Below are 129,018 nucleotides of genomic sequence, written 5' to 3' on the forward strand. Positions count from 1 at the left end.
CGGAGAAGGCCAAGGGAAGAACGAGGGCTTGGACGCCGATCCCCGAGCTCAGCGTGTGGAACGCCGAGTAGTACACGTTGCCGTTCCTGGACTCCGTGATGGGGAGCCAGTCGTCCTGCGGGTCGAGCTTGGTGAAGTGCCCGACCTCTTCCAAGTACCCTTGCACGCTCGCCATGGCCTTCTTCACGGGGCTTGCCAGGGGCGTCATCATGAGCCGGGCTGCGAAAGGGCTCCTCGCGGGTGTCTTCGGTGCAGACCTGATGAGTGGCGAATGGGCCATTGAGGGGGAGCTGTGTAGCTGAAAGGGCGGTGCCGAGATCGCCGGGGTCTCCACGGTCGCCGCCATAGAATCCGGCAATCAGTGCTGAGCTCTTTCCAAATAGCCTTTTCTCTCTATATAGTGATTATCGTATGCATCTTTTCTTCCCCAGTTCTTGCAATACTTATAGGAAGGAGAGGATGGAGACATTATAGGCCTGAGAGAGTGAAAAAGACAATAGCTTTTTCACAAATGATTTGGTTATGTGGATGCTGAGTCGGTGGGATTGTGAACTTTGAATCAAGGCTAATTTGGTAGGGAAGGAGAAAAAGATGGAACCTTTGACCGGCCCCATTTGCATGGCTGCTCTCCTTTTATTTGAAAACAGAAAAGCTTGCGAAGCCACTCAATAGTTAGATTCCTTTTTGCCTTTTCATGACTATCTGAACCTTTCGACCCGACTAATCACGACATACACATGGAGGCTGTCCTCTTCACATGGCATCGGAACTTACTCCGAATGAAATTCGCAGTTGATTTGAGTACGAAAGCTGTCGCCTTCAAATCGAGCCCCGGATAGCTGAATCAACCCGAGTTTTTTAATGTCATTTTCGTGTACTATACCCCCCCTTCTTTCCCCCCGTTCTTTGGGTAATCTATCGGCTTTATAGTAAACAAAAAACGGGTCAATGCAGCAGACACAGACGCCATGCAGGTGATACACGCAGGTTGCATCATCGATGATGATCATCATCTCTGCGGACAGTGAAGGTTCATGCAGCCCAGCAATGACTTTGTCCATTCTTATGAATCCCGCGGACGAGGGACGACCACCACGTGCTTATTTCCACGCAGAAGGAAAATTCAAAATCCAATAAAAAGGAGGCAGAAATGAACTTGATTGCTTCAAGCCCTCTTGTAAGTTTGCTATTAGTTGTTTTGATATCATTTTCCCGAAGCTGTTTGACAAACTTAATTAGGGTATCTATTATATCCTCCGCTGGTGAAAAAAAAAAATTCCAACACGCACTATTCAGAATGATCAGATTAAGATTGTCCACACGGTAAAATCTCACCGGTGCACACGGAAGCAATTTTCTTTTTCTAAAATGGTGAAATTTTTTTAAGTTCTCTGTCCATGTAAAGAATTTATGACGGATGCACTATTTGACGAATAACATGTGTATGTAGAGATAGTTCTTGTAATCGAATTTATTGACATGTCGATTGTATTAATGGTAGCCACTGGGATTTGCCCCGGTGGTCACCCTTTCTACTTAGAAAGGGGGAGGGGTGGAGAGTTCAATTACCCACCTTCTCAAGGGGGGTTAGGGATGGAGACGTTGAATTTCAAGTGTGGATTTCGACTCCTACGCCCTGTAAGGAGGCAAGGTAAAAGTCCGAGAGTGAGTTGAGAATTAGAGTAGGACGGTAAAAAAAAAATTGTATTTATAGTGAATATGCAATATGTTTTTCACATTCACAGTGGATCCAATAATAAATTTTAATTTATTCGTATATGTTGATACACAATCCAGCCTCGAGGAATCTGTCGAGACCTCCACCTCTAGTTGGACCCACACCAATCAACCACAAGTTTCGGCGCCCGCTCTGTAGCCTGGATTGGCCCTCCGATGCTTAAGGCAACGTATGTGAAGGAAACAGATTCCTAAACATAATACAAAAATTGCGGAAAAACGTGCCCATTCTATACTTGAATCACTGATCGTTCGAAGTATATCACGTAAACGAACATACCTCTTTGCCACAGATTAAATGCACTTATCGCAGCCTCGAGAGAGATAACAATCCTTAGATTGTTGAACAAAATTCCTTCTTCTTTGTCCTTTAGTGAGAATGAGTTTTCTGATGATTAAAATGCAACCCACACACACTCTTACGTGTGTTCTCACTTTTGTTTCTAGACAATAACTGCCAAGTGCAGTTACTTTCTTTCATGGGCTGGGTTAGCCCATCATGGGCGGCCCAACAACAAAAAGAAAATCCATCATCTCCCACTCGCACATGGTGGGCTAAACATTAACTCTCTCTTCTTTGCAATATTCATACTAGCAAATAATCCGTGCGACCAGCATACTTCGAGAGCTCGTTGCGATGCATCTGTTAGGAATACATAGCAGCTCAAAATTGGGTACAACGTTTTCCGAGTAGATATAGTATGCAGTCCCCTAGATCAATCAGTCATATTTATATCCCTTTTGATCTCTTTTAGTATCTCGTATATTGTATTCACAACTATGATTTACTTAAAATCATAATTGGTCGACCTGTGAATACAAACATAGAATGTGATATCATAATAAATTGATCTTCCTCTTTCCTTCAATCTCTCTATTTCAGTCCAGCTCGCTTTTCTAGAAATGCCCCATTAGATCGAATCATTCATGACCATTGGCAACATCCTAAGATAGCGAACACTGAATAGAAACTTTGAAAATAAGTTAGAGTCACGAGGGCACTAAATGAGAAACTCATATTCTCAAGAGTCTCACACGGCATAAAGTTGAGATCAAAAACTTTTGCCACTCTTATCGGTCGTCTTATGCATACGTAGTATGAAATACGTATTACGGTATTAACTCCTTTCCCGTGGAGCGTATGTCTTACATTCAATACCGTACAGATGATAGTTCAGACATACCTAATGTCTAAACTTGAGTTCACGTATCTACTCCTCTAAAGAATCCATTAAAACTCACATCTGGCATCAAAGACAGATAAAGTAAAATATGTGGGTTATTTTACTTTCGGACATAGTAAATGTTATGTCCTCATCTTGGCACTTAGCTAAGGCAATATTTTTATTTTAAGCTTGAGCTCTCGATTATCACCTAGATAATAAGCCTAAACATTGTCTCATCTCTATTTATCGCACAGTAAATAGAGGCGATTACCCGTGTAAGTGGGCTAATCTCATCTGTCAGACATACTTTCTCGATATAATGCACTAAGCATTAAGATGCATAAATATTAAATAAATTCATAGGCATTAATAATGAGAGAGCAACTTCATTAAATGTGAACACTCAGGGAAAAATACAATATTCAGTACATCACTTTCTACGCAGTCCCAGAGATTTTACATGACCATAGAAAACATATCTTGGAATTGGCTTCGTCATAGGATATGCTATCACTCTATGCGTAGATATGTACTGCAAGTTCACATCTTTTCGTGCAACCATATCCTTGATAAAGTTATATTTGGTATCTATATGTTTGGTCTTGCCATGATATTTCGGATCCTTGGTGTATGCTATCACTGCTTGACTATCACTATTGACTAACAATGAGTTTTCAGCATTCTTAGCAACACCTAAATGATCCAACAATCTCTTAAGCCAAACACCTTCTTGTACTGCTCCTGACAACGCCATGAACTCAGCTTCCATCGTGGACAATGCTATACATGTTTGTTTCTTACTGCTCCAAGATATGACGCCATTATTCAGTAAGTAAACAAAACCAGAGGTAAATTTCCTTTCATCTAAATCTCCTCCCCAATCAGCATCTGAGTAGCCTTCAAGTCGCAGATCCTTGCCTTGATAACTTAGTGAATAATTAGCAGTACCCTTTAGATACCTCATGATTCTTTTTACGGCTTTCCAATGTGCTTGACCTGGATTGGATTGGTACCTACTTACCATCCCAACTGCAAAACATATGTCAGGTCTTGTACACATCATAGCGTACATTAAACTTCCAATAGCACTAGCATAAGGAACACGTTTCATTTGTTCCTTCTCTTGCGGAGTCTTAGGACACAACCTATGGCTCAATCCTTCACCTTTTGCAATAGGAGTATCCATGGGTTTACAGTCTTGCATACAAAATCGTTCAAGAACTTTATTTATATAAGTCTCTTGCAAAAGAGACAATAATCTCTTGGAACGATCTCTTGAAATCTTAACTCCAAGAATATATGCAGCCTCACCCATATCTTTCATCTCAAAATTGGACGATAACCAACTCTTAATAGTATTAACCAAGTCCATATTGCTTCCGGCAATCAGTATATCATCAACATATAATGATAAAATCACAAATTGATCTTTGGATCTTTTGATATACACGCAATGATCTTCATCAATCATTGTAAAATCAAATGCCACTATGGCATTATGAAAACGTATATACCATTGTCTCGAAGACTGCTTAAGGCCATATATCGATCTTAGAAGTCGACATACTTTTTGTTCTTGGCCTTTCACAATGAAGCCTACTGGCTGCTCCATGTAAATTTCTTCTTCTAATTCTCCATTTAGAAAAGCAGTCTTTACATCCATTTGATGTAATTCAAGATCCATGCTTGTCACTATTGCCAGAATAAGGCGAATTGAGGTAAATCTCACTACAGGAGAGAAAGTTTCTTCATAATCAATTCCTTCCTGTTGATTATACCCTTTCGCCACTAGACGAGCCTTATATCTTTCTATTGAGCCATCGGATTTGCGTTTTATTTTGAGAACCCATTTATTCCCGATAGCTTTGCGTCATTCTGGAAGATCAACCAGTTCCCAAACATGGTTTGACTTCATTGACTCAATTTCTTCTTTCATTGCAATCATCCATTTTTCTTTATTAGGGCAATTTAGAGCCTCATTTACGTTTCTTGGCTCGTCTTCATTTTGTGGAGCGATCATGAAAGTTTCCCCTTCAATGTCAAAACGTCGTCGGGGAATACTTTTGCGACTTATTCGCCGTATGGGAGATTGTACACGTGGTATATCATTCTCCATTATGCTCCCACTTGGATTAGATAATGACGGAATCGCCTCATCAAAAGGTTGCAATTGAGATTGAGTCGAATTCAATTCTTCACTTCTCACATTGCTTCCACTTGGACGAACTTTATCGATTTCACTATCAGGATCCAAGGTTTCAAATAGTGAGTAGTTCTCACCTATTTCGCCCTTCTTAGGAAACTCATTCTCTAAGAATGTGACATCTCGTGATTCAAATTCAATTATACTCCCACTTTCTTGCTCACCTATAAATACATATCCTTTTGAGGTTTCCGAATACCTTATGAAGATACTCTTCTTACCTCTAGGACCTAATTTCCCATACTTATGAGAAGATTCATGTGTATAAGCGGCACAACCCCAAGGTTTTAGAAAACTCAAAATGGGTTTTCTACTTGTCCATAACTCATACAGAGTGGAAATAACTGATTTAGAAGGCACAAGGTTAAGTATGTAGGCAGCAGTTAATAAAGCGTCACCCCAAAAGGTGATTGGTAAGTTAGCCTGCGCCATTATGGACCTAACCATTTCTAGTAGGGTTCTGTTTCTCCTTTCTGCAACACCATTTTGTTGAGGAGTATAGGGAATAGACAACTGTCTTTCTATTCCCTTTTCATCACACAAATTTCTGAACTCATCATATAGATATTCTCGACCTCGATCGGATCTCAATGCTTTTATTTTCTTATCCAATTGATTTTCCACCAAGTTCATAAATATCTTGAAGCAACTAAAAGCCTCAGATTTATGAGAAATCAAATAGACATATCCGTATCGAGTATAATCATCAATAAATGTGATAAAATAAACAGACCCATATCTAGCCCTCACATTCATTGGACCACAAATGTCAGAATGGATTAACTGCAAAGGAAATTCAGCTCTTGTTCCTTTTCCAAATGGTTTCCTTGTTGTTTTCCCAGCTAGGCAGTGTTCACAAGTGGGCAAGTCAACTTTTTCAATATTGCCCATTAAACCTTCTTTGGCTAATCTATTCATTCGTTGTTGGCCTATATGGCCAAGCCTAGCATGCCATACGTTCACATCATTATCACACGAAGTAGAAGACGTGAAGTGGGAATAACAAACATTGACATTTACAGAATCAACATCCAGTACAATAAAACTATCTAGAAAATAACCACAACCATAATAACTCGTACCTAAATACAAGTCTACACCATTGTTATGGAAGTTCAAATTAAAACCAAGTCGAATCAACACTAAAACAGACACTAAGTTCCGACGAATTTCCGGAGCATATAATACATCATGTAGGAACAAAATGCGTCCACCACGCATAATTAACTGGCAGGTGCCAATTCCTTTAACCTCAGCTCTGGAGTTGTTCCCTACATAAATCCATTTAGTTCCCGTTGGAACTCGTCGGAATTCTACGAAGGCTTCTCTATCCTTCGCTACATGGTCTGTTGCTCCCGAATCTACAGTCCACAAAGAATTTGATTCAGTTAGAAATATAGAACTTGATACATAAACAAAGTTCTCATTAATACAAGATGAGTTAACCTTCTTTGGCTCGCGACAATCGCGAGCAAAGTGGTCTTTCTTGCTACAGTTGTAGCACTTCACTCTTGACATCTTTTTCTCATGAGGACGCTTTCCTCTTTGGTGTTGTTCATCTCTTGGTTTCTTCCCCGAAGAACTCGCTCTCTTACCTCTCCACCTTCTGAACGAATCAGGACGCTTGCGCTTAGAGCTCGAAGGCCCTTGTGAGCTAGAACCTGCATAGTAAATGTCTATTACCGGCTTATCCGCCAGGAGGCGGTCCTCCTCTAGCTCTAAGTGGCGCACTGCATCTTCAAAGGTTTTGATGTTCTCATTGTGTGTTAGGTGCAACTTCATATGCTCCCAACTTTGAGGCAAAGAACGAATCACTGCTTGCACTTGCTACTCATCAGTCAGAACATGGTCAGCATCCTTCAGCTCATTAACCATGTTTGACATTTTCCTTAAATGTTATTTCATGGACTGACCATGTGGTTTCTTATATGAGTCAAATCTTATAGTGAGCTGTCTAAGCTTGGTTACAAATGTATGACCAAACCTTGCTGCCAATGCTTCCCACATCTCCTTAGCATTTTCAAAACTCCTAAACTCTCGCATGACATCATTTTCCATGCTACTCAGCAATGTGATGCGAGCAAGGGAGTTCTTCCTTTTCCACACAGCAAATGCATCCTTATCTCTCTTATGTTGTGCAGTGTTTCCGTCTTCAGGCTCTACCATAACCAGGTTAAGAGCTTCAAGAGCCTCTTGCTCTTCCAGCACATATTGGATTTTCATATGCCAAATTTCATAATTATCACCATTGAGCTTCTCTCCTTTGTTCAGTTCAGCAACTATATTCTTTGATGCTGAAGCCATGGTATCTGAACATTTCAGACATATACGCACGAATTATTAATGCCACTCATTTATGCATCAATTTTACACAAACTGATTATATTAATGAATAATTTCACATAGGCTTTAGATTCGAAAGTTCACTATGTTCCCAATCATCATCAAAAACCTAATGTAAAATTACCGTTAATGTAATCATTAAGGTAAAATTACGTTCTTTAAAGTTACTAAAACTTTTAGAACTCCCACTCAACCAGATAATATTAATAAGACAGATATTATAAAATAATAGCACCATAAACTATTCATAACAGAAAATACCCGTCAACATTCATTTACCTAATACTATGTACATAAGGAATGAATCCATCTAAGGAAATAAACATAAATACCAACATAAAAAGAACTATCCACCCAAGATATTTAACACCAACCTATAGTGAACATATCCATAAGAGCTTACGAAAAATAGATAAACACAATCAGGTGGTGATCTTCTTATTATAAACCGGAAATGACTCATGAAAATCCTCAGGAAATTCTATTTTCTTTGGCATCCAAATGGAGGCACCCGAAAAACCCCTAGATTCGGGCAACGTATTGCGCCGAGACCGATTCAATGCAAGGGTTGACGTCCTTCTTGCCCCGACCTGTATGTACTCTATCATGAATTGCTCCACAATCATCTTATAGCTCGAACCTTCTAAGGCGTCCCAAACCCTATCAATCATTCTTCCCAACTCATCAGGAATGGTGCATTTGAGGGCTCCGACCATCACATACCCTGGCATTACGAAACCATTCCAAATGATATCTTGTATCATTTGGTTGACCTTGATGATGTGTGTCATCATGTCATCATCAGCATCCCACCGGTAAAGAGCCAGCTTGATTCTTAGTTTCTCAAACTTCTTCTTTTGAGCCGCCGTTCTAGGGATAATAGGGGTTCGATATCTTCGTACCATTATTCCTGCAACAAATGCAGAAAAAATGAAAGGATTACTCATAATCCAAGGTACAACATTTCAAGAAACACATTCTAACCCTTCTGCCTTTTTTTTTTTTTTTTCCCGGTCAACGCCGGTCAACGAAGGTCAACGGTGGTCAACGCCGGTCAATGGTCAACGGGTCAAGTCTACGGGTCGGGTGGACTATCGGGTCAAGTCGGATCCGGGTCGGGTCGAGTCTGAGAAAACCCGATTGGGCAACCGCATGGCTGACGTCAGCGTGACGTCAGCCATGCCGCACACGCCCTCATGGCGCGTGCGGTGCACGCGCGCGGGGAGGAACCGCCACGCACGTGCCACGCACGTGCCACGCACGTGCCGGCGAGACCGCCACTTGCGGCGGCGCGTGTGGGCGCGTGCGGCTCCCCCCGGCGGAGTGTCACCCGTCATTTTGCTCGTATCGACGAGCACTACGACCCTATGCCTTCAAAAATAAAATTTATCGCACGGAATTTCGAGAAACGATCCCGAACAGTACGGTCGGTGTCGGTTTTCGTACCCGAGCGTTCGTCGGCGCCGTTTCACGAATTTCGGCCATCAATCCGTGTAATAAGCATATTAAACGATCAGAAAACAAGAACACATGGCTCTGATACCAATGAAGGAAACAGATTCCTAAACATAATATAAAAATTGCGGAAAAACGTGCCCATTCTATACTTGAATCACTGATCGTTCGAAGTATATCACGTAAACGAACATACCTCTTTGCCACAGATTAAATGCACTTATCGCAGCCTCGAGAGAGAGAACAATCCTTAGATTGTTGAACAAAGTTCCTTCTTCTTTGTCCTTTAGTGAGAATGAGTTTTCTGATGATTAAAATGCAACCCACACACACTCTTACGTGTGTTCTCACTTTTGTTTCTAAATAATAATTGCCAAGTGCAGTTACTTTCTTTCATGGGCTGGGTTAGCCCATCATGGGCGGCCAAACAACAAAAAGAAAATCCATCAGTATGGAAGAGCATAGGTACAACAATGAGCTTATAACTAGATGAGAAGGAAAGATTGACCAAAGAGAAACTTACTTGTACGTAGAAATTACTATTTATATGAACTTAATGGGATTGCATGGGAAGATTGTGATTAGGTTTGAGTCATCTAGACTTCCACATCTGAATTCAAGAAAAAGTTCACAAAATGGCTATTGTCTCACCAATTTCCTCGATCCTTCTTGCCCCCCTCACCCCCGCCCCCCCCCCCCCTTCCCCTTTTTTAATTTGTCCTCCTAACTGATCATGCGCAAACATATTCTTTCCTTTCCTACTTTGTTCACCGCTGTTTTGGCTTCAATCGATCGCCTATATATCAATTGTGATGTTCTAAAGTTATATCTTGTAATAGATCTAATTAATTGACAGTCCTTAATCTACAACGAGATTAACAGTATGTTCTTGGACCACAAAAAAATAATTAATTGTTGCGAGGTACACTTTTTCAAGAATTTGCGGCTTATAATATGTTGTTACTTTCACAGCAGCCTAAAGACTGTTATGCTAGCAAAACCCATATTTTAATGCCCGTAAAGTTCTTCTTACATGGAATCGCTTATGACAGGACACACAGCATTACATTAATCTAGATGTTGTCTAATTAAATAACAAAGGGCATTGGACGATGGCATTATTGATCATAGAGGGACCGGCGTTTAGCGACTGAAACTCCAAATGTTTCCTTCATGAAAACAAAAGGAGTGTTTTCGGGGAAGGAGATGGGTGTCTTAATCAATAGTTGCATCGTCCAATTGAGTATTTTAGTGGCACTAAATAAAGGGTGTGTTCCTACATGCACGATTTTTGTCGTGGGTTTGCTTTTATAGCTAGCTTTCTTACATGTCATTTTTAAATTATTTTAATAATTTTTCGAATTTTTTTTTATTTTTTTTCTTTCTTTTTCTCTTTCTTTACTTCCATTCTTCCTCTAGCCGGTTTCCAGACCTCAGCGACCAGCCAAAGGCGTGGGTAGGCGAGGTCGACTTTTCCATCACTGGGGCTAGGCTCGCCCTTGCCAAATCCGGGGATGGCGAGCCTTTCGAGCTCTCCCGCCCTCGCCTCTGGCTAGTCACCGAGATCTGGCGACCGGCTAGAGGAAGAAGGGAAGGAAAAGAAAAGAGAAAGAAATGAAAAAAAGGAAAAAGAAAAGAAGAAATAAAAAAAATACATAAATAATTTGAAAAATTAGTAGAGTATTATTTAAAAATATCCGCGTCAGCGCCTGTTGCGCCACGTAGGACGGCCGACGTCCATACCAACGATTTCTAGCCAAATAAATTGACACAAATACAAACGGTTCATGACTTAATTGGCCCAAAAAAGGTTTAGGATCGAATTGGCACAATTGCAATAAATTTAAGACTATTTTGATAATTTTCCCTATGTCCACTGTGATGTTCTAAAGCTATATCTTCTAATGCTCGTAAAGTTCTTACGTGAAATTGCTTGTAACATGACACACGACATTACATTAATCTAGATGTTGTCTAATTAAAAAACAAGGGACATTGGACGATGACATTATTGATCTTAGAGTGACCTTCTTTTAGGGACTGAAACTCCAAATGTTCCATTCATGAAAACAAAAGGAGTGTTTTCGAGGAAGGAGATGGGTGTCTTAATCAGTAGTTGCATCGTCCAATTGAGTATTTTAGTGGCACCAAATAAAGGGTGCGTTCCTACATGCACGATTTTTGTCGTGGGGTTTGCTTTCGTCGCAAGCTTTCTTGCATGTCTTTTTTTAAAGTCTCAAGGGTTGGTCTAGATAGTGATGGTACGAATATATGTCTGGTCGTTCTCCCGAAAAGCAATGGATTAGAAATTGCCTCGGCACCATGGACGTGGAAAGAGAGAAGGGAAAGGAAAACCTAAAAAAGAATTGATCTCTCATCGGTCGATTTTCTAGGCAGCTTCCTAAATTTTTGCCCGGTAGATGCACTTTATTTAGCATTAGCATTATTGGTTTGGAAATCCATAGGGATGGATTTTGGCTGGCCACTCCTAACACGTGCTAGTAGCACAATCCCGATGGGAAGACCCATTTAAAACCCGATATCGACGGGCCCGAGCTGCCTTACTGACGGCTCTTGACAAGACATCACTTTAAGATCACCTCATTGAAGGAGGGACAGTCCGATTACCGTTCGAAAGGCTAGACATGCATCCACCTCTAAAGGAGGCACGGATGTCACTTGTCAAGCCATCTCGTCCACTTATCACAACCCGTTAAGTTTTACCCCGACAAGCCACCGAAAGAGTAATCTATACACATAGCGATTCAAATACACAAATACGAGATTGGCCATTTTATCTGCTTAATTACTTTTCAAGTTCTCGCTCTCTCCCTCCCATATATGATGTGTAGTTCTATATACATATACCGACTAAAGTATCGGAGGGCTAATCCGGGTGCAAATGCTCGAGGCCTTGACCCTGTTTTTGTGGTGTTGGTCAAGTTCCGGCGAGAGCTCCGGCCAAGTTTGCGGTTCCCTTTTATGTCAGTATCGATAGCTTGCTCTGTTCGTGGGAACCGAGCAATTAGCTTTGTCATTCTTTTTGCGAAATCTCTAAAAGTGTGAATGGCCTCCCCCAACAACTCCCTTTACCATCTTTCCTCGTACGACCACTTTGGCTATGAGCACGTACCACCTACACCTTATACCTCGTTTGTCCGTCGTCTACGCGCAATAATTGCAGAAAAAAATAATCACGAACGAAGTTGGTTGCGTTTCAAACCATGACCAAAGAAAGATGCGAACAATATCCACATAGATTCTTTTTCGACGTATTTAGCTTAGCTGACCTGGAAGGCAGATACATTGTTTAGCCTGGATTCGGGCCATTGCCGATGCGGTAGATTAAGCCGATGACGTAGTCAAATTTACGAGGATCATTTGCTTTTGGGACATGCATGCGTCTGATCGTATCATCTGCGATGTGTCTGATTGTTTTTAGATTATGTTCGGACAATATTACCTAAAAAATAATTCATATGATATCGCATGGAGTAAAGAACCTAGTTTCGGGCCAGTGCTGATGAGGTAGATTAAGCCAATGACGTTGTCAAATTTACAAGAATAATTTGTTTTTGAGACTATTAGAATATTTAAATAATAAATCACGCCTTCATCTAATAGCTTAAGCTTTTAGTACGGTTGACAGTGACGTCTAAATTGCAATCATTCAATTAACTTTGAGTTACACATAGGTCGTGATAGATATTATGTATTGTGGTGTGAAACAGGTTTAACTGATGGATTCAAGTTATGAGTCGTCACATAATCAGTTAGTTGCATCCATATCACTATAACATGCAGGAGAACCTGCTCAACAATATACAGAGATCGATGTGAAGAGGAGAAAGAGAGAGCTAGGTGGGCTTGAAGAAGCTCACTTGAATGCCAGTGTCAATCACCACGTAAACCCCAGCAGCGATCAAGATCACAGATAAAACGATCCCGGAAACCCCCAGACCCCAGTTCAAGTACCACATGAAGCTCTGCTTCTTGGGCTTCTTGATCTTCAGCCACATGAAGCACGGGTAGGCGAAGGTTATGGGCACCGCGATGCCCCCGATCAGGCCCGAGAAGCTGCCCAGGAACGGGATCGCCACCGCCACGAAGAAGCACCCATACGTGAACATGACCCGGAACAGGGCGCGGAGCCACCACGGGCACGGCCTGTTCATCCGCCCGGTGTACTTGGACTCCATGTCGTCGAACATCGGCATCGCATAGATCTGGAAGGAGCTGACGGCATTCACGATGACGAACAGGCTCGTCAGGGCCAGGACCGCCTGCGGGGTGTCGCGCCCGTGGAACTCGTAGATCGCCGCCAACATGCCCCCACTAGGCGGAATCTGATACAAGAAGCAGCGGCGGAGCCAGACCAGAATGAATCCTCGTCAGGATCATGCTAAGCATAAAACCTAAGAGGAAGTAACATACAGTTGCTCCATGAACTGAGTACCTTGTGGCCGTAAGCCCAGTAACCTCCTATGGCGAGAGGGAAGAGGCACAGCGCAACGATGAGGTACGCCAGCTTCACTCCCCTCCACATCGGCACGTGCGACGGCTTCTTCTCATTCGACGGCATTGTCCCCTGCAACAACCACACGTGCCGAAGGTCGAACATGATTTTCCTAGGAGAAATTTGTTTTAATCTATCATCACGCCGCATGTTTCTATGCTAAGGTTCAAATTTTCTCGTGTGGACCATGGTAATTTTGTGTGCTAGGGCCTCAGTTCAAAGTCTCTTCGTGACTCCCCCTCTCTTAATCTTTAGTCTAGACCCTCTAATCGGTTCAAATCAACTGAATTTGATGGAATTTGGCAGAAGAGAAAAGTAAAAAGTTTATCAACTATCTACCTTCTTCCACGCGCTTAGTTTTCTTCTTAGTCACGCCTCGTGAAAAAGACGGTCCACACGACCGCGACTAGACTGCTTCCAAACCCATTATCATATGAAAAAACAAATGTTTTTGACTTGGTAAAAAGAAATGAACCTACGCACTAATTTACATAAATGCGTAATTATACTAACTAGCTATCTTTGAAATACGCTTCCAAACCTGATTTTCTTGAATTACGCATACAACTAGTCATCTCTAGTATACAAAAATGATACACGCGATGATTTCTTATGTACCTGGATTTCGAGGGTGAGATTATGGCCGCGGAAGGCAAAAGCAATGATCCCGTAGGCATTCAAGATGCTGAAGATCCACGCCATGTTCGGCTCTTCCTTCATCGGATCGTACGACACTCCGTCGAGCCTCCCATTGGTCACCGACACCAGCCACATGATGGTGCAGAAGCAGATGGCGGTGACGGCGCCGATCAGAGAGACTCCGGCGATGGAGTTCAAGTTCGGGAGCTGGGCCAGCACGACGGCGGCGCAAGTGAACACCAGGTACCACTCCACGTTCGTCAGCGGCTTCGCGGTGCATCCCTCGCCGCACAGGATCTTGAAGAAGAGCTTGGAAGTTGAGCCGCCGACAATGATGAGCGCGACGCACGTGCCTCCCGACAGGTACATGATTGGGAACGCCGCGAATATATTCCCCATTTTTTCACCTGTCGATTTGAGAAGTACAAAATATTATAGTAGACTCGTTCTTCCAGCTGCCAAACATAGCAAACAAAATCAATCACAAGCTCACCACATAAAGATGTGTGAGCTTTAATTTTTTTTTGAGTGGGGCCTCAAACTAATGGATTTTCATTATTTGTTGAAATACTATTATTTCTCAGTAAAACTACTCAAAATTTTCTCAAATACGCACTCTTTATCGATTGATCACATTTAACAGAATAAAAAAGATAACTGTTTCAGTTAAATTCTGGTGTATTCTGTCAAAGCTTCTGTTTTCACTTTGCTGCAAAATCAATGGAACAAGGGGAAAATTATAGTAAAAAGAGAAAAAAAAGACATAGTTTTTTACCAAAAGCGGCGCTGAAGAGATGGAGGTATCTGCTGTAGCGCATGCCAGTCTCGTTGGACTCATGAAGCTTCACCAGCACCCACAGCGTGTAGAGCTGCCATATGAATGCTATAGTCAAGCTTATGATCCCCCATGTCCTGCAACCATTAACATCAAGACTCAGATTAACATCACACCATGGGCTTCTGTCCTTTTAAAACGAGAGATTTCTTCTTTGGGATCTTGTGATCAGGCGGTGTCTTAGGCTGGCTTTCATACATGCTAAGTCCACTCTGGTTCCGCTCCAGGGCATGTCGTCCATACCAAGATTACGTGATCTGCGAGGAATCGCTTTCTTGCATCCCGATCTTTAAGAGTTGTTACGGTGCAGAACGGCATATAAGCGAGTCTTCCGCAAGCGGTTTGGACATCGGTGCATAAGTTCATTTTGAGTTTAGGTAACTACTTCTATGGACAACTTTATGGAGATTAAGTTCGTCGCTTGTGGTGAGAGTTCAGTTGATGATTGTTATCCTTAAAAATGGGGAAAGCGAAAGACCGATGCGAAAAATGCGAAGTCTCTTACCAGCCAAGAATGGTGAAGGAGACAGGGAGCACGAGGGCCTGAATGCCGATCCCGGAGCAGAGAGTGTGGAAAGCAGCGTAATAGGCGTTCCCATTCCTCGACTCCGTGATCGGAAGCCAAGCGTCCTGAGGGTCGAGCTTCGTCATCTGTATCGCCTTCCTCACCGGGCTCCCCAAGGGTGTGAAGAAGCTCCGGTTCCTGTTGTGTCCTCCTCCTCCTCCTCTTCGGTTGTTCCCTTGGTTGTTGTTGTCATTATCCGCCGCTGCGGGCTCGAGCGCGATGAGCAGCGGCTTCCGCGCCAGCGACGGCGAGTTGTACTGCGTCTGCATCGGGGGGACGGAAACGGGCGGCACCGACGGCACGGCAGAATCATCCTCTATCACCTCCTCCATTTTCGCTCTCTTTTGCGCTCTTTGCCTGCCCCTTCACACGTTGTTGCTCGGAGTCTTGAGGGTCGGTTTTATAGTCTTCTCATGCATGTCAAGTTGAGAGTTAGTGGCGTATTGGGCGGTGTGATGACCTTGGGTTTCAGTGGGCATCATTTGTTGACCGGCGCTTATGGAATCGGATTGACTTCTTGATGCCTTTATCCTTGAATTTTCCTCCACCTGCCCTTTATAATATGTCTTAAAACGCTTCACAGAGGACGTCTAGAAACTGGAAAACATACCGTTGATCGTGGATTCATATAATCATCTGCAATAACATGCGAGAATTTTCTTTAGTCATTCGTAACAAAGTAAATCTGTCACGATATCGAATCTTTGCATGTGTTCCGAGATTTACGATACCTGTGTAAGATAATTTCATCCCCTATTAGCAAACCCGATAAATAATCCGTCAAATAGACGGACTCGTTTTACTGCCAACGCAACGAATAAAGCTAACTTTTGTGTAGAAAATGCAACTATCTTCTAGATAGAACAGTATTACTTTAATTCTACTGTTTCTGGAAGTTTGATTGAAACAGCATGTAAATTTTCTATTCAGTCATGACGTAGTGGAAGTGCTTATTTGTTGACGTTGAATCAAAGAGCCTCAGGTCGACAATCGTCGGAACGGCGAGATTGTAGGAAGGCTGCTGCAATTATTGATGCAAGTTTTCTTCTGTTTTATGCTATTTTAAGTTGCTTTTCTTGCTGTTGGCTGAATCAAAGAAAGATCGAGCTGATCATTAAAGTATTCAAATCTTTGGCACGGTTCTTGAAAAATCTAGGGCTTCTGTTGAACTTAAGTTTATGTTGAGCAGCTTCAAGATCGAGCTGATCATTAAAGTCAATAACGTACCCGTGAGAGCATTTGCGGGCAGCCTGATTATTGGTAATCAGAAAGATTAGCCTCAACAACTAGAAGCTACACGACCAACCAAGGACCAAGTTGTTGAAGGAGATATTCTCTCAAGGGATTGGCGGAAAATGATCAACTTTTAACAACCAGATTCACGAGCATCAATCAACAGCTTTTATGTGAATGAACATGACAGTCGATGAAAAGCAAGAGCCAATACGGATCGAATTGAAGCGACCCTCTGTGCTATCTTTTCGGAGATCTGATTGTCCTTTTAGTGCAGGTCCTGTGGCTTGCCTTCCGTGTCGCAGTCGGCGCTGGATTAAAGTAATTTGCATGGTTCGCTACATCTTCACCGTTGTAAGCTATTAGTCTCGAACGCTCCGTCCCATGCCAACAGGCCGTGTGCCTGTTGACACAAATCAACGGCTTTTGATTTTCACGTTTTATGATCACAATCGGATTACGATCACATGCCCGTCCTTCTCAAAAGTAAAATGACTGATTGTGTTCGATGTGGGGTTTTGCAGGTTCTCGCTCATGAATCTCATCATTTCAGATATTTTCGATCTTTTTGAGTAACTTTTCCACGTTGCAACTTTGCAACTACTCTGTCTGCTTTATACACAGAATGATGGAGTGGTTATTGATTCTTGGTTCTATCTTATTCAGCAACCCCAAGATCATTCTTAAAGCTGTTTCCTCAAGGTAAATTCTAGAAAGTCTCTCATTGATCAGTTGACTTCTGCTGCTTCCCTGGTTATTTGAAAGCACAATAAACAAGTTAACGAAGAATCCTTTCAATAACGTTTAATCTCTTGCGAATTAGCGCACGTTTATATGTTTCCTTTACTCGAATCATTAGGTTTACGACGACTAAAGAACCGTAGCAAGTTGCCGGAACTTTGGACGTGTGAACGTCATCAAAAGAATTGATATGGTGAGGCTTATTCACCAAATCTCACCTACTAGCTCAAGGGTGACGCCAATTGTGGAAAGACTAGATGTATATGAAATGTCATTTCATGTATGCTTTCGCTATAATATGAGTTTTTTGCAGGTTAGAAAGCTGCTAAGCGTGTTGAAAATCTTCCTATGAAGGAATTTAAGGTTGTTTGCCCTAAAAAAGAGCTATTGCATCAGAAGTCGGAGATTATGACCCCAAAAAAAATAATAATCAGAAGTTGGAGATTGCCTCTATCTAATCATCCATTTTGTCAAACTCTCTTCCGGTGGCGGCCTTGGATCCTTGGTATTGTGGTAAGGTTTACCTCATCAGAATCGGGTGTTTTCACTTTCAAAGGCTGCAACGCATTTTTTAATGACCCGGCGGCCGTTTTAACCTTGGACCGCATGTTCCTCCCTATATGTTTTTCCTCCTAGGGTAGGTGAGGAATATCCCCTTGAGGGTTTTACATCCCTAAAAATTTCAGGGAGAGACCTTAGAGATGGAGTAATTTAAGGAACTGCTCAGGTCCGATCATTATAACTCGCACGCAATTACAAAATAGATGTGATAGAAATCCTCTTAATTGACATGGGGACCAAGAGTCACATGTTTCTCAGCTCCTACCCCCCTCTTCATTGATGATTCACAGGCTTCACATTGGATTACATGCCGTGGTCAGCCGACCACTTCGATTTCGACCCAACAGTTTTTTCGTTCTTCCTTTTTAATTTTTCTATCTATCGATCGATGTGGACGGTTGGCATTGGATGCTTGACCCTAGAGGAAAGGAGCGTGGGTTTCCGATCTGATTTAAAAACTCTATGCTTCTCGAAAAGCGTTGAAAAACCTGCGATTCCGGGCTTGATGGACCGTGGAAAAAACAGGCAACTTCCTGATCGATGCAATCAATGCCATAATGCAGATGCAGAGAGTCGCAGGACAGACTGAGAAGTCAACACAGTTTTGGTTTAAACAGAAATGCGGTTGCGAGGTTTGTCAAACAACATCGCTTTCCCACTTGTACGCGTTCTCTTCTCATATGTCTTCTAGATTGGGGATGATGACTTGAGGTCGCCCTTTCTCTTAAATAAAGCAAAGCACAAGTTTAGAACTTTAAATTGCTCTCTTTTTTTATTTCGTTCCGAGAGTAATTTTGGGGTCATGCCCGGCACCGTATGGGTTGAACGGGTGGCAAACGCAGAATAAAGAAAATTTCAACACTTTGGTGCCGGGTGGGGGTGGGGGGGTTTGAAATTAAGAGATTTTATCGAAAACTTCATCAAACTATAATACACAATTTATGAAAATTGCACTAAACACCGGAGTAGCTAAGTGAGTGGTCGTACCGATTAGGCCCCTTGAAATCCATCTCTAGAGGGGACCTTATCACATGCATGTGGTTGGGGTTCCTATACATCGTAAAGATGAGTCGAGTCAAAGGTCTCAATACTCCACCGACACGGTGTTTTTGGATTCTCATACAATAAATTGTAAATGTGGAGCATTAGACGAAATATAAGATCACATTTACAAAGATCAGAAGTAAAATCGCTTCAATAAATTCCTAAAGGCTGCGTTCGATAGTTTGGATAAAATATCTTGATTCGGTGTTTGGTGACGTTTTATTACATCGATCTATATGAATAAAGAATACCACCCGTTACGTACTTTCCTATTTGAAATGAAAACATAAAAAATAAAGTCGGAAAATGATACAAACAATCCCTGAACTTTAATCTAATGTTCAATGTGGTCCATGAATTTTAGCCCAATGTGCAATATGGTCCATGAACTTTTAATTTGTTTAATGTTATCCCTGAACTTTTGGTACATGTTCAGTTTAGTCCTGGAACTATATGAAATTGTCCAATGTAGTCTTTCCATTAATTTAAGTTCAGGGGCTTCATTGACCATTTTTATGTAGTTCAGGGACTACATTGAACATGTACCAAAAATCCATGTACTACATTAAATAAATTAAAAGTTCATGGACCACATTGAACATTAGGCTAAAGTTCAATGATTACATTAAACAAATTAAACGTTTATGAATCATTGCACATTTGGCCAAATTTCATGAACTGCTTGTGTCATTATCTTAAAAAAATAAAAAGTTTAAAATCATGATTCAAATGTCATGTCACTGTACTTTCTCATCTTTCAAATTAGAGAAGAAGAAAATCAACTCAGGACAATTCTTATGGGCCGATAATGCAGTAGATCATAGATCGCACAAGGTTGCATGGCAAGTAGTTTGCTCACCTAAAAGGGAAGGAGGATTGAGTTTACCAAATCTGAACAAATGGAACGAAGTATTGTTGGGCTGCATGATGGAACCTCGTCAATCATCCGTCCTCTTCACTTTGGAGTATATGGATTCACAACACCAAATGTAGATGCACTCCAATTATGCAGGTCAACATTAAGGGCAATATGGCATGGAGTTGGCACTGCCTCCTGAAATTGTGACCCGTTCTAACCCCGATTATCACTATCTCAAGTTATTGTTGCTGTGATGTATATGACAAACTCAGGTATGTGGAACTAGCTGTGGAGTGGTATAACCTAATTTGTTCCAGCGGCATTAGCAAACACAATTTTATTGGTTGGCTAGTTTGCAGAAACAAACTATCGACAGCAGAGATCGTCGCCCAATGGATGTCTTCCATTGATATCCAATGTCATTTCTATAGCGCTAGTGCAGAAGACAGAACACATTTGTTCTTCCACTGTGAGTGGACAGGCAGCATATGGCGCAATATCCTTGCACAACAAGGGATTATGCGTCCTTTAGGGGGATGGAATGTTGAGCTTCAATGGATGATTAGAGTAATAAAGGGCAAAGACTTGACGGCAAGACTTATCAAGATGTCCTTTCTAGTAACTGTGACGTCCCAGAGCATCACATACTAAGGTTTTCTTTAGTCTTTTCACTTAAAGCACAAGCGGGAGACAATACACAATCAAATTAAACATTTCTTGTTCAGTGGACACATCCACAACAAAATACCACATCTGCATTTCCAAACTTTTTATTTGTATACAAGGATGATTTGGATGACATCATCATCAAACACCATAACAAAAGACAACGTCTGGGAGGTCATAAAGGTGTCCCACTCCTTCTATGCCATCCAAGTGAAACCTATGGTTTCCACCAATCTTCAATCACTCAGCCTCACGGTTATAGCCAAAAAGTGAGTAATAAGTAAGGTCGATCCTAGTTTCGTAATATCTTCCAATGAAGGGATATTCATTCTAGTTATCTGAAAAAAAAAATGTAAATCAATGGGAGTGAGCCATAGCTCAGCAAGAGATAAGAGCAGTTTATAAACCGACCGATCTTACTAACTCTCGATTCCTAAGACACACCTACATGATATCAATTTTAGGCAAACAAGTATGATTAATAACATCTTTTGAAGATCATAAGTGTCAAGCAATTTGAATAGAATCATTCAGGATGATATCTAATCCAACATGCAAGCCTATTGCAATGTACATGACTCACTCTTTCTATCACTGATTTTGGAGCGTAAAGACCAAAAGTTAATGTTAACAGGCAATCATATGAAGCATACAAACACATGCGATTTATCTTTTCACTTGGGGTTTAAATCTCAACTCCAAGACACATGCCCGGTGCGCTCGTCAGTCACGCAAGGAGGAATATCTCTCGTCTAGCAGGGTTCGGTGCGCTCTCCGGTTTGCCGTGGTGTACACCGGTATTCTCACCGGCCCGCGTAGGCTTCATAGTCCACTAATCACGGCATCCCGATCACACTCCCAGAGCATCTAGGGCAAAATCCTCCTAGGCATCCAGTTCCCATAACCGGGCATCCCGCTTTCCCTTCGACTCCTCGAGGCAATCACGGTTCATCGACCGTAGGCATCACATTCACATTGCCCAAATATCTCGTACATAATCAGTACATGACACAACATGCAAATATAATAACTCATGTGTACATAACACCATGCCACTATGGTAATGTGACACCTTTTTAACTCATGGCAACTTTCACACCATATTCCAAATTCTGCCATCACATGCATAATCACATTTGTCCCATTATTTGAAGTCACATCAAGGTTAATCATATCTCATTAGAAAGCTCAAAATGGGCACATTAAATCACCAGATCCAAATTCCCAGGGTTTCACGTGAGAAACGGTGCATTTTTGAAATTGGGTAAGTTTGGGCAATTTTACACAGTAATGGAAATTCCTTCAAAATAAATATTCTAAAATTTGAATATGTTATAAAAGACACCTGGATAAACATTTTTCATGAAGAAATCAAAGTCCAAATATTTTTGTAAGTATCTCATTCACTAACTCAAAGACAGACTAAAAATTTCTTACTTGAACAGAACCGTTGTTCCACAAAATCAGTTCTTTACCATACTCAAAACATCTTGAAAAATTCTTAAATTTTTATATGTTGTAGATGAAGAAGTCCTCGAGAAATTTTGTGAAGGAAGTTTGTTCAAACTTGGCTAAGAAAGTTTGTAGAAAATCGAGAAAGTGTAAACATCACAGAAATACCCATTCTGGACAGTTTTACACGGTTCGAAAACTAGGCTTTCGTACTACTCATATCAAGTCCAAAAATTCTGAAATTAAAATATGTTAAACTTAAAGATATCTGGAACAACTTTGAAGAGGAAATTTCTGGAAATTTGGTCCACAAAATTCTCCACAAAAATAACAAAACGAAGAGGTATAGAGGACTCAAATCTGGGTTTTCCAGAACAAGAATAAGAATTGAGTCCGAATAGGAAAATCACCAAATTTGATTCAACAAAACTTATACCTAGCAACTTGAATGGACATGCAACACCCATTTGGAACTCAAGAACACACATGCACTTCATTTCTAGGTTTGGTCATACCCATTCATGCACAATAAACATCGAGAACCACACATGTAGGCTACCAAATTGCATTTACAACTCAATTATAGCAAAATCAAGGGTGTAGGAAGATTGGAAGGCTTAGAAATGAGTTTCATATCCTTGTCTTAGAACTTCTAGAACCTACTTCTCCTTCCTTGAGTCCTAGCCGTGAGCTTCAAGAGGAAGAAAATGAAGAAACTCGAGATTGGTGGAGAGAGGAGGATCGCGGCCAGAGAGAAAACGAGAGATGAGAGGAAATTGAGAAAATGAAAGGTGAGGGAGAGAGAGAGAGTTCGGCTGAAAGTTAAGGGGAAAGATGGAGTGTGTTAAGCAAGCTTCATCATTAACTTCAAGAATGAGTGCATGTCATGCAAGCTTTCATCATTAACTTCAAGAAGGAGTGTTATGCAAGCTTTGTCATTATGCATGAAGCTTCATTGGTAGACATAAGCAACCCTTCATAATTAATTGGCTTTAATTTCTCTAATTTTGCATGTAAAGATGGGGACTAAGTTGCCAGCCATACGTGGGGGTAATAGGGGCACAAATTGTGTCTTATAATGTTTAATTCAAATGTACAAAATGTCTACATAAGACAAACAGTAATGGCCATTGTCCCTAATCATCATTAAATAATCACAACACATATATACATATGGTTGAAATAAGGCCCCTCAATTGTCTAATGAATTCTCCAAAATTTTCAAATCAATTATATGCCAAGCATATATCACCGAAATTCCTTAAATGTCTCGATAATTGCATAATCGATCCTTGACCATTACTAATTTCAATTCACGAATCATCACTAATGAATCCCACGAAATTTCGGGATGTCATAGCAACCATCTATTGCATTTGGATGGAACGCAGTAGAAGACATTTTCAAAACAAGTCTACTGACAGCCATATCGTTTTGGCAAAGGTGCGAAAAAATGTAAGAGGTAGAGCCTCGCTTTATCAAAAAATTAGACATTCCCAATCAAATGTTATATTGGCTACTATATGGAGACTTCTTACCTCCATATTTTCGAATCATTAGCTCTATTTATAATGCTAAGAAATGCCCCTAAGCTACTGTACTTCATTGATTTTGTAATACTTACATTTTACCAAAAAATAAAATAAAATCAACTCATGACTCTAAGGAGGCCACGTCAACAAAATGCAATTCATACATCTTACATTATATAGAATTGGATGGGTAAAAAAAAAACACTAGCAAATTACCCAAGAGCTCAAATTGAAAAATCTCAATCACGAACTTGTCCTGAATCCGTCCCTAATGTCTTTGCAAAAGCCCTCCTACCCCATTGGCAAGCACTGTTCATCGGACGCGAGTGCACATGCTTGCGCAATTTCGAATCGTCCATATAAAATTCACAAAAAATCAATCTCGGAATAAAAATCAGGGCTTTAACATGTAATTTTTCACCCAAATTCAACAGTTTACGAGGGCCTAGGCCTTGTTATCTAACTCCGCCAATCTCCTCTCACCAGTCGCCGCGACCGGTTTTTAGCTTCGAGACTGATTTCTAGAGTACACGGATGCTCGTCAAGAAAATTAATTTGGATTAGGGGCTCAAATTGAGACATCACTGAAATTATTCTCTTTTTTTTTGGGGTCGGAAAAATCAGATGCTTTAAATGGTGCAAACTGCAAAGGGCTCAATCGGGACGGGCCGAAACTTTCGGGCCCAAGTGCAGAAACTCTCCCGTGACCGGGCCGAAATTTCGGGCCCACCGTCAACATCATACGGGTCGGAGCGGTCGATCCATCGGGTTCCCGAGGCCCATTTTGCAAAGCGGAACCACACTCTGTGTGTGTCTCTGTCTAGCTAGCTCCGAAGTTCGGTTCTTTCATTCCTCGCTGTTGAGCGTGGTGGCCGGAGAGTGAGAGGAGATAGAGAGAGAGAGAGAAGATGGGCGGAGGCGGACATGGAGGGGGCACGACCTACAAGGGCATCACCGTGCACCAGCCCAAGCGGTGGCACACCGTCACCGGCAAGGGCCTGTGCGCCGTCATGTGGTAAGCTCGCGATGCTTCTCGGGTTCCGGAGTCGCCGCCCCGATTTTGTCCCCCTCTTCGATCGCGTTGCGGGATGTGTGTTTTTGTCGTGACGCGTTCCTCGGCTCGCGGTAGCGATTTCCGAGGGCGCTCCTCTGTTCGATTGGGTTCGCGTCGGTGATTTTTGTTTGCGTTTGTCGATGGGCTGTGCGCGTGCGCGTGCTGGATTTTGCAGATTCATTTGATTATGCGAATGGGGCGATCTGGAAGTAGGAACTTTTGGGTGTAAAATTGGGTGTCTTGACTTGGGTATCGTCAGATGACGCGACATTTATGCAAGGGGTTTTATTTCTGGTTTCAATTGGTGATTAAAGTCGAAATCTTTTTTAGGATGTAGTTTGGAGTGGCTTGGTCTAGTCGAGTAGTTTGCTTCACTCTGATCTATCAAGCCGTCGGATGGGGGACCGGCTTGGAAAGGGGACTGGTTAATAGACATTGATAAATTAGATGAAGAAGGAAAGGTATATTACTACGGAGAAAGTGAAGAGTTTTGTGCATGATGGTCGAAGTGTAGAAGCACGTGTGGTGATGAGAGATGGCGTGCAATAGAAGAAGCGCACTGAACTCCCAAGCTAATTTCGTGCATTTCTGGATAATGCAATTGTACATCGTACATTTTTATCAGAATCACGCATAAATCAGCCATGGTTGGATAAATAGAAGATAGATTCGACCAAATGTTAGTTACATGGAAATTAATATTTGACAAGAATTTTCATTGCATGCAAAGGAACAAGGCTTAATGTCTTCTTTTAGTTATAGGATGAGCCGTGCAGCTCCATCTTTTGGCCAAAGGAAAGCGCACAGTCCTGCCGGTGGACAGTGAACTATAATGAGTGGCTGTTTTGGATGGATATCACCGCAAAATTTTGCTTCTGGCTTGTAGCTTTTGAGTTAATAAGCTACTTTTGCCATCAAAATCCAATAAAAAGTACACTACTCTTGCTCTCTGTTACTCAGACACGGATGTAGGTGCCCGGTACAGATAAGTAACCTTGAATCTGACTCGTCTATGGATCAATATGTGGGATCGTGGTCTCGGCATATGGATGTTTAAAACGCAAATCCTACTTGGTTACATACAATTTGTGTGCATTTACACTCGTACAAAGCAAAATATGACTAGATGTTCTACATTTTCTCGGACACTCAATTATCACCCTTCAAATTCTTTTCATACTCTTTGTTCGATAGTTTTGTTATGGTGATTTAGATTTGTAGTAGTTCTGCAATAATAGAAAATTTCGAGGTTGGGATGAAGCATTCCCTATCCGTAGCCACGACATATCCTTTAGTCATGGGTACATCACCTAGAAGAAAAGTGGAGGGACACAGTCCTCGCTAGTTTCTGCTTTTTGAGTTAAAATACTTTTAGTATCTTAATTATACTTTCAGCATGTGAAAATGAGCTATTTTTAAGATTTTCTGTTTCTCCACTTGAAGTCATAGCTCAACTTCAAAACATTGATTTAATAACAGTCGAAGGTAATTCCAAAAGTGTAAACTAAAGTCACAACTGAAGTCAAAAAGTCATGCTAGCCATAGCCACACCAAGCACACTAAACAACTTACTTATCTCTTGGGTGACATCCCATCCTATAGCACAATGAAAGTGATAATCAATGTGCCTTAGCTCGAAGCTTCTTCAATCCCATTAGTATACCTTAATGTTGTGGATCATGCTTCAAAGTTTTGCTCTTTATTCAGTGTGCTTCCAATTTTGGACAAAATGTTTTAGTTTCTGAGTGAAATACAAAATCTGTTTTCGGCTGATTTCAGAAGGTAACCTTGAAAGGTCATTATAGTGGTGAAATTAGAATATAAATCTCCATGAAGCAAAATTTTGACTCAGTTTAAATTGTGCATTATAGGTTTTGGGTCCTGTACAGGGCTAAGCAAGATGGGCCTGTAGTACTGGTAAGACAACTTCTCGGTTCCTCTACCCAAATGATCCTTTTTAACCTGTAGTTGATCTTCATCTGAGTTGGTTTTGGCTTCTTGCTATGTGTATAGGGTTGGCGACATCCTTGGGAGGGTCATGAAGATCACTCCCATGGCCATGGACATGTACATGGACATGATCACGAGGTAAATATTACTGCTTCCTGATGCTTGATTTTTGTGAGCTGAACTTATGAGAATTTCCTATCCTTGGTTTTCTGTCAAATGACCAATAACATGATAATCTATCTTTATCTTCTGAAATAAGAGGTTTAAGAGCTCATGTTAAGGAAAAAAACTTCTGCATATGGTGGTTCTCATGCAGGTGTATGTGTGTGTGTATTGAAATGTATTTTAATTTATTAACCAAAATCTATCCTTAACTGTGTGATTCCTGAATGGAAAGTGCTGAGGCCATTTTTTTTTTTATCTTAAACCTCAATTATCAACCAAGCGGTAAGATTTTCATTTGGAATTAAGGGGAGAGCTCAAGTTGTGCAGATCTACACCTTCTGGATACCGATATTTTAGGCTCTGAAGAGGGATGGTGTATAATTCATGGATCCCTGAGTGGCTGTTCAGTTCATTTTTGTTGATAGGTAGATGCTGGAATTTTAAAGGAAACTGACCTCTGCAACTGTTGTACATATTCTGCCACCAGGTGGCTTGTATATGCACATTTGTTTTGTTTAACATAGCATTTAATTAGAGAGACAAACTATAATTTCTTAGTTACTTGCATTCTGTTCCATCGTACTTTTTAAAACTGGTGGCTGGCATGGCATATCGATTGAAACTCACAAATTGCTCAAAGTGCTTTAGCTTCAGTCGCTAGATATTCTTTTTTGTTTTTTAAAAACAAAAAGTGAACTAAGCACGACAGCCTAGTGTATATAGGAGAATCCTCATGTCAACCTTTATTCAGCAACATGCAATTATGGTTAATTCTTTCATATTTTGCAGGCATCCCATTGAAAAGCCGGAAAGGGATAACACAAAAAAGCCAGGGGTTCTAACGCAGTGTATCTGGATTATCTGTGTTCCTTTGAGTTCAAATAAAGATCTCTGTGAGATTTATGATCTCATAACAGCAATTCTGTTAGCTTGTAAGGATGCTAAACATTTTCGGTGTGCAAAAGCTTATACTTGAGCATTCTATTCGGTTCTTGACAGCTGCTTGCATAATTTTTCCTGAAAAAGTTGGGTGACAATCTGGTTTATTGTATTCAAATTAGCGGAGTAGTCTCTGCAGCCTCAAAAATTGTTTTTGCACCTTAACTATCCAGGTAACCAATTCTAGTGGACCAGTTGCATTTCCCTCATGTATAACATTAGAGCAATTACTGATAGCAGCGTTCAAAACCGTCATTGCTTCTTCTCCGGGAAAAGAAGTTGCATCTGGAATGGCGTACTGAAACTGCAGTGATCATTGACAATTTAAGACGAGTGAGTAAATACTTGTGCAGGAGTTGTTGGTACATTCATTCGAACTGCAGCAGGTACTAACCAGAAGTATGTTGTGCCTTTACCGTTTCATTAAAGATGCATATGGAAACTATCAACACCAGTAAGGATTCGGGAACATACTTTATTTAGTTTCACTATTTAGTGAAAAAACCGCACTGAGTCCAATCTTAAAAGCGAGAACTGCCACAATGTTAATTTTGCGAGAGCTATGAGCAAGATAAAAGCCAAAAGCAAGAGCCATAGGCGAAATTTACGTAGGCCATGTTCTGGAAAGGAATTCTTGACTTATTCGGGGTGTATTGTACCTATAAATCAAGTCGCAGCTCAAGTCGCAGCTCTTGAATGCGCGACTTGGGTGTTGCAAGGTTATATCATAAGCCTAAGCTACACAATCAGGCTCTTCTGTCGTGTTGGTCAAGCTCTTAGGATATGTTGGTCTGATGCGCTGGAGTTCGATTGGGATCACAGTCCAGCTTTCAGCAGAATTTGAAGGTAGTAAAACGCTTGAGGCTTGTTGTCAGGAAGCTTTTGATGGAAGGATCTTTACCCGAGCTGCAACATTTCCTTCCGCTCTTTATCCATAGGAAAAATAACATAAATGGTCTCTGAACTTTGACCCAATGTTTAATGTAGTCTTTGAACTTTCAATTTATTCAATGTGGTCCATAAATAGTAACCTAATGTGCAATGTGGTCCCTAAAATTTTAATTTGTCCAATGTAGTCTATTGACTTTTGTTACTTGTTCAACTTAGTCTCCGAACTATATCCTTGAACTTCAATTAATAAAATGACAAAAGCGAACATTTTCAGTTTAAGGACTAAGTTGAATATGTATCAAAAGTTCAGGAACCATATTGAATAAGTTAAAGGTTTAGGGACCGCAATGAACAAATTAAAAGTTCAATGACCAAATTACATATTGGGTCAAAGTTCAAGGATCATTTGTGTCATGGGAAAAGTGTAAAAAAAGTCCTAAACCTTTGGCATTGATGCCAATTTAGTCCTAAACCTTTTTTTGGTGCTAATTCAGTCCTAAAACTTTTGCATTGGTGCCAATTTAGTCCTAAACCTTTTTTTGGTACAAATTCAGTCCTAAACCTTTTGCATTTGTGCCAATTCAGTCCTAAACCTTTTGTCTTTGTGTCAATTCAATCATTCCGATTAATTTTGGTCAGATTTTATTGATGTGGACGCCGGCCGGCAGCTGGTCACCGGCACTGACGTGGACAACTTTTAATAATATTTTAATATTTTTTTGAATTTTTATTTATTTCTTTTTTCTTTTCTTTTTTTTCCCTCCCCTCCCTCCTTCTTGCAGCCGGTCACTGGACCGGTGACCGGCCACTGGCGAGGCTCACCCTCACCAGCGACGGCGAAGGCGAGCCTCGCCATGGTGGGGCAAGGTTGTGCCTCGCCCAGCTGCTGGCGAGGCTCAACCTCGCCAGATCCGGCGAGGTCGGGCCTCACCTAGCCGCTGGCGAGGCTTGAGCCCTCGCCAGAGGCCTTCGACTTCGCGGCCTCCGGCGAGGGCTTGAGCCTCGCCTACGGCTGGGCGAAGCTCGACCTTGCCAGAGGCCGCGAGGTCGAAGGCCTCCAATGAGGGCTCGAGCCTCACTAGTGGCTGGGCGAGGCCCAACCTCGTCGGATCTAGCGAGGTAGGGCCTCGCTAGATTTGGTGAGGCTCGAGCCTCGCCCGCCTAGTGCGAGGCCGCCCTCGCGGCCATCCGGCGAGGGCAAGCCCCGCCGACCTCTGGCCACTGGTCGGTTGCTGGTTCGGTGACTGGCTGGAGGAAGGAGGGAGAGGAGAAAAAAAGAAAAGAAAAGAAAAATATAAATAAAATTAAAAAATATCATTAAAAGTTGTCCACGTCAGCGCTGGTGGCCGGTCGGCGTCCATATTAGCAAAATCTGGCCAAAATTGGCTGGAATGACTGAATTAGTACAAAGACAAAAGGTTTATAATTAAATTGGCACTAAAAAAAGGTTTATGACTAAATTGGCACCAATGTTACATGTTTAGGACTGAATTGGCACCAAAAAAAGGTTCAGGACTAAATTGGCACAAATGCCAAAGATTTAAGACTTTTTTGACACTTTTCCCTTTGTGTCATTATATCCCTTTTCCATAATCAGTGATATATTATTATGTGCACAAGTTTTGAGCATCAATTGGATCGGAGCATATCGATCCCGTGTAACATTTTCGCATCTACATTCCGTGAGTGGACATCATATATTCTCGATTTTGTTTCGAAATTATATCTGCTAAGTTTTGTATCAGATATATCTAGATAGGAGCCAGCTTTCCTCCAGCTTGATGGCTTCGAGACAGGGCCCGCGGCACTATATGCTCAGCTAATTTTCCCTCCTAATAGGCATCTTGTGTCTTGGAAATTTAGTTTTGTTCTCATATGTTTAATCTTTGACCCCAGTCAACGATTTGTGTACTGACGTTGACCTTAAGATTTCTCGTAGGATTATTACTAATTAACAAGGTTGAGTTACAGCGAAAACAAAACTCCAAGTACAGGAAAAACAGGAAGAATGATCAAAGTGTCATCTTACAAAGTGGGGCTTAAATCACTAGTTTTCTTACGTAATTTGCCATGATGATTCCAAGTCTCAGTACGAATAAATATGATAACATTTTGTAAGGAAACTAGACTTTGTTAAACTCATTTTACATAGGTAAATATTTATAGGACACGTGATTAGTCAACCAGTTGCTTTGCTATGGAAAACTATGTTAGGGCGTTGGTAAGGAAATTTTAGTCGTAATGCATTTCTTTTAAGGCACATGAACAAGTCGATACTTTGTAAGAGATGGTCATTAAATTACTAGAGTGTAGGGAATGTGCCATGCTCGAGTGCACTGTTAGATGGTTATATACACAGAAAGAAAAAAATCAATTTGGGAGATGATATAGCTAGAAAGAGAGAAGAGCACAAATTTGAGATGGGACGACCACTTCATTTGAAAGAACGAAAGAATACATCACGATTAGACTATAGTTGTCACACCCCAAAACCTACCAAGATGAGGGGTGACACGGCCGTCCTTCCACCCGAAGGACGCAGCCTCAAACCACAAGGAATCCGACTCCCAAAAAGTCCCAACGACATCGCTCTCGCTCTATTGGCTACTAACCAAGGAACCTGAAAAGATTGAGGAAAAAGAGGGGTGAGCAACCACAGCTCAGTAAGCAGTGCGTATCTCTTCTAAGCAGATCGAGCAACCACTATGCATGTATACATAAAGCCATACCAGAAACTCGTACTTCAATCCAAAGATATAATATATATATATATATCAATCAAATACGAGTTATTTTATTTCATCAAAGCTTTATACAAGTCCCAAATACACGTTTAAATCCATCATCACAATTCAAACTATCAATGGTCAAGTCTATTGATCAATCTCTATAAAAACCACATCAATGATCCATTCCATTGACTAATATCAAATCACACATCAATGGTCTATTCCATTGATAAATCTCATATAACATCACACGTCGATGGTCCATTCCATCGACCAATCTATTGCTCAATATCTAACCATGGTCACGACACAAAGCCTTGCGACAAGGCTACCAAGATTCCCCCCTTGGCAAGGTCTCCACCTACAAAGCTGGTGGCTCGGCCTAGAAGGATATCCTAAACTCGGTATGCATACTCCCAAAGCCCCTCATTGGGCTCACAGCGATATTGAGCATCAAACAATCATCATCCAATATCAGAAATCCAATCCAGAATACATTTCACAAACCAAACAAATAACTTTCTCGCAACACGGCTCATCCGCCATTTCTCAAACCATTTCTCAAATCATTTCATAAATCATAATATGGTTCCAAAACCATTTCATAAATCACAATACACTTCCATAATCATTTCGCAAAGTGATACATATATATCATTTCATAAACATAATTCACAAATTGATATGAGTAACTTTTTGTAACGTTTTTCATAAAACGTTTCTCAAATCATCTTAAAACTCGTTTTATAAATCAATTCGCAACATAATACACATGTATCCGTTAACAATATTTTTCCTAAAACCATTCTCAATTTTCTCAAATCATTCTCAAATATCAAACTTGTAGTAATTGCCCGATCCAGAATTTTATACAACAAATATGCTCCAGTAACTCATATAACACTCAAATTCTTATCATTTTCAAAATATGATTTTATAAACTCAAAGAAGAGATAGCACCACTCACCTGGAATCCCCAAAAATCACACAACGACGCTCACTCGAACCGACGATCTCGTAACCCTAATAATTAAACGAGAATCGATGTCAAAACCAAGTAAAATACTACGATAATTACGAAACGGCCAAACGATGCTTAAATGTTAACAGGACAACTCAAAAGCGCCCACAAATTGCTCATCCAAAACGATTATCCAAATCGTCCGCAACGCGAAGCTTGATCGCCCCATAACTTCCTCCATCGAGCTTCGATCCTAGCAAACTTATAGTCAAAAGAAAGCCCGTTCCGAGTATTACAAAAGCCCCAACTTGGCAGTTCCAAAATCGAGCCAAAAATGGACGAAAATCGACCTAAGAGCCTCTGGTCGCGCACTGTTCACCTTGTGCGGCCAACTTCATAAATTCATATTGGGCAAACCGTAGGTCCAAATCAAGATCCGTAAAATCCCACGGCTCCACGACACCCTAAACTATCAATTCTATATATATATGCCGCTCAACGACTCAAAAATCGGATTTTGCCGCTCGATTTTTCCAAAATTCCGAATTTAAACCCTAAATCGGAAAACTTCTCCGATCGGACGAACGAGGGGCACAAGTGCTTATCGGGCGTTGCGATACGAGGTCGAATCGGCTTGGCGAGGTCCCGCTGCGCAAAACCCTCTCTTCTTCTTCTTCTTCTTCTTCTTCCTTCTCTTTTCCTCTCTCTTTCTTTTCTTCTTTCTCGGTTTTCAGCCGAGTGAGCTCTCGGTCTTCTCTCTCTCTCTTTGCCTTGCTTTTCCTTTTATAAAGCAATTTCCACTTTCTTTCTTTTCTTTGACTTTTCAACCCCTTTTTCTTTTTCTTTTTTTTATCCATATTTTACAATAGTTGATTATATTATTATTCAGAGTTAATGTTTAGCTAGAGCTCATTGTGCATTACAACACCCTGGAGGTCTGCCCTGGCTTAGCCACTAAGTGCAGATGAGATATGTCCCTCCTAGTAGCTGAGGATGTTGAGAAGTGAAACTCTCGTCTGGATTAAGCGTCTGAACATGGAATCCAACTCTAGCTCGAGATCGTCAATGGCTATTTCCGGGGTAAGTACAGCGCAAGTGCCATAAATTTTGTACGAAGGACACTTAAGTGCCATAACTTTTTTTTGGCTCACTTGAGTGCCATAACTTTTAAAAAAAAAGATCACTTAAGTGCCACTTACGAGCTAGTCGTGAGGGCCCGAAACCGCGGCTTTTCCGGCCGAACAATGACCTTCCCGGTGAGGCGAGCATTACCAGCTTGAAGAGGGGGTGTCGGTGAATCATTCCCTGGCCTTCGTTCGTCTCGAAATTTCCGTTTTAGCCTCCGTTGACGAAGGTAAAAATGCTTCGTAGTCACACATTTATCTAGCCGATTTGTGTGACTACGAAGCATTTTTACCTTCGTCAACGGAGGCTAAAACGGAAATTTTGAGACGAACGGAGGCCATGGAATGATTCACCGACACCCTCTCTTCAAGCTGGTGGTGCTCTCCTCGCCGGGAAGGTCACCGTTTGACTAGAAAAGCCGCGGTTTTGGGCCCTCACGACCAACCCCTCTGGCAAGCTAGTCGTGAGGGCCTGAAACCGCGGCTTTTCCGATCGAACGGTGATCTTCCCGGCGAGGCGAGCACCACCAGCTTGAAGATGGGGTATCGGTGAATCATTCCATGGCCTCCGTTCGTCTCGAAATTTCCGTTTTAGCCTCCGTTGACGAAGGTAAAAATTTTTCGTAGTCACACAATTTATCGAACCGATTTGTGTGACTACGAAGCATTTTTACCTTCGTCAACGGAGGCTAAAACGGAAATTTCGAGATGAACGGAGGCCATGGAATGATTTACCGACACCCCCTCTTCAAGTTGGTGGTGCTTGCCTCGCCGAGAAGGTCACCGTTCGATCGGAAAAGCCGCGGTTTCAGGCCCTCACGATTAGCTTGTCAGAGGGGTTGCTCGTGAGGCCCGAAACTGTGGCTTTTCTAGCCAAACGGTGACCTTCCCGGCGAGGCGAGCACCACTAGCTTGAAGAGGGGGTGTCGGTGAATCATTCCATGGCCTCCGTTCGTCTCGAAATTTCCGTTTTAGCCTCCGTTGACGAAGGTAAAAATGCTTCATAGTCACACAAATCGGCTCGATAAATGTGTGACTACGAAACATTTTTACCTTCGTCAACGGAGGCTAAGACGGAAATTTCGAGACGAACGAAGGCCATGGAATGATTCACCGATACCCTCTCTTCAAACTGGTAGTGCTCACCTCACCGGGAAGGTCATTGTTCGGCCGGAAAAGCCGCAGTTTCGGGCCCTCATAACTAGCTCGTAAGTGGCACTTAAGTGATCTTTTTTTTGAAAGTTATGGCACTCAAGTGAGCCAAAAAAAAGTTATGGCACTTAAGTGTCCTCCGTACAAAAGTTATGGCACTTGCGCTGTACTTACCCCGCTATTTCTACCTCTTCCAACCTTTTCTCCAAGTCCTGTAGAATAGTGACATCCCAGACACTGCATGGGTTCCGGCTACTTGAGAACATGAGCTTCGTTGCGCCAAACCCTTTGCCCAATCTTCTGTCCAGCCAGGGGACACTTACTAGGGACGACAGCGACTCCACCACAGCTATGACTGTTGCCCTCACTTCTCTTAGCACTTCCGGCACGATGTTGAGGGTGTGATTGACCGGAGAAAGGTCTAGATTGGAGAACTTGTCTTTCGTTCCTTTCAGTGAGCGCAGGCACTTCACTGTCACTTTCTTTAACTTCTTTCTCCTAGGGTAGTAGCCTGCTACTGGGCTCTCGTTGCCTAGTTCACCACTAGGTGCTCGCCGCAATGAAAACCTTACATCTTGTATGTGCTCCTTCACTAGAAGGATGACCTCTTTGGACGTTCCGCAGGCGTCCAAAATAGTTAGAGACGCTTCTGAGAGATATTGATCCATCTCTTGTGACAATGGCGAAGTAGAGCTTGTTGGGTCGTTGGGGAATGAAGGAGGTCGTTGGAAAAGTCGTGGAGGTCTCTCAGAGCTTCGAAATTTAGGAGTGCCATGCTTGAAAGAAGGAAAAAGAACGGAGTGAAGTGTGAAAGGGGGATCTTGGGTCAGCTTGAGATTTGAGGATGGTTGAGACACGAGTTGATAGAATGCTTTTGTAGACTTAGATACCTCTTATAGACATCTTATGTTTTATGCAGGATCTGAAAGGAAAGGACACCTTTGGTACGGAAAATGTTAATGGGAAACTGGTGGGGAACCAAATGCATCCACAGGAACCTTCCATGAGAGAGAGAGATTTTTGTCAAGATTTTGTTGTTGGTAATCCTAAGAGTGTTAGACATATGTGCACGAGGTAAGGATGCCGGACTGTGTGCTTAATTGGTGAGGCTCGAGAGCAGACAAGATCTTGCGAACTAAAACATTTCTGTATGATTGATCTGATCCAGAGGCAGATCTGACATACTGCGTTGTCCCTAAAAGATAGAACTTACACTTAACAACTAGCGATTTTCTCTCTAGGTACTTGCCAAGCAACACCTAGGAAAGTTCCTGCAGTGAACAAGATTTATCTGGAAGAAATAAGAGCAACTGCAATTATGACGTGACTAGCTGTTCTTATTCACTAAAATTTGAAATCCTTCTGCAAATGATTCTTTCCCTCTTTTAGACCTGCATGGACAGTTCATTTTCTGATTTTGCTCCTCTTTGAATGTTTCTTGGCTTCGGCCAACTGTAAAATCACGTAATTATTGGCATATTTCTTTGTCTACTCTTTTCCTGTTTACTACCCTTATCCAGTCTTTCTTAAAATCTGCTGCTGCGATACCGGCAATTGCAAGGAGTTCGAGAAAACTTTTTGATTCGCTTCACTGGTTGAGAAGTCTAGCAAAATTTAGATAGATAATAAGGTGAGGCTCCAATAAGATTAACATGATGCCTCCCAGTCTAATGCATCTGTTCATGCAAGAACCTGAAAGATCGTAGCCACATTACGCTCCTAGAAATGTCACTGAGTAACCAAAGAGGAAGAGAAGGAACTGGACTGACCAAAGTTAAAATGACAAAGACCTCCGTGGTCCGGACGAACAAAACCGCAAGAAGACAGCCTACATCTAATCTAAGGTGGTTTTTTCCTAACCATTTTCATATCACTGATGTGTGCAGATGGCTGGATATCAACCACAGCCTACATCTTGCATTTCATATTTGCAATGGCTTAAAAGTTAAGCAGAAGAAGATTGGGAAATATTTCCTAGGTGATGTCTATGGCAGTGAGCTTCTGTGATTACTTGACAGATTGATACTCTAGTGAAACTATCAACTGTTAGCTGCTATATAGAGGGAAAAGATGACGGCCATTCTGGAAAGATTGTCGGACTGCGGAAAAAGTAAACACTGATTGGTACAATAAGGACAGACTAGTCGCCTTGAAGCTAATTAGAGGCCATCTTCGTGATCAATAATGCAAAGAGTTGCAATTAAGATAATTTGTTGGAAAAGCTAAGTCGATAAAGACGATTTATTAATTGAGCTAATTACAAAATGTTAAAGTTTCACCTGATACATAAATGATTTTTCTTCAACCTTTTGAGCTCCTAACAAATAATTCCATTGGTCAAACAATAAGCAGACAACTGTAATGGAGAGAGAGAGAGAGAGAGAGAGAGAGTAATTTCAGTGAAGCTTTTTGATTCACATTGTGTCTATCCAATTACAATGTATACGGTGAAGATACAATATACAGACTACCAATTAGGATGCCATACATGGGTTGGCACCAAGGAAACATATGACACTAGTAGTTGATTATATTCAGAAGAGCAGCTCTTGTTTTGACAAGTCTCCTGTAAATGCATTCCAGGTCCTTCTCAATTTCCTGAATACTTGATTCCAATGCCTCCAGTCTCTTGGACACATTGCATACTCGAGGATTAGCGTCTTTAGCTGATTTCAGAACGGTCAATTCAACATCCAGGCCTTCGATTTTGTCATATTCCGCTTTCTCATCACATGATATGTGTTTAGGTGACAACATATTTGAGACCAAAGACCAACCGATAGGCTTTGATCTTTCCCTTGGCCCTAAAAGGACATGTAACAGGGACTCAAATACTGTTAAGCTGATTTCTTCAGCTTCTCTTAGTATGCTGAGAGTAGCCTCAGGATTCGTGTGTTTTCTCAGGTTATTTTTCCTCTCCATCTTCTTCAAATGATCCAAAAGCTTTGCGACCATCTTCTGCAATCTTTTCCTTGATTTTTTGTATGTCTCGACTTCACTTGACTGTGCAGGATTTCCTCGTCTCCTTCTCCGGAATGATGACTCAAGTTCCTGGATGCATTCTTTCGTCTGTGAAAAAATGTCTTTCACATTCCCACAAACGTCCAATAGCTTCAAAGATCTGTCCAACAACTCTTCCATGGAACTCCTATGGTGTTCATGGGAAAGAGCCTGCTGGTTTAGAGCCATTTGAAGCCAATCATCAATGCAGTCGTACAGATCTTTGAGGCCTCCTAACTTTCGGGGTGCTGATGAGGCCGGAGATGAGGAAGTTGCATCCGATGAATTCAGCCTCTGCAACAGCTCTTCGACAGCTGTTGCTAGAGGGTGACTTCTTGAAGGCAAGCTGAATGAGGTAGAGTGGAGTGTGGTTTTAGAAATCTCAAGTGAATCAGCCATTAAGGTTCTGTGTGATAGAAGGAAGCTTTTCACTCTTGTTTATGCAAACACTGCTACAGAGGAGTTGTTCAAACCAAACACTTCAACCTTGTATATATACAAGGGCTAGAGGACATTGACAAATCAGTATTCTTCCAAGTTTATTTTTGCTGGCATGTGATGTATCGTCCAACTAAGCAGAAAGTGTGTCCCATGGTTTCTGATCTAAAGGAAAACCAGAATCTTCAACAAAAGCGAACCAGCTTAATGTATTAATACAAACAGGGGGTATGCCACCAAAACTCCCAGGCAAGCAGCTCAAGATTAGATGGATATATCTTGTAGGTTTGAACTTGAGCATGTGGAAATTATTCAACTCTGTGTGCGCTAATGCTGCTAGGAGCATGAGGAATCTTGACCGCTTCGAGTAATCACCACAGTTTATGAAAACTAAGTTAGTTTGCTGTTGTGTACAAGTGGTTTGTCCGCTGACTTCCAGACCAGCTAACCAATACCGCTATAGAGAGATAAATCAAAACTTAGGCCACTTAACTTTGTAGATCCAGCAAACATATGATCTGCATCTGCAATAGCCACGACAGCTCAGAGTATTGTTTAAATATTCGTTGACTTGGGAACCTCATCAGCTGTGGTGTTGATGTTTGGGAGAGACCAATCAAGATCCTTCTGTTGGGCTGCGGATCAATATGAAATGATCTGAAATGTAGCAAACAATATGCACGGGTGATATGCCACCGTGATTATAAAAAAAAGGATACCCATTGAATCATGCATTGTTGAATACTGGAATGGAGCCTGTGGATTGTGAAAATGTTTGCGCAATAATATTGCCAATTAAGAGTCAAGTCCTTCCAAGCTTCCATTAGCCGTAATGTCACGGATCAATTGACAACCTCCTGACAATATTCCATTAGGTTTTACATCGATCAAGAAAACCAAAATCCATCTAAAGTGATCTAAATTTTTTTTTGACAATGGGCACGTGTACAATGCCACAATGATTCTCAGAGAAGAGGATGACAATTACTTCACGAATCATTTAATGTTGAAATTGAGCATGTGGGTTGTGAAAACATCTGTGGACTAATGGAGCAAGGGGACAAGTGGAATCTTACAGCTTAAGCTTGTGCAACTATCTTAACGTTATCCGTTTGCCTCATTTATTAAATTGGGTTGATTATTGGTTGAGATGCTTCTAGTCAGTGACATGAAATGTTCAGACTACTCTAAAAGGCATGCATATAATGGACTCCTGGGTTTGCACGAGTCGCTTGTCCCGTCTTCTGGACCAACAACCCAGTCCACTGTTTTGAAAAACTTAGTCAACAGAAGCTTTTAGGGCATCTAGTTTTACAGATCTAACCAAATGCATCCATAGGACCTTCCATGGGGAGAGAGAGAGAGATGCTTTAGAGTTGACTTGTCAATATGTGATTAGAAAACTAAGGCAAGACATAGGTACGAGGGAAGGATTGGTCAGATCTCACAAAGTTGCTTAATTGGCAAAGAGCAGACAAGAAATTGAGAACAAAGTGATAAAACTATGTTCACATTTCTGTAAGATTGATTAAATACAATTGCAAAAGCATGGTAAGTTTATTATAGAAAGCAGGTCTCGTATTGGGTGCTTCCAGGCAATACGTTGGAAGGTACTGAACTGAGAACAGTGCGCAACAATCCATACAGAACTACGACTTCATTAAAACCTGAAATTTCTTTTGCAAATGATATCCTTTTGAAATGGATATTGAATTCGATTTGGAAACATCGGGGGTTGCAAAAAAATACGAGAGCATGTGACCGACTTTCCACTGAGAATTTGGCCAGAGTCAAAGTTAGAGGTATATTGAAATGGATTTCAAAATGTTAGGGTGGATATCGCACAAATTGAGTTATCAGGGGGCAAACTGCCACAACCAAAAAACCTAGGGGGCATGATGCAATTATCCCATATGATAAACCTAGAATATGTCTTAGCTATCAAACTTGGCCTTGTCTGGCACTTTGTGGCTGGAATGGAAGGATTCAGCTGAAGAATCTACTAATCGTACTTGAGGCAATGCTTGCGGAAGAGGAACCTGATACCTGGAGAGTCTCAAATTGAGATTCAAGGAAAACAATCGTTGATGTTATTGAAATTCAGGAATGTTATCTTGTCAAAACAGAAATACTAATTAATGCACTAAGCTAAAAGTATCAAGACGGAACACCTGGAGCAGAAAGTTTGTGTTGTGAAAATGTTAAATTGTCAACCGTCAGATCGAAAAGCTGATTAGATGAGTCTTCCTACAAGAAATAGAAGTAGCTATCATTCATCCGGCTAAAACGCTTGAATTCAGACACCGTGGATATACGTCATTAATCATAACTGTCCATTATGGTTGGACTCTTCACCAACTTGATGTCAAGAATGCCTTTCTTCATGGGGACTTGGTAGAGGAGGTATATATGGAGCAACCCCCGGGGTTCGTTGCTCAGGGGGAGTCTACCAGTGTTTGTCGTCTACGTAAGGCATTATATGGATTGAAACAGTCTCCTCGTGCCTGGTTTGGTCGTTTCAGTGATGCAGTTATTCGGTTTGGTTTGCGACGTTGTACCGTAGATCATTCTGTATTTAGCTCTACTTCCCCTGCTGGGTGTGTTCTCCTGATTGTGTATGTGGATGATATTATCATTACTGGTAGTGATTCTGTGGGCATAAAAAAATTGAAACAGTTTTTACAGGCAGAATTTAGCACAAAAGATATGGGTTGTTTGCGGTATTTCTTGGGCATTGAGGTGGCCTACTCACGTGATGGTATCTCATTATCACAGCGGAAATATGTATTGGATATTCTTAGTGAGGTTGGTTTTCTTGGAGCGAAGCCTGTTAATACTCCGATGGATCCTAATGTGAAGCTTGATGCAGAACAAGGTGAATTACTTCATGATCCAAGTAAGTATCGGAGACTGGTGGGTAAGCTCAATTATTTAACTGTTACCCGACCAGATATCTCTTTTGCGGTTAGTGCTGTTAGTCAATTTATGAGTACTCCTCGTACTACACATTGGGATGCAGTGCTACGTATAGTTAAATACTTGAAGGGAGCACCAGGTAAAGGGATATTGTTCAAGAATCATGGACATCTTGATGTTATTGGCTACTCTGATGCTGATTGGGCTGGTTGTCCTTTTGATAGGCGATCAACTTCTGGTTATTGTGTATTCTTGGGAGGCAATCTTGTGAGTTGGAAAAGTAAGAAACAACAGGTGGTGTCTCGATCGAGTGCTGAGGCGGAATATCGGGCCATGGCTCATGTGACTAGTGAGTTGATTTGGTTGCAGATGTTATTATCCGAACTTAGTATGTCTTCTTCAGCTCCCTCAGTTCTGTGTTGTGATAACCAGTCTGCTATGCATATCGCTTCAAATCCAGTTTTTCACGAGCGCACGAAGCACATTGAAGTAGATTGCCATTTTGTGCGAGAAAAGATTCAAAACAAGGAAATAACACTTCAATACACACGGACTGAAGACCAACTTGCTGATCTTTTCACTAAGTCATTGCAAGGTAGTAGAGTGATTACTTTGTGTAACAAGTTGGGGCTCTTTGATGTTTATGCCCCAACTTGAGGGGGAGTGTTGAAAGGGTAGTTTAGTCTTCTCCATAATTAGTGAGCCATAATGCTCACTATATATATATAGATGATGTAATTTGATTAAGTGAATGACGATTGTGTTTTTCATCAATAACAATCTATTTTAAAATCGGATGAGAAAGAGTTGGGCAATAATATTTGGTACTCAAGTGTTTGTGTCTATTTACATCTTGTAATAATACATTGTTACACTGTACATACTACAAAATCTTTTCCTAATCCTAATGGTTGAGAATGTTGAGAAGAGAAGCTCTTGTCTTCACTAAAAGCCTAAGTAGGCATTCTAAATCCTCTTCGATTTCCTGAATGGTTGACTCTAATGCCTCCAGTCGCTTTAGTACTTGAAGCTTCATGTCTTTGACAGACCTTAGATCAGACAGGTCAACATCCAACCCTTCCATATTGTTGTCATTTACATTCTCTTCGCAGGATACATGTTTGGACAAGACAAGCTTGGAAACCAAAGACCAACCATTAATCTTTGATTTTGCCTTTGCCCCAGATAAGAGACATAACAAGGACTCAAATACCAAAAGACTAATATCTTCAGCTTCTCTTAGCATGCTCAGAGCAGCTTCTTGTTTAGAGTCTTTCTTTTTCTTCTCCACTCTCTTCAAATTCTCTGAAATCTTGGAGATGACTTTCTGCAGTCTTTTCTTAGATTTCATGGATGACTCAGCTTCACTTGGTAGGCCAGAATCACCTCCTCTCTTTCTTCTAAGTGACGACTCTAGCCCCAGAACACATTCCTTCATTTGCGAGAACACATCTCTAATAGTTCCACAAACGTCCAACAGCCTGAGCGATACATCCAACAACTCCTTGATGCGTTTGCTGTGATCATCATGGGAGATAGCCTGTTGAGTGAGGGGTAACTGAAGCAAATCATTGATGGTTTCGTACAAGTTTTTGAGGCCTCCTAAATTTTGGCACACAGATGAGGATGTTTCTTCTGATGATCTCAGCCAATCCAACTGATCCTTGACTGTTGTAGTCAAAGGGTGGCTCTTGGAAGGCAGGCTGATAGAACGGGAATGCCCAGTAAATTTAGAAATCTCAACTGGGGAAGCCATTTTCTTTGACTCTCAGAAGATAGAAGCCTTTCACTGTTTTAGATGTGGATTTTGCTCTTAGAGAAGTATGTTCATGCCACACCTCTTACCTGGTATATATATAACTCCTGGAGGCATTTGACTGTCCAGTTCTTCCCAACTTGACTTCGCTGTCATTTGATGGGTCCTCCAACTTCCCTGACAATGTTATCGGTTTCTGATCTCAAGCGAAATTAGAATATTAGAGAATGATCAAACATGTGTAGTTGGGCAGTGTGCCACCGTGATTCCCAGACAAAAGGATCACTATTAGATGGCCATATAATTTAGGCCTGAGTTTATGTGGGATCTGCAAATAAACATCAACCGGCTTTAAATATTGATACACATATGTGGTATGCCACCAAGAATCCCAGACAAGATGATGAAATGGTTATATCGTTTGTCTTTGAACATGAGCATGTGGAGAAAACTCTAATATCAGTGTGCTAATGCAGCTAGGGGCATGTTGAATCTTGCCAGCACGGAGCTTATAGTATTCAACTTGTATTATTTGTATAATTGCTGCATTTTATGTGAACAGAAGATGTAAATTAAGTAACTTCATGCATATGGGCGAGTGGTTTGTCCACTGACTTCCAGACCAGTAACCTGACACTTCCATAAATAAATAGCTCAACAGTTACACCAGTTAACTTTGCATATCTGTCAAAGCAAATTATCCTCAATGACTCTTTTGACGCTCGTGAACATCTTTTGAAGGCATAAATTGTTCATCCTTATACACTTATCATTACTGCTGATAAAGTTACTCATCAACATGGAAAAAGTTCTAATGGAAAAGGAGTTATTGGGAATGAATCGAATATATATACCTATGGGCTTTCCTACACATACTGAAAAGTAGGATGGATGCTAGAAGCAAGTTCATTTCATCCTTATGTTCTCAACTCGTTAAATTGCAGATACATATATACATAAATATTCGGTTTACACTTTGTTTCTAATAACTTTCACAATACAATTATTATGATATATAGAATGACTCTGTTATCTTCATAACTGTCCAAAAATTAATTGTTACATGTCCTCGATACTCCTGAACTAGCTTAACTATTGGGTTTTCCCAAATTCCCTGTTGCTTTTTGCAGTTGGTATTTTGCTGTTTAATTTTCTTAGTGATGCTCTTGGCATTTCTTGAGCTATGCTCAGCAGGAATCAATTATTAAGTCGAATCAAAGAGTCTGAAGAAGGAAACCCAGGAGAGAACTAATTCGGAGAAACCATTCGTTCCAAGTGTTTTCAGATGGATAAACTCTACTCTAATTACATACATAATACAACTTCACATGCAAGTTACAGCTTACAAAACTGTACGTGAGGCACCATTGATGCATTTCCCTCCATTCATTTAGTCTAGAGGTTAACAATGTTAAGTAAGGAAACTCTCATTTTTAGTTTGTGCCTGAAAATGCACTCCAGTTCCTCTTAAATTTCCTGAATGTTAAAATCTGGCACCTCCAAATGCTTTAATATATTGCTCACTCTATGGTTGACATCTTTGAATAAACCCTGTGAGAGCATTTCGATATCCAAGTGTTGCAGTTTGCTAACATCCTCTTCTCCCTCCCGTGATACTTTTTAGATGATGATAGCTTTGAAAATTGATGACCAGCCTTTAGGTTATGATATTGTCCTCACCGGGAGCAGAAAACTGCTTGACTAATGTCTTCTGCTTCTCTTTGCATTCTCAGAGGAGCCTCCAGGTTAGAGTCTTGGTACTAAAATGACTATAGGAAATTGGTGGGAACCAAATGCATTTGCAGGAACCTTCCATGAGAGAGAGAAGAGAGAGAGAGAGATTTTTGTTAAGATTTTGTTGTTGGTCATCTTAAAACTATGGTTAGACATTTTGGCACGAGCTAAGGATGCCAGACTGCTTAATTGGTGAGGCTTGAGAGCACACAAGATCTTGGAGATTATAAGAGAATAAATATTGTGCATGTTTCAGTATGGTTGATCTGAATTTAAAGCAGATCTAATATACTGTGTTGTCCCTAAAAGACAGAACTTAATAGTGCTCTCTTCCTAGGTACTTGCCTAGCAACACCTAGGAAAGTTCCTGCAGTGATCAAGATTAATCTGTATAAAATAAGAGGCACTGCGATAATGACGCGATTAGCTGTTCATATTCACTAAAATTTGAAATCCTTCTGCAAATGATTCTTTCCTCTTTTGACTCGGATTTGTATACAGTATGGACAGTTTCTGATTTTTCTCCTCTTTCAACGTTTCTGTGCTTCCGCTGACTGTAAAATCAAGAAATTATCGGCACATTTGTTTATCTACATTTTTCCACATTGCTAACCTTAGTCAACCTTTCTTAACATCTGCTGCCTATTGCAATGAGTCTGAGAAAGCCATTCGATTCGCTTCACCAGTTGAGAAGTCTAAAAAATATTTAGATTGATAATAGCAAATTAATTAACATGATGCCTCCCATTGTCTAATGCATCTGTTCATGCAAGAACCTGAAAACTTGTAGCCCTTCTCCTAGAAGCATCTCATAGAAAGAAATGAGAAACCAAAATGGAAGAGGAAGAACTTGACTGGCCAAAGTCAAAATCATGAAGATATCTGTTGTCCGGATGAACAAAACTGGAAGAAGACAGCCTACATCTAATCTAAGGTGGTTTCTTGCTAACCATTTTCATATAACTGATGTGTGCAAATGACTGAGATTGGTTATATCAATTACTGCCTTCATCTTGCATTTCATAGTTATGCGATGGCATAGAAGTTAGGCAGAGGAAGATTCAAAAATATCCCCTAGATGATGTATAGAACAGAGAGCTTCTGTGAGAACTTGATAGATTGATACCATCTTGAAACTATTAACTGTTAGCTGCTATATAGAGGGAAAAGAATATGGTTATTCCAGAAATATTGTTGGACTGCCGAAAAAGTAAATACTGATTGGTACAAAAGGTCGGACTAGTTGCCTTGAAGCTAATTAGAGACCGTATTCATGATCAATAATGCAAAGAGTTGTAAATCAGATTATTTGTTGGAAAAGCTGAGTCGATAAAGACCATTTATTCATTGAGCTAATTGCACAGATGTTAAAGATTCATTAATACATAAATGAATTTTCCTCACCCTTTTGAGCTCCTAAGAATTAATTTTATTAGTAAAGAAATAAGCAGAAAATTGAGAGAGAGAGAGAGAGAGAGAGAGAGAGAGAGAGAGAGAGAGAGTAATTTCGGTGAACTTTTATGATTCACAATGTATCTATACAATTTACAGTGTATACGGAGAAGATACAATGTACAGACTAGCAATATTTTTAAGGATGCCATAGATTGGTTGGCACCACAGAAAAATATGACACTAGCAGTTGATTATATTGAGAAGACCAGCTCTTGTTTTGACAAGTCTCCTGAATATGCATTCCACGTCCTCCTCAATTTCCCGAATGCTCAATTCCAATGCCTCCATTCTCTTAGATACATTGTCAACTTGAGGATTAGCATCTTTAGCAGATTTCAAAATGGTCAATTCGACATCCAAGCCTTGGATTTGGTCGTATTCTGCTTTCTCATCACATGATATGCGTTTAGGTGACAACATATTTGAGACCATAGACCAACTGACAGGCTTCAATCTTTCCCTCGGCCCTGAAAGGACATGCAATAGGGACTCAAATACTGAAAAACTGATTTCTTCAGCTTCTCTTAGTACACTGAGAGTAGCCTCAGGTTTTGAGTGTTTTCTCAGGTGGTTTTTCTTCACCATCTTCTTCAAATGATCCAAAAGTTTTGCGACCATTTTCTGCAATTTTTTCCTAGATTTGATGTATGTCTCAACTTCACTTGCCTTTTCAGAACCCCCTCCTCTCCTTCTCCGGAATGATGACTCGAGTTCCTGGATGCATTCCTTTGTATGTGAAAAAATATCTCTTACGTTCCCACAGACATCCAATAGCTTCACAGAACCATCCAACAACTCTTCCATAGAACTCCTATGGTGTTCATGGGAAAGAGCCTGCTGGGTTAGAGGCATCTGAAGCCAATCATCAATGCAGTCGTACAGATCATTAAGGCCTCCTAACTTTTGGGGTGCTGATGAGGCCGGAGATGAGGAAGTTGCATCTGATGATCTCAACCTCTGCAGCTGCTCTTCGACAGCTGTTGCGAGAGGGTGACTTCTGGAAGGCAAGCTGATTGAGCGTGAGTGGCCTGTGGTTTTAGTAATCTCCAGTGAATCAGCCATTTTTTTTTTTTTTGAGGTTCTGTTGATAGAAGGATACTTTCCTCTGTTCTTTATACAAACACGGCTACAAAGGAGTTGTTCAAACCAAACGCTTCAACCTTGTATTTATACAAGGGCTAGAGGACATAGACAAATCAGTATTCTTCCTAGTTCATTTTTGCTGTCATGTGATGGATCGTCCAACTAAGCAGAAAGTGTGTCCCATGGTTTCTGATCTCAAGGAAAATTGGAATCTTCAACAAAAGGAACCAGCATAATGTATCAATTCAAACAGGGGGTATGCCACCATGACTCCCAGACAAGCAGATCAAGATTAGATGGTTATATCTTGTAGGTTTGAAGTTGAGCATGTGGAAATTATTTAACTCTCTGTGTGCTGATGCTGCTAGGGACATGAGGAATCTTGACAGCTCCGACCTTATACCATTCGAGTCCTTTCTATCAAGTAATTACCACGTTCTATGAAAATTAAGTTTGTTTGCTGTTGTGCACGAGTGGTTTGTCGGCTGACTTCCAGACCAACTAACGAATGCCGCTATAGAGAAATAAATCGACATTTAGGCACTTAACTTTGTAGATCCAGCAAACATATGATCTGCATCAGCAATAGCCATGACAGCTCAGAGTATTGTTCAGATATTTGTGGCAAACACTACCTGGCATACTCATCAAATGTGGCATTGATGTTTGGGAAAGATCAATCAAGATCCGTATGTTGGGCTGTGGATCAATATGAAATGATCGGAAATGTAGTAAACAACGTGCACGGGTGGTAAGCGACAGTGACTATTAAAAAAAATGGATACCCATGAGATCACGCATTGCTCAATACTGATGTGGAACTCGTGGGTTAGGACAATGTTTATGTAATAATATAGCCATCTAAGACTCAAGTCCTTCTGAGCTTCCATTAGCTGTCACGTCACAGATCAGTTGACAACCTCCTGACAATGTTTCCATTAGGTTTTAGATCGATCAGGAAACGGAATCCAAACGAAATGTACCTACAAAGTTTTTGAAAATGTGCACACATGCAATGCCGCAGGGATTCTCATAGAAGAGGATGACAATTACTTCTTGCATCGTTTAATGCTAAAATTGAGCGTGTGGGTTGTGACAACATCTGTAGACTAATGTAGGAAGGGGACAAGTGGAATCTTTACAGCTACAGCTTAAGTATGTGCGACTATCTTGAAGCTATTCCTTTGCGTCAGTTATTACATCACGTTGACTATTGGTTGAGATTCTTCTAATAAATGACATGAGATAGCCAGACTACTCCAAAAGGCATGCATATAATGGAGTCGTGGGTTTGCACGAGTGGCATGTCCCGTCTTTCAGACCAACAGCCCAGTCCACTGTAAATAAAAACTTTGTAATAGGAAGCTTTAAAGACATCTAGTTTTACAGATCTAACCAAATGATCCATAGGAACTGCCATGGAGAGAGAGAGAGAGAGAGAGAGAGAGATGCTTCACAGTTGACTTGTCAGTATGCGATTAGAAAACCATGGTTAGACATAAGGGTAGGAGGGAAGGATTGGTCAGATCTGCCAAAGTTGCTTAATTGGATAAGAGCAGACAAGCAATTGAAACCAAAGTGATAAAATTATGTTCACATTTCTATAAGATTGATAGAATACAATTGCAAAGCATGGTAAGTTTATTTAGAAAGTGGGTCATGGTAAGTTTATTTAGAAAGTGGGTCTCTTTTTGGGTGCTTCCATTTTGGAAGGTTCCTAAACTGCGAACAGAGTGCAAGGATCCATACAGAACTGATACCGATTAAAATCTGAGATTTCTTTTGTGTACCAAATAACTTGGCCTAAAGGTTGATTTAGTTCTCAGACACCGTTTATATGTCTTATAATCATAACAATCTATTTTGAAATTGGATGAGAGAGAGTTGGGCAATAATATTTAGTACTCAAGTGTTTGTGTCTATATACATCTTGTAATAACACATTGTTACACTGTACATACTACAAAATCTTTTCCTGATTGGATAGACACCATGTAGACAAAGACCCTAATGGTTGAGAATGTTGAGAAGAGAAGCTCTTGTCTTCACTAAATGCCTGAATAGGCATTCCAAATCCTCCTCGATGTCCTGAATTGTTGACTCCGATGCCTCCAGTCGCTTTAGTACTCGATGGTTCATGTCTTCGACAGACTTTAGAACAGAGAAGTCAACATACAAGCCTTCCACATTGTTGTCATTTACGTTCTCTTCGCAGGAATGTTTGGACGGGACAAGCTTGGAAACTAAAGACCAGCCATTGGTCTTTGATTTCGCCTTTGGCCCAGATAAGAGACATAACAAGGACTCAAACACCGAAAGACTGATATCTTCAGCTTCTCTTATCATGCTAAGAGCAGCTTCTTTGCTGGAGTCTTTCTTTTTCTTCTCCACTCTCTTCAAATTCTCTGAAATCTTGGAGATGACTTTCTGCAGTCTCTTCTTAGATTTGATGTACGACTCGACTTCACTTGCTAGGCCAGAATCACCTCCTCTCTTTCTCCTGAGTGATGACTCTAGCTCCTGCACGCATTCCTTCATTTGCGAGAACACGTCTCTGATAGTTCCACAAAAATCCAACAGCCTAATCGGTCCATCCAATGACTGCTCGATGCAATCGTGGGAGATGGCCTGTATAGTAAGTGGCAACTGAAGCAAATCATTGATGCTTTCGTACAAGTCTTTGAGGCCTCCTAAATTTTGGTTCACGGCTGAGGATGTTGCTTCTGATGATCTCAGCCTATCCAACCGATCCTCGACTGTTATGGTGAGAGGGTGGCCCCTGGAGGGCAGGCTGATAGATCGGGAATGCCCAGCAAATTTAGAAATCTCAACTGAGGAAGCCATTTTCTTTTGACTCTCAAAAAATTGAAGCCTTTCACTGTCTGAGATGTGGATTTTTCTGTGAGAGGAGTGTGTTCATGCCATACCTCTTACCCTGGTATATATATATATATGACTGCTGGAGGTATTTGACTGTCCAGTTCTTCCAGGCTCGAATTTGCTGTCATTTGAATGGTCCTCTGACTTCCCCGACAATGTTATCTGTTTCAGATCTCAAGCAAAATTAGAATATCAAACAAAGATCAATCATCTGCACTTGGGCAGTGCGCTGCCATGATTCCCAGACAAAAGGATGACTATTAGACTGTCGTATCATTTAATCCTCAGTTTATGAGCATTTGGAATATGTGAAAAAACATCAACAAGGCTTTGAATACAGATACACACAGGTGGTATGCCACCAAGAATACCAGACAAGAGGACGAAAAGGTTATATCGTTTGTGTTTGAACACGAGCATGTGTAGGACACTCTAGGGTCAGCGTGCTGATGCAGCCAAAGACAAGTGGAATCTTGACAGCACTGAGCTTATAGTATTTAACTTGTTTTATTTGTACAATCACCGCATTTTATGTGAACATGAGAGGCATATTAAGTTAATTCATGCACGTGCACGAGCGGTTTGTCTGAGAGACTTCCAGACAAGTAACCTTATACTTCTATAAAGAGATAGATCAACACTTACACCAGTTAACTTCGCAGATCTGTTCTGACCAAAAATAAAACTTGGCAGATCTGTCAAAGTAAATTTCCTCGTTGATTTTTTTTAGCATGTGAACTTCTTTTGAAGGCATAATCTTGACTTGAAATTGTTGATCCTTATGGATTTATCAGTGTTATTGATAAGATTCTTCTGCTGCTATAATTACTCTCCTACATGGAAATAATTCTAGTGGAAAAGGAGTTATGACGAATGAATCGCATATATACCTTTTAACATTCCTAGACATACTAAAGATAAGATGGATACTAGAAGCAAGATCATTTTATCATTATTTTTTGAATTATTTAAAGTGCATATACATTCAGTTTACACTTCGTTTCTGATAATTTTTACAATAAAATCATTATGAGAAATAGGATGACTCTGTTTTCTTCGTAATGGTCCAAAAATGAATTGTTACATGCCCTTGATACTCGTGAACTAGCTTAACTATTGGGGTTTTCCCAAATGCCCTGCTTCTTTTTTCATTTGGTAAGTCAAATCAAAGAGTTCAGAAGAAGAAGGAAACAAAATATCCCAGGAGAGAACTAATTTCGAGAAACCATTAGTTCCTAGTGTATTTTGATGTATCAACTCTACTCTAACCACATATGAGATACAACTTCATATTCATGTCACATCAAACAAAACAGTACAGGAGGCCTCCATGGATGCATTTGCCTCCATTCACTTTGTGAGGACGTTAACTGTGACATCCTGATTTTTCATTATAATATTTATGTGGCATTAGAAATTTTCGGTGTCTGAAATTAATACTTAGATTGTAAAGCAAAGTATAATTTATCGTAGAATTTAGGTGGACGCGTATAATTCTTTGTTAGACAGTAAATTTGTGCGGCGCAGATTCAAGAATGTAATCGTTCCGAATTCGACGTATTTAAAATTTATAAACGTTGGTGTGTACGTTAATAGTAGAGCGGTGTTAATTAATTTACCATCGCCTTAATTATTAATGTGCGATATTGTTAATTTAAACTCTAGTTAATTATTGTTAATTGGTGTTATAAAAAAGAAGAAATTCTATTTTTATTTTAATTCCTCACATGACCTCTCTTTAGACACCAAGAACTCCCGTGGCTTATGGAGAATTTATGCATGGCCACTTGCCACATTTGAAGACTAAAAGCATGGCCACATGTCACTTTTGGAGAGTTCAAGCATGCCACATGTCCTTCGTAAGCTAAGCTTCTTACGCTAACAAGACACATAACCATAATCCATCATTACCTTGACCATTAGTCAACTCTAACAAGTTCATTACCTTGGCCATAAGTCATCTCTAACAAGTCTTAATTTCATATTCACTAAAGTTTGAACTCCTTCTGCAAATGATTCTCTCTCTTTTGACTTAGATTTGTATACAGTGTGGACATTTTCTTTTTTGATTTTTCTCCTCTTTCAATGTTTCTTTGCTTCAGCCGACTGTAAAATCAAGTAATTGTCGGCACATTTGTTTGTCTACTCTTTCCCTTATGACTATCCTTATCCAAACTTTCTTAAATGCTGCTGCATTGATACCGCCATTGTGGGGAGTTTGAGAAAACCTTTTGATTCGCGTCCCTAGTTGAGAAGCCTAAAAATAATTTACATTAATTATAAGATGAAGGCACCGATTAAATTAACATGATGCCTCCCATTTTCTAATGCACCTGTTCATGCAAGAACCTGAAAGATTGTAGCCACATTATGCTGCTAGAACATAGCAGGAAAATGAGCCAGCAAAAAGGAAGAGAAGGAGCCCACTGACCAAAGTTAAAATTATGAAGATCTCCATGGTCTGGACGAGCAAAGCTGGAAGTGTTAGTGGTCTGCCCTAAGAATCAATCAAGGTTGATACTCTAATATTAGTTGTGGATTAAATTGTGTCAGAAAATCGACCTTCACTATACTTAGGTAATCATAATGTCTTGCTAAAGACCTCTTATGACTTGTGGGCCAAAAAGGGTTTTGAGCACACTGTTAATGTTTAGTGAACCTACAGGGTCGCACACAAAAGCGAACTGAGTTAATATTTTATGTACGCCGGGATCTACTTAAAATAAAAGTAGATTTTAATTTATTTTCCTATTCAACTTATCTACGCGGTTGTACACGTTATGAGATAACGATTAAACGTACGATTGAAGGTGGACGGTTTGGCGGGCCCAAATCGCGCGGCCCACTTCTTCTAATTCCGCTGGATAATGAGGCTGTATAAATAGATAGAGAATCGTTCTCTGTCTAGGGATTTTCGACAGAGTATCGAAAATCAAAAAGCGTTGAAAAAAAGGAACTTCAAGATCTTTAGCTAGCACTTGGATCGTTGGAGACTTCTATTCGCGTGTGTGAATACCGGTAGAGGCGCAACACTTGAGGCGCTAATCCAGACACAATCAATTATCAATTTACGTTCGATTTGCAAAAGGTACGTATCGAACTTCTGTCTCGATTTCAATATACACATGGATCCTGTCTAGGGTTCTAGGGTTCTAGGGTTTCGGTTTACAAATATATTCCGCTGCGTTTTAACAACTGTGGAACCCTATGTCGAATCCCTACAGGAAGAAGACAGCCTACATCAATTCTAAGGTGATTTTTTACTAACCATTCTCATATCACTTATGTGTGCAGATGACTGGGATTTGTTATATCAACCACTGTCTTCATCTAGCAATTCGTGGTTCTGAAATGACGTAAAAGTTGAGTGGAAGAAGTGGCAAATATTTATTTCCTAGGTGATGTCTATGGCAGAAAGCTTTTGTGATAACTCGACAGATTGATACTCTGGAGATACATCAACTGTTAGCTGCTATATAGAGGGAAAAGACAGATGGTTATTCTAGAAAGATTGTTGGACTGCGAAAAAAGTAGATACTGATTGGCACCATAAGGACAGAGTAGTTGCCTTGAAGCCAATTAGAGGCCGTCTTCGAGATCAAGAATGCAAAGAAATGCAATTCAGATAATCTGTTGAAAAAGCTGAGTCAATAAGGATCATTTAACTATTCAGATATTTGCAGAAATGTTAAAGATTCATTGATACATAAATGATTTTTCACCCTTTTGATCTCCTAAATATAATTTGATTAGTAAAGCAATAAGCAGACAATTGTAATAGAGAGAGAGTAGTTTCAGAGAACAATTTTGATTCCCAATGTATTATCCATTTATAATGTATACGGCGCAGACACAATATACAGACTAGCAAAATTTTTAGGATGCCATACATGGGTTGGCACCAAGGAAATATATGACACTGGCAGTTGATTATATTGAGAAGAGCAGCTCTTGTTTTGACAAGTCTCCTGAAAATGCATTCCAGGTCCGCCTCAATTTCGTGAATGCTTGATACCAATGCCTCCAGTCTCTTGGATACTTTGTATACTTGAGAATTTCCGACTTTAGCAAATTTCAGAATTAAATTATATCTCGAGTTTGGGCCCGTACACGATACCCAATCTGCTCTCGGAGCATTTGTCAATATGCTGAAATGAGGAAGCACGACCGCGGAGCATTTAATGAGAAACGACGCGTGTTCTGAGCAGACGAAAGAATTATCCAGCCTTGGAAATTCTTTCGTGGCCGAACGTGGAGCATTAATTGAAGAACATATTACAAAGTCTTCGTCTTCTTGACTTTTGCTCCGTCTCTTTCTCCTTTTGGCTTCTTCTGTCTTTGCTAATGAACGAAGAAAGAGGAAGGGCCATGTGCAAGAACGTCTCCATTTTTCCACCTCATTTAATGCATGCACATTGATACCCATAGACGCATATTGGAGGGTGCCCATGCTGCTTCAGAGGCTTGTCTTGCGGGCGCCGAATGTCCTCTTGTATTTTGTCATCCATTGTGGGCGCCTGTGCTGCCATTTAATGGTGGCCACTCTTTCTCACTGACCGCAAGCTCTTTTATATTAGGAGAGGAGCTCTCATCAGAAGCGAGGTGAGAAGTCCAGAGAAGTCGACAGCTCAAGAGAACATAGGCGTGAGCTCGGAGAGATTTGTGCGCAGAGAGAGTCCATTGAGTTGAGTTATTAAACACCGTGGATATTGGATATATACTAGGGTTAGGAAACATTCTAGTATATGAGTAATTGTAACTCTGTAATTCTCCGATTTATTAATTGATTATTTGTTGATTCTCCTTGTGGACGTAGATTCTGACATTCGGACCGAATCACGTAAATTGCTCGTATCCTTTTATTTTTCCTTGTTTTATTTCTCTAAATTTCTATGGCCCCTAACTTAATTGCAAAATTACGATCCGCTTCCGCCAGGTCGCCGATTAAAACAACACAACTCAACATCCAATCCTTCGTGTCGTATTTTGCTTTCTCTTCACATGACACACGTATAGGTGATAACATATTTGAGACCAAAGACCAACTGACAGGCTTCGATCTTTCCCTTGGCCCTGAAAGAACATGCAACAGGGACGCAAATACTGAAAAACTGATTTCTTCGGCTTCTCTCAATATGCTGTGAGTAGCCTCAGGTTTCAAGTGTTTTCTCAGGTGGTTTTTCTTCTCCATTTTCTTCAAATCATCTAGAAAGTCCACCTAAAAGCTTAAACTTTTAGATGAAGGTGTGATTTATTATCCCACATCGATTGATAACGGGTCATAAATGCTCTGTATATTCATGTGGTCTCCCTTTACCTAAAAGTTTAAGCGTTTATAATAGTTGGTTGTGGTTCTATAAAATCTTACATCCAATTAGAACAGGAGATCTTTAATTCAAATCTTTCCAGGCCCTATTTGCCTCCCTAATTAAATATTTTCATGCTTAATGCTAGATCTGGCTTTATATTCATGTAGTTTCCCTCCACCTAATAGCTTAATCAGAGTAGGAGGTCTTAAATTTAAATCTTTTCATGCCTTATTTGCCTCCTCAATTAAATATTTTCACGCTTAATGCTAGGCAAAAGCTTTTGGTTAGACTTTCTAACAGATCCAAAAGTTTTGTGACCACTTTCTGCAATTTTCTCCTAGATTTGATGTATGTCTAGACTTCACTCGCCTTTTCAGGGTCTCCTCCTCTCCTTCTCCGGAATGATGACTCGAGTTCCTGGATGCATTCCTTTGTCTGTGAAAAAAATATCTTTTACGTTCCCACAGACGTCCAATAGCTTCACAGATCCATCCGACAACTCTTCCATAGAACTCCTATGGTGTTCATGGGAAAGAACCTGCTGGTTTAGAGGCATGTAAAGCCAATCATCAATGCAGTCATACAGATCTCTGAGGCCTCCTAACTTTTGGGGTGCCGATGAGGCCGGAGATGAAGAGGTTGCGTCTGATGATCTCAGCCTCTGCAACTGCTGTTCGACAGCGGTTGCTAGAGGGTGACTTCTGGAAGGCAAGCTGATTGAGCGAAAGTGGCCTGTGGTTTTAGAAATCTCAAGTGAATCAGCCATTCCCCTTTTTTTTTTATGGCTCTGTTTGATAGAGGAAGCTTTTCTCTGTTGCTTATGCAAACTCTGCTGCAGAGAAGTCGTTCAAATCAAACATTTCAACCTTGTATATATACAAGGGCAAGAGGACATTGCCAAATCAGTATTCTTCCAAGCACATTTCGCTGTATAAATTGTCCAACTAAGCAGAAATTGTCTCCCGTGGTTTCCGATCTGAAGGAAAACTGGAATCTTCAATATAAGTCAACCAGCTTAATGTATCGAGACAAACAGGTGGCATGCCACCATAACTCCCAGACAAGCGGATCAAGATTAGATGGTTATATCTTATAAGTTTGAACTTGAGCATGTGGAAATTATTCAACTCTCAGTGTGCTAAATGCCGCTAGGAACATGAGGAATCCTGACAGCTCCGAGCTTATATTATATAACTTCTTTTATCGAGTAATTACCACATCTTATGGAAAATAAGTTTGTTTGCGGATGTGCATGAGTGGTTTGTCCGCTGACTTCCAGACCAGCTGACAAATTCCGCTATAGAGAAATAAATCAACCTTTAGGCCATTTAACTATGTAGATCCAGCAAATGTATGATCTGCATGAGCAATAGCCATGAAAGCTCAGAGTATTGTCCAGAAACTCCTAGCGAAGCCCACTGGGCAATCTCATCAACTGTGGTGTTCATGCCTGGTAGAGACCATTCAAGATCCGTCTGTCGGGCTGCGAACAAATATTAAAAAAGAAGGGATCGTCATTGGATCAGCCATTGCTGAATATGAAATGGAACTTGTGGGTTGTGAAAATGTTTATGCAATAACGTAGCCATTTAAGAGTCTCAGTCCTTCTGAGCTTCCATTCACTGTCATGTCACGGATCAATGGACATAATCTGAACTTCCATTAACTGTGCTCCTGAGCTTCCATTGGGTTTCGATCGGTAAAAGGTAAAACTGTAACCAATATGTAATAATGTTCAACAGAAATAACTTTTAAATCATCATACCCGTGCAGGATGCCACTGTGATTCTAGGACAAAAGGATGACAGCAACTCCATGCATCATTCAAGGGTCGAAGATTAGGATGTGGGTTGTGAAGACATTTGCATAGTAATTAGATAGGGGACAAGTGGAAGCCCTGCCGATGTTGCTGGCCATTATAGAGGTGTTGGCCGTGAAATGGAGATGAGACGAAGAGCGGTTGCTTGAGGAGACTCGATGTGGCGACCGAGGATGGTCTCGTGGTGGCTGAGGATTGGTGGTGAGATCGTGTAAGGCTTATAGCGGAGATGGTGATGGGTGGATGGTTGGACGAATCAACGCTTCAAGAAAATGAATGAAAACAGTAGAAAGAAAACCCAAAAAATTCTATCCGGAACACACCAATCAATGACCATCTTTCTTCCATCATTGGCCACTCATCATCTTCCCGCAATCATCATAACATCACCCTCTTTAATCTTCAAAGAGCACATTTAAGGATAATCGATTTTCTAGTCCTATTACACCCCCGAAGTGTTAAACCTCGCCGGTCCTTAGGCAGCGCATCACCGCCATCGCCACAGCGGTCGCCGGTCGCCCCCCAATTGAGAAAACATGCTCACCGTGGCAAATTGAAGTTTTTCCTTAATAGTGCTATCAGATCGGCTTGCCCATATCAGAAGGGCTATTTTCGCAGACAAAATCAGCTCTAATTTTACTTGAACTGAAGTGTAAACGCTCTTTATAAACCATAAACCAAATAAGTCGAGTCTAAATAGTTTCTTTTAGAAGCAAAGCAAAAAGAAAATAGGAAAAATTTCATAAAAAGGCTTAGAAGGACCAGAGGGGACTTGCCTCAAACAAGAGTATAAAGTGGTTGACTCGAATAAAGACATCAACTCGATAGTCCGTGATGTTGTGCTTGTTGGGAACGAGAGGGTAGTGGAGAACGAGTTGAAAATGGTGGGGCTGGAGACATTGGTATGTTTCTGATACACTAAAGGTTCTCGAATTGTTAGGAGATATGTGTTCCTTCTCTCTTGATTTTCGTCTTAGTCATCTGCGTAAGTATGATCATGTGCTCAACTTGTCTAGTGGGAAGGCCTGAATGAGGATTGACTGACATTTTGGCTTAAATTCTCTTCGTAAAATTGACCTGTTCCAGAGAGAGAGGTGCGCATAACATAGTCAATCAAACTCATCACAAGGTTGGCCTGCGCACCATAGATGCTCAGATTGTTGCTAAGAGAGTCGCCTAGTAGTTTCAGCTTTACTACTCTCGTGGCTTGGTCCTATGTATATTCGAAATCTGCGATGACGATTGATTCGCCAATTAACCGAATGGTTAGTCCGTAAATCAGATTTTGATCGTTTCGCTTGTGATGAACCGAGTTCCCCGGCTCTCAGTCAATTATGGTTCTTGAACTGTTGCTTGATGCAATTTGTCTTCCTAGCCTGAGACTTGGTGAACTTTTTGAACTGAGGTGAAATCCAGATGCTCGGGGTGGGTTTGGGAATTGCTAAATACATAAAATATATGATGATGAAAGTGTACTACACTTTGAAAAGATTATCTAAAACTACTTTGAGTAATGGCAATGCTTCATGCAATACACGGCAAAACATGAATCAGTAAATTGGTTATTAATGATATAACAGATAAAACATAATAAAAACAATAAAAAAAAAACTGCATCGATTTGCACAAAAGAAAAAAAAAGTAAAAACATGGACCACGACCGGCACATTGGGAATACGGCGATAACAAATCCAATTAGAAAATGCATAGCAACTGCCACTGGCCATCAGAAAATGCAATCAATGCATACAGAAGGAGACCGAATGGACCCATAAATCTGACTGAACAAGCCAAAGCAACACTAAAAAAAATAAAAATTGTTCCTACCGTTTCTGCCATCGCCACCCGTTGTGGGGTACTCCACAATATGCGCACGCCTTGTTGACATGTTACTTTAACGAGCACGATAACCTTCTCTTGGATGAACGAAATATCAACTGCACAAATTTACTAAATTGACCTTGGTTGAAATGGAGGAAATTAGAGTACGCTGAAATTTGGATGCAATGAACTCTCCTCTGGTAGAGGATGGAGCTTGTGACAACGAACTTGAAAGGGCGAGGAGTGATTTGCTAATTGGCAACGGACTTGAGCTAGAATCGAAGAGCCCGAACCTCTTCAAATTTTTCTTAGATGGAATCGATGCTCTTAACTTGCTTTTGTCAACTTTTGTTTTGGGGTAATTATCTAAAAAGTCATAAACATATTGTACGGCAGCTAATTAGTCCTAAACCTTTTATTTATGTCAATATAGTCCTAAACCTTTTGATAATTTGTCAATTTAATTCAAAACCTTTTGAATTAGCACAATTGAAAGGTTACGATTAAATTGGCAAATTACCATCCGTACAATAAATTTAAGACTTTTTTAACAATATTTTCCTTTCGTTTTGCTATGTTTTGCCTTTGATTTTCTACAACAAAGATATGACTTAATGGGTGTATCGTACAAAATATGTGTATTATAATTGTTAGAGGCGGAGAAAAATATGAATAAGTGAATTCAATTTGGGATTTTTGATTTTTAGGGTTTTGACCATTTTTCAATTGGTCAGCACGCACATAGCTTTAATTTGAGTAAAATAAAAATTGGACAAAATTGCCCTAACTCCAATAATTAGAAAAAGTCGGTTGGCGAAGATTTAGCCAACCGGAGAGATGAGTCCTTATTTGAGATTAAGTTGGCTGGTCGTCATCTTTCGAGTCTTTTATTAAAATGTTTTTTATTTATTGAAATTAAATAGGACATGATAAAATAAAAGTGATAAGTTTATTAGAAGTCTTAAAATTTATCATGTGTAATTGAGTTCTAAAATTTTCAAATAATGCAATTAATGCATAGTTAAGTAGAGTTAACGAATGGACTTGATTGATTCAACTTGATAAGTTTTAAGATTTGATTGCACTTTTTAAAAATTTTAGAACTCAATTGCATTTTTTTGACAAGTTATAAAATTCGATTGTATTTTTTAAAAATTTTAGGACTCAATTGCACTTTCCGTACAAGTTTTTGGACTTTTTATCCCTAAAATAAAAGAAGAAGAGAGCGAAATAGAACAAGAAGGGAGAGAGTCCACCGTCCGCGCGAAGGAACCCCACGCCAATCTGTCGCGATCGGCGATGCTCTCCCCGACTCCATTTCTCCCCTTCGTCGCACCGTTCCTCCGCTTCGCTATGCAAGCCCCGAATTCTCCGCCATTGCCGAGTCCCCGAGCTCGAGGAGATTGAAAGGCAAGGCGACCGATCCCGCGCCGTCGCCGATCATCGTCGCATGAACCAGCAGAGCAGGAGGGCAGCCATGATCACGCGATCGAATCTGGCGGAGCAGCTGAGGGAGTACCAGATTCGATCGAAGCACAATTGGGCCACCGTCTCCTTCTTCTCCTCCACTTCCACCCCCTCCTCCTCGTCCAGGTACTGCGCGTGTATTCGAATTCGTGGCTTTGATTCGCGGAGTTTATGGTTGCGGTGGTGGTGGTGGTCGCGATGTTTAGAGAAAGTTCGTTTTTTTTTTATTCCGTTTGGAAGTTATGCTGGACCGATTAGGTTTCTGGATGCTCCCGATCGATCCTTGTGCTCGGCGAAAAGTGGGGGAAGGTCTTATGTCGCGGGCGAATTTCGAATTGAATCGGGCTTCCTTGTGCTTGTGTACGGCTGGGAGTGCGTGTCGGGTGAAGTATTTGATTCGTAATTTCTGCTAATTCGTGTAGAGGGGTTGCAGGGTTTAGTTTTAGGGAAGGGTTAGTATCGTTTTAGGGAAAGTAGCGGTGAGAAGGATGAGGGGAGTGGAGAGCGGATGATACTAGTATTCATTAGGGGGCTTTTGGATTGTGATAGCAGGCGAAGAACGCTAATGCGACTGGTGGAAAGAAGGGTCATTGTGACTAATGTCGCCCCGTTTGTGGTTCTTGGTCAACTGTTCAGGATCATTGGTTATATGGATAGTGTGAGTTGTTGATTACCGCGAGGGACTGTATTTGTCGCCGCCACGCGATAAGGCGATGCCGTAGGGTAGTCTATACGGAGGAAAACGGAACATATGGTAAGATGCCACATGTTGTAAGTGATACATGCTCAAGTCATACCCACTAGAAAAATTCATGCGAAAGATATGTTGCTCTTGTAAGCCCTATGATGAGTTCATTACTTAAAACTTTCTCAAACATTGAAATGCCATGCAAGCTCCTCATACTCTGCGATACGCGATAGATGGACTAATAAAATCTTGGACCAACCCAAACATATGCTGACATTTACTATGTAGGACTGGGAGAGGAGGGTTTTCCGGTCTCTATTATTATGCAGATCCTCTTATGGACACCATAATGCGGCTGGAATTGATATTTGGCTGAGTTTTGCCTTGCTGTGCTTGTAGAAATAGTTTGGATTGAGCTGTTTGGAGTTGTTGTATGGAGTATGCAACCTGAAGATGATTCAAGTGCTTTGTCTCATACAGGAACCTAGGTTTTTTTTATTAATTCTTGAAAAGACTGATTGATTGCACCTGGAGTGTTGGTAGTTCTGTCGTCTATGCCATAACTTATAGCTTTTTCGTTTGCAAGCATTCATATATAGTTCATTTAACTTTTGTGCATTTCTCAGCTTTTTTTTTTTTTCCTTTTGCACTTCTGTTTTGCGTGCTAAGTTTGGTGGTAACTGTTAGGAAGACTTCACTAATGCCCTCTCTAATTTTCTCTATGGATGCAGGGTGGATGTTGTGGTCTTTGTCATATGGGAGCTCATCATTTTAGCTTTTTTAGTTTTTTCAGCAGTTTCTTTATACTTTAGACGAATCCGATTTGCTTTTATCTTGGTATGCCTCACAGTGCTGCTGCTCTTATGCATGAAAATTGCGAAGAAAATAAGATCAGCTAGGAAAAAGAAGCGAAGGATGCTTCTTCCTTTGTCCATGTAGACAGGTTACGGAAAAATATGCATGCTCACTTAGTTGTATAAAGATGAAAATCTTAGGCTGTGCCTTCATCCATTATCTTCTTGGCTAGTCGAATATGTTGGCAAGGATCATACAAGACATATGCCTTGGCGCAAACGGATTGTAAGTGAAGTGCTCCTGTCACTCAAGGGAGAAATGCTGATTTTTTGGGTTGAGTTTGGTGAATTGGTTTTAGGAATAGTTCTGCTCGTGCTCCTTGTTGGCTATATACAAGCAGCCTCATCAAATTATACTTGTACGAGTTTGCTTCAGGATTTGACTTGAGATGATACCTGTGTCGGCACTCGAACTTTAAGGAGCTACCAAGCAAAGATGTTAATGAGATATTGATTTTTCCGTGGTCCATGTTTGCCTTTCTTTTTTTCTTCTGTAAGATGGTTAGTTTTTGCTTTATCTACCTTTAGAAGCATTCAAAAGTGAAATTTGGGTGAATATTCCATTCCCTAGTGAAACTGACGTTTCTTGATTGGTTAGGTGTTCTTGGTTTCGTGCAAAAGTTGTGGTCGGAAGTACCATATAGATTTTGTACAAGGATGAACACAAGTTACACAACAGCATACTGTACTTTTGTTCCTCTTTTAATGACTGTCTTATCTATTACTTGATTTGCTGCTGCATTGCAGCTCCCACACATAATCATCGCTAGTCATGGTTACTGAATAGTAATTCTCTATGGACAATGGTTATGTCAGACATGTTCTGCGTAGACTTGTGAATGCACTTGCGGATAGTGTAGGAGATTGCCCGTTTATTGCTACTATTGCTTTCCTTCATCAAACTGAGGGTTGGATGGTCCCCGCATTCTATTGTTTCTGTACTGTGAGTCCCACCCTGTAGTTGAATATTTATTTCGGCTTGAAGAAGTGGACTTCTATTCCTATTGTCACTATGCTCCAAATGGCCCCTGGCTATGAGACTACTGAGCTTATGCAACTTCTTTGAAGTTATCTCTTTGCCTCGTTTGCTAAATCAGGTTGACCATTGGTTGAGAGTCTTTTTATTGATGACAATGAACTAGTCAGACTATTCTAGGAAGCATCCTTTGATGGAGTATTGGATTTGCACGAGTGGCTTGTCCCGTCTTTTGGACCCAACTACTCAGTCCCCTCTCATGAAAGAAGCTTTTGAAGAATCACTAGAACATCTACCTGATAGATCTAAAGTTGAACTTTTGTATCTTACAATCTCTTTCCTGTCATTTATATGATAGGCTAAGGATTGGTATTAGCTACCAGAGCTTGACCAAGTCTTGGACTTAGCATGTGTGGGGTGCCGCAGATTTAAACACAGGCAATTGCAGTAGCTATATGTGTCAGAAGGAACACCTGGATAATAAAGTTGTTTGATTGTATTGTGAAAACACAATTGGGTCAAAAGTATTTGGTCTTCAAGTATTGGTGTCTTTACATCTCGTTATGCACTTTACATAGATACGTATATTGCCCAATCCAGCAATTATCTGGGACTTGGTCTAGAGTTCTGCAGACTTAAAAGCAAGACCAGTAGCGTGTGAATGACCAAGCATGAGATCGACGGATACTATGCTTCCTTAAAAGTCTTTTCTGAAGCATGAGACCTGCTTAAAACAGATCTTTAGAAAAAATAAAAATCTGAATTTTATTGCTGTTTTAATTTCATCTGTATGGATTGTAAATTCCACATCCAAATTTAATGCTTAGATGACATAATCTAAAGAGGGAAGAATCTAACTTAACTAAAGAACCACTGTTTAAACTCCAGAGGACAAAAAAAGTTCTGCCACATCTGTCTGTCATGCTATAGCTCATAGAGGCTGAGGAGCAATCAGGTTTTTTTTTTCAATCTCCAAACTCCACAAACGTTGACACCTATTCAATTTCTATTTCCTCTGAGCTGCAGTGGCATCATCGAGAGGGACAAAAAACCTGACTCAAGAACCATTTGTTGGAGGTTCACATTTGTGAAATGCATTCATCTTTCTGACCGAGTCAACATAGCCTGATTTTTCGACAAAAAAAAAATATAGCCTGATTTGGTACGCAGTTATGGCGACCTCAAGTACGTAAGTACGTTCTTCATGAAAAAGTAAAGAACTCACAACATCACAGGTGATAGTCAATTTAAGATGTTTTGTGTGTCAATTCTTAAACTTCATTAATCGAACTTGAATTATATGGAAAATTCAGATAATTACTATCAAACTAAATCAAGAAACAGAATCATTATGTGAAGTGGGGGAAGAAAGAAATAGGATAGATCTTTATTTCTGAAGGCGTTGATGTATCTATTGATTGTGGATCTCATATGATGCAATGCCGTATTGTACAAGTTACAAAAATTGTACCATAGATGACATTGTCACATCGGCATCCCCGGGGACTAAGGTATTCTAGTGGTTAATAATGTTGAGAAGGGAAACCCTCAATTTCACTAGGCACCTGAAAATGCATTCCAAGTCCTCCTCAGTTTCTTGAATGCTCGACTCTAGCGTCTCCAATCGCTTTGGCAGATCACCCACTTGATTATTGATGTCCTTGCTCGATCTGAGGAATAGCAATGCAGCGTCCAACCCTTGCACTTCATTGGTTTCCTCTCCTCCCGTTTTGCTTCCAGCAATTTTGACACTAGAGACCAGCCTCTAGGCTTTGTGGTTGCACTTGTCAGAGCAAGGAAACCTAAGAGGGACTGGAATACAGAAAGGCTGATTTCTTCAGCTTCTCTTAGTATGGTAAGGGTAGCTTCATTGTGAGAGTCCTTGTTCGGGCCTTTCTTCTTCAAAGTTCTCAAGTACTTGGTGATGACTTTGTTCAACCTCTTTCTAGAGTTGATGTATGCTTCTACTTCACAGGCGAAGCTGGAATCTCCTCTTTTCCTTCTTTGGAAAGAAGGGTTGAGTTCCTGGACACATTCCTTCATCTGTGAGAAAGCTTCTCTCACATATACACAAACATCTAACAGCTTGAGAGAACCATCCAACGACTCTTCGGCTGGACTTCTCAGGTGGGAAAGAGCCTGTGTAGAGAGAGCCAACTCAAGCAAGTCATCGATGCAATCATACAAACTCTTGAGTTGTCCCAATTTTTTGGATGCCAATGAGGATGAGGACGCTGCTTCCGATTATCTGAGCCTAGACAAATGCTCCTCTACGGTGGTTGTGAGAGGGTGGCTCCTAGAAGGTAAGCTAATTGACCGGAAATGGCTGCTAAATTTGGAGGTCTCAATTGATGAAGCCATCTTTGAGAGAAGGAAGCTTATTAACTTCTATGGATGTAGTTTTTCCTATGAGAGAGTTGTTCGAGCCAGGCCAGCCAAATCCTTGTATATTTATACTGAGCAAGGGGCACTTAACAATCCGATTCTTGAGTGCTCACATCAGTTGTCATGTCATGGATCTTCCAACAGCCTCCTGACAATGCCTCCGCTGGTTTTCCAATCTCCACAAAACGAGAATCAATAATAGTGATCTAAAGCTTTAAAAAAACTCATACACGCGTGTAGTGTGCCTTGGAAATTCTCAGACAGAGGGGCGACCATGCTATTATGCATCATTAATGGCTGAACTTGAGCATGAGGGCAAGAAAATTATTCATGTGATGGTAGAGCTAGGAGACAAGTGGAATCTTTACATCGTGGAGTTCATGCATTTCACATGTTGCAGTTCATCCAAAAACCTCCCGTCAATGTCTCCTTCGGGTTCTTGGTCTAAAAAGAATTTGAATTAAAATGCTTTAAATAATCATACATAGCTGCAGCTTGCGACCATGATCTAAGACAGAAGGATGGTAATGCAATCATGCATGATTTAAATTGAAGTTGAGCATGTGGATGGCAAAAATTCATGTAATAATGTAGCTAGGGGACAAATGGAATCTTTACAGCATTGGCGCTTGGGACTGACTTGAAGTTATTTATTATCGTCATCTATTCATGAGATTGACTGATTATTGGCCTCTCTTTAGAAGTAATAATAAGGACTAAGTTTAGGCAACTCCGAGAAGAACTTTCATTATGAAGCTGGGGTTCTCAATTGTTAATGTGCATTCCTTTAGCTATCTATTTAAAGAATATTGAGGGCCACAGATTACAGTAAGTTCATCGTCCTATAAATCATATATAATCTGATGACTATTGACCAAGCAAGATTGGTTGTCCGACGCTTATATTCCTGTACTTTAAAATAGAACTAGCCAAATATGGTCTAGAATGCAGCAGACTTTAAAGCAGGACCAGCAGCATATGTATAGCTGAGAACGAGATTGATGCATGTTATACTTCCCATGAAAGTTTTTTCTGAAGCATGTAACTTCTTAAAAACTTGTCTGTAGCAAAAAAAATAGAAATGTGATCTTTGTTGCAGTTTCGATTTCGTTTTTATTGATTGTAAGTTGCACATCTAAATTTAACATTTAGGTGACATAATCTTAAGAAGGAAGAATCTAATTTCACTAAAGATTATATGTTTAAACTCCAGAGGAAAAGAATGTTCTGCCACATCAGTCAGTCATGCTATAGATCACAGATGCTGGAGGAGGAATCGGCTTTTTATTATTCTCAAAACTCCACAGACGATGACACCAGTTCATTTTCCATTTCCTCTGAGCTGAGATAGCATTATTGAGAGAAACAAAATAACTGACCCAGGAACCATTTGTTGTTAAAGCATATGAATGAGACTCCTTTCATCTATCTGACCAAGTCAATATAGCATGAAATTAGGTACACCGTTATGATGAGGAAGAGGACACCACTTCCGAGGATCTGAGCCTAGAAAAATGCTCCTCTGCGGTTGTCGTTAGAGGGTGGCTCCTAGAAGGCAAGCTGATTGATCGGAAATGGCTGCTAAGTTTTGAGGTCTCAATTGATGAAGCCATCTTTGTGAGAAGGAAGTGTATTAACTTCTCTGGATGTAATTTTTCCTATGAGGGAGTTGTTCATGCCTGGCCCCCCAAATCCTTGTATATTTATACCCAGCAAGATGCACTCAACAATCCCATTCTTGCGGGTTTTCATTAGCTGTCTTGTCATGGATCTTACAACAGCCTCCCGACATTGCCTCCGCTGGAATTCCAATCAATACGAAAGGACAATCAATAGCGATCTAAAGCTTTAAACAAACTCATACACGAGTGTAGTTTGCCTTGAGATTCTCAGACAGAGGGGCGACCATGCTATTATGCATCATTAATTGCTGAACTTGAGCATGTGGGCTAGAAAATATTCATGTGAAGGTAGAGCTAGGAGACAAGTGGACTATTTACATCGTGGAGTTTATGCATTACACATGTTAGAGTTCATCCAAAAACCTCCCTTCAATGTCTCCTTTGGGTTCTTGGTCTCCAAAAGAAATTATGTTTAATATGCTTTGAATTATCACACATACGTGCAGCTTGCTTCCAAGGTCTCAGACAGGAGGATGGCAATGGAAATCATTCATACTTAAAAATTGAAGTTGAGCATGTGGATGGCAACAAATAATATGATAATGGAGCTTGGGGACAAACGGAATCTTAACAGCATTGCAGCTTCTGACTAACTAGTTGTTATCTGCTGTCATCATCTATTCATGAGGCTGAGTAATTTTATTGGCATGTCTTCAGAAGTGATAATAAGGACTAGTTTAGGCGACTCCGAGAAGAACTTTCAGTAAGAAGCTGGGGTTCTCAATTGTTAATGTGCATTCATTTAGCTTTTGAAAACCGCAAATTACAGAACATCAATCATCGTTGAAATCAAATATAATCTGATGACTATCAACAAATTAAGATGGATTCAAACACCCATATTTCCTGGACATCAAAATAGAACTAGCCAGATATGTATCTATTGCCTAATCCAGCAATTTTCTGTGACTTGGTTGAGGATGCTGCAGACTCAAAAGCAGGACCGGTTGAGGATGCTGCAGACTCAAAAGCAGGACCAGCAGCATATGCATGGCTGAGAATGAGATAGACGCATACCATGCTTCCAGAAAATCATTTGCCGAAGCACGTGACCTGCTGAAAAACCAATCTGAAGCCAAATATAAAAAAAGTAATCTTTGGTGCCGTTTCCATTTCGTTGTTATTGATTGTAAGTCTCGCATCTAAATATAACATTTAGATGCAAAAGCTTAGAAGGAAGAATTAAATTTCACAAAAGAATACATATTTAAATTTCAGAGGAAAAGAAAGCTTTGCCACATCAGTCTGTCATACTATATAGCTCATAGATGCTAGCAGAGCAATCAGATTTTTGTTATCCTGCAAACTCCAGGAATGATGACAGTCATTCAGATCGACACTTTAAAGCCGAAAACATGTGTCAAGAACAGATCATCATGGGAAATGCTGGGAGAGAGAATTAGGAAAGATCTTTAGAACTGAAGGTGTTGATATATATATCGATGGTGCATCTCGAATGACACAATTCTGTATTGTACAAGTTACAAAAAATTGTACTATAGATGCCGTTGTCGAATTGGCATCCCTAGAGACTACGATTTTCTAGTGGTTAACAATGTTGAGAAGGGAAACCCTCAATTTCACTAGACGCCTGAAAATGCATTCCAAGTCATCCTCAATTTCTTGAATGCTCGGCTCTAGTTCCTCCAATCGCTTTGACAGATTGCCTGCTTGATTATTGATGTCTTTGCTCGATCTGAGGGAGAGCAACAGGGCGTCCAAGCCTTGCACTTCATTGGTTTCCTCTCCTCCGTCGCATGATACGCTTTTAGCTTCCAGCAGTTTTGACACTCTAGACCAGCCTCTAGGCTTCGTGCTCGCACATGTCACAGCAAGGAAACCTAAGAGGGACCCAAATACAGAAAGACTGATTTCTCCAGCTTCAGTTAGTACGCTAAAGGTAGCTTCATTGAGAGAGCCCTTCTTAGGGCCTTTCTTCTTCAAATTTCTCAAGTACTTGGTGATTAATTTGTTCAACTTCTTTCTAGAGTTGATGTATGCTTCTACTTCAAAGTAGAAGCTGGAATCTCCTCTTTTCTTTCTTCTGAAAGAAGACTTGAGCTCCTGGACACATTCCTTCATCTGTGAGAAAGCTTCTCTCACATTCACGCAAACATCTAACAGCTGGAGAGAAACATCCAACGACTCTTCGGCAAGACTTCTCAAGTGGGAAAGAACCTGTTGTGTGAGAGGCAACTGAAGCAAGTCATCGATGCAATCATACAAGTTCTCGAGTTCTCCCAAACTTTGGGATGCTGATGAGGAACAGGACACTGTTTGCGATGATCTGAGCCTAGACAAATGCTCCTCTACAGTGGTTGTGAGAGGGTGGCTCCTAGAAGGCAAGCTGATTGATCGGAAATGGCTGCTCATTTTCAAGGTCTCAATTGATGAAGCCATCTTTGAGACAAGGAAGCTTATTAACTTCTCTGGATGTAAATTTTCCTATCAGGGAGTTGTTCAAGCCAGGCCACCCAAATCCTTGTATATTTATACCCAGCAAGATGCACTCAACAATCCCATTCTTGCGGGCTCGCATTAGCTGTCATGTCATGGATCTTCCAACAGCCTCCTGACAACGCCTCCGCTGGTCTTCCATTATATACGAAAGGAATAATAGCAATCTAAAGCTTTAAAAAAACTCATACACGAGCTTAGTTTGCCTTGAGATTCTCAGACAGAGGAGCGACCATGCTATTATGCATCATTAATTGCTGAACCTGAGCATGTAGGCTTGAAAATTTTTATTTGATGGTAGAGCTAGGAGACAAGCGGAATCTTTACATCGTGCAGTTTAAGCATTACACATGTTAGAGTTCGTCCAAAAACCTCCCTTCGATGTCTCCTTCGGATTATTGCTCTAAAAGAAAATAGATTTAATATGCTTTGAATAATCACATATACGTGCAGCTTGCTTCCAACATCTCAGACAGGAGGATGGTAATGGAAATCATTCATACTTTAAAATTGAAGTTGAGCATGTGGATGGCAACAATTCATATGATAATGGAGCTTCGGGACAAACGGAATCTTTACAGCATTGGAGCTTCTAACTAAGTAATAGTTATTGCTATCATCATCTATTCATGAGGCTCACAAATTGTTGGCATCTCTTCAGAAGTGATAATAAGGACTAGTTTAGGCGACTCCGAGAAGAACTTTCACTAAGAAGTTGGGGTTCTCACGTGTTAATGTGCATTCATGTAGCTTTTGAAAACCGCAAGTTACAGGACATCAATCATCGTTGAAATCAAATATAATCTGATGACTATCGACAAACTAAGAAAGGGTTCGATGATTATATTTCTTGGACATTAAAACAGAACTAGCCAGAGATGCATATAATGCCTAATCCAGCAATTTTCTGTGACTTGGTTTAGGATACTGTAGACTCAAAAGCAGGACCAGCAGCATAAGCATGGCTGAGAATGAGATAGATGTATAATATGCTTCCATAAAAGCATTTTCTGAAGCACTTAACCTGCTTAAAAACCGATCTGTAGCCAAATATAAAAAAAAATCTAATCTTTGGTGCCGTTTTCATTTTGTTGTTTTTTATTGTAAGTTTCGTATCTATATATGACATTTAAAAGCAAAAACTTAGAAGGAAGAATCTAATTTCACGAGAGAATACATGTTTAAACTCCAGAGGTAAAGAAACTTCTGCCACAACAGTCTGTCGTGCTATAGATCATAGATGCTATCGGAGAATTCAGATTTTTGTTTTCCTCCAAACTTCACAAATGATGACAGTAATTTATTTTCTTTTTCCTGACTCACATATATAATTCAGATCGACACTTTCAAGCCGAAACAATTGTTAACAAACAGAATCATCATGGGAACTGGGAGAGAGAATTAGGAAAGATCTTTAGATCTGAATGTGTTGATGGATATATTGATTGTGGATCTCAAATGACACAATCCCGTATTGTACAAGATAAAAAAAATTGTACTATAGTTGCCGTTGTCATATTGGCATCCCTAGAGACTACGGTTTTCTAGTGGTTGACAATGTTGAGAAGGGAAACCCTCAATTTCACTAGGCGCCTGAAAATGCATTCCAAGTCATCCTCAATTTCTTGAATGCTCGGCTCTAGTTCCTCCAATCGCTTTGACAGATTGCCTGCTTGATTATTGATGTCTTTACTCGATCTGAGGGAGAGCAACAGGGCGTCCAAGCCTTGCACTTCATTGGTTTCCTCTCCTCCGTCACATGAAATGCGTTTGGCTTCCAGCAGTTTTGACACTAGAGACCAGCCTCTAGGCTTCGTGCTTGCACTTGTCAGAGCAAGGAAACCTAAGAGGGACCCGAATACAGAAAGACTGATTTCTCCAGCTTCAGTTAGTACACTAAGGGTAGCTTCATTGAGAGAGGCCTTCTTAGGGCCTTTCTTCTTCAAATTTCTCAAGTACTTGGTAATGACTTTGTTCAACTTTTTTCTAGAGTTGATGTATGCTTCTACTTCTAAGGGGAAGCTGGAATCTCCTCTTTTCCTTCTTCGGACAGAAAACTTGAGTTCCTGGACACATTCCGTCATCTGTGAGAAAGATTCTCTCACATTCGCGCAAACATCTAACAGCTGGAGAGAAACATCCAACAACTCTTCAGAGGGACTTCTCAGGTGGGAAAGAACCTGTTGTGGGAGAGGCAACTGAAGCAAGTCATCGATGCAATCATACAAGCTCTTGAGTTCTCCCAAACTTTGAGATACCAATGAGGATGAGGACACTGCTTCCGATGATCTGAGCCTAGACAATTGCTCCTCTACTGTGGTCGTGAGAGGGTGGCTCCTAGAAGGCAAGCTGATTGATCGGAAATGGCTCCTAATTTTCGAGGTCTCAATTGATGAAGCCATCTTTGTGAGAAGGAAGCTTATTAACTTCTCTGGATGTAATTTTTCATATGAAGTTGTTCATGCCAGGCCACCCAAATCCTTATATATTTATACCGAGCAAGATGCACTCAACAATCCCATTCTTGCGGGCTCGCATTAGCTGTCATGTCGTGGATCTTCCAACAGTCTCCTGACAATGCCTCCACTGGTTTTCCAATCCATACGAAAGGAGTATCAATAATAGTGATCTAAAGCTTTAAACAAACTCATACACGAGTGTAGTTTGCCTTGAGATTCTCGGACAGAGGGGGGACCATGATATTATGCATCATTAATCGCTGAACTTGAGCATGTGGGCTAGAAAATATTCATGTGATGGTAGAGCTAGGAGACAAGTGGAATATTTACATCGTGGAGATTATGCCATACCCATGTTAGAGTTCATCCAAAAACCTCCCGGCAATGTCTCCTCCAGGTTCTTGGTCTCCAAAAACAAATTAGACATAATATGCTTGAATATTCACACATACGTGCAGCTTGCCTCCAAGGTCTCAGACAGGAGGATGGCAATGGAAATCATTCGTAGTTTAAAATTGAAGTTGAGGATGTGGATGGCAACAAATCATGTGATAATGGAGCTTGGGGACAAACGGAAGTTTTGCAGCATTGCAGCTTCTAACTAACCTGTTGGTATCTGCTATCATCATCTATCATGTGGCCGACTAATTTTATTGGCATCTCTTCAGAAACGATAAAAAGGACTAGTTTAGGCGACTCCGAGAAGAACTTTTGGTAAGAAGCTGGGGTTCTCAATTGTTAATGTGCATTCATTTAGCTTTTGAAAACTGCAAGTTACAGGACCTTAAACACCCTAGACATCAAATATAATCTGATGAATATTGAGAAACTAAGAATGGGTTCAACGCTTATATTTCCTGGACATTAAAATGGAACTAGCCAGAGATGTACATATTGCCTAATTCAGCAACTTTCTGTGACTTGGTCTAGAATACTGCAGACTCAAAAGCAGGACCAGCAGCATATGCGGGGCTGAGAATGAGATGCATACTATGCTTCCATAAATCATTTTCCGAAGCATCTGACCAGCTAAAAAACCGATCTGTAGCCAAATATGAAAAAATCTAATCTTTGGTGCCGTTTCCATTTCATTGTTATCAATTTTATATTTCACATCTAAATATAACATTTAGATCCAAAAGCTTAGAAGCCAGAATCTAATTTCACAAAAGAATACATGTTTATACTCCAGAGGAAAAGAAAGTTCTGCGACATCGGTCTGTGATGCTATAGATCATAGATGCTAAAGAAGCAATCAAATTTTTGTCATCCTCCAAACTCCACTGATGATGACAGTAATCCATTTTCTTTTTCCTGACTCACATATATAATTCAGATCGACACTATCAAGCTGAAAACTTGTGTCAAGAAACAGAATCATCATGTAAAATACTAGGAGAGAGAATTAGGAGAGATCTTTAGATCTGAAGGTATTGATGCATATATTCACTAGAGAATACATGTTTAAACTCCAGGGGAAAAGAAACTTCTGCCACATCAGTCCGTCATGCTATAGCTCATAGATGCTAGCGGAGCAATCAGATTTTTGTTATCCTCCACGCTCTACAGATGATGACAGTAGTTCATTTTCATTTTCCTGAGTCACATATATAATTCAGACAGTCACTATCAAGCTGAAAACTTGTGTCAAGATACAGCATCATTATGGGAAGTACTGGAAGAGAGAATTAGGAGAGATCTTTAGATCTGAAGGTGTTGATGTATATATTGATTGTGGATCTCTAATGACAAAATGCTGTATTGTGCAAGCTACAAAAAATTGTACTATTGATGCTATTATCAAATGGGCATCCCTAGAGAGTACGGTTTTCTAGTGGTTAACAATGTTGAGAAGGGAAACCCTCAATTTCACTAGGCGCCTGAACATGCATTCCAAGTCATCCTCAATTTCTTGAATGCTTAGCTCTAGTTCCTCCAACCGCTTTGACAGATCGCCTGCTTGATTATTGATGTCTTTGCTCAATCTGAGGGAGAGCAACAGGGCGTCCAAGCCTTGCACTTCATTGGTTTCCTCTCCTCCATCACATGAAATGCGTTTAGCTTCCAGCAGTTTTGACACTAGAGACCAGCCTCTAGGATTCGTGCTTGCACTTGTCAGAGCAAGGAAACCTAAGAGGGACCCGAATACAGAAAGACTGATTTTTCCAGCTTCAGTTAGTACGCTAAGGGTAGCTTCATTGAGAGAGGCCTTCTTAGGGCCTTTCTTCTTCAAATTTCTCAAGTGCTTGGTGATGACTTTGTTCAACTTCTTTCTAGAGTTGATGTATGCTTCTACTTCAAAGGAGAAGCTGGAATCTCCTCTTTTCCTTCTTCGGATAGAAAACTTGAGCACCTGGACACATTCCTTCATCTGTGAGAAAGCTTCTCTCACATTCGCGCAAACATCTAACAGCTGGAGAGAAACATCCAACGACTCTTCGGCGGGACTTCTCAGGTGGGAAAGAGCCTGTTGTGTGAGAGGCAACTGAAGCAAGTCATCGATGCAATCATACAAGCTCTTGAGTTCCCCCAAACTTTGGGATGCCGATGAGGAAGAGGACACCGTTTCCGATGATCTGAGCCTAGACAAATGCTCCTCTACGGTTGTCGTGAGAGGGTGGCTCAAAGAAGGCAAGCTGATTGATCGGAAATGGCTGCCAATTTTTGAGGTCTCAATTGATGAAGCCATCTTTGAGAGAAGGATGCTTATTAACTTCTCTGAATGTAATTTTTCCTATGAGAGAGTTGTTCATACCAGGTCACCCAAATCCTAGTATATTTATACTAAGTAACATGCACTCAATAATCCCATTCTTGCGGGCTCACATTAGCTGTCATGTCATGGATCTTCCAACAGCCTCCTGACAATACCTCCGCTGGTTTTCCAATCTATATTAAAGGAGAATAAAAAATAGCGATCTAAAGCTTTTAAAAAACTCATACACGAGTGTAGTTTGCCTTGAGATACTCGGACAGATGTACAACCATGCTATTACGCATCATTAATTGCTGAACTTGAGCATGTGCGAAAAAATATTCATGTGATGGTAGAGCTTGGAGACAAGTGGAATCTTTACATCGTGGAGTTTATGCATTCCACATGTTAGAGTTCGTCCAAAAAACCTCCTGTCATTGTCTCCTTCGGGTTCATAGTCTCCAAAAAAATTAGATTATATATGCTTTGAATAATCACACACGCGTGCAGCTTGCTTCCAAGATCTCAGACAGGAGGATGGCAATGGACATCATTCATACTTTAAAATTGAAATTGAGCATGTGGATGGCAACAAATCATGTGATAATGGAGCTTGGAGACAAATGGAATCTTTACAGTTTGCAGCTTCTAACTAATGTGGAGTTATCTGCTATCAACATCTATTGACGAGGCTGACTAATTTTACTGGCATCTCTTCAGAAGTGATAATAAAGACTAGTTTAGGCGACTCCGAGAAATACTTTCAGTAAGAAGCTGAGGTTCTCAATTGTTAATGTGCAAGTTACAGGACCTCAATCATCCTGGACATCAAATATAATCTGATGACTATCCACAAACTAAGAATGGATTCAACGCTTAAATATCCTGGACATTAAAATAGAACTAGACAGAGATGTATTTATTGCCTAATCCAGCAATTTTTTGTGACTTGGTCTAGAATGCTCCAGACTCAAAAGCAGGACCAGCAGCATATGCATGGCTGAGAATGAGTTAGACGCATACTATGCTTCCATTAATTCATTTGCCGAAGCACGTGACCTGCTTAAAAACCGATCTGTAGCCAAAATTAAAAAATCTAATCTTTGGTGCTATTTCCATTTCGTTGTTTTTGATTGTAAGTTTCGCATCTAAATATAACATTTAGATGCAAAAGCTTAGAAGGAAGAATCTAATTTCACTAAAGAATACATTTTTAAACTTCAGTGGAAAAGAAAGTTTTGCCACATTGGTCTGTCATGCTATAGCTCATAGATGCTAGCGGAGCAATCAGATTTTTGTTATCCTCCAAACTCCACAAATGATGACAGTAATTTAAATCGACACTTGCAAGCGAAAAACATGTGTCAAGAAACAGAATCATCATGGGAAATACTGGGAGAGAGAATTAGGAAAGATCTTTAGATCTAAAGGTGCTGATGTATATGTTGATTATGGATCTCGAATGACACAATGCCGTATTGTACAAGTTACAAAAAATTGTACTATAGATGCCGTTGTCGAATTGGCATCCCTAGAGACTATGGTTTTCTAGTGGTTAACAATGTTGAGAAGGGAAACCCTCAATTTCACTAAACGCCTGAAAATGCATTCCAAGTCATCCTCAATTTCTTGAATGCTCGACTCTAGTTCCTCCAATCGCTTTGACAGATCGCCTGCTTGATTATTGATGTCTTTGCTCAATCTGAGGGAGAGCAACAGGGCGTCCAAGCCTTGCACTTCATTGGTTTCCTCTCCTCCGTCGCATGATACTCGTTTAGCTTCCAGCAGTTTTGACACTCGAGACCAGCCTCTAGGCTTTGTGCTTGCACTTGTCAGAGCAAGGAAACCTAAGAGGGACTGGAATACAGAAAGGCTGATTTCTCCAGCTTCTCTTAGTATACTAAGGGTAGCTTCATTGTGAGAGCCCTTGTTCGGGCCTTTCTTCTTCAAATTTCTCAAGTATTTGGTGATGACTTTGTTCAACTTCTTTCTAGAGTTATTGTATGCTTCTACTTCAAAGGCGAAGCTGGAATCTCCTCTTTTCCTTCTTCGGAAAGAAGACTTGAGCTCCTGGACACATTCCTTCATCTGTGAGAAAGCTTCTCTCACATTCGCGCAAACATCTAACAGCTGGAGAGAAACATCCAAAGACTCTTCGGCAGGACTTCTCAGGTGGGAAAGAACCTGTTGTGCGAGAGGCAACTGAAGCAAGTCATCAATGCAATCATACAAGCTCTTGAGTTTTCCCAAACTTTGGGATGCTGATGACGAAGAGGACACCGCTTCCGATGATCTGAGCCTAGACAACTGCTCCTCTACGGTTGTCGTGAGAGGGTGGCTCAAAGAAGGCAAGCTGATTGATCGGAAATGGCTGCTAATTTTTGAGGTCTCAATTGATGAAGCCATCTTTGAGAGGAGGATGCTTATTAACTTCTCTGAATGTAATTTTTCCTATGAGAGAGTTGTTCATGCCAGGCCACCCAAATCCTTGTATATTTATACTAAGCAACATGCACTCAATAATCCCATTCTTGCGGGCTCACATTAGCTGTCATGTCATGGATCTTCCAACAGCCTCCTGACAATGCCTCCGCTGGTTTTCCAATCTATATTAAAGGAGAATCAATAATAGCGATCTAAAGCTTTTAAAAAACTCATACACGAGTGTAGTTCGCCTTGAGATACTCGGACAGACGTACAACCATGCTATTATGCATCATTAATTGCTGAACTTGAGCATGTGGGATAGAAAATATTCATGTGATGGTAGAGCTTGGAGACAAGTGGAATATTTACATCGTGGAGTTTATGCATTACACATGTTAGAGTTCATCCAAAAACCTCCCGTCAATATCTCCTCTGGGTTCTTGGTCTCCAAAAAAAATTAGATTTATTATGCTTTGAATATTCACACATACGTGCAGCTTGCCTCCAAGGTCTCAGACAGGAGGATGGCAATGGAAATCATTCGTAGTTTAAAATTGAAGTTGAGGATGTGGATGGCAACAAATCATGTGATAATGGAGCTTGCGGACAAACGGAATCTTAACAGCATTGCAGCTTCTAACTAACTAGGTGTTATCTGCTATGATCATCTATTTATAAGACTGACTAATTTTATTGGCATCTCTTCAGAAGTGATGATGAGGACTAGTTTAGGTGACTCCAAGAAGAACTTTTATCAAGAAGCTGGGGTTCTTAATTGGTAATGCGCATTCCTTCAGCTTTCAATTTTAAGAATATTGAGGCTGCAAATTACAGGATCTGGATCATCCTAGAAGTCAATTATAATCTGATGACCATTGACTAACAAAGAATTGGTTCGACGCTTATATTTCCATGACATTAAAATAGAACTTGCCAAAAATGTGTATTGCCTAATCCAACAATTTTCGGTGACTTGTTCTAGAATGATGCAGAATCAAAAGCAGGACCAGAAGCATATGCAAGGGTGAGAGCAAGATCGACGCATACTACGCTTCCATAAAAGTATTATCTGAAGCATGTGATCTGCTTGAAACCAATCTGTAGCCAAATCTTAAAAAAAAAATTGATCTTTGTTGGCGTTTCCATTTCATTGTTGTCTATTGTAAGTTTCGCATCTAAATTTAACATTTAGATGCAAAATTTTCAGAAGGAAACATCCAATTTCACTAAAAAATACGTGTATAAACTCCAGAGGAGCCCCATCAGTCTGTCATGCTATATAGCTCATAGATGCCGGAAGAACAACCAGTTTTTTGTTATTCTCCGAACTCCACAGATGATCAGATGATGACACCAATTCATTTGCTTTTTCCTTTGAGGTGAAGTAGCATTAAGGGGAGGAACAAAATAACTGACCCAAGAACCATTTGTTGCAAGAGCACATGTATGAGATGCCTTCATCTTTCTAACCAAGTCAAAGCCTGAACTGAGTACGCTTCTTCATGAAAAAAGAAAGAACTCAACATCGTAGGTGATAGTCAATTTAAGATGTTTTGTGCATAAATTCTTTAACTTCTTTCTCCGAACCTGGGTCATATCAATAATTCAGATCAATACTATCAAGCTGAAAACTTGGGTCAAGAAATCGAATCATGATGGCTAGTACTGGGAGAGAGAAGTAGAATAGATCTTTAGTTCTGAAAGTGTTTACGTAAATATTGATTGTTGATCTCGAATGACACAATGCCGTATTGGACACGTTACAAAAATTGTTCCATAGATGCCATATCCAGATTGGCATCCCTGGAGACTATGGTTTTCTCTAATGGTTAACAATGTTGAGAAGGGAAACCCTCAATTTCACTAGGCGCCTGAAAATGCATTCCAAGTCCTCCTCAATTTCTTGAATGCTTGACTCTAGTGCCTCCAATTGCTTTGACAGATCGCCTACTTGATTATTGATGTCTTTGCTCATTCTGAGGGAGAGCAACGCAGTGTCCAAGCCTTGTACTTCATCGGTTTCCTCTCCTCCATCACATGATACGCGTTTAGCTTCCAGCAGCTTTGACACTTGAGACCAGCCTCTGGGCTTCGTGCTTGCACTTGTCATAGCAAGGAAACCTAAGAGGGACCTAAATACAGAATAGCTGATTTCTCCGGCTTGTCTTAGTATGCTAAGGGTAGCTTCATTGTGAGAGCCCTTCTTTGGGCCTTTCTTCTTCAAACTTCTCAAGTGCGTGGTGATGACTTTGTTCATCTTCTTTCTAGCGTTGATGTATGCTTCTACTTCAAAGGCGAGGCTGGAATCTCCTCTTTTCCTTCTTCGGAAAGAAGACTTGAGCTCCTGGACACATTCCTTCATCTGTGAGAAAGCTTCTCTCACATTACCGCAGACATCTAACAGCTTGAGAGAACCCTCCAACGACTCTTCAGTGGGACTTCTCAGGTGGGAAAGAGCCTGTTGTGTGAGAGGCAACTGAAGCAAGTCACCGATGCAATCATACAAGCTCTCGAGTTCTCCCAAACTTTGGGATGCCGATGAGGATGAGGACGCCGCTTCCAATGATCTGAGCCTAGACAAATGCTCCTCTACGGTTGTCGTGAGAGGGTGGCTCTTAGAAGGCAAGCTTATTGATCGGAAATGGCCACTAATTTTCGAGGTCTCAATTGATGAAGCCATCTTTGAGAGAAGGAAGCTTATTAACTTCTCTGGATGTAATTTTTCCTATTAGAGGGAGTTGTTCAAGCCAGGCCACCCAAATCCTTGTATATTTATACCGAGCAAGAGGCACTCAACAATCCCATTCTTGCGGGCTCGCATTAGCTGTCATGTCATGTCATGTATCTTCCAAGAGCCTCCCGACAATGCCTCCACTGGTTTTCCAATCTCCACGAAAGAAGAATCAATATTAGTGATCTGAATCTTTAATAAAACTCATACACGCGTGTAGTGTGTCGTGAAGATTCTCAGATAGAGGGGCGACCATGCTATTATGCAGCATTTCCTACTGAACTTGAGCATGTGGGCTAGAAAAATATTCATGCGATGGTAGAGCTAGGAGACAAGTGGAATCTTTACAACGCGGAGTTCATGCATTACACATCTTAGAGTACACCCAAAAGCCTCCTGTCAATGTCTCCTTCATGTTCTTGCCTCAAAAAAACTTAGAACTAATATGATTTGAATAATCAAACCTATGTGCAGCTTTGTCGGTCATTGCGGTGGTTTTCCTAGGTGATCGTCAACCTGTCCCGAGCTACTTCTGTTTTTTTCTGCGGCTGCCGTCGCTTGAGCCATTTCTCTCGGAGATGATGGATGGTCACGAAGTTCGGAGGTAAAAATGGGTAGTCCATCTTCAGATCCTCCATTGAAGCTCAAAGAGAGAGAGGATCGATCAATCCTTCGACACCGATCTTCTTCAAACTAAAGAAGAATGTGAAGAGAAAGTGCAAATTACTAAGAAAGAGAGATAGAGAGAGAGCCAGCAACACAGTCGAGACAGAGAACCGGCACAGGAGGATCAACGAGTTGGAAGCATTTCAAGCTTTTTGGCCAAAACACAGGGCAGAATAGAGCCGCTCCTCTGTTGAGATTAACGCAGATGGACGGAATGAAACGATGCAAGACGTTTGGTTGGACCCACTGGAGCACTTGCGGCGGCTACTGAATGTGATCAATGGGCGGCAGAAAGCTGTCGAACGTGGGGACTCCCTCAAAGGACACGAGACTAAATTCAAGCCAAGAGCTACGTGGAAATTCCTGGGATGACAAACTGAAATGGTCAGCGGTGGCTCCAGCAGCTTGAAAATAGAGAGGAAAGCCGTCACTAGTGGTGGACACCAATGAACGAGCTTTAAGCGAACCCCAAACTCTTCAAGCCTTCTTCGCCGGAAACAGAGAAAAAATCGGACGAACTGACTGCGACTTCGCCGGCGACCAGCAAGGACGATGAACGACAGGCAGGGTCGGTCTATGGCCGGTCTGAGATATTGGCAACCGATGTGGGTTAATAGTGGTTGCCCAGTCTCTACTCATGCTCAGTTGGGCGATGCCTTCGAGAGAATGGCTATGGCAGCACGGTGATCGATGGTGGCCGTGCGTGAGAGCAACAGAGACGGCGAGCGAGCGACCGCAACAGGGAGAGTGGTGTGATGGTCAGCCAATGTTGAAGACAATCGGGCCCTATAACCTTCTTTGTGTGCAATGTCGTTTTTGCTTGGTTGGATTGAGTGACATCGTACATGCCCTTCCCAGCCACATCGGATTGAGCGACATCTACACGGATGGGATTTCTTCATAAAAAATTGTCTTACTCATTTTAATATATTAATTATAAATACCACGTAATACTTTTGACCGGAAATTTTCACTTAAATCACTTAAATGGTCGTTTTTTCTCTAATTTGGCACTTAAGTGAGCCGGCGAAAATTTTTTACACTAAAGTAAACGTAGTATGAAACTTTTGGAATTAAAGTGAGCATCCTGCAAAACTTTTGACAATTGTGATGTCCTTTAACCAAAAGTTAATGGTTTTTTTTTTGATTAATTTTCAAGCTTAATACATATGATGGAGCCTTGTTATTATTAGATCTACAGGTGCATTTGGTACAGTATTTTGAAAGCTCATTTAGGCTCCAAAGTCCGGGAAAATTTCAATTAAGGACCCCAAGTGGGGTTAAATTCTCAAAAAGGGGTCCAAAGTGAATATTGTGTCAAATAAGGGCCTGAAGTGCTCAATCAGTCTCAAATAAGGACCCGAAGTGCCGAAAATGTCTCAAATAAGGACATGGGTCCCCGGCCGACCAAAATACCTGCCGGCCGGCGAGAGAAGTTACTGTTCCGGCACCGGAACAGTAACTTTTTAATTTTTTTATTATTTTCTTTCTTTTTTCCTTTTCTGTTTTTGTTCTTTTCCTTTTCCTTTTCTTTTTTTTTTTTTTATTTTCTTCCTCCGCCGGCCATAGCCGGGGCCGGCGGAGGTAGCCGGGGCCGGCGGAGGTCGCCGGCCCTCAGGCGAGGCCGCCTCGCCGGCGTCGGCGAGGGCCGCCCTCGCCCGGGCCGGGTTAGGCCGCCTCGCTGTTGTCTGGGCGAGGCCGGCTCGCCGGTTAGTAGGCGAGGTCGAGCCTCGCCGGATCCGGCGAGGCTCGACCTCGCCCGACGCCGGCGAGGCTCGACCTCGCCCGCAATCGGGCGAGGCCGGCCTCGCCCGACAACGGCGAGGCTCGACCTCGCCCGCAACCGGGCGAGGCCGGCGAGGTCGAGCCTCGCCCGGCGCCGGCGAGGCCGAGCCCTCGCCAGATCCGGCGAGGCTCGACCTCGCCCGCAACCGGGCGAGGCCGGCCTCACCCGACGCCGGCGAGGCGGCTCGCCCAGCCTCGGGCGAGGGCGGCCGCTCGCCGACGCCGGCGAGGGCGGCCTCGCCGACGCCGGCGAGGGCGGCCTCGCCCGACGCCGGTGACCTCACGCCGCCCGGCTATGGCCGACGGAGAAAGAAAATAAAAAAAAAGAAAAGAAAAGGAAAAGGAAAAGAACAAAAACAGAAAAGGAAAAAAGAAAGAAAATAATAAAAAATTAAAAATTAATTGTTCCTAGCATCGAACAAGATTTATCTCACTACGGCAGTATTTTGGCCGTAGGGATCCAGGTCCTTATTTGAGACATTTTGGGCACTTCGGGTCCTTATTTGAGATTGATTGAGCACTTCATGCCCTTATTTGACACAATGTTCACTTTGGACCTCTTTTTGAGAATTTGACCCCACTTGGGGTCCTTAATTGAAATTTTCCCTCCAAAGTCCTTTAGGAAAAATTTGAGGTGTTAGGCAACTATTTTCAAGGGGCTTTCAAGTGAAAGCTAGCATTTTCAAGGCTAAAAGCCCAAGGCAGGTTCCTAACCTGCTTTGAGCTTTCAGCATTTTCGGAATGCTGAAACCCTCAATTAATGAAATATGGTCAGTTTCCTTTTTTACCCTTAAAAGCTTATTATAAGTCCAGTTTTGCCCAACCCTACTCCCCACACGCCTCCGCTCCGCACCTCCTCTCCTTCGCTCGCTCTCTCCCTTGCTCGACTGCTCTGTTCCTTCGCTCGCTCTGTTCATTCCCTCGCTCTACTGCTCGTTCCCTGCAGGTTCAATCTCTCTCTCAATCTCTCTCTCTCTCTCTCTCTCTCTCTCTCTCTCTCTCTCTCTCTCCCCGTGATTGTCTCTAGTCTCTTGCTGTTCGACTCCGTTGATTGTGCAAGTGGTCAGTGAGCTGGGGCTTGTTTCGGTCATAATTATATTCCAGATATCGCTGAAGTTTGGATTTGGTTTTAAGTTCATTTGATGGTTGTTCCGTGCAAGGTGAATCTGTAGAAATTTTAAATGATGGTGTGTCGGGTGAGATTGAGCTGGAGAGAAAAACGCACAACATATTTCTATTGTAAAAATGAGCAACTTATCTTGATGTTGATGATGAGCGTGATAAGGACTGTGGGTGGTTTTTGTTAGGGATGTTCATGGGCAGCTTCACGACGCTGTGTTCCCGTTGAGGAGCGATGTTTCCCTTCTCAGCCACATATAATAAGGGTCTTGAAAGTTGAAAGTATTTTTAGGGAAATGGAAAAAACCACAAAAGACGTTAAACTATACTTGCTGCAACACATTTATTCCAAACTTTTTTTTTAACATCAAGAACTCTAAACTTGTAACCGTGTGACTCAATTACCCTCCGTTAAAATTCTGTTAATGACTACCGTTAAAAATCCTATGTGATTGCCTATATGGATTACGGAAGGCAATCGATAATGACGTGGTACCCATGTGGATCAATGTATGTTTGTCTTTTCTTTTCTTTTTCTTTTTTTTCTTTTCTTCCTTGGTTTGCACCTGGCCGGCATGTCTGCCGCCGCCGCCCTCACCGTCGTCATCAACAATGTTGATTTCTCTTCGGCGATCTACATCTATGAAGGAATCCTCAGCCGACCCTCATATCTGATGCGCAAACTCAGAGACTAGTTCCCCTTGTCGCCATCCTATGGAAGATGGAGCCCCATCAGACCAAGCATATTCGAATCCGATCCAAGAAGTCCCTCTTCGCCAGGTTCACATCCACATCAACCGGAGTAAAATCCTCATCCATGTCTTGGGTCGAACTTGATTCTCCCTTATACAAAAAAGACCATGGATGCTCAACTTAGTTAGGAACATCGAAAATTAGATGGAATTGAAGGGTTTCTTAGAAGAAAAGGGCACACGCATTCATAGGCAAAGGAAGAAGACCAAGGAGGAAGGAATAGATAGACGCCATGTCACCATCATTTGTCTTTTGTATGTAGGTTGCCTCATAGAATTTTTAACGGTGTTCATTATACTATGAGTAAAGTTCAATGAAATAGGTTAAAAGATTCATAGGATTTTTAAAGCACATTGTATCCGAGGGCCTTAGCTCTCTAGCTTTGGTCTAATGTGTAACACCATCTCTGAACTTTTAATTTATTCAATGTAGCACTATGGGTAAAGTTTAAGGTAATCCTTTCATTTGCTCAAACGACAAATCACGCGTTATTTGCTTATGTGGATTTTAAAAATGCTGAGTTGGATTTTTAAAAATGATGAGTCAACATGTCCATTGTTTAATTTAACCAAAAAGAATTAGAGCGTTAACATGTCATCATTATTTTATGACGTGGATTACCATGTCCAAATTTGAAATGAACATCTTCATGGATAATCCACGTGTAGCTTGTTTTTATCTAGCATCCAAACTTAACGGATTGAAAGTCACATCAATAGATTCCATTAACTTGAATTAACGGAAGAACGACATGAAACATTTTTATATAGTCTACGAACTAGATTGACCATTTATTAATAGTTCAAGAACTACATTTAACAAATTAAAAGTTTAGGGATGACATTGCACATTAATTCAAAATTTAGGGATTATTTAAATAATTTTCCCAAAACCTAATTTTAATCCAGCAAAGCAACCATATTAATTTTAAGGGTTAATACCACGAAAAATCCTAAACTGGTACACTTGTGACACATTTACCCCAAACTATTTTTTTGACCATAAAAAACCCCAAACTGGTACACCTGTGACAATTTTACCCATAACTATTTTTTTGACCACCAAAAACCCCAAACTGGTACACCTGTGACAATTTTACCCTCAACTTACTACAAAAAACCCCAAACTGGTACATATGTGACAATTTTACCCTGAATTAAAATTTTAATATTATTTTTTATTTTTTTCGAATATTTATTTATTTTTTATTCTTTTCTTTTCTTTTTTTTTTTCATCTTCAAACTCTGGCCGGTCGCCGGTCCGGCGACCGGCCAGAGGCGGAAGCCGGCGAGGGCCGCCCTCGCCGGCGTCGGGCGAGGGCCGCCCTCGCCCGCCCAGGGCAAGGGCGACCCTCGCCCGACTCAGGCGAGGGTGGCCCTCGCCCAACGCCGGATCTGGCGAGGGCAACCCCTCGCTGCGTCGGGCGGGGCCGCCCTCGCTTGCGTCGGGCGAGGGTCTCCCTTGCCTCGGGCAGCGAGGACGACCCTCGCCGACGTAGGCGAGGGTCGCCCTCGCCGGATCCCGGCTAGGGCGGCCCTCGCCAAACGCAGGCGAGGGTCGCCCTCTCTAGATCCGGCATCGGGCGAGGGCCGCCCGACTCCGGCGAGGGCAACCCTTGCCCGATACCGACGAGGGTCGACCTCGCCGGATCCGGCGAGGGCGGCCCTCGCCGGCTTCCGCCTCTGGCCGGTCGCCGGACCGGCGACCGGCCAGAGGTTGAAGATGAAGGAAAAAAAAAAGAAAAGAAAAGAAAAGAAAAAATAAAAATATAATATTAAAAATTAGTTCGGGGTAAAATTGTCATATTTGTACCAGTTTAGAATTTTTTGTGGTATGTTTGGGGTAAAATTGTCACAAGTGTACCAGTTTGGGGTTTTTTATGGTCAAAAAAATAATTTGGGGTAAATGTGTCACAAGTGTACCAGTTTAGGGTTTTTCGTGGTATTAACCCTAATTTTAATTGGGGGGTTTAGAGTCTTTACCCATCACAGCAAATTTTCTTCAATTCGCACCCTCATGGGATCACTAAAATCTTGAAGTTTGAACCTCGAAGGAATTTTATTTACAAAATCAAATTAAGATGATTAGCACCAAAAATTTGAGAGAATGCAATCGAAAAGGGGTTTTGGCATGATTTATACCTTGTTGAAAATGTAAAGTGAATGCCTGTTGTGGAGAAATTTTGTAAGCCAAGATGATGAATCCTAAACCCTTCAACGTGTCATAATATCCCTTCAAAAAGGTGTCGAAAGGTCAGGCCTGCCATTCGAAAGGCTAAGTCGGCTTTGCGAGGGGCAGGCTAGCCTTGTGCAAGGCAAGCGAAGCACACCAGCACTAAGTAGGCCCAACAACTGCCACATGTTGGCCACTCCAAATTGCGACGTTTAGCCCTTTTCTTGATAATTTTTCCAATTTGACCAAATTTCAATTATATATAAGTTTTTTGTATAATTTTCAATTGACCCAATCTTTGTATCCAAGGAATGCTCGTGACCTGTATTTCCCCAAAATGTGTGTGTGTGTGGTTTTTTTTTTTTTTTTATAATCGAGGTGTCCGCGCGGCCGGCGAGTTAGGGCTCAAACCAGCGGTGATGCCTTCCAAGAATCGGTTAGTACGAATAACCATAGTGAAAAGTTATCATATTTTCTTCATTAAAATCCGATTGCCGACATTTTTGCAGCATCGGAAAGCATATGACTGGATCTTTGAGGTGAGTTATCATTCTGGCCAAATCATAAAACCCTAGATCTCTCAATCATGGTCGTGATTCAATGATGTGATACATTAAGGCTGTCCAATTTGGACAAATAGGGCATCCTTGGAAAGCTCTTGGTGATCGACTTGTACCCTTTGATCAAACTTTTAACAAAGTAATATTGTCTTTGTCAGTCTTGTTCAAACCTTAGGTCAAAAATTAAGTGTCTGCAAATAGCATGATGGACTCGGAGGACAATTGTGCTTGTGGTGCACGTTAGATGCGCTTCAAGTCTCTTGGAATACGGACCAAACAAAAAAGTCTCTTGGACCAAGCCATTTTGAAGTGCGTCCGTGTTCATGTGAATCTCCGTTGCATGCTTCTTCCGGGAAAATCCAAGGACATGACAGCCGATCTCTAGGAAAAAGGTACTTTCCCTTGATTCTTGTGAGCATATCCATGCTTCAGACTTCAGATCACATAAAACCGGTAATTTGAGTCGAAAATGGCAGATTAGCAATTTCGACATGAAATAGGATGAACGAAAAGTCAGAGAGAGGGGGGCATGAACTTCTTGTTGAAAGGTTTTGACATATATTGTTGTCTTTCATGTACAATGTTGCGCTGTACAAGTAACAAAAATGTACAATAGATGCCACTATAGATTGGATCCATGGTAAGTCAGATATCTTTTAGTGGTTTACAATGTTGAGAAGGGAAACTCTCATTTTCACAAGGCGCCGGAAGACACATTCCAAGTCCTCCTCAACTTCCTGAAGGCTCGACCCTAACGCATCATATCGCTTCAAAATGTTGCTCACTTGGAGACCGGAGGCTTTTCCTGATTTCAGGGAAAGCAGTTCAGAATCCAAGGTTGCCATTTCATTAGCGTCCTCTTCTCCTTCACATGCTACCTGTTTAGGTGAAAGTAGTTTCGAAACCCGTGACCAGCCGCTACGTTTCAGATTTGCACTCGACTGAGAAAGAAAATACAGGAGGGAAGCAAATACTGAGAGGCTGATTTCTTCAGCTTGTCTTAGCAAGCTAAGAGTAGCTTCCTTGTTGGAGTCCATGTTAAGGCTGTTCTTCCTTTCCATCTTCTTCAAACTCACTAAGTACTTAGAAATGATTTTCTGCAACTTCTTTCTAGTACTCATGTGGGCTTCAACTTCCTTGGCAAGACAACAATCTCCTCCTTTTCTTCTCCAGAGAACTGACTCGAGTTCTTTAATGCATTCCTTCATCTGTGAGAAAGCATCTTTCGCATTCCCACAAACATCCAACAGCTCCAGAGATCCATCCAACAGCTTTTCCACAGAACTTCTTTGGTGTTCATTCGAAAGAGCCTGTTGGGTAAGAGGCAACTTAAGCAAATCGTCGACACAGTCGAAGAGATCCTGTAGGGTTCCCAGCTTTTGGGAAGCCGAGGATGTGGATGTCATTTCTGATGAATTGATTCTGTTTAATTGCTCGTCAATGTTCATGCTAAGAGGATGAACCCCACAAGGAAAGCTATTCGAGTGAGCATGGCTAGGACATTTCGAAGTATGAATGGAGGCCATCTTGAGAAACAGGATGTTCTCTATGTTATGGATTGGAAAATGGCTCAAGTAGTTGTGAAGCCAAACACCCTTCAACCCTTGTATATATAGAAGATAAAGAATTAAGAATGCAAATACATCCTTCCAGAGCTACTCTACTGTCATGTCACAGATCCTCCAACAGTGCTGAATGCGCCATCAAAGCGGATCTTATGCAGATTACAATATATAAGAAAAGTTCTAAGCAGATTTAAAAATCATGCCACATACGGTGTTCTGCAACGGTCGCCTAACAAAGTAACAATAACTGGCCGTTCCTAATTTTTTTAAACTGAACTTGATCATGTGGGTCACAGAGTTGCCAAATGCCAATGTGGCTAGGGAACAAGTGGAATCTTTCCATCCTCGAGCTCAAATAATGGGCTCGAACCCATCTCTATGATGGATTCAGCAGCAATAATGACCATTTGTTTCGGTTTTTCATCAATGCCCAATGATGCTTTAATCAATCAAAAATTTGAAAGTAAATTAAATATCTACACACACCAGGCCTTGCCTCCATGACTCCAGACAGAGATGTGATCATCTCTAGGGGCATTGATGAGTATGAAGATTATCATCTGAACTGCACTCATCTCCATTCACATTTGAATTGCTCGTTAGTTGTGATGCAGGCAAAAAATGAGCTTGTGGAAGCCTCCCTAACTCATCAGTCATCACCATGTTAAAATGTCAGAATACTGAATATATAAAATGGGGTCTGATAACACTGTTCCCGGCCACACAAACAAGTAATAACACTCTCTTCAATAAATTGGTAAAAAAAAAAAAGAAAGAAAGAAATCTAGACACCTGTGTTCATAAGTGAATTATCATGTCACTGGAATAGTTAAAGGATTTCTTTAGCCTTTTGGGACTTGTACAAATTAGTAGCTCTTGTCTTGTATATGACAGAAAACTTGGCCAAGTAGGATCTGTACATGTTGCTAATTTTCCTTGTATTGCTTTCAGGGCCTAAAACTCTAACCACTAAATTTCTGTAAATTTTCAATTTGTAGGGGATGCACATTTTAAACACTGTACTTCAACACTTTTGTTTTTCTCTTTTCATATTCGGCCTGAAATATACTAAAAAATTGTGTGTATTTTTGTTTTTCTGAGCACTTATTAGGACCATACTAACCAGTTCTCGGTGCTTCTCAATGTTTTCGACCAATACTGACCCGTAAAACATTGGCTTTTCCTGTTCATAATGTTGGGATGGTAGAGTGTATGTTCATGTAATGATGGTCAACCTTGTCGCAGATCTTCTGACTGATAATCATGCTGTGCCAATCAGACAGTAGAACTGGTCATATGGTTTTTTTTCATCTGCAAATAGGCCACAAAGCAACCTCATGCGCATTTTTAATGTATCGGTGAATCATACAGTAAGTGTTTTGTTTGATAAGAACTCTCCCATGAGATGAGAGACTAGAGAAAATCCATATATTGAGGCAAACTAGTAAGGTTCTATATTATACTGTATACAGAACAAATTGTACATTTGAAATACTCTGTGCAAACTATGATTTTGAAGATGATGGTGTTCAACTTTGAATTCTAATATCATGTCATGGCGCCTAGTGTTTTCATTGAGGTTTGATTCAACATCGACGTCAAATCATATCTCAGGCTGTCTAGCTCTTCGCCCGAGGACGATCTCCTAATTACTAGTAAGAATCAAGGGCCAAAGTCCGAACTCATCATTTGACGGAAGCTGTATGGACTATAGTTCTTCACTACTTCTACAGAAAGGACTCTCAGTGTTTGTAGGGATTCATTTTGTCTCAACCCATCATGTCTCAATTGGATAAATTCACTTTAAGCTGACTTTCTTTCTAAAAAAAAGTTCAGTAAGGATGCGTGGATCAAATAGGTCTAGCGAACTCCACCCTTCATTTCATTCTTCTCCTGTGGGACTTTTCTTTTCTTTTTTTTCTTTATTTTTTGAGCGGGTGCGGGACTTGAAAATAAGCGAAGATTGGGAGATTCCCGAAATAAAGCCTAAGAAATGCTAACTCTGACGTGGATATAAGTAAATGGAACACACACATACGCACCTGCGTGCACCCACAGAGAGAGAGACAGAGACTGAGACAGACAGAGAGGATACTGGATATTGTTTCTCTAGTTTCTATTGATTGTTATAACACAATGTTCTAAAATGTAAAACTGTAAAATGGGCATACATTGTGTCAATACATTAGGGGTTGAGAATATTTAAAAGGGAAACTCTCGTTTTCACTAAGTGCTTAAAGACACACTCAGGATCTTTCTCTAGTTCCCGAATGTTCGAATCCATTGCTTCCAGTTGTTTTAATGCAGCGGGCATTCAAACATTGATGTCTTTGGCAGATCTCAAGACAAGCAGTTCAAGATTCAACTCTTCCACTTCATTGGCATCCATGTCTCCTTCACAGGATACCCTCTTAGAAGATAGCAATCTCGATACCAAAGACCAGCCTTTAAGATTTGGTCTAGCCTTCCGCCGACATAGGAAGCTCATGAGGGACCTAAACACTTAAAGACCGATTTCTTGAACATGTCTTAGTGCAGTAAGTGCAGCGCCTTCAACAAAGCCTTTGTTCGCAGCGTGCTTCTCCATCTTTTTCCAGTTCTCAAAGCATTTGGCAATCACTTTCTTGAGTTTTTTTCCGGAAACTTAGTATGCCTCAACTTCGCTTACCAGACTTGAGTCTTTTTCTTCTTCTGAATGATGATTCAAGCTGCTGGCTGCATTCCTTCATTTGTGAGAAAACGTCTCTCACAGTTCCGCCAACATCCAACAGCCAGAGAGATCCATCCAACAAGTCTTCAACACCTGTTCTGCAGCACTGATGAGAGAGCGCTTGCCGGGTCAGAGGCATCTCGAGCAAATTGTCGATGCAAGAGCAGAGATCTTTAAGGTCTCCCAGCTTTTGAGATGCTGATGATGCTGAGGAGGATGTTGCTGCTTCGGATGATCTGATTCTGTTTAAGTGCTCCTCAACACTCATAGCAATCGGATGATTCCTGGAAGGTAAGCTGACAGAGCGGGCATGGCTAACGGATATAAAAGTTTCGGTTTTTAAGGCCATTTTGACACGGTAAGTCTTGCACTAATCTGGAATTGTAACTGGCTTTGATACCTGAGAGGGCTTGTGAAGCATGAGCGACCTCTTACCTTGCATATATAGAAGGGCTCAAGTTTATCAAAAAAAACCATCCTTACAGACTTTGTTTGCTATCATGTCGTGGATCCTCTGACATCTCCGCGAACGCGTCATTATTACAATGAGATTAGAGCAGATAAGAAAGTTCGAACGACTTTAATTATTGATGCGCACGGACGGTACTGCTGTCACGATTTCCAAACAAAGGATGATTAATTGGCTTTTCTCTGTAGATCTGAGTCTGAACTTGATCGTGTGGGCCACAGAAATATCCTATTGACAGCATTTAGCTAGGGAGGGAACAACAAGAATCTTCCCATCCTTGAGCACAAATTATAAATTCATAAGCTCCAATCATGTGATCTATTTATTTTTCTATGAGGACTACTATTTGTTGCATATTGTTGAACTTCAAAGACAGCACTCGGACTTGCTCAAAAGCCGTCATTACCCATTAGATAATCCTGTGCATTTTACATCAGTAAAATTAGCATTGTTCTTGGGCCAAGCGACACTAGACTAGATCCTTGGGAGTGAAGAGACTCCACACGTTTGAACTCTCTAAATCTTGTTAGCAGTTATTTCATGAAACCCAAGAGAAGATTAAGATATAAAGGAAGACTAGGCATTGCCTCCATGACTTCCAGACAGAAAACAGTCCATTTCCAGGCACATTTAATGAGTTTATGAAGCCTGCACATGAGCTGCGCTCATAGCTATTTTCAGTTTTCAGTACCTCGTTTGTTACAAATGAAGATGCGCATAGAGAGACTCGAATTCCTGATTATACACGTCTGGTTCCTTCCTGAGTTGAGTAGTTCTGCTACACAAGCAATAGTCCCTGCACGACAAGAACAAATAAAAGGATTGTGTTAGAAATTAAACCACATACCATTCTCTTGATTGTTCCCCTTTATTTCCATAGTTCATATTGGACATGGCGTAAAGGAAAATTGATTCTTAGGATCTGCTTTGGGTCTCAATTTGTACTTTATTCATTCCATTTTAGTTGCATATTTCAGGGACTTAGAGATCTGTATAATGGTAAAGACAAAATAAAAAAATGAAAAAATAATAATAATTTGGGTTCAATATAAGACAACCATTTTAAAGTTGCCCCACGAGGGGCATTGACTTCTACTGCCTGATTAAGCCATGAATTTTAAATTTTATGGGTTCAGGAGTTGTGGTTCAAGGCATCTTGCAGATCTCAAGAAAACTGGGAATCTTGACAGCCTAGCTAATTTTCTAATGGGAAACAATAACATATCATTTTCCCCCATCCGAGTGACAATGCCACAGATCCACCCTGACAGCACGTCTGGTGTAGTTTACAGCTTGACATCAAAGCAATCGACTCAGACTCTCACATGGGTCAAATGACAACTCTGTTTCAAAATGAACATGATGAGGCGACGGGAAAAATGCATATGCATGTAACAATTCAGTCTTTTTGATGATACAGATCCTAACTTTCCAACTCCACTGGTTTCACAGAGGCAAGCCCCAAATCATTCCTTTCCACATGCGTCCTGTGAAGCTATGCATCCTGTCCATGGTCCTCAAAGTTAATCAATCAAAGTTAATCAGAATGATCGATGATAAATTCAAAGTCGGAATTTGTCATATCAATTTAAACACTCAATTCACTCAATGTGACTTCTTACGTTCTGCGTCATACACAAATAGGATTGACTGATACATGTAGAATGCTGGTGTGATTTTTTTCCCTACAGTTTCCCAGCATAAAGAGCATACAATGCATAACCAGAAGAAAACCACCTTAATTCGCTTCTCCTGTAAATAAGACTACCTTAGTAGGCTGTTTGTGAAACCCAACATTGAAGCACTGCACTTGGGGCCCTCGGAATGTAGAGTTATAACTTGCTCTTAAAAAGTTCTGTGGGGGCAAAATTTACACGGGTTGGTGAAGATCAGCCATGATCAAACTCAATGGCAGGTGGTTTTGCACATGAATAATTGCATCCAATTTCCAATTATACAAGAATTCCATGTTTTTCCTTTTTAGTTACAATAACAATACCACCACCTCAAGGACAAGGAGAAAGAAAAGGGCCCCAAAAAACAAAAATGACAAAAAAAATGGCCATATCTCAAGATCCTTTTCCGCCACGTTGCCGCTTTTCTTCAAGGGCAGAGGCCTCATGCAACATGTCGGCTGCATCCTTGTGCATGTCTAGCTTCGCAAGTGCAACCGCCTGCATGTAGAATGCAGTGGACCATTCTGGGTACACACATTGTGCCTGCATTGCATCTCGGAGGGCGGCATCAGGTTGGTCACACATAAGATGGCAAAGACTCCGGCGTGCAAAAACAGTCGGCGACACCATTGTTCCTACATCAATGAACTGCAAGAGAACGTCGTGAAAACAGAACTTAGTCATGTAAAGTAATTTTTGTTCGCTCCTGTTCAATTCTAAACCATCCCATCGCTACTATAAGTTCATCTGTTAGTTCAGATGGAGAAGTCGCCAATGGCACTACAGAGAGGTTTTGGTCAACCATTCGCAACCCAATGACAACAAGAAAATTTGCCAGGTGGATTTAGATGAACTAGCTATTTCAATTGCTCGATATCCTCATGACACTGACAATAAAATCACAATACAGGTTCCACTGCATTTAGAATGTCTAAGAATTTATAATCTGTGAAATTGATCCACTTGAGGGTTTCTTGACTCGAAGTTTCTAATTCAAATAAAGGTTTGTATCTTGGTCTTCCCTCACTTGAATAATAAAGCAACTCACCAATGGCAGAATCTTGCATAAAATGATTATTCTATAGTATATCAGTACGTAGAAAGCATACCTGAGAATAACAGTCAATTGCTGTTCTAAAATCTTTATCACGAAATGCCAAGTCGCCACGCTTTCTCGCCTCCAGCATATCCCTTATTTGTTGGGTCCATTCTTGGAAGGACAACTGACCATTTGGTAAAATGAGGTTAGTTTGTCCTTTTCCAAATTAAAATGTGCCAGACCATAATGCCACACCCAAATTACCTCATTGGTTCCTTCATCGTCCTTGTAATGCGTCGTTACCAGAATTTGATGAATCGCTGTGAGATCCATTCTTGAACAAGCATCACCCATTGGAGAAAGCGGGTGTGGGGGAGTAGGAGGCGCTTCCTCATGCTTCGGAATCCCCAGCATCACATGAGACGGAACCTGAAAGCTAAAGGTTATGATCAGTGCCACACTCCATAAAATGAAGATGGCATGGAAAAATCAAGATATTCAGAATGCAATGGCATCACATAATATCTTTTGAAAAGGCATCAGAGAGTTGGCCATTAAAAGATAGAGGCATCAGAAAGGTGGACACCACAAGTAAGAATTCAAGCAGATGTAAAACATGAGTTTTATCAAAGCAAAGCTGGCAGCTTACATCGGGCTTATTTTGCAGCGGCGCAAGGGTTGCAACTAGGTCTTTAGTGTTTGGACGCTCCCTAGGCTCATACTGCAAACACCGTGAGGCAAGATCCAAGACCAAAGTAGCTTCTTCAATTGAAAAGTCACCCTCCAAATGCGAATCCATCAAGAGGAGGATGTTTTTGCCACGGATCATTTCAAGAGCCTGTCTCAATGCAAAGAACACTTAAGGACAGTATACAACATCGTTAAGAATACAAAATAAGAAACCACACTCTTTAAATAAGTAATGATGAACATTAAGTTACTTATTAGATCAACACATTTACCCTAATCTAGTATAGAATAAAAATAGGGAGAAACAAAGTCACAAGAATATCTGACAGAATCCAACATTCATCGCAATTGGTACAAGAAATGCTTGCAGTCCATATTTCCCTGTTCCGATCAAAAAAAAAAAATACTTCCCTGTTGGTTTATTTAGCCAATGAGTAAAGTTTGCTCAGCACAAGCCACAAGGAGACATTAAATTAGACCGTTAATCATATCAACATCTATTGGAAGAGTTCACGTTCAAGCATTGCACAGGTAAGGCCATTCAAGAAATGGGGACAAATTCACACTGAACCATGCAGGCTGCAGCCTTCATGAGTAATCTTTAGACAACTTCAGAACACTGTAACTAAGAGAAACTTCATTCCATGTAAGTCGCTGAAGCAATGCCCATAGCTTCAGGAGGCATTGCTTCAGGATGAGAAGCTAAACTACTGGAGATATATCATTTCATCAGAGTTCATAAGCCCTGAAAGTTGGGTTGTCTACAAAAGGTCAAGGATTCAGTTTGTATGTAGCATTTAGAAACGCATACACGCCTAATTGCAGGTTGGTAATCCGTTAAAGGTACATATTTTTTACGCTCAACACTGATAGGGCAGCACCTTCTCATATTAACTGAAACAATGAGCATAAAACAACAGCACTATCTCTCACTCTTCTACTATGCCTGCAGCAAAACTCTAGTTGTTTGTCTAAGGTTAGTGTCTGCTTAACACATCCTTAAAATTAATAATACCACAAGTATGTCAAGTTTTTTGCGGCTCTTGTGTGGACAAAGCACTAGAAAAACATAACATCTATAAGGCTACTTACATGAGTTGGAGGAATGTGCTTCCCACTAAGAAGATCCAAAAGCACTGTCCCAAAGCTGAAGATAACACTTTCTGGGGTTACACGTCCTGCATGCATTGCAAAAAGTGAGCCAAAAAATGCATGTTATGTCACCCTGCAAAATCCACCTAGCTGAAAAATGAATAAGACATGCTTTGAAGAGGGGTTACCAGAATACTTTTATCAATGCATACACAAGCATCGTTATCTGCTAGATAGATCAATGCTTTAGCTATAGCTAATAGCAGCAACGAGTTTGACATGGGCAGTTTCTATCTCTTTTAATCTACTGTGATGACTAAAACCTAAAAACCACTGTCTGGGATATTTTCGGCCCCGTAATAAGCATGCGCAGTTAAAATTCATGGGATGTTAGGTTAAGACCAACCCTCATACAGAATACCTATAAATGAGAGACGTTTGAAGTTCACCCAAATCTCGGAGTCTACCCTATTTTCACTAACTCAAGGCGACATTGAGCAGACAATAGTCATTGTGTCCTAAAAGAACCGATTATAACAATCTTCCAAGGAAAGCAGCTAGCTTGTTTTTGTGAAAATATTTAATCAGAGTCAGATGTTCCAAACAGCTTCTTTTGATTATGATAGGAGCTAGACAACAATTGTCACCTGATGGGACTACAATCTATAAGAGTAGGGCCTCACTCAGAAACATATAAATATTCCAGGATTTCCTGCAAGCAAACACTGGATAAAAGTTTGCTATACACTCTCTGGAAATCCTCACAAAAGCTCCTCCAAACCTCCTTCCACTCTCTTTCATGCAAAGAGAAACATTCTCATGACAAAGAAAGCCAACTTAATACAATAGAAAAACGGAATAAATCCGAGGTCTCATGCACCAAAGATTGGAGAGAACTCATCAATAAATGTAATTTATAAGTATAGATTACCAGGAAACTGCAGATGTATTGGCAAAGGAGTATTCATAAAAGAGGCAAGGGGAATGGATTTACCATTTCTCAAATACTCAGGTGGAGTATACGCAAGGTTTGTGCTATAACTTTTCCCATCCCTGCTATTTTTCATCAAGCCGAAACATGACAGTCGAGGATCACCATTCTGCCAAAAGAACCTATATATCAGCTCACCAGTTTTGCAAAATCATATAGGTCAATAGACCATCCAGATGTTATTGTCATCATTGAGCCAATCAGTCAAATCACATCATTACGTAATAATTGATCATTTATTTTCATAATTACACCGTGATCATTAAAAGGCAGTCATTACCTAATACATGTCATACCTCATCGAAGAGAACCCTATATGCATTTAAGTCATGGTAGAGCGGACGGCCTTCGTTACTACAATAATCTAGGGCTTCGGCAATGTACAGAGCAACTCTAAGACGCATATCCCACTGGATAGTTTCATTTTCCCCTGCAACAAAATGATCAAAGCAGTTAAATTTACTGGAATCCAGCAACTTAACCAATGTACTGAATGGCAAATGTCTTGTCCAGCTGTAGAAAGAAACGTCTACTAAACATGACTCGTTAATTAAACATGCCATAAACAGGTTGGTGCGTTACTATACTCAAAGCTCGCTGTTTACTCATTAAAGAGGCGAATCTATCGAGATTTTGCTATGGTTAATCGCATGCTAAAAGAGTAACAAATGGTGGGCATCGATCAAATGAAACAGACAAGTGCTGGAACCTAAACACAGACGCAGTTAGAGACAAAGATGCGGCGTCATGATAAAAGCAAATCAAACCCAAAAACACTCGAAACAAAAAAATTCTGCAGGGAGCTACATACAGTGGAAGAGATGCTTCGCAAGAGTGTCATTTGGCATGTACTCTGCAACGAGCAATCTCTCATCCCCATCACAGCAATAACCTATCAAATTCGCCAACCTCTTGTGCCTCAACTTCCCCACTCCCTTTGCCTCTTCCTACAAAAGTTCCAAAAGACGCCCAGCACGAAACCTGTCAAAATAAATCACAAAACAAAAAGACAGAAGGGCGGAGAAAACAGCGAGTGGCAAAAAGGGAAAGTACAGCGAACTGCTTCGGATCGGGCCAAGCCAGCTTGGTGAACTTCTTGACGGCGATCCAGCGCCGGTTGTTCTGGTTCTGGAGGCGGCCCTTGTAGACGACGTTGGGGGCCTTCTCGCCGCTCTCGGACACGATGAAATCGGAGCTGAAGTTGTTGGTGGCGGACCTCAGGTCGGCCAGGGAGAACTCCAAGATGAACCCCGCCGACCCGACCCCGCCGCCCCCCGCGCCGGCCCCGCCGGCCCCCCCAGCAAGGTGGTCTGTGCCGTTGGAGGGCTGGGCGCGGTGGTGGTTGGCGGAGGCGGTGTAGCTGTTGCGGCGCTGGTGGTGGGGGCGGTGGTCCTTGTCGTCGGAGCCGGGCTCCTTCAAGAACGACGACCCGCAGCAACCCATGACTCAAGAATCAGAGAAGAAGCAAAGCCAACAAAAGAAGGGTAGCCCGAGTTGACCCACTGCCGAATAATGGAAACTCCAACCCCTCCCCCACTTGGTCCTGGCGCTCGACCTCCTCCTCCCTCTTCTTGTACAACCTGAGGAGAGAGAGAGAGAGAGAGAGAGAGAGAGAGAGCCAAGAGAGGCTACAGGAAAAGTCACAAGGAGGAGAGATCTTTATACATCTCTCTGGTGAGAAAGCAGCCGTGTGCTAGAGAGAGAGAGAGAGAGAGAGATGAGGTGAAGCTTTCTTTCTTTGTTTCGTTGGTCACTTCGTCTCCATCTCTCTCTCTCTTCTTTCGCTTACAACGGGGAGCACTGTCGATGACAGGGGCTTTCGCCTTCGCTGGTATTTTTGTTGTTCCTTTTTCTTTTTCGGGTTTTTCGGGGTCGCGACTATTTTGTTGTCGTTTTCCGTCGTCATGTGGACTCTTGTGAAACGTCTCGTCTCGTCTCGTCTCGTCTCTCGCTCCACCTCGACTCGCGAGGCGCTTGTAACATTCGCTCGGGTGCCTCCTTCGCTTCTGGGTACTGCTGCCCATGTTGAAGGGGAACCAAAAAAAAAAAAATTTTGAGCAAAACCCTAACTCAGAAAAAAAGTTGACACCCCCCAAGTTTAGTACGTGAAATAAAAAGGGTTAATACCACGAAAAACCCTAAACTGGTACACTTATGACAGATTTACCCCAAATTATTTTTTTGACCATAAAAAACCCCAAACTGGTACATCTGTAATAATTTTACCCCGAACTATTTTTTGACCTAACCCAATCCAGATTTGTGCAATTTTTTCCGAACTAATTTTTTAATATTATTTTTTTATTTTTCGAATTTTTTAGTTTTTCTTTTCTTTTCTTTTTCTTTTCCTTTTCTTTTTTTTTTCCTTCATCTTCATTGGACCAACAATGGATTGTTATATTGTAATTGATACAACAATAACGTGACACGTAACATAAATGCTACATTTTGACCCAAAAAAAAAAACATAAACGCTAAATGAAAGACTTTCTTTTATATGCATGAATTTTCATGACAACCACTTTTTTCTACATTTAAATGTCTCACGTTTTATTTATTATATATTTCAAGTGATCATATTGATTTATGAATCGCCATGCACATATAATATCTCTCATCTTATATATAAAATATACTAATTTTGTAAATTAATCTGTTAAATTAAATTGGCAAGCAAGACGTATATAAATTGTTGATTAGCTATACTCCAAGCTTAGGTAACAAGCCTACGTTGGACCCCATCAGTTTGCCTATCCACTTGCACCCAAAAATAAGAAAGACGCGACAACAATATAATGCCTTTTTCGCAAGACATTTAAATGTAGAAAAAAGTGGTTGGCATGAAAATTCATGCATATAAAAGAAAGTCTTTCATTTAGCGTTTATGTTTTTTTTTTTGGGTCAAAATGTAGCATTTATGTTACGTGTCACGTTATTGTTGTATCAATTACAATATAACAATCCATTGTTGGTCCAATGAAGATGAAGGAAAAAAAAAAAGAAAAGGAAAGGAAAAAGAAAAGAAAAGAAAAACTAAAAAAATTCGAAAAATAAAAAAAATAATATTAAAAAATTAGTTCGGGGTAAAATTGTCACAGGTGTACCAGTTTGGGGTTTTTGGTGGTCAAAAAATAGTTCGGGGTAAAATTGTCACAGGTGTACCAGTTTGGGGTTTTTAGTGGTCAAAAAAATAGTTCGGGGTAAAATTGTCACAGATGTACCAGTTTGGGGTTTTTTATGGTCAAAAAAATAGTTTGGGGTAAATCTGTCACAAATGTACCAGTTCAGGGTTTTTCGTGGTATTAACCCAAATAAAAAATACACCGTCTTCTCAGATGATCGACAAAGACCACGAAATTTTACTCGGAAGACACAAATTGCGGCACGTGACTTGGCAAAACATGCCGTTCTAAAGAAACGAGTTAGTAGGGACCCTAGGGACGTCAAATGAGTGGGTCGGATCGGATTTTGATTTGGTCGAAAATAGCCCGATTCAAAATGGCCATTTAACCCGTTTTTTTACTTATTTACATTTAATGCAAAATTATTAACACGTGCCCGACCGATCCATTTACCTAAATACTTCCTTGTTTAATCCGACCTCCGAAAATCCGTATCCACCTTACTAGCTCACGTGTGCGGGATAAGATCACTATTTTCGACTATAATATGCTAAAGAATTGGCTTTCAACATTGCATTGGATTTTCAATTTTTTGTATGGATTCATAATGAAGAGTAAGAGAAAGTTAGTGCTTGATAGTGAATTTATTAAAATTAGAGCAACAAATAACGCAGAGGAATTAAAATTTTAATTAAATGGAATGTAAAGTATTGAAGAAGATGATTTATGCATACCATGGAGTGTAATGACAAGAACTAAGATTAGAATATCACATAAAAGTAATGATGCCAAATGCAAACATGGAAAGATATACCCTAATAACTAATAGACAAAACTTACAAGATTAATAAAAGTCAAAAAAAAAAATAATGGGGAAAAAAGAAGGGTAAAGTCAGTACCATCTTGTTGGCCACCGAGACTTTCTTGAACTTGGAACAGTCTTAGGAATTCATTATTTTTTCATAAAGGGTGAAGAGAAAGTCATAAAAGTAGGTCAAATATAACTCATTTACTGAACATAGCTAATTCATAAAACGACTCGTCCCATCAAATATGGATTAAGAAATTGATTTATGACTCATTTTGACAGGTCTGCAAATTAAAAAAGAAGAAGAGCATAGTGATTTTTTTTTCTTGGGTAAGAGCAGAGTGATTACTTAAAACATAAGTGATGCAGACTATTTGTAACAATTTTGCTTTTTGCCTGGGGCATCTTTTGGCTCTAGGTAATAAGTCTTTTCTTACACATCAACGATATTAATCACATCATGTTTCACATCAATTTACATAGATAGAAAAACTCAACGGTGGTTATTTTTGTTCTATTAGATAGAATTTTGCGATTTTCTTTTCATCCTTTGAAAAGTTGGGGTATATTTATTCCTCGAGCGAAAGTTTGTGCATTTCTATGGGATTTGACTATGAAGAAATGGGAGAAGATAACAACAATTCAAAAAAAATTTCCTAGCTTGGAAAACTAGGGGCATAAAATAGGATTTGATTGTCAATTCTTTACTTATTTTGGTAATTAAGCACTAAACGAATATTAAAGTTTTCTTTAAAAAAAAGTGAAAAGAATAAAAGTGTCCCATCAAAATAGCGTAGGAGACCTCCATGACTTGGTTCTCCAACCCCTTTGTTGTCAATCAAAATGACACTAAAAAAAATGTCAAAAATGGGAAAGGCTTAACTTTTTGAATAAAATGGAAATGGAAATTGGAAAAAGCAAAAAAGTTATTCCATGAATGTGATCTAAACCTTTCCTTAGTGATATTACAAAATTTTGTAGGGACTTTCTTGACATTTTAAATCCACAAGTGAATGGCAAAATGGTCATTTTCAGAATGTGGGACAATGTGCAATTCTTCTTGCCCCAATCACTTTTTTTCTTTTTTCTTTTCATTGTACTATTGTTCATAAAAAAAATATTGACAAAAAAATTGATAATGTACCAAGACGATCCGGACTTCGAATGGCTGGAGAGCGATCGAGATCACTCCACTGCTCTACACTCGATCACAGAGCGTGCGAATGGGGTTCAATGGAGGGATGAATTCCGCGCAGAAATCTAAGTGCGATTGAAAGCACAAGCGATTGAAATGCATCGAATTGAAAAATGCATATTAGGGATCGAAAGATATATGAAAAGAGAAAATGCGCGACAATAAAAAGCAAAGGAAATGAAAGGGTAGAACGCTGTCGGACAAGTTTGGTCGAAGTGTGTGCTTTGCGAAAAACGAATATTTCGGAAAATATTTTCCTAAAAATGATCTCTTGTATCGCTTACGAAACGAAAGAAAATATTTAAACATAAACCGTTATTGATAATTAAAAAAATTTAATTAACTAATAATTTCAAGAGATACAAGCTATTATTTTTAAGAAAATATTTTTTAAATTATTTATTTTTCGCGAAACAAACACGATTAAGTCGTACATTGCACTTGCAAGCAACGGCACGTTTGCGAGCATCAATTCGATAATCACGAGCCGTGTCACACCTTTCTCAAGTACACAAGTTAGATGGTGTTACTAAGTTGCAATAAATGTCAATAGGAGCGAATCGTGTTCCTACGACGATCGTTCAAAACACGCTCCAGGACTACGCATTCATGGCTGACCAGGGGTCCTTGGAAAGTCAACAATCGAAGGACCCACGAAGCAAAATATTCTAAGCACCTCCACATCGTCTTTTATTATTGTTACTTACATGTCAACACATTTATCGATTGGGTACTTGAGTGCACATCATCTCCATCTAAGGACGTGTTTATTTCTGAAAAAATTTCGTGACAAGAAAAAATGCCTTTCGAGAAATTATTTTTCAAGGAAAATACTTTTCTCCTTTTCAGATTAGGAATTCGCTTATCTAACTTTAATCATGCATATTTTCTTTGGTCGTAAATGGTTTTTTGTCAGCTGATCATTTCCAGCAAATCAAACTCGTGAAAATCCCGATAATTAATTGGCGGAAATTTTCTTTTGCAATCGAACAAACACGCCCTAAATCTTGAAGTTTGTCGCCCCAGCTAAATGAAAAATGAGATTGTCAATCCCAGTGGCATGGGTGGACCGGAGATGTGTACATCCAAACACCTTTCGACCTAAATAGAAATCGCTATCGAGCTAAATGATCAACAGTTGTGTCTATCGAATTAAAGTTTTCATTTGCGGTGTTGACCGGTCGAACTCGACTAATCATGATGAATGCAAGCGGCAACCCAATCAATATGTGTCGGATAAGGCTTCACTTACAAGGCGAGAGCCTCCAAAGTTATTTCGAACGAGAGACACTGCAATTCAAACACAATCGCATTTCATTGAAATCAAGACGTGGTTTAACTACACAATTGAACTCTTGTGGATCTTTTATTTTTTTTTTAGGAAAATAATACAAATGATTCCTGAATTTTAGCTCAATGAACAATGTAGTCCTTGAACTTTAGCCTAACATGCGATGTCGTCCTGAATTTTTAAATTGTTCAATGTGATCCATGGACTTTTGATACATGTTCAATTCAGTCCCTAAATTATATAAAAATATTCATCATTAGTCTGAACTAATGAACATTTTTATATAGTTCAATAACCAAATTGAACATGTATCATTAATTCAGAAATCACATTGAACAAATCAAAAATTTAAGGATCACATTGCATATTAAGATAAAATTTAAATACCATATTAAAAAAATTAAAATTTTAGAGATCACATTAACATTAAAAAAAAATTTAGAGATTATTTATACCATTATCTCTTTTCCATAAGTTCGTAATTCATTCATGTTATCCGAAACTCGCACCAAAATCAGCGACCGACGTGTCCTCTACTGAATTTATACGGCGCTCGCATGAGAAGTGCACACGAATCAGACGAACAAAAACGCATTCGAAAATCTCACGAACGAATCGCGAGTTCTTGCCTCAAGAACTCCTCCACCTGCGCAATAACTTCGGTCGGACGGATCTCTCACTTGGAAAAAGCATTAATATATCTGTCTAGGACCTAGGGCACTGACATCTCTTCGAGGCTATATAACCCTCACTTCCATTCATTGTCCTCTTCCCCAATTGAATTCTCTATTCGATGCTCCAAAACTTTATGCATAATTTATCAAGCATCGACACATTCAAATGTTCAAATTCACCCATGAATCCCTTTTTCAATCACGAAGTTCAAACCCACCAGCTCAGGTCCGTTTGGATATAAACAATGCAATTACTCTAGCATGACATCATTTCAAAGTTTAGAATTAAGCATGCGAGGAATAAGCAGGGGTTAGGTGAGCCCTTTCTCCACGCTCCCTCACTTTTTGGAAGTCGATTTGAGTTCGATTGAGCCGAGACCGACCTTTTCAACATTAATTACCAACGGAACATGACGATTGACTTGGATGGAGCCGAGGAAAGAGGATATCGTAGATAGGCCAATGATCGTTCGTTCCACAAATATGAGTTATTATGTGATTGACTAATAGTTACCCACATAGGTTGAATCTGTATTGAAAGAAGACAGATAAGAATTAAATTATATGCAGAACTTCTATGACTTCAAATACAAATGGAATGCATCTAGGGTGATTTTGACGAATAACTGATGGACAGAGAGACGGAGGCAAATTGGCTACGCTAACCGAATAAATCAACTCACTCGATCAACAAATGTGAACTTTTAGGTAATCACATGAAGAATTTTGGTCCGAAAGCTGTCTTGTTTGGATTTGGACTAGAGGGGTCCAGGTCCACCTTTAATTAATTCTCCAAACATTAGGATGGACAAAAGAGTTTTGCTAGGGTTGCCATCATTTGACATGGCTGTTGATATGATCAGCATAGTTCATTGACCTCCCTAGCTTTGTCAAAAATGGGGCATATCCCAAACCAAAAGATTAGAACGTGGTGCGGAAATTTTGTAGACTTTTGGACCAGCATAAAGGGTCCAAAGTGGAATGGCTAGCTCTAGTCTTAGAAATTTTTTGCAATGACCTTTAGATGATTAAGAGTCACATTGGTTTGTACCGTGAAAGAGGAACTCTTGGACCAGACACGTTGCTCTAAAAAAGGGAAAAGCAATATATATTGTCCAGATATACACGACACATTATGATTCGTCTCTATGTGTAAGTTGGCCATTTGTGTAATCATATCACAATTTTTCCTGATTCATATCAATTTCCTTGTTTTGCACCAAAATGGCATGACTATTTTCCTTACATTATACATACTAAATTCATTCTCAAACCTAACTAACATTTTGGTTTTGCTTACCTCTCTTTCCGTGTTACTTTTTTTGCGATATGGGTATATCGAATTTTGTCTCCACTAATCTAGAAATATATACCCAAATCATATCGTCAACGTACATTAGATAAATCTCCCAAAGTAGACTAACTAGCATGGCCCACAAAAGGTTACTTTTAATTTAGAATATTGCGGTTTGAGTTAGAATATGTTATATGTCTGGATGAATTTCTGAGCTAGCCGAACGATCTTCGAGAGTTACGTTATGTTCTATGGTGCCCAATTTTGAATGTGAATATTGGAGATTGAAAGTCTTGTTTTATGTAAAGTGAGGTATATATGTAGCGCAATGCCAATAGTGTTGTGTTCTTAGATCAAATACAGGTCTTGTCACAGCACAATAAACATGAAAGCGTTCACAAAACATTATAGCATTATATATATATATAATTTTTTCGCAATCCAATGATATATGTTTTCGAGTAAATTGGGTTCTAATTGGGCATGTTTAGTAGGATTGAATTTGGACTTTCTCTTGGCGATCTCCAACTTTGACTCCATTCCGAACGAACATCTTCTTTTTCGAGGACCATTTAAAAGACACATTTTCATATTCAATTGCCGTTCGATGGACGCAAATGAAGCTTAAGAGTTAAGAACGCATGGTCGAACGAGGGAATCGAACCTCCGCGTCCCTCGTAACATGCCATATCAAACATATTTATCCACAGCAGATACATGTCACCCATCACGAACGAAAATGTTTAGACGAGAACACCTAATCAGCCCCAAACATTTCCCCTCTCGTCACGTTCTAAATAGGAGCGGATCATCTATCATCTTCATCGCATCGAGGGTGACTGACAAACCACTGTTTTTTCTCCCCTGGGACACGTTAGATCCGCAACAAAAGCTTGTAAGCAATGGAATCTCGGCATTCGGTAGCTAATAGTTCCGGCGCACAAAATTCAAACCAACGGTCGTAGAAATCGAGGAGCATCATAGGTCTTGGAAATTTGGCCCCCTTGGCGACGAAATTAGGGCGCAACGTACCCGGAGATGTGGTTGATTAGAGGAATGAATAATTAGGCCTCTCTCTCTCTCTCCACGTGTCGTTCGACAGCTGTCCAAGGATTACTTGGCATTCGCACCTATCTTTCGCGGGTGGGGGAATATTCAACGAGCAATATCGGGCGACATTAGCATAAAGTTTCCAAATCCGTCTGGTCTTTAGGTTAGGAAAAACGTAGGGAGAGCATCCAAAGCGTGGCTTCTTCCCTACGAGGGGAAGAAAGGTCAAAAGGGTCTACAAATCACTGATTGTCTTTTGGATAAAGCCACGGCTGCTTGTACTCTCTAGCTTGGCATATGAAATGTGACGAGGTTCGAGGAAGGATATTTTCGGTGGTCTAATGTGTGGTGCGTTGAATTGGATTGCGTAGCTTACTGGATATGAAAGGTCGAGCGATTGGAGGAAGATGTGATGTCATTGTACGTGCACCCTATAATGGCAGATGCTACTATATTATGGGGTTAATTCCAAAAAAACAAGCACAAGCTTTAGGTTGAGGGACAATTCTCGCTCGAACTTTTTTTTTGTCTCGTAAAAAAGCACTAACTTTAGGTCGAATGACAATTATGGCCCCATCTTTTTTTTGTCTCTTAAAAAAGAACCAACTTTCACTTAAATCCTAAATCTAGCCCCCTATTGACTTTCTGTATGAAGTAACCCTTGTTTGAGAAAAAAGATTATGGTGGTGAGCCTGGCGAATCTCATCCATGGCGTCTGTCGACGGGCGGTGGTCTACAGCTTCAAATTACGACAAAACAACGAAGTCTAGCCAGAGAGATTCAATCTGGAGATATTTTTGACTTGCCGGTGAAGTGAAGGAGACGAACAGTTTCACCGTTGTTCTTCAAGCTGTGGCTCAGAGAATAAGACAATGAATAATGCTTTAAATCCATTCAGCAAGTCACGTGGATTTATTGCTAAGGTGGAATAGTCAAGTTAGATAATCAATGGTTTTAAGTCAATGGGGGCCAAATTTTGGATTTAAGTGAAAGATGGTGCTTTTTTACAAGACAAAAAAAAGTTAGGGCTAGAATTGTCACTCGATCTAAAGTTTGTGCCTTTTTACGGGACAAAAAAAAGTTCAAGCCAGAATTGTCCATCGACCTAAAGTTGGTGCTTTTTTATGAGACAAAAAAAAGTTCGGGCCATAATTGTCCCTTGACCTAAATTTTTGAATTAACCCTATATTGTGACTAGACAAAATTGGATGACAACAAACAAGGATGCCATGAATAGAACACGAGACCTTATTTACTATTAAGTTGACATAGATATTGATCAAAGTTAGACCATTGGCGGACAAGGTGAGCTTTTACTGAGGAAAATTATCTAAAAAGTCATAAACCTATTGTTTAGCGGTCAATTCAATCATAAGTCTTTTGATAATTTGCCAATTTAGTCCGAAACCTTTTGACAATTTACCAATGTAGTCCTTCCGGCTAATTATTTCAACAATAGGTTTAGGACTAGATTGGCAAATTTTCAAAAAAGGTTTAGGATTATATTGACAAATTGAAATGTTTAAGATTAAATTAGCAAATTATCAAAATGTTTAGGACTAAATTGGTATAATTGAAAAGTTTAAGACTGAATTGGCTGTCGTACAATAGATTTATTATTTTTTGGCCAATTATACTGATTATACTATGCACGTGACTTCATATAAAACCTCACCACATAAGACCCTTTAGGGTTATATGAAAATCATGTATATGGTCTCTCAAAGGATCAACCCACTTTCGCAACGATGTGCATTTCACCGTGACTCGTACATATGGTGGCACGCGAATGCTTGCAAGCTTTCAATAAGCGAGTGCGATTTATTTATTTGCGATCTGTTTGACTATTAATCTCTCTAGCGACGGCTTCTCGAGTGATTCCAGTAATTTCTCTTTCAAGACTAGACGATTTGACCCGTACCTAACAATTGTATCTGCTCAAATTCTTATGGGTGATCTCACTTCAACGATCGAGCGAGACCAGCGAGACCAGCTTGGCCAAAGAGTAGCTTTCATGATTTCTCTGCGGGTTGGCTTTTTCCTTCTCCATCTTGTTGCATGGTTTTCTGCAGCTTTTGGCGTTTTCCCTCTTCAACATCTCTTCGCATTATTTTCCCTGCCCATCTCCTGTTGTCTGCAAAGTTCTTTTATTTCAGTGCATGTTGGGACTGTGCTCGTTCTGATATCTGATCTCGACAAGCCCAAAGGCTGTCCCAGACATAGTTTAACTAAATGTACCCGAAGAATACTAACTGCAGTGGTTGGTCAAAAGTTCCAAGACTTAATTTTCGAGTCGAGGGTCGCGAGTTCGATTCTTCCCTCTATCCTTGATTTTAGAAAACCTTGATTAGTCTACAAATGACCGTCCTGAACATAAATATATCCCCCAGTCGGTACTCGGTCCTAAGAAATCTCGGGTAATCTGCTAAGAACATGCTTGGGCTTATGAGCTTTCGATTCTCATCATGCCGGGGTAGGGGTGACGGCCCTGACGGGCTCGCCTGTTGAGCAGTTGTGCGCTGCAAATCTGCGGCCTAAAACCGAGCCTTCTCCTCGAGGTGCTTCAGGAAATGTCACAAAAGAAGTTTTGTTCTTCTTCTCCTCTTGGGCGAAGGGTAATAATGTCCTGAGATTATTACGTGGTGTCGTTGGATTTGGGTCGTAAATCCCCTAATCACTGGTTTAGGGCCTGCTTATTTGGTGATCTACGTCCAACAAATGAATCCGTTTGTGCCTTTCCGGGCTTGGGCTCAAGGAAGCTTAATACCGACTCAGGAAAATCTCTGCTCATGGCCTATTAACCAAGGATTGCTTTGAAAGTTCGTTAATTCGAAATACACTAGTTGAAAATATATCTCGAGGCGAATAAGAAAAACCCGACTTGTGTTTTTAATTTCAATTGATTGTCGTGAAGACAAATTTGCACGTGCAAAACGACTTTGTTAAACTAGGATTTTTAGATGCGAATTGACGATTTTTCACCAAATAACTATTTTGTAGACGGTAGAGAACCGTGGTTTTAACATTCATGCGAGCATCCTGGCCAACTCGTGCGAACACCATGGCCATTCCATTTTTGACATTCTTGATCATGTAACCTTAATTTCTATATGGGAATCGCTAGAGACTAATTCAGAGAAGCCGTACACTCCATGCATCGCAGTAAGCTTTATATAATATCAATTGTGGCTACTGATTGATCGTACTTTACCCAAAGTCATCTTTTTATGGTCTCCTAGAATGGAATTGGACATTGAGACGGGGACGGGCCCCTCCACGACAAATCTTAAGGACGGAAAGCATAACTTGCTTAACCAATGAGCACACTTGTTTCCCTCTCGAAGCGCAAATATTTTAGGATTTTTAGGAGAGAGGGAGTGGGAATCAATAACGACTATTTATTTACTTAATTGACTTCACATTACACATTATTAGAGAAGTGTGTTTATATTTAAACAATATGCATGGGAAAGGAAATAATCTAATCTAACAAGAAAATTAGTTATTTTAGAAAATAACTAAATATCAATATTCGCTAATATCTAATGATATTTCTAACAATATTCACTAACAAAGAATTCTCTAATATTCATAAACATACTTCAACAATTGTCCTCAAGCTGAAGCATTTAACTTGTATATGAGAGGTGCGACTTTCTTCTAAAATTTGTGATCAAGCAATGTGTAAGCTGGACCTTATACTAAACAAGGGATGTGAGTCCATCAAACGGAATTTGAGATAATGACAACTGTGTTAGCTGGACCTTACATGATAAGTTGAATGTAATCCATATCATCATCGGATTTAACAGGCATCGAAGAAACACATGATTGGAAAGTTGACACATTTTTCTCATATAACCTTAATAGAATCACGTGAAAATCCAACTTGAATTGCGGCAAACCAAACTACATCATCGCACGGCGCTCAACTTTAATTGCTCAATGAAAGTGTGCTTGACTCTGGGGCTGATAGTTACCTGGATACTTGACGGCATCACCTCATGGCGCTCAACTTTGGCTACTTGATGAAGGTGTGCTCGAGCGCTCATAGCTGCCTGAATACTTGACGGCGACTTTGCTCGTTGATGACGCTCGCAATTAAAAGAGAATCCCACGACAAATAATGTTCAAGGTAGGCATTGCTGAGTTTTGACAAAATCGTGAAGTTATTGAAGATAAGATGACAGAAGTTGACGGGGTACGACTCTCCTGACGATGAGCAAAGATTGGAACGAATCTTGACGCCTTGATAGAGACAAAGATGCTGATGTTGCCGGCCATGGAAACGGAACAGAGAATCTGATGGTTGCAACATAGACAATGATTAAGACCGACGGCAAGAAGAAAGGAAAAGTTACTGTTTTGATATGGGTTTTTATATCTTGGTGGCTCTTGTACCATATAAATATTTTAGGATTTTCAAGAGAGAGGGAGAAAGAATTAATAAAGACTACATCTTTACTCAATTGACTTCATATGACACTTTATTAGAGAAGGGTACTTATACCCGAACAAAATGCTTAGGAAATGAGATAATATAATCTAACAAAAAAATCAACTATCTTAGAAAATAATGAAATATCAAATAATATCCTTAATATTTAATGACATTTTTAAGACTGCGTTTAGTGGGTCGGATAAAACTCCATATAAGATAACTTTTATCCTATTCGGGGTTTGGAGTGATACGAAATTCGAATATGATTTGATATAGTCCAGATATAGTTCGGATAAAAATAATCCTATCTAGGATGTGAGATAAACCTTGATAGGATATATGAAATTTAGAAAAAAAAAAACTAAATTTCAGAATCTGGGCGAAATCTGATGCTATCCCTGCAGCTTTTGGACTCTCTTCCCAACATCTCTCTCCATGTTCTTCTTCGACCTATTTTTTCTCTGTTCACATTCATGACTCATCCACCACCATACGAAGACAAGAAAGTCTTTGAAAATTCCTCAAAATCTACTCTGCTTCACTCCGACTCGTGATCAAGGTTTCAACTCTGGTCTCGATTTTTCACACCTAAAAGTACAGGTCTCAATTGCATATATATATAAAATCCCCTCACTCTATTACATCTACACGTACCTAGAATTGGAGCTCGTGCTCGGCATCTACGCTGTCCCGGCTCGCGCCACCCTAGGACTTGACCTCTAGTGTCAGTTCGACGAGCCCTACCTCACAACCTCACTGCAGGACTTCTGGGGCAGCAACGGAACCTTATGGTCAGCAACATTCTCCGGTCCACCGTGTACAACCCTGTGTGGTGTTGCTTGTGCCCCTTGTCCAAGGTGATGGTGGCGGTCATGGCAGTGAGTCGTGAATAGTTTTCCCGACTTTCTTTTTAGTTTTAATCTTGCAAATTAAACTCTCATTTATATAAATATTTATTTGAATCCATGTTATATCCGGATGTCAGCAAACATTATATGGGATATTTAATATCTGATCCTATCCGACATTATCCTATTTAGCAGAAATGTCCGAATAGAGAAATCTCTAACATCCAAACTATACTTCAACACTTACCCTCAAGTTGGAGCATTTATCTTGGATACAAAAACTGTGATCAAGTGCCGTGTAAGCCGAACCTTACACTAAACAAGCGATGTGGGTCCATCAAACTAGATTCAAGCAACTGTGTAAGCTGGACCTTATATGACAAATTGAATGTAATCCATATCATCACCGGATTTAACAAGCATTGAAGAAACACATGATTAGAAACTTGACACATTTAATTTTCTTATACGACCTTAATAGAACCGTGTGGAAACCCAAATTGAATTGCGGCAAATTAAATTGCATCACCCCATAGCACTCAACTTTGGCTATTCGATGAAAGTGTGCGCGACTATGATGCTCACAGCTGCCTGGGTACTTGACAACGACTTTGCTCATCAATAATGCTTGTAATTAAAAGAGAGTCTCCCAACAAATAACGTCCATGGTAGGCATTGTTGAGTGTTGGCAAATCGGGAAGTTACTAAAAATGAAATGACTGATGTTGGTGAGGCGCGACTCTTCTGACGATGAGCAGAGATTGGAATGAAGCTTGACACCTTGACAGAGATGAAGATGTTGGTGTCGCCGGCCATGGGAAGGGAACATAGCGTCTGATGGTTGCCATAGAGACAATGATTGAGACTAACGGCAAGAAGAAAGAAAAAGCTACCATTTTGATTTGGATCATTCTCTCCTGATGGCTATGATACCATGTAAATATTCTAGAATTTTCAAGAGAGAGGGAGAGACATTCAATAAAGACTAAATCCTTACTCAATTGACTTCACATTATGCTTTATTCAATAAAAACTACATCTTTAGTCAATTGTTTCAACCTTTTCGTGGAGTTTCTGGGTTTCAGAAATTTCCATTGCTGGCCCTAGAATTTGCAATTGAACTTCTTCAAGCCCTAATCCACCATGACCCTTTAGCAACACAGGGACTTTGAGTTTTGAAGATGCGGCATTGTTTTGTCATAAAGGGCCACTCATCATCCTTGTTGGACTTATTTTTTTTTAAATAAAAAAGCCACATAGGCATTCCCATTTTTGCCGGAATTTGTTGCTGGAGGAATTTAAGTGATCGTTTTTCCTCCAACATGATATCGAAGTATCGCTCGAAAAGTTTTGGCATTAAAGTAAATGTTGTACGAAACTTATAGCACTTTTAGTATCATTTTCTCAGTTGTTTCCCTATCTTGAATGAGTTGGATTTTGCTTAACCAATGACTCTGAATCTACTTCCAAAAGTGTTCTCTTGTAATCCAGGGTTCTTGCAAGATTGAGACCAAAATACACGGCTCGAAGTTGAGGAGCAGCAATCTACAGGCTGTGCGAACAAGCCAGTTACCAGACTCATCTCTGAAGAATTCCTCCAGCTGAAGCTATTCCCAGGTTATCTTTATCGGCCGTACGTCAGTATTTGGACGACCAACCCACAGAAGCTATCCCCTTTCCTTGACGAGAGAGATCGTCCGCGAGACGTCTCATTTGCAGCAAGAATGTAATCACATGAATTGGGAAACTTGGCATTTGAAAATCATCTGGAGACAAACGTTATTTCCCTCCATTGCCATAAGAGCCAGCAAGTGACGGCAAAGAAAGTCAACCAAGGCAAGTCTCCAAAAGGCATTCTGGATTCATTCAAGTTCTGAAGGGTCCACTGATGATCTCAACAACATTACAAGCCTTAAAAGCCGCAGAGAACATCAGAAAACCATCTGCTAAGCCAAGAGTACACCAGAGAGGCCCAAGCCAATGCAGCACCCGAAAAACAACTAGAACAGCCTAAAGACAGCATTCAAAGTTGATTATGCCATCTTCAATAAAGCCGTAAAAGTGCAGCTGAGTTCACTTTCAGCTTAAGAGCAATTTTTGCTCTAAAGAGCGCTGAGATCATTTTCTATAGAACTCCTGCAGACGGGAATTCTGAGCTTCAATGGCCGTAGCGGGGTGCTGATTTCCAGTACATCTCATCTTTTTCCTTTTTGACAAACCAAAAGTTTCTCTCTTTTCTGCTAAATTGGGATACATGCATGTGCAGAAGCAAAGCATGCCAAGAATGAGCTAAGATCCCGTCGAAAATGCTGGGTGGAGAGAGACCACGTAAGGAGGCAACTTGGAGACAAATCATATGAATTTTTCGCGATTCTCATGATTAATCATCCAGAGAGGAGAGATCATTGTCTTCAACTACAATGTTCTCTTTCTGATTGCTTACTCCTTTTCCACATGATTCATTGTAATCACAATCATGGGATCGTTATCCAAATGCATGTGTTTTATACACATCAACGTGCAAGCCTCACATCTGTCTATTATGACTGTCACCTCTTTCCAATAATTGGGTTTCTATCTTTCTAATCATTTGCTTATCACTAACCACAAGAATAAGACCGGATAATTCGTTGATCAATAATGTTTAATCAATAACGTATACAATGAATTTGGTCTAAGCTTGGAACGTGAAGGCAGATTTGTTGATGGTAGATCTTATATTTGCATTTGAAAAAGGACCGGAAAAAATTTCCGTACGGTACATTGTTAGCAAGTTATCGATTTTTAAATTACTAACTTCGATTTGTTTATAGAGATATTCCAATTAATTACTAATTTTTATTCGTGCAGGTTGTTGACGTGTTAAAGTTACCACTTTTACATAAAAATTACCTACTCTAATGTGAGTGAGTTGCAAACTAGTTATTAGCTAATTATAGATTACCAACTCTTATTTAAGCCATTTATGACATTTACTTGGTTGATAACCAATCACTTTCTTTTACTAATAACTTCCATCGAAGTTATTGACTCTTGTACCAAATTTCTAACTTTATTTGAGTGACTTACTAATTTCTTATATGATGAAATTACCAACTAATTTTAGGTTGCGATCCTTATCTGAGCCACTTATCAACATTAATTAAATCAAATTGTACCAACATTTGAAATAACTTAGCAAAATTTTTATTTGAAATTTGAGTTGCTAACCAATTTTTTTCTCCAATGAAGCTACCAACAAATTTAGAATACTAACTTTTTGCGCCACTTACCAATGCACTTTTGATCGGCTTGGAATTACCTAAGATGCGCCCTCTTGTTGTAAAAATAAATCGTTTAAAAAGTTTTAATAAACTTGGATAAGTTTTAAAAAAGTTGGTCATTTCAAAATGACCCAATTAACATTGTTGATAAGTGTGAGGCTGTTGAGCAATAATGAAAGAGAAGAAGTATTTGATTAAAGTTCAATTTCTTTCTTTTTTTTTTCCAAGAGTAATTGTGAGTCACATGCGGATATTCATCCAAAAAATCCTAAGCCTATTGTACGGCGATCACATTCTTTATCTTTCAATTGTGCCAATTTAGTCTTGAATTTTTTTAACAATTTACCAATATAGCCCTTATGGCCAACTTTGACCAAATTCTGGTGACATGGATGGTGGCCATTTAATGTGGCATGCCGGCACTAGTATAAATAAATTTTTTTATTTTTATTTGTTAATGTTTTGTTCTCTTCTTTTATTTTATTTTTTTTCTATTGTTAAGGGCCTGTTAGAATATTTAAATAATAAATCACGCATTCATCTAACAGTTTAAGCTTTGAGCGAGGGCTCGCGAGGCCAGTGAGAGCCTAGGCGAGGGTCACGACACCCTCACTTGTGGCCAATGACCTCCTCGGTCATTGATGGCAGAGCAAAATAGGAAAAATGAAAAAGGAAAAAGGAAAGAAAATAAATGAAAAGGAAAAAAAAAGAAAAATTAAGATTTACAAAAGATTACAAAAATTATCCACGTTAGCACTGGCCATGTCACGGAAGTTAACTGGCGACAACATCAGCGATTTTTGCCTAAAATTAGCCGGAAGGACTATATTAGCAAATCATCAAAATACTTAGGTAAATTGGCATAATTGAAATGTTTAGGACTGAATTGGCTGCCGCATAATAAGCTAAGGTTTTTTTGGACAATTTTCTCACTACATGCCTACCATCAATAAACTCGGATGTCTCAAGCCCGAACATCAAAGACCTGCTGCGAACTCATAAGTCCTTGGAGCAACCTGTAGCTGGGGCAAATTTCAAACATTTAATGATGCACGGCTAGATATCTGATGAGTAGCCCGTATTTAACGAGGCATTTGTTTGGAAAAAAATGTAGTACAATATACTAAATTGAATCTAGACTGGTATGATTAAACCCAACAATTTCATTATGGTCTAAATTCAATTTAGTATATATACTACAAGCTTGTAATAATTTTTTATTTACTGCCATCCGAAAATGATAATCTTGTAAGAAGCCTGACTCCGATAGTTCTAGACCATCGAATTTCTTTGAAATTTTTTTTTTAGTGAAAAGACTCGAGACATTGCTTGCATTGTACATCAAAAGACCGAAACACATTTTCACACTCTCTTCTTCAATCTCTTATCTCCATGCTTTCATATTCATCTATAGATAATCGAATGTAGCTCATGCTTGCATTGAATTTAGAAAATCTGAACACATTCTTTTTGGATAAAGCGGTATTGTGGCGTTCGGGTCAGTTTTAGTGCATCTTAACTGGTTCACCTCCCCAGCCGATCTCAATGACACATTCCCCCACATCGACCCAGCACGTTCACCGTTACCAATCCTGGATCCTGACCACACGTTTCACGCTTTAGATTAGTTTCTTCGTTCAGCTTCCTTAGAGAAATTGCAGCATAATCATAGGAACTGTTAGGAACAGACACGAAAAACAAATACAGAACACAGGAATTTACGTGGTTCGATCACAAGGTGATCTACGTCCACGGGCAAGGCAAGACAAGATTCCACTATAATCAAAGAGAGTACAGTTTTTAGAAGTCGGAAAAACGACAAAAGCTCACGGTTCACAAAACTCTCCGAAAACAAAATTCTCTCTGTCAATCAATGAGAAAACCTAGCCGTGGTATAAATAGTGCTCCCCAAAAAATTTCCTCGGGGGCTACGCCCCCAAACCCCCCGAGACATTTGTTCGCTTTCTCCAGCTCGAGCGGACTGCCATAGAAATTCGTTCGCTTGCTGCGAGTTGGGCCTATCGGCCCAACCCTCCACGTCGCGAACTAAATCTCAATTTTTTCTCCACTTTCGGGTCGCACAAAAATATGTCGGGTCGGGTGATGAACCGGACCGAGTACATAAAATTCAAGACATATTTAACAGGAACACATATAGGGAGCAAAATTGCTGAATTATACTATACATCAAACTTCCCAAGATTCACCACTATACAATATTTCATTCCCATGTCTGATTACACATCTGGATTTGTACATGACTACATTTACTCAAGCTGATCTTGTTGAATCTGATATACTCAAAATCAAAAGCTACAAATGAAAACAAAATTACTTCAATGTTTACGGTGTGAGAGCGTTGAGCAATGAAACCCTGGCGCTGATCAAACTCCTGAACACTCTCTCACTCCCACTCTCTATACACTCAACGCAACCTTCCACATCCTCCATCTTCTTCAAAATCTCCCTCACTTCCGCATCCTTCATCTTCCTCAAACTCCACAACCTCTCTTCCGTGCACTGGAGCTCCTCGATCCACTCGTCGACCTTTGCTTTCTTCGACAGCCTCAACCGGCCGCTCCACGCCGACCTCCTTGCCGCAAATGACAACGCGAAACCGCCGAAAAGCACCAGTGACACTGAGGTCGTTGCCTTGACGACGCCTGATATTGCGGCCGCAAGCTCAGCATCAGGGGCTGGGGAATGATCTGGCTCACGAAGAATATCGCATTTCGCCACGCATCTGATGGCAGAAGTGAGGTCTCGCATTTCCTTGTGGATCCTCTTCCGGGTCTTCACGTAGGAAGCGATCTTTGACTCATCTCTCTTCCTTATGGCCACCTGAACCGCCGTCTGCGCTTCCTTGAAGGCGAGGACTGCTGACTGGAAGATCCCGTAAGCATCGGCAAAGCGGAGAAAGTCCTCGAGGAGCTTCTCGGCGAGCTGCGGGCGCCCGCAGAGGAGGTTCTGGGCTTGGGGGAGGCGGAGGGCGTCGTCGAGAGAGTCAAGGGCGTTTCGGAGGCAGCTCAAGCCTTCGGCGAGCCGAGCAGAGGAGCGAGCTGTCGAAGAAGAAGACCAGGCGTCGAGGTCGGAGAGCTGGTCGCGGAGGTTGGAGAGCAAGGGGTGGGACCGGGTGGGGAGGCTGACGGATCGGGTGTGGTGGGTCATGGGCGGTTTGGGGCGGGCCGGGTTCTTGTTTGGGAAGGAGAGGGAGCGACGGAACACACCCACCATGTTTTCACTTTCTTTCTCGTTTCTTGGGGGGCTCTGGCGATGCTCTTTTGAAGAAGATGACACAGAGAGAGAGAGAGAGAGAGAGAGAGAGAGAGAGAGAGAGAGAGAGAGAGAGAGAGAGAGAGAGAGTTTGAAGTTTGTGAGGAAGAGAGTGGGGGTGGTTTGATGCTTTAAAAGGGGAGGACAACTCACACGTAGGGTTTGCATGGCTGTGTGTAGAGAGAGAAAGAGAGAGGGGGGAGACTGAGAGAAGACGCACGAGGGGGTAGAGAGAGAGAGAGAGAGAGAGAGAGAGAGAGAGAGAGAGAGAGAGAGAGAGAGAGAGAGAGAGAGAGAGAGGGAGAGGGAGACGAGATCCGAGAATAATTGGAGGTGGTTTTGCAGAATCATGTGAGGGAGGAGGAGGGGGATGGTGGGCATCTTCTCCACTTCTAGTGGAGAGGGGACACCATGTGGGCTCGCCAAGCTGGCTCCTCTACCACCAAGAACTCGATCTAATCTGAAGTTTGCCAAATCAAGTAATGTCAGATTTGTTGAGTAAATGCATCATATTATGAATACACTTCCCATCATGGGAGAGATGTATAACTCAAACTGATGGGGTTTTGGTTTCCCACGGGGTAGGAATTAGGTGGCTTCATTTGTACCGGAGCGACTGCGGTACAAGCAAAAAATTTCGAATTCATGGAAGAGACTCCAAACTCGTAGCGATCAAAAATCGATTATAGTCTATACTCAATAGGGCATGCTAGTTTGGTTTTTGTTAAAAAGTCTAACCTAAAAGATTTATATTGAATTTTCTAACATGGTATCAGAACCAGTGCTACGTCTTTCGCGAATGTGCCTCCACCCCGCATTAGTTAAATTCCACGGGCCGCTTGTAATTCGGCTTGCACGTGAGATGGGGTGTTGAAAGTATTGTCTCACATATCTCAATAATGGGTTCTACATGCTTTTTATATATATGTGGTCTCTCTTTAGGTTGGACTTTATAACAGTTTTTTTTTTCTTTTTTAAATGGGACTAGCATAATCGATTCTTGAAATGTGATCGGTCAATATGAATTACGGAGCATTATGGGTTGGTAAATGATATGTTAGTCGATAACGGATACCCATCAATTTGGTCAACCTTCTTGATTCATAAACTCACGAACTTTGGCAATGCAATGAATGTGCATGTTGTATGATATGATAGCACTCCGAATTCCTCTTCCCCTATCGTCAGATCTGTGCTTGAAGTTCGTAAGCCGCGTGTGAATTGAAGTCATCACACGGTTTGCCAACGTGTCTGCGTTTTTGACATCTTTATGGGAAATTGGGAGCTTGGACACCCCTATTTTTTATAATATGGTTAGAGCAGCAAGGTTTTCAGGAACCCACAAGAGGTTTTTGTTCTGTTCCTTGACAGAGTATTACCTAGTGTTCACACACACACACACACACACACACACACACACATATATTACCCACAAGTTATTATTAGTCGGGTCTCCTTGTGCTCCTGAATTGACATCAATTATATGCTTGAGAGAATATTATATTGTAGTTGTCCACATCAATTATACTCCAATGTGAGGTCATTCGAAATACTATGGATTTCTTATATTTGTTTTCCGCAATTGAGATTAGATTAACTCTAAGAAAAATTATTCAATCAGTCTTGAACTTATTGTATGAATGCTAATTTAGTCATAAACATTTCAATGTTGCCAATTTCGTCATACATCTTTGCATAAAATTTCAATGTAATTTTTCCTGCCAACTTTTGCCGTAAATCGCTGACGTGGCGGTTCAACCATCGCTAGCCGTCCTATGCAACATACCGCCACATCAGTGATTCCCGGCGATAATTGGCCGGAAGGACTATATGAGGAATTTCACATAAAGAATTAAAAAGTGCAGGATTGAATTAGCACTGTACAATATATTTAGGACCGATCGGATAATTTCCCCATCTACTCCATCTACCACGTTTGTGATGTCATGACTATCGTCTAAAATAAAGTCTTTTCGCCTCGGTTAGATTATTCCAATTCCATTGTCAGAATAGCATGAATTGTCAAACATGACGATCATCATCTAACAGATGATAAGGATGCATCATGGCATTGGCAGCTTTGCCAACTATTGAAAGCTTTGCCAACTATTGAAAGCTCATGATCTTCACAAGCTCGACTGTTCAAGTTGTGGTCCTGACTCTCGTGGTATTGGAAGAAAATCAGAGGGTTGGCCAGGAATTTTGTCCTCATGCCTCACCTAACATTTTTCCTAGCGGTGCATTGGAAATGTTCAAGAGCTGAGGTAGCATGCACTCTTTGACCACACCTAATTCCCTTGTCATCATCTCTTGCCATAAATTAGGATCGTGCAGAATCTTGGAACTCACATACACAATTGAGAAGTCCCCAGAGTAATAGTATTAGGGGTCACGGATTGTGACAAACCGTGAGTTGGTTTTTACATTATAAACACTAAAGGAATTATGTGAATCAATCTCTAAATCTATACAGCACTGTATTTTTAGGCAGTTGAAATATTTTGGGATGCATAAGTTAAGAGCTTAGGCACAAATCAAGCGATACGATAATTTCGTTGTGCCATAGATCACGAAATACTAATAACCGACTCATCGTTGCACATTCTTTGATACAAAAAAAAATGTCTAAGAAATGAAATATTAGCCAAATCATCGTAGCAAGTGAAATATCTCATGCGTAGATGAAAGAAAAATCAGTCAGACCTATTGTCGCTGGACCCCGAGGGGAGTGTTTTGTTTGAGCCGTATCTATGGGCGGACAAATCCAAGTTCCTTTGAACCCTCCACTTGCCAGGACTGAATGAACTATCTGGGGAGTCGAAGCGCAGGCGTGAGATGCGCACGTGGGTCTCAACGGTTGATGTGCGTGTGAAATCGCTTTCTAACAAGCTACAAGACATATACACGGATCCAATAGGACTCAAAACGGGTAATTGCAAGGGGATCATAACTTAAATTCTTTCTGTTAGACACCAGAAAATCACAAGTAAAAGTAAAATGTGACTCCCTCTGGATCTCACGGAAAAAGGGTTCATTCCTATGTGCTTCCCATTTCGTGATTAGATCCGGCTATCCCACCACATGCACACAGTGATATTCCCTATACAATTGGCCACACCAATTAAGCAAGAATGCCAACAGATGATGGACAACTTACAGAGAAAAGAAATGGGATCAGTCTCAAATGATACAATCAAACGCCAAATCGTGTCAAGAACACAGAGATTCGACATTCCAAGCTGACCACGTTGTATTTCTGACTCGTCAAGGTCTTGTGTTCTTGTCCTTATTGTGGGGGCTGTCCTCTCTAGTAAGTCTTAAGCTTCTATGATTATTCAAAAAGAGCAACCGTGTAGTGTAGGCCAGTTAGCACACATCACATGTTGGCCGTGGAAGAATTGTCCAACCCAAAGGGTTCGTTCATTTTGTCAATGAAACTCTTTGAAAACTACGACGTGGGGCCTGTTCTCTCCATCATTAAATTCCTCTTTTGTGTGTGGAAAAGGTCATGGATGGGCGTTGAGTCAGCCCATGTGAAGGAAGTGGACTCTATTTGTCTGCTTTCACAAATTTTATTGATTGTCAATTTGGTTGCTGAACGTTGTATTCCTCCATTTCATGATGCCCACGGCAAGTTTACTAAGAAAGGATTTTGGCCAAAAAGAAATAAAAGAATAGAGAAGTAATTATTAAGGACATGGGAAAAGTGTTAGAAAAGTTATAAATCTATTGCATTGATGCTAATTTAGTACTAAACTTTAGATATAGTGCAAATTCAATCATTCTAGCTAATTTTCGCCGGATATTGCTAACGTGGACATCGGCTGGCCTATGTGGCGCTGTCGGCGCTAACGTGAACAATTTTTAATAATATTTTAATATTTTTTTTATTTTTAAAATAATTTTTTGATTTTTTTTTCTTTCTTCTACCTTTTGCTAGTGATCAGCCACAGGCCACAGGCGATGGTCGAGTGGGCTAGCTCGCTTGAGCGAGGGGGACCATTGACCACCACAAGTGAGGCTCGGTTGGGCAAGGGCGAGCTTCGACGAGCATGGCCTCGCAAGGCATCCCATGCACCTCTCTTGTCTAGGCGAGGGCTCCCCTCACAAAATTTGGCGAGGCCGACCCTCACCCAGGCTAGGCTAGCCTTGCCGAGCGTTGCTCACACTAAGGTGACCCCGACGAGGCTGCCGTGGCTTGGGTGAGGGCCAACCTTGCCAACTCTGGCGAGGGGAGCCCTTGCTTGTGGCGGGCGATGGCAACCATTGCCAAGGTGAGGCCAACCCGCCTGGCCGTTGGTGGCCAATCACTGACAAAAGGAAGAAGAAAGAAACAAAGAAAAAAATAAAAAATTATTAGAAAATAAAAAAAATTATTAGAAATTGTCTACGTCAGTGCCGGCAGTACGACGTAGGTTGCCTGACGTCCATGTCAGCAATATCCGGCAAAATTAGCTGGAATGACTGAATTTGACACTATATTGAAAGATTTATGACTAAATTAGCACCAAAAAGGGTTTATAACTAATGCAATAGGTTTATGACTTTTTTGATACTTTTCCCAAGGACATGTTTATTAGTTGTTGCGAAAGGTTTTTTTTACCCATAAGTAGCTTTTACTTCGAGCTCCTAATATTGAAATTAAAACATATATAAAGTAGGGTAAATAAGTGTTGGATATTTCAATAAGTTTTGAAATATTAAAAGCCATCAATTTTGTAAACGGTTTTTTACCATCAACAATTTGTAACGATTTTTGTTCGCCATTAATCTATAACGGTTTTGTAACGTTTTATAATGGTTTAGTAACAGTTTTGTAATGGTTCTATCAATTTGCAACAGATTTATAACGTTTTCAATTAAATGCAAGAATTGATTATGGAGAATGGCTCTTTTTTTTGGTCTTTTACTAATAAATTTTTCTTCCGAACATAATTGAAAAGTGATATTGATGTATCAAAACTAGAATATTCTTGTTTCTCGTTACGTATCTTTCCTTTTTCTGCTGGATTATACACAGAACGTTATTCCTGTTACTTCTATTATTCTGTGCGGGATAAAGAAGAATGCATATTGTATTTTGGGAGTATAGCTACTAGAGCCTATCACACCGACTTTCGTACTCCAAAGGGCGGAATTGTCCTTAAATACAGTGCTTGCATACCCAAACATTTGGATCTTATTTTTGTTTAATCTTTTTCAACAAATTTCCAACAATTATTATTTTTTATATTATTTAATATTTTTTTAAATAATAAGCTTCGTATAGTCGAGCCGTGTTAAACGAGAGTTTCTCGTGGCTGCTCTCCGCTTGCCATGGGACTTCGATTTCTCATATGTTGTAAATAGGCATACAACGGAAGGGAGAAAAGTCTAGCGAATATCTTTTGTTTGAAGTTCCCAAAATTGAAACATCAAGTCGTTTCTTTGATTTACATCAAATTAATAACAATTCACAAGGTCGTCTCTTTGTTTACAAGTATTTACGTGGACTCTTTTGACTTTATGAAAGAAACTCTTTATGAAAATGTAAAATATGGGTTTAAAAAAGAAGAAGAGGAAAATGGTTGAAAAGTCAAAAGAAGCAACAGTGATGCTAGTCAAGAGCACGAACAGAAACAGAAGAAAAGAGAGGAAAAGAGGAGAAAGGAGAGGAAAGGAAAGAGGAAGAAGAAAAAGAGAAAAGAGAAGAGGGCTTTGTACCGCGGGGGTCTCGCTAAGCCGATTCGACTTCGTAATGCAACACTCCGTAAGTATTCGCACCCCTCGTTCAATTAATCGGAATATTTTTCTGGTTAGGGCTCGTAATTTGGAGTTATGTGTTATTCGAGCAGCGAAGTCAGATTTTTGAGTCGTGAAACTGCGTATTTTTATAGAATTGGTAGTTTATGGTGTTGTGGAGCCGTGAGGTTTTACAGAATCTAATTTGGACTTACTATTTGCCGGATATGAATTTTTGAAGTTGAACGTGCGCAGTGAACAGTGCACGATCAGCGGCTTTTAGACTGATTTTCGTCAGTTTTCGCCTCGATTTTGGGGCTGCCAAGTTGGGGTTCCTGTAGTGCTCTGAATGAGCTTTCTTTTGACTATAAACTTGCTTGGATTGGAGTTTAGTGGAGAAAGTTATGGCGCAATCAAGTTTTGCGCTTAAGCTCCACATTGTGGACGATTTTGGATAATTGCTTTGGACGAGCGATTTGATGGCGTCTTTTAGTGGTTATATTAGCGTCTAAGCCTAGTTTATCCAAGTTGTAGTTGAAGTAACATTTTACTCGGTTTTGATACTGTTTTTCGATTTATTGTTAGGTATTTGAGTGCGTCAGCTCGAGAAATCGCCGTAGGTTAGTTTTTCGGCTTTTCAAGGTAAGTGGTACTATTTCTCTCTTTGAATTTGTAAGCTCATGTTTAGAAAATGAGATGTTATAGATATGTTATCATATAAGAAATGACATTTTGTTTGCATAAAACTGGATCGAGCATTTACTGTCATTTTGTGTATTTGGAATAAAAGATTTCCTTTTGATTTCGGTTTGAACTTATGGAATGTAAAGGGATTTGTGAAATCTTTTGTGAAAGACTTATGAGGAGTTCTTGAGTTTGAATGTGATTTTTGAAGGGTTATATACCCGTTTGCGAAATGATTTCTTAATATTGGTGATTTTGATTGTGGATTGGATTTGCTGGTATGGGAGGATGTGGATTTTGATGCTTAGTGTCTTTTTGAACCCAATGAGGGGTTATGAGTATGTACATACTAGTCTAGGATATCTTTGTGAGCCGTGCCACCGGCTTATAATAGATGGAGACCTTGCCAAGGGGGGAATCTTGGTCGTCTTTCACGAGGCGTTATCCGTGATTATAGTTAGATTTCTGAGCATGAGATTGGCCAATGGAATGGACCATTGGCATGTGCTTTTTGATGAGATTGGCCAATAGAACAGACCATTGGCGTGTGCTTTTTGATGAGATTGACCGATGGAATGGACCATTGGCGTGTACTTTTTGACGAGATTGGCCAATGGATTTGACCATTAGTTTCTTCTTTGATATTATTAATTGGAATGAGCTTTCCTATTGTGACAATGTGATGTTTAAAGTAGCATATAACGTATTTTGAACCTGGAGTTTGTTATATATTGGGTTAATTGAGCTTTCGTTTGGTCTTATAACTGTGTACATAGTGGGTGCTCGATCTACTTAGAAGAAATGTATTACTCACTGAGTCATGGTAGCTCATTCCTTTCATCTTACTTGTTTTTTAGGTTCTTTACCGAGCCGCAAGTAGGGCTTGAGAGTTTCGATATCAGGGTGGACATTTTTTATAGTGGGGACTTTTTGGTACGAGTTATGCATAGATGTGGAGCTTAATGTATTAGCTTGTTTCTGGTTATGTACTTAGCTTTTTGATGGATTGTAGTTAACTCTGATATTGTAACTAAATAAACTCTATATTATGTATATATATGTGGAGGCATATATTATGATATTAGGTGAGTTTTGATTATGTTTAGGCTGTGTCCTTTGGTGAAAGGATGGCCGTGTCATGCCTTATTCTTGTTGAGTTTGGGGTGTGACTGAAAAAGGTTCATCTTATCGTCTACACTTGTTTCGTCAGAATATGCTTCCACAATCAAATACCTCTCATCGAAAGTTGTTCTTCGATTTTTATTAAAGGATACAGGTTCTGCGACAATTTCGGACATGAACTATTATAGGTACACAAGGAAATCAACAATTTCACTTCAAACGAAATTGAAAGTATACAAAATTTGCCGGAATTTAATCGGCGATAAAGCTTGAGAACCTAAAGATGTAGAGCCAGAATTAAATCGACAACGAAGCACCCATAAACTACAACAAAGATACACGATGGAATTAAATCAACGGCGAAGTATTTGGGAACTACCATCATAACTACAGTGCATAAAGTGAAAGATAACAATTTTTGTGAGTAGTGTGCGGGGGGCTCTTCAGTAACATTCATAATATAACTTCCTATAAGCAGTTCTTTTGCAGTTTTAGCCAAGCTTCGAAACCTCCAAGAGTCGTGGTTCCATGTTCTCCCGTTGTCATGCTCTTATTTCCAAGTGATTGTTCCTTAAAATTGCGTCTTGGTCTTTTTGCGCTAGTTTGCTGTCATTTTGGATTAACTTTAGTCTTCCTCCACAATTTTCTTAACTTCATTGCCCGATCCACCAATGATTTCAAATTTAAATACCATAATTGAGTTCAGCACCTGCCAAACATTCAATTTTCATTTGGTTTCTCAACCGGTAATCTGTCAATCCCTTTTAATCGGTATCCCGGTCGACCAACTATATTATGATAATTGACAACTAGACGCTATCATGTGTCGACAACTAGTCCATGGTCATCAATGTGAATCAATATTGAAAGCCCTTCTTATGGTCATCGATAATAGTTCACGTGAGCGTTGATAGCCATTCATCCTTAAATCCTGTGCCTACTCTTGCCTAGAACCTGATTAATTTTTGGTGCAAACAACACTATATAGAAAGCCAACTTTCGAATTATGGTGTCCATCCTCTAGATTATTGTCGTCATTTCCACAAATCTAGAATTAAAGTCTAAGTTAGGGAAGTCGTTGAGGAGGCAATTGTGACTTTGCAATTCCATTACACATTCATGCTCTCATATCTCACTCCTAGCACATTGCACCAAATATGAAACCTCGAACGCGCAAAGCGCGCGCATCTCTTCCATCAGAGCATCGATAGCAATAGATACGATGGAAATTAAACTTTACCTCTCTAAACAATTGTTATCATGGAAAATAAACACGGCATTGACGAGGACACATTGTTATGAAAAATGTGTCAAGACTTGATCAAGTCCCCGACCAAACTCAAATCCTAATAGGTTTCGATTGAGTCTTGAGTTTTGGAACTACATGCACATCTTTTTCCTATGAAGTGACAACTTCCCTTGAACAAGTCTAATATTCACCTTCCCAAACCGAGAAAGACAGCCTTCCTTTACTTGTCCTTCCTTTTTTTTTTATAGGAACTCCCTTTAATTCTCCTTGGACCGTGGACCATTTGTTTATTCTCTCAGTTTGTAAATATCTTTCTTCAAGATTCACATCATTAAGTTATGCAAGTTTGGAGTTACAAGTTTTCTTTTTAAGTGATTCATTTCGGTAAAATGCTAATGAATTCAATTTGGGGTGATTGGTTTCAAATCAAGGCGAAGTAGGTTCAAAGATTTGAAACTTACCATGTTAGAGTCAGTTTTTGGTCTCTTGAGGAACCGGCCTTGAACCAAACCGGGCAGTTATAAGCTAATTGTGGGGAGACACTTTTCTTTTTTCCGATTCTCATTAATAATATTTTTCATTAAAGTTAAGTCGTGAATTGAGCATATTCTCTACTTGTAATCTAAAAAATTCCGCAAAAATAGAAATCTAGAAAAGAAGGTTCAACAACAGATGCTGGGCTTAGTCACACATTTCAGAAGAGTTATTGAAGTTCTTCTAAATACGCCCACAAGAGGCATGAAGTCGATCGTCCACCTAACATGCAAGTTCGTGTTCGAATATGAAGTATGTATGACCAAAAGAGAAGAGTGACAAAAGCCTCGTGCACATTGCAAACTTTTTCTTTTCCCTATGACATTGGAACTCTCAATTCCAAATATTTCAGCGTGGCTAGTTTTCATGAATACACACAAACCATGTTGTTCGTATGCATTGAATAAGAATGTACCTATAGGAAGACGGACAATGCCCACGAAATTACTGTAAATGAGAGATGCTGTGATTTAAATACGAGATTAGCCGCGTACGAATTGACGACCTAGTCATTCAGCAAAATCTAGAGAGAATGCAGTTGATGTTAGTGAGTTGTGAAGGTGGAGTTCATGGTAACAAATTCTTACAAATATTCTCTTTACCGATGCGACAAAAAGGTGTGTTGTAAATTGGCCCCATGAAGGAATCAAACACGGTTTCTCCTGCAGAGGTCAAGTCTATTAGATTAAAAACAAAAGGTTTATTAGATTAACTCAGTCACATTTCAAGAATCCGTGGACCCATATCGAATCTCCTTAAAACAAATTGCCATACTGGTTCTGTCCAACATATCACTCACAAACTAAGCTTACAAAAGTTTCTTCTCGCACTTGTCATGACAAAAAGAAGGTTACGGTTCGAAACGTCCGATGGTGGCTATGGAATAGTGGCGTTGTCATTTGTCTGTGGCTTAGCTTTGGCTTGAATCATCTGTACTATCATTACTCAAGTCTAAATATACAATGCTATTGCTACTTGGCTTTCGCTTGAATCATCTGTGCTTTTCTTTACTCACAATCCTGGTAGGTTCCATCTATTTTTTGAGATGAATGGAGTACCTTCCTCATCATAAGAATGAAAGAATCTTATTATAAATTAATCGTTTGGTAAACGCAAGCTCCTTCGATTGCAAACTTGCCGGAGTTTGAGAAAAACTCCGTCGCACCAAGCACATGAACTGTTGAATGAGATAAAAGTGTCCGCTGATCTTACAATCCATGTAAGTTGAGCTTCCATGAAGCGGATGCACTTAGCATTACCGTCAAGAGAGCTTAGGCCCCGTTTGGTTCAGCATTTAGGGAACGGAAAGCCGAAAGTTAGAATTTGGAATGCTGAAACCTATTTTTCCCTTCCCAAATTGCCCTCACTCAAATTTCTTTATTCCGATTTTGCCCATGTTACTGTTCATCTTCTTCACCGCGAGAGTGGCCGGCGAGGGCAGATCTGGCCGGTGAAGGGCTGGCGAGGGGCCAGCGAGGGCGGATCTGGCCGGCGAAGGGCCGGCGAGGGGCCGGCGAGGTCGCCCGACCCAAGCGACGGCCGCCTGGTGTCGGGCGACCGCCCAAGCACCGTCGCCTGGGTCGCGCGACCCAGGCGGCCGTCACCCAGGCGGCCGTTG

The 129,018-nt window shown here is 40.5% G+C and overlaps 17 protein-coding genes, 1 long non-coding RNA gene and 1 pseudogene across 18 annotated transcripts in view; 2 read left to right on the forward strand and 17 right to left on the reverse strand.

Moving 5' to 3' along the window:
- LOC115669128 (lysine histidine transporter-like 8) overlaps positions 1-461 on the reverse strand; it is a 4,219-nt gene extending 3,758 nt beyond the window's left edge. The window contains exon 1 of the mRNA XM_030590437.2: positions 1-461. This exon is cut by the window's left edge and continues 10 nt beyond it. Within this exon, the coding sequence (XP_030446297.1) occupies positions 1-346 (346 nt within the window). The 5' untranslated portion in view covers positions 347-461.
- Positions 462-12,665: 12,204 nt separating this feature from the next.
- Positions 12,666-15,943, reverse strand: LOC115669486 (lysine histidine transporter-like 8). The gene is made up of 5 exons (XM_030590688.2): positions 15,400-15,943; positions 14,835-14,971; positions 14,039-14,466; positions 13,361-13,492; positions 12,666-13,250 (listed from the first exon to the last, which is right to left on the reverse strand). Exons 1-5 carry the CDS (start codon positions 15,789-15,791, stop codon positions 12,762-12,764), a joined length of 1,578 nt encoding a protein of 525 aa, XP_030446548.1. The 5' UTR covers positions 15,792-15,943; the 3' UTR covers positions 12,666-12,761.
- Positions 15,944-24,404: 8,461 nt separating this feature from the next.
- Positions 24,405-27,698, forward strand: LOC115670016 (NADH dehydrogenase [ubiquinone] 1 beta subcomplex subunit 2). Its single transcript, XM_030591200.2, has 4 exons — positions 24,405-24,562; positions 26,473-26,518; positions 26,615-26,689; positions 27,506-27,698. The coding sequence occupies exons 1-4, from the start codon at positions 24,456-24,458 to the stop codon at positions 27,515-27,517; spliced, it is 240 nt and encodes a 79-aa protein (XP_030447060.1). The 5' UTR covers positions 24,405-24,455; the 3' UTR covers positions 27,518-27,698.
- A 5,450-nt stretch (positions 27,699-33,148) lies between these two features.
- LOC115669177 (uncharacterized) lies at positions 33,149-38,183 on the reverse strand. The gene is made up of 3 exons (XM_030590464.2): positions 37,031-38,183; positions 34,701-35,265; positions 33,149-33,357 (listed from the first exon to the last, which is right to left on the reverse strand). Exons 1-3 carry the CDS (start codon positions 37,909-37,911, stop codon positions 33,217-33,219), a joined length of 1,587 nt encoding a protein of 528 aa, XP_030446324.2. The 5' UTR covers positions 37,912-38,183; the 3' UTR covers positions 33,149-33,216.
- A 3,587-nt stretch (positions 38,184-41,770) lies between these two features.
- LOC115669353 (uncharacterized) lies at positions 41,771-42,622 on the reverse strand. The gene has a single exon (XM_030590581.1). The coding sequence runs from the start codon at positions 42,620-42,622 to the stop codon at positions 41,771-41,773; it is 852 nt and encodes a 283-aa protein (XP_030446441.1).
- Positions 42,623-45,991: 3,369 nt separating this feature from the next.
- Positions 45,992-46,873, reverse strand: LOC115669938 (uncharacterized). The gene has a single exon (XM_030591122.2). It carries the CDS (start codon positions 46,871-46,873, stop codon positions 45,992-45,994), a length of 882 nt encoding a protein of 293 aa, XP_030446982.1.
- A 1,905-nt stretch (positions 46,874-48,778) lies between these two features.
- On the reverse strand, positions 48,779-49,742 carry LOC115670091 (uncharacterized). The gene has a single exon (XM_030591293.2). The coding sequence runs from the start codon at positions 49,736-49,738 to the stop codon at positions 48,902-48,904; it is 837 nt and encodes a 278-aa protein (XP_030447153.1). The 5' UTR covers positions 49,739-49,742; the 3' UTR covers positions 48,779-48,901.
- A 5,632-nt stretch (positions 49,743-55,374) lies between these two features.
- LOC115669939 (uncharacterized) lies at positions 55,375-56,989 on the reverse strand. The gene is made up of 2 exons (XR_008818857.1): positions 56,849-56,989; positions 55,375-56,566 (listed from the first exon to the last, which is right to left on the reverse strand). It is a non-coding gene; the product is annotated as an uncharacterized LOC115669939 (long non-coding RNA).
- A 2,965-nt stretch (positions 56,990-59,954) lies between these two features.
- Positions 59,955-62,199, forward strand: LOC115670067 (uncharacterized). The gene is made up of 2 exons (XM_056321123.1): positions 59,955-60,316; positions 61,610-62,199. Exons 1-2 carry the CDS (start codon positions 60,174-60,176, stop codon positions 61,815-61,817), a joined length of 351 nt encoding a protein of 116 aa, XP_056177098.1. The 5' UTR covers positions 59,955-60,173; the 3' UTR covers positions 61,818-62,199.
- An 881-nt stretch (positions 62,200-63,080) lies between these two features.
- Positions 63,081-65,069, reverse strand: LOC115669786 (uncharacterized). Its single transcript, XM_056321400.1, has 3 exons — positions 64,962-65,069; positions 64,530-64,847; positions 63,081-64,473 (listed from the first exon to the last, which is right to left on the reverse strand). Exons 1-3 carry the CDS (start codon positions 65,067-65,069, stop codon positions 64,225-64,227), a joined length of 675 nt encoding a protein of 224 aa, XP_056177375.1. The 3' UTR covers positions 63,081-64,224.
- A 3,248-nt stretch (positions 65,070-68,317) lies between these two features.
- Positions 68,318-69,175, reverse strand: LOC115669342 (uncharacterized). The gene has a single exon (XM_030590573.2). The coding sequence runs from the start codon at positions 69,173-69,175 to the stop codon at positions 68,318-68,320; it is 858 nt and encodes a 285-aa protein (XP_030446433.1).
- Positions 69,176-70,776: 1,601 nt separating this feature from the next.
- On the reverse strand, positions 70,777-71,634 carry LOC115669810 (uncharacterized). Its single transcript, XM_030590944.1, has one exon. The coding sequence runs from the start codon at positions 71,632-71,634 to the stop codon at positions 70,777-70,779; it is 858 nt and encodes a 285-aa protein (XP_030446804.1).
- A 1,888-nt stretch (positions 71,635-73,522) lies between these two features.
- LOC115669796 (uncharacterized) lies at positions 73,523-74,380 on the reverse strand. The gene has a single exon (XM_030590925.1). The coding sequence runs from the start codon at positions 74,378-74,380 to the stop codon at positions 73,523-73,525; it is 858 nt and encodes a 285-aa protein (XP_030446785.1).
- A 1,554-nt stretch (positions 74,381-75,934) lies between these two features.
- LOC115669503 (uncharacterized) lies at positions 75,935-76,792 on the reverse strand. Its single transcript, XM_030590705.2, has one exon. It carries the CDS (start codon positions 76,790-76,792, stop codon positions 75,935-75,937), a length of 858 nt encoding a protein of 285 aa, XP_030446565.1.
- Positions 76,793-78,635: 1,843 nt separating this feature from the next.
- Positions 78,636-79,493, reverse strand: LOC115669836 (uncharacterized). Its single transcript, XM_030590982.1, has one exon. It carries the CDS (start codon positions 79,491-79,493, stop codon positions 78,636-78,638), a length of 858 nt encoding a protein of 285 aa, XP_030446842.1.
- A 7,762-nt stretch (positions 79,494-87,255) lies between these two features.
- LOC115669940 (uncharacterized) lies at positions 87,256-88,005 on the reverse strand. Its single transcript, XM_030591123.2, has one exon. The coding sequence runs from the start codon at positions 88,003-88,005 to the stop codon at positions 87,256-87,258; it is 750 nt and encodes a 249-aa protein (XP_030446983.2).
- A 2,269-nt stretch (positions 88,006-90,274) lies between these two features.
- On the reverse strand, positions 90,275-93,083 carry LOC115669941 (uncharacterized; annotated as a pseudogene).
- Positions 93,084-93,226: 143 nt separating this feature from the next.
- Positions 93,227-98,546, reverse strand: LOC115669904 (serine/threonine-protein kinase BSK1-like). The gene is made up of 9 exons (XM_030591071.2): positions 97,885-98,546; positions 97,643-97,778; positions 97,128-97,261; positions 96,835-96,940; positions 95,841-95,926; positions 94,708-94,896; positions 94,323-94,487; positions 94,129-94,242; positions 93,227-93,667 (listed from the first exon to the last, which is right to left on the reverse strand). Exons 1-9 carry the CDS (start codon positions 98,272-98,274, stop codon positions 93,413-93,415), a joined length of 1,575 nt encoding a protein of 524 aa, XP_030446931.1. The 5' UTR covers positions 98,275-98,546; the 3' UTR covers positions 93,227-93,412.
- Positions 98,547-116,984: 18,438 nt separating this feature from the next.
- On the reverse strand, positions 116,985-118,271 carry LOC115669978 (uncharacterized). Its single transcript, XM_030591151.2, has one exon. The coding sequence runs from the start codon at positions 118,256-118,258 to the stop codon at positions 117,161-117,163; it is 1,098 nt and encodes a 365-aa protein (XP_030447011.2). The 5' UTR covers positions 118,259-118,271; the 3' UTR covers positions 116,985-117,160.
- Between the last annotated feature and the right edge of the window lie 10,747 nt (positions 118,272-129,018).

Source organism: Syzygium oleosum, unplaced genomic scaffold, assembly GCF_021117445.2.
Source record: "Syzygium oleosum isolate NSW1041296 unplaced genomic scaffold, Sole_v2.1 Sole_v2.22, whole genome shotgun sequence".
NCBI classification, from domain to species: domain Eukaryota; kingdom Viridiplantae; phylum Streptophyta; class Magnoliopsida; order Myrtales; family Myrtaceae; genus Syzygium; species Syzygium oleosum.

Coding starts and splice junctions, on each gene's coding strand:
- LOC115669177 (XM_030590464.2), bottom strand. CDS start 37,911: ATGGCTGATTCACTTGAGATTTCTAAAACCACACTCCACTCTACCTCA. Junction 35,266..37,030: donor CTGAATATAATCAACTACTA/GTGTCATATGTT, acceptor TAAATTTCGAAG/CTCTGAGAGACCTCCACGAC. Junction 33,358..34,700: donor TGGAGAAAAGGTTGGAAGAG/GTAGAAATAGCG, acceptor ATGGCACTTAAG/TGTCCTTCGTACAAAATTTA.
- LOC115670091 (XM_030591293.2), bottom strand. CDS start 49,738: ATGGCTTCCTCAGTTGAGATTTCTAAATTTGCTGGGCATTCCCGATCT.
- LOC115669486 (XM_030590688.2), bottom strand. CDS start 15,791: ATGGAGGAGGTGATAGAGGATGATTCTGCCGTGCCGTCGGTGCCGCCC. Junction 13,493..14,038: donor ATCTCACCCTCGAAATCCAG/GTACATAAGAAA, acceptor TGGTTGTTGCAG/GGGACAATGCCGTCGAATGA. Junction 13,251..13,360: donor ACTGGGCTTACGGCCACAAG/GTACTCAGTTCA, acceptor TTCTTGTATCAG/ATTCCGCCTAGTGGGGGCAT.
- LOC115669503 (XM_030590705.2), bottom strand. CDS start 76,792: ATGGCTTCATCAATTGAGACCTCAAAAATTAGCAGCCATTTCCGATCA.
- LOC115669904 (XM_030591071.2), bottom strand. CDS start 98,274: ATGGGTTGCTGCGGGTCGTCGTTCTTGAAGGAGCCCGGCTCCGACGAC. Junction 96,941..97,127: donor ATAGGGTTCTCTTCGATGAG/GTATGACATGTA, acceptor TTCTTTTGGCAG/AATGGTGATCCTCGACTGTC. Junction 94,488..94,707: donor CGCTGCAAAATAAGCCCGAT/GTAAGCTGCCAG, acceptor TTTAGCTTTCAG/GTTCCGTCTCATGTGATGCT.
- LOC115669353 (XM_030590581.1), bottom strand. CDS start 42,622: ATGGCTTCCCCAGTTGAGATTTCTAAATTTACTGGGCATTCCCGTTCT.
- LOC115670016 (XM_030591200.2), top strand. CDS start 24,456: ATGGGCGGAGGCGGACATGGAGGGGGCACGACCTACAAGGGCATCACC. Junction 24,563..26,472: donor GGCCTGTGCGCCGTCATGTG/GTAAGCTCGCGA, acceptor TGTGCATTATAG/GTTTTGGGTCCTGTACAGGG. Junction 26,519..26,614: donor AAGATGGGCCTGTAGTACTG/GTAAGACAACTT, acceptor CTATGTGTATAG/GGTTGGCGACATCCTTGGGA.
- LOC115669940 (XM_030591123.2), bottom strand. CDS start 88,005: ATGACATCCACATCCTCGGCTTCCCAAAAGCTGGGAACCCTACAGGAT.
- LOC115669342 (XM_030590573.2), bottom strand. CDS start 69,175: ATGGCTTCATCAATTGAGACCTTGAAAATGAGCAGCCATTTCCGATCA.
- LOC115669978 (XM_030591151.2), bottom strand. CDS start 118,258: ATGCAAACCCTACGTGTGAGTTGTCCTCCCCTTTTAAAGCATCAAACC.
- LOC115669786 (XM_056321400.1), bottom strand. CDS start 65,069: ATGGCTTCATCAATTGAGACCTCCAAATTTAGCAGCCATTTCCGGTCA. Junction 64,848..64,961: donor TAGAGGAGCATTTGTCTAGG/CTCAGATAATCG, acceptor CTCTCTACACAG/GCTCTTTCCCACCTGAGAAG. Junction 64,474..64,529: donor CTGAAGAAATCAGCCTTTCT/GTATTCCAGTCC, acceptor CACAAAGCCTAG/AGGCTGGTCTCTAGTGTCAA.
- LOC115669836 (XM_030590982.1), bottom strand. CDS start 79,493: ATGGCTTCATCAATTGAGACCTCGAAAATTAGTGGCCATTTCCGATCA.
- LOC115669810 (XM_030590944.1), bottom strand. CDS start 71,634: ATGGCTTCATCAATTGAGACCTCGAAAATTAGGAGCCATTTCCGATCA.
- LOC115669796 (XM_030590925.1), bottom strand. CDS start 74,380: ATGGCTTCATCAATTGAGACCTCAAAAATTGGCAGCCATTTCCGATCA.
- LOC115669938 (XM_030591122.2), bottom strand. CDS start 46,873: ATGGCTGATTCACTGGAGATTACTAAAACCACAGGCCACTCACGCTCA.
- LOC115670067 (XM_056321123.1), top strand. CDS start 60,174: ATGAACCAGCAGAGCAGGAGGGCAGCCATGATCACGCGATCGAATCTG. Junction 60,317..61,609: donor ACCCCCTCCTCCTCGTCCAG/GTACTGCGCGTG, acceptor CTATGGATGCAG/GGTGGATGTTGTGGTCTTTG.